The 144179-nt window shown below is 38.2% G+C and overlaps 1 protein-coding gene and 1 long non-coding RNA gene across 2 annotated transcripts; one reads left to right on the top strand and one right to left on the bottom strand.

The window, feature by feature from the left end:
• Positions 1-27083: 27083 nt before the first annotated feature.
• On the bottom strand, positions 27084-29315 carry LOC306995099. The gene is made up of 4 exons (XR_013796803.1): positions 29087-29315; positions 28863-29009; positions 28218-28319; positions 27084-28132 (listed from the first exon to the last, which is right to left on the bottom strand). It is a non-coding gene; the product is annotated as an uncharacterized lncRNA (long non-coding RNA).
• A 45171-nt stretch (positions 29316-74486) lies between these two features.
• flrt1a (fibronectin leucine rich transmembrane protein 1a) lies at positions 74487-143894 on the top strand. Its single transcript, XM_079606349.1, has 3 exons — positions 74487-74888; positions 117883-118553; positions 138505-143894. Exon 3 carries the CDS (start codon positions 138632-138634, stop codon positions 140714-140716), a length of 2085 nt encoding a protein of 694 aa, XP_079462475.1. The 5' UTR covers positions 74487-74888; positions 117883-118553; positions 138505-138631; the 3' UTR covers positions 140717-143894.
• The last annotated feature ends 285 nt before the right edge of the window (positions 143895-144179 follow it).

Here is a 144179-nt window from a genome sequence, read left to right as displayed (position 1 = left end):
AAAAAAATGTTTCTTGATAACTTAAATGTTGTTTTTTGTCTCTGCCAAAAAATGTTTTGTAATAAAGAATTATACAGCAGAAATGAAATGCACTGTTGTAAGAATAAATGAGATGCATTGCTGTGCATTAAGAACAATCCAAAGCATAAATATAAAAATATCTTTCCTTCCAAAGCCATTTTTAGATATTTATTTGCTATGATGCCATTGGTGTTCATTTCATTGTTCAGATCCATTGCAAAATCTTTTGAGCGTCTCCAAAAAAAGTTAAGGGATAGTTCACCCAAATATTAAAATTCTGTCATTAATTACTCGTCCTCAAGTCGTTCCAACCTGATTTGCGATCATCTTCAGAACACAATTTAAGATCTTTTTGATGAACTCTGAGATCCTTATGTCCCTCCGTTGACAGATACACAAATACCACTTTGACACGTCAAAAAGTTCATTTAGAGATCGTAAAAGTAATCCATATGAACTGAGCGGTTTAGTCCAAATTTAGTTTAATCAAGTTTTAAACTAGTTTAGTTCATGATGAACAGATAAAATTTTTTATTTAAACATTGATCAGCGAACATAAACAGAAGCTCAACCGAACTTGCTTGATGCACGAGAACAAACCTCATTGGTTCTTGCTGAAGCTCAAACGTGATGCGTAACACGAGAACGAACCTCATTGGTTCTCGCAGAAGCTCAAACGTGATGCGTAACACGAGAACGAACCTCATTGGTTCTCGCAGAAGCTCAAACGTGATGCGTAACATGAGAATGAACCTCATTGGTTCTTGCTGAAGCTCAAACGTGATGCGTAACACGAGAACGAACCTCATTGGTTCTTGCTGAAGCTCAAACGTGATGCGTAACACGAGAACGAACCTCATTGGTTCTTGCTGAAGCTCAAACGTGATGCGTAACACGACAATGAACCTCATTGGTTCTTGCAGAAGCTCAAATGTGATCCGTAACACGAGAATAAACCTCATTGGTTCTTGCTGAAGCTCAAATGTGATGCGTAACACGAGAATGAACCTCATTGGTTCTTGCTGAAGCTCAAATGTGATGCGTAACACGAGAATGAACCTCATTGGTTCTTGCAGAAGCTCAAACGTGATGCGTAACACGAGAATAAACCTCATTGGTTCTTGCTGAAGCTCAAACGTGATGCGTAACACGAGAATGAATCTCATTGGTTCTTGCTGAAGCTCAAATGTGATCCGTAACACGAGAATGAACCTCATTGGTTCTTGCTGAAGCTCAAACGTGATGCGTAACACGAGAATGAATCTCATTGGTTCTTGCTGAAGCTCAAATGTGATCCGTAACACGAGAATAAACCTCATTGGTTCTTGCAGAAGCTCAAATGTGATGCGTAACACGAGAATGAACCTCATTGGTTCTTGCTGAAGCTCAAATGTGATGCGTAACACGACAATGAACCTCATTGGTTCTTGCAGAAGCTCAAATGTGATGCGTAACACGAGAATAAACCTCATTGGTTCTTGCTGAAGCTCAAACGTGATGCGTAACACGAGAATGAATCTCATTGGTTCTTGCTGAAGCTCAAATGTGATGCGTAACACGAGAATGAACCTCATTGGTTCTTGCAGAAGCTCAAATGTGATGCGTAACACGAGATTAAACCTCATTGGTTCTTGCTGAAGCTCAAACGTGATGCGTAACACGAGAATGAATCTCATTGGTTCTTGCTGAAGCTCAAACGTGATGCGTAACACGAGAATGAATCTCATTGGTTCTTGCTGAAGCTCAAATGTGATGCGTAACACGAGAATGAACCTCATTGGTTCTTGCAGAAGCTCAAATGTGATGCGTAACACGAAAAACGAACCTCATTGGTTCTTGCTGAAGCTCAAATGTGATGCGTAACACGAGAATGAACCTCATTGGTTCTTGCTGAAGCTCAAATGTGATGCGTAACACGAGAACGAACCTCATTGGTTCTTGCTGAAGCTCAAATGTGATGCGTAACACGAGAACGAACCTCATTGGTTCTTGCTGAAGCTCAAACGTGATGCGTAACACGAGAATGAACCTCATTGGTTCTTGCTGAAGCTCAAACGTGATGCGTAACACGAGAATAAACCTCATTGGTTCTTGCTGAAGCTCAAACGTGATGCGTAACACGAGAATGAATCTCATTGGTTCTTGCTGAAGCTCAAATGTGATGCGTAACAAGAGAATGAACCTCATTGGTTCTTGCTGAAGCTCAAACGTGATGCGTAACACGAGAATGAACCTCATTGGTTCTTGCTGAAGCTCAAACGTGATGCGTAACACGAGAATGAATCTCATTGGTTCTTGCTGAAGCTCAAATGTGATGCGTAACACGAGAATGAACCTCATTGGTTCTTGCAGAAGCTCAAACGTGATGCGTAACACGAGAATGAACCTCATTGGTTCTTGCTGAAGCTCAAACGTGATGCGTAACACGAGAACGAACCTCATTGGTTCTCGCAGAAGCTCAAACGTGATGCGTAACACGAGAATGAACCTCATTGGTTCTCGCAGAAGCTCAAACGTGATGCGTAACACGAGAATGAAACTCATTGGTTCTTGCTGAAGCTCAAACGTGATGCGTAACACGAGAACGAACCTCATTGGTTCTCGCAGAAGCTCAAACGTGATGCGTAACACGAGAATGAACCTCATTGGTTCTCGCAGAAGCTCAAACGTGATGCGTAACACGAGAATGAACCTCATTGGTTCTTGCTGAAGCTCAAACGTGATGCGTAACACGAGAACGAACCTCATTGGTTCTCGCAGAAGCTCAAACGTGATGCGTAACACGAGAATGAACCTCATTGGTTCTCGCAGAAGCTCAAACGTGATGCGTAACACGAGAATGAACCTCATTGGTTCTCGCAGAAGCTCAAACGTGATGCGTAACACGAGAATGAACCTCATTGGTTCTTGCTGAAGCTCAAACGTGATGCGTAACACGAGAACGAACCTCATTGGTTCTCGCAGAAGCTCAAACGTGATGCGTAACACGAGAATGAACCTCATTGGTTCTTGCTGAAGCTCAAACGTGATGCGTAACACGAGAATGAATCTCATTGGTTCTTGCTGAAGCTCAAATGTGATGCGTAACACGAGAATGAATCTCATTGGTTCTTGCTGAAGCTCAAATGTGATGCGTAACACGAGAATGAACCTCATTGGTTCTTGCTGAAGCTCAAACGTGATGCGTAACACGAGAATGAATCTCATTGGTTCTTGCTGAAGCTCAAATGTGATGCGTAACACGAGAATGGACCTCATTGGTTCTTGCAGAAGCTCAAATGTGATGCGTAACACGAGAACGAACCTCATTGGTTCTTGCTGAAGCTCAAATGTGATGCGTAACACGAGAACGAACCTCATTGGTTCTTGCTGAAGCTCAAACGTGATGCGTAACACGAGAATGAACCTCATTGGTTCTTGCTGAAGCTCAAACGTGATGCGTAACACGAGAATAAACCTCATTGGTTCTTGCTGAAGCTCAAACGTGATGCGTAACACGAGAATGAACCTCATTGGTTCTTGCTGAAGCTCAAACGTGATGCGTAACACGAGAATGAATCTCATTGGTTCTTGCTGAAGCTCAAACGTGATGCGTAACACGAGAATGAACCTCATTGGTTCTTGCTGAAGCTCAAACGTGATGCGTAACACGAGAATGAATCTCATTGGTTCTTGCTGAAGCTCAAATGTGATGCGTAACACGAGAATGAACCTCATTGGTTCTTGCAGAAGCTCAAACGTGATGCGTAACACGAGAATGAACCTCATTGGTTCTTGCTGAAGCTCAAACGTGATGCGTAACACGAGAACGAACCTCATTGGTTCTTGCACATCAAGTAAATTTCCTGGACTTCCGTTACCACAACTGATGTGTGAGATTATCAATATTTATATGTGAATAAAATCCTAAATTCAATCTGTTCATCATATAAAGCGTTTGAGTCTCTTCAGAAAATTTGGACTAAACCGCTCAATTCATATGGATTAGTTTTACGATCTCTTTATGAACTTTTTAAAGCGTCACAGTGGTAGTTGCGTAGCTGTCAACGGAGGGACAGAAAACTCAGATTTCATCAAAAAGATCTTCATTTGTGTTCCGAAGATGAATGAAAGTCTTACGGGTTCCCTTTAAGATACAGTTAGGAGTAAAGTGTAAGAGCAGAACTAATGTCCTGCAATGGCCCGACACTCGGATAGATGGACAACTCTTGAGAGTGTGCCAGTGACTCTTGGCAGAGTGTGAAATAAACGAGGAAAACGAGAAATGATATTTGTTCCAGGCGACTCTACAGCGCTAATCCTTTATTCTGAACACCTTTGCAGCTTTGAGAGTGTGTGACCAGAGGGATCTTCCAAAGAGTGTGTCCACAGGGCCTTGCAGGTCCATAATCAATCTGTGGCCCGAATCATCACGATGGTGATGGGGAGACTGAGGCTAACTCTAAATGTTACAATGTCCATCATATACAGTACATCACAGGATAAGAGTCATTTTTCTAAACCAGCAAATGCCATTTCCACAACATCTTGAATTATGCATAAAGACATTTGAAGTATTTTTGAAATAAGATTAGCTACTTACTTGGTCTTTGTAAGGCTAATTTTTATAGCTAGCAAATGTTCTAAATAGTTAATTATTTTATTTACATCAGTTGACAATTACTGCTTTATATAGTAAATGACAAAATATTCACAAAAATCTTAATGTGATATTTATCTGGATTTAAATTAAAATCCAGATAAACATACTGTTCTTGATATCAGGAATTTATAGTTTTACTAGTAACAAAGTAATTATTGAAAGCCTATATAAAAATATGATTTTTACTAGTAAGAATTGGATTTCTGATATGTGAAATCGGAATTTAAACTAGTAAGAAATCAATTATTGATACCAACTATTTAATTTGAAGGGCAACCTATGGTGATATTTATAGTGAAAATACAATTACAGATATCAAGAATTAGTCTATATACGATTTAATTATTGATATCAAGAATTCGTAGTTCAGCGAGTGATATGCTATCATTGATATCAAGAATCAGCCTACCATGTTTAGGCTATTAGTGGAAATGTAATTCCTGATATCAAGAGAATTAGCATTTTAACTACTGAAAGTTGAATTGTCGATATCAAGAATACACATCCTGGGAATGAATACATGTCCAATCTGGCTTGCCATAATCTAATCGCTAAAACGGGACAGAAACGCGATTCAGTTTGTTTCATTCGGGCAGTTCAATCTCGCACCGAATCGTTTGCAACGGTTTCTTACACAATAACGACGAGGTATAAGACAGAAAACAAGAAGAGCTTGATGAAGTGTTATTCACCATCCTTTGTACTATATGAAAAAACTTGCAAATAGCCTATCTTACATCTTGTCAAGAGTTTAGGCAGCTCATTGCGCGCGTGCAGTTTGTGAACGAGATAGGCTACAGCAGGTAAAGACAATTCATATCCAAAACATTATAAAAAAAAGAGTATTTATATATAGTGTCACTTTTTTGATGGGGGCCTGTTCTGATGAAAGGCTAGAAACTCTCCAGATGTGAAGCAGCTAAACAAGAACAAAGCGACGAGGAGAAGCGGATCGAACAAGGTAAAGGATATGCTATTAAAACAATCTTAACGATGTGCCATGACGTAATGCTCCAAAGGCAACACCTTATTTCTCCCCTGCAGTGCCTAGTAAAGCACACCAGATGTCAGTGCGACTCCTACTGCTTCTCACCAGGATACTGTAGGGGAGAGCCGGGACGGTTGAAACACTTTTCAGATAAACGTCATTTTCTACGATAAGGTTACAGATAGATTTTTTGTGTGTGTGTGATCAACAACGCACATATGTGTTCTCTTAGTATCATGTGTTATTCGGTACAAATATAGAATGATTTAAGTACAAATTGACTTTGATCGGTAGTTGTGCTTTGTTTCAATCGTCCCGCCTGAGCGGGACGGTTGCAACACAGGGGTGGGGCGGATGAAACATAACAGTTTAAACGGCAACTATTCATCTAATGCTTGTTTTTATTAACAATACCTGACAAGTAACTTATGTACATATTGTTACAAACATATTTTGTAATTTATTTTAATTTAAAGGTTAATTTTAACCATTTTTGTTCTATCACCCATTAAACATAGGCGATAAGCCTATGCGCATTTTGTGTAATCTTTCTAATAGGCTATTTTGACGAAGACAGACAAATCCGTTTACAATTAATTATCTTATACTTCTTCCTTGAGTCATATCGAGTGTTTACTAGTTGAATAGCCTGAACAGCGGTTTTCCTATGACCAGGTTTAACTGGCAGGAGGCGCTGTTTCATCCGTCCCGACAGCGCATCCCGCCAGTTAAACCCGTTTTTCCCTTAAACTAAAAAACTTTGATATTGCACACTTAAGGGTGTGTTACAGTACTAATACACCTGCCGTATTATCATTACAATGGCACATGAAACAATAAATACAACTTGTCAGTCAAAAAAAAGTACCGCACGAAAGAATTCACTTACTGCACTCAAAAACAGCTTTCCGGCTTTAAATCCAAAACGGCATGACGTAAAGAAGAAATGTTTTCGCGGGTCTGGTAGGCATTGCGTGTTATACGTGCTGAAGAAATATGACGTACATGACGTGAGTGGTTTTCAAGAAAATCGCAATGTTTCATCCGTCCCGCGTTTCAATCGTCCCGGCTCTCCCCTACATTGAAAGCATCGCGTAAAACGGCCCTAATGCGACTGTCAACGCGTCATTAATCAAAGTGATGTGTAAGCGGATCATTTGCATAGGAAATTGTGATATATGGAGCATGACACAAATGGATATGAATGGAACAGTAAATCAAAAAGATTCCATCAATTATAATTGGCCCCTTCTGGCTGTGACCCAAGGTCTAGTGGTGACTGCTAACACGCACCGCTTATTATTTCAGAAGCTTCTTGCAATGAGGCAGACATACAAGCACATGATGTGCGCACACACAAATGTCTTCACATCAGTGCCACAAATGAATGAAAGCCTGCTGCAGTTCAGTCTGACCTGGCTGTAGTAAGTTAAAGTGTCTCACACTTTTAGGTTTACTATAGTATCTTCGCTCACTGCTGAATTATTGAGCTCGTGGAGAGTGAGTGTGACCCCACCGGTGTCAGTAAGAGCGTTGGGCTTGATTTCATGGCATATCTTCAGATTTCTGTATGAATTTTTCATCTTGCCTTTCCAAAAAAGCGTTTCATTATTAAAAAGCCAAATATGAGTACAGCACTATGGGCCATGCAGCACACAGAGTGAAAGTGCTTGATTGTTTGTGACACCTCACTACTTTAACAACATCCCCAAACCAAAGCCCCGGGGAAGGTATAGGACTGTCTGATGCTTCAGGTAAACATTAAAGTAGGCTACTATAAAAAAAATCTGTATTCTGTAGCAGTTAAAAGTCCTCCTGTGGTGAAAATCAAGCTTTTAATGTCTGTTTATGTCTATAGCCGCGTTTCCAATACAGATTTGCCATATTTTCTAAATGTCAATAAAAAACTATTGCGAAATGACGGCGTTTCCATTCACCAATGCCAATGGTATGCAACCGAAGCATAATTTTTCCCTCTCGCGATAAGTCATTCCAAAAAATTCTGACAACGGATAGGTTTACATCATGTATCCCAGCCACCCGCCCACCGAACTAGCCATTATTTTCCATGTAAGGAGACGTAGGTGTGTTATCCAAGCATTAATAGCAATTAAAGCCCCTTATACTGTACTTGTGAGCGGCCACATGGTGTTTCTGGGTGTTTCTCCCTCATATCTGATTCAAGGTCTTGATAAATTGTGGCATTTCTTTGTTGTTTAGAATCCAGTATTCTCGTAATTACTTAAGTTTAATAAAGGACTCTGTCTTGTCTTCGGTCCAAACATACCATACCATCTACTTCAGGTGACCTGTAAATGCAAAAAAACTGTTTCCGTTGCAGTTTTCCGAAATATAAATTTTTCGAACTGCCTGAAAAACCACCTCATGAAAGCTTTTTTTTTTGCGATAAATAGGGAGTTATTGCGAAATCGACATGTTTGCATTGGGCGTATATTCAATTCGCAATTTCAATTTGCGCAATTTGAAGGGTAATGGAAACGCGGCTAGTGTGGTGTGTTTTTAATATGCTTTAAGGCAAACCAAGTCAACACCATTGCTGAGTATTTTCTCCTTAAAACCAAAGACTCCTTAAGTCTCAAAAACGCGGTTTGAAATCATTGGTGTTTCTGACGTCACAAACTACCTTGTAACCAATCACGTCAACGTGTGATCGTCAACAAGTGGATCTCTGTGCTGGTGTGAGTGAGTGGAGGCGGGGCTCATTTGCATAGTCATAGAACCGCGTATACTAAATGAGGCAAGGTTGTAGAGTTACATTCAAGATATTTTAAGACATAAGGAAATATTTTTCAAGTAAATTTTTTTATATTAAAATATGTCATTTAGGTGATCAAAGACAAGTTTTAAGGGATACAATTATTGACTACAGGGGGACTTTAAGGCTCAGGGAAGGAGGAGGCGGTAACTGGCAAACGATCAACATAAATTGAATCATAAAATAAACAAAAAATAAAAGTAAAGCCCCTCACAGACGACTGCTGCATATAAACAATATGGTGCTCCAGTCACCCCCTCCACCTGGGGGTAAGGATGGACGAGGCGAGATAAAAAGAGACGGAAGGATAAGGAGAGACAGAGACGAGAGAGGAAAAAAATTATAATCTTGGTCCGTTTCCCGGACACACTGCTGCTCGGTCCTCAACCAGCCGAGAAGCTCTCACTTGCGGTGCCATGCGATGCTACTGGACGCTACTCCGTGGACGGCTCCGTACTCCCCTGCCTCATGGTGGACAATGATGTCTCCTCTGACTCCCTATTCCCTCACTTTTACCGATTTTCCACCAGCATGAACCAGGTGGTAGTTCAAAGCCAGAGCTATTGCCGGTTCGGAGTTGGCTCGACTGACGAGCCTTCTAAGAACCGGTTTGCCTTTCCACAGGCCAGGTCTTATGTCACTGTAAACATCTCATGTTGTTCAGCAACGCTAGTGCGGCAGTGCCGAACACAAACACAAACACACCAGGCTTGTTCGAGATGCATCGGCTTCTCACAGGTCGATCGGCGCATGACATCAAAGCACTGCGAGAGCGATCCAAAAGCACAAGGAGTCGTATGCTCTCCAAACACTCCCGCAGCTCCGATGCATCTCGAACAATCAGTACATCGGCAATGGCAGTCGCTACTATTGATTCTCATGGCTTTGCCAACCTTCATCGGCATCCAAACATGGCGAATACAACGCGTTTGCAGCTCGCCGTGATTTGCATAGATGGAGATTATAATCGAGCTGCTATTAGCTTGATAAGCTGCTATTTAAAAAACAGCGGTCACAAGTTTCTGTGTTCATCTTGTTGCTCACGGTAACCCCGCCCCCGGCCCCTGACGCAAGTGGTTCTTACTTCTAGACCAGCAATGTATTGGTACTACTTACGAACCACTTTTCCTGGTTCAGAGCTGGTGCTGCTTTGGGTGTCGAAAGAAAGACAAAGAACTAATTTGAAACTAGGCTCTGGCTCTGAACCAGCACTCAAGCTGCCTTGGTGGAAAAGGGGTATCTGTCTGCTCCTCCCCATCATGGCAGACGGCAGCTGTGTGGCAACTCTTCCGTTCCCCTCACGGACGGCAACCACCCCTCCTCGAACCAGGAGTACGGCAGCGAGCGACCGCCCCACCTGTTGCAGAACCGCTCCGGCACCACCGCCTCGGGCAGCCACTGGCGGTCATCCTTCATGCTGCCCATCTCCACAGCACCGCGATCCCCCTTAGCACCTAGGGCTCTCAGACAGCATGTCCATCCTTCCTCCTGGGTTTTTACACCAATGTAGGTAAAGTTCAGGGAAGGAGAAGGTGGGAACCGGCAAAAGATAAACATAACTTTAATCATACTTAAACTCCTCCACTTGAGGCAGGTTTGGGAGTCGGGTTTGGGAACAACACGATTTCATCTCTGCTCTTTGCAGATGATGTTGTCGTGTTGGCCCCTTCAGACCAGGACCTTCAGCCTAGGATGTGACACCTCACCTAGGATGGTTTGCAGCCGAGTGTGAAGCGGCTGGGATGAGAATCAGCACCTCCAAATCCGAGGCCATGGTCCTCAGTCGGAAAAAGGTGGCTTGCCTACTTCAGGTTGGTGGAGAGTTCCTGCCTCAAGTGGAGGAGTTTAAGTATCTTGGGGTTTTTGTTCACGAGTGAGGGAAGGATGGAACGGGAGATTGACAGACGGATCGGTGCAGCTTCTGCAGTAATGCGGTCGATGTACCGGTCTGTCGTGGTGAAGAAAGAGCTGAGCCGCAAGGCGAAGCTCTCGATTTACCGGTCAATCTACGTTCCTACTCTCACCTATGGTCATGAGCTTTGGGTCATGACCGAAAGGACAAGATCCCGGATACAGGCGGCCGAAATGAGCTTTCTCCGCAGGGTGGCTGGGCGATCCCTTAGAGATAGGGTGAGGAGCTCGGTCACTCGGGAGGAGCTCAGAGTAGAGCCGCTGCTCCTCCGCATCGAGAGGGGTCAGCTGAGGTGGCTCGGGCATCGGCTCCGGATGTCTCCTGGACACCTTCCCGGGAAGGTGTTCCGGGCGCGTCCCACCGGGAGGAGACCCCCGGGGAAGACCTAGGACACGCTGGAGAGACTATGTCTCCCGGCTGGCCTGGGAACGCCTTGGAGTCCCCCCGGACATGGGCGCCGTATAGGGGGGAAAAGTTAGGACGATTCCAAGGGCCCCTGGCTGACAGGGGCCCCAACAAATACGTAAAAAGTAATTAAAATTTTTATTATATTATACACCTATATAAACCATCATCATTGAGTATATTTCAAATAATAATAAAATTAATGATGTCTTTGATTGTACTTATTTTGGCAATAAAAGTTAAATATCCCCATTGACCAAAAAGTAAACATCCACCCCCTTGTATCTGCATGAAATGGTTTGGTCCTGCCTTAGCGCACTCATCAGTAGCCGCGTTTCTATTACAGATTTGCGCAGAACTTTTGCGATTTATTTTCTAAATATCATTTCTTTGAGGTTTAGAATCCAGTATTCCTGTAATTCGTTAACAGATTGACACCCTTTCTTTTGTCTTTCCTCTCTCTATTTTCTCTCTTTCGTTTTTTTGAAAACCAGATTTTCTTTTACTATGCAACTTTGTGGTTTCTAGTGTTTCTGGCAACACCGTCATCCGTGTTTCAATTACCCTTCAAATTGCGCAAATTGAAATGAGGTGGTTTTTCAGGCAATTTTGAAAAATAAGTATTTCGCAAAACTGCAATGGAAACGTTTTTTGCGCATTTACACTCACATGATGTAGATGGTGCGGTGTGTTCGGACAGAATACGAGACGAGTTGTTTATTAAATTCATAAGACAAAAGAATTACAGGAATACTGGTGTATTTCAATTTATTTTTAGAAGCTTACACACACACAAACACACACACACGCACGCACGCACGCACGCACGCACGCACGCACGCACGCACGCACGCACACACACACACACACACACACACTGTTTTGTAGCACTATAATAAACATGATGTGGAAATTCCGTTTTACACGTCAACTTTATTTTGTTGTTGGCATATATGTGCAGTTAAGTTAAAAAATCTGATGTTTTTATTCTTTTGAGATGATGATGTTCATTTATTTTGATTAAAAATTTAATATATATTTAGGTTTTTTCATTTTTTATTTATTTTTTAATCTGTCATTAATTTTACAATAAAAATACATTGAGACTGTAAAGGATTGCTTTAAGGACATTTTTATGGTGGCTTTTAATCTTGCATCAAATAATGAATTGCATACTGAATGCAGACTTGCATTTACAAATCACCAGCAGTAAATATTGTGCTAGTACTAGTATTGAACTAAGAAGCAAGACAGTTGCAAGCATTTGATTAGAGTTATGTAAAGCATCTGATGGGACAGGTACGTCCTAGAGATCTGGTGACAACAGCTGTGCAGGGGGGGCCCAATGTTATTTTTTTGTCATGGGGCCCAAAATTCCTGGCGGCACCCCTGCCCCCGGAAGAGCTAGAGGAAGTGGCTAGGGAGAGGGAAGTCTGGGCATCCATGCTTAGACTGCTGCCCCCGCGACCCGGCCCCGGATAAGCGGAAGAAGATGGATGGATGGATGGAACTTTAATCATATTATAAACAAACAACAAAACGATAGGTAAGGCAGCAGCCCCTCATTGATGATGCCGCATATAAACATAATAAACCACAACAACATAAACTCCTTTTTATCACGGATTATCGCGCAACAGGTATGATTCAGTTTACAGTCATTGATTGTCTCATAACTCTGAATGAAATTCAATGACACCGAGGCTGTAATGTGATTGGTTATCAAGGCACACATGATCAAAGTTAGCCATTATGTTTTTTCTAATGGTAGCGCCACAGATCCTCGTATCTCCCAATAAGACCATCTCTGGTAGTACATTCAAATTTCAATGATTCCTGAAAAAAACTGAAAACGATCATTTATGTCGTTCCAAACCTGTATGCATTTATTTCTTCTGTGGAACACAAAAGAAGATATTCTGAAAAAATCTCAGACAGTCATTGGGATACAAAGTTGGCCGTCAAGGTTCTTCAAAATATCATCTTTTGTGCTTCTCATAAGAAAGAATTGGAACTGTTTTGAAATGACAGGGTCATAATGATGATATAATTGTCTATTTTTTAATAATCTTATAGATTTACATTGAACACTCTTAAGAATTTGTCTCTCAATTGGCATCTATGGTTCCTTTAAGAACCTTTAATGCATTGAAAAGGTTCCATGGAAGGTTAAAGGTTCTTAAAGGAACCATATGTCAATTGAGAGCCAAATTCTTAAGAGTGTTCAATGTAAATTTATAAGATTATTAAAAACTAGATGATTATTAAAAAACACTATTATTCTTAATAGTGGAAAAAAGGTGTTCTTTAGATTGTTTGACTATTTTTGTTACTATGCACTCTTAAAATTAATGGTTCTTTATTGGCATCTATTGTTCCATGAAAAACCATTAACATCCATGAAACTGAGAAAAAAGCCTTTTTTTTTAAAGAGTGAACCTATTTAAAGACTTCACTGCAATCTATGGCTCTTTTGGGCCAGTAAGCAACCACACAGAAATCACCCACATCAGGGAATATACAATTCTAGTTGGAAACTTACCATGCTATTTCTACCAAATAGGCAGCACGTAGCATATACTGCGCAGTATGCAGTCAGCAGTACATTAGCATTCTGTTCTACTCGTAGTTAATCTGTCTCACCTGCCTCCATCTTCCTCTCGCTCCCGCACCCACTCTCTTCTCACGCTCACTTACTGCACTCAGTGACATTTACACAAGATACTTTAATATTGCAATAGTCAACATCTGGGAGTGCGTCTGAGACATCAAACTCTGCCACAATGTGCACACACACACACACACACACACACACACACACACACACACACACACACACACACACACACTCACACACACACACACACACACACACACACACACACACACACACACACACACACACACACACACACACACACACACACACACACACTGCAGTGCTGTACAGCTTATCTGACAGTCATATGGTCATAAAACCATTTAAAGTTTGAACAAAAGAAGCCTTCATTTATTTATTCGCCAATTGAGGATTGTAAAACATTGAACTTCTGCCACAAAACTGCCACGTTTGGAGGTTTCGGGTTAGATTTTCACATCTTCTGCTGCAATTTTCTGACCTTTCAGATTCCCTTTGTGAAGTCTTTACTCTTTATGTGTGAAAGATTTCCTGGTCAATTTCACCGTTAAAGTGAATGGATTCTCCCGGGATTGCCTTCAGTTATTTAAGTCTATAGTCTAATGTTCAATATAATTAGTAATAGTTTTCTCTGCTTTTTTTAGTTCATTAGCTATTCAAATGATCATTGTAATACAAGGAGGCATCCTTAATTATGTTTAATTAAGAATCTTAATTAAACATAAGCCTTACTGGTTATGATGTAAACTCTGTGGAAAGTGGATTAAAGATATCATACTTTGTACAATGTGTTATGTATAAATATTATGCCATGATTTTCCTCCTCAGTTAAACTGCTTTAGGTGGGTGATATGATCAAAATTTTAAACCATTTTTTTTTTCCTGTGATGCACACCAAATAGTAATTAGGTTTGTCACTATATCAAATTTTTATAAATATAAAAACCTCAGCTTTCATATGATAATTCTCAATATTGCCACATATGACACATTAATGACCCAAATTGATTAAATAATGAATGATTAATAACGATTGAAACAACTACTATAAGTATATCCAACCTTACCCGGATACAAACAGCAATCTCAACTACTTGATTGTTATATCATTGAAAAATGTAAACTATTGCCCAATATATTAAAAGTTAAGGCATTGAGATATTATAAATATTTACATTAGGATTTTCTGTAAAGCTGCTGTGAAACAATATTGTGAAAAGTGCTATATAAATTAACATGATAAGTTGGTTACACTTTATTTTAAGGTGGCGTAGTTACATTGTACTTCAAATAATTACTGTTAATTAACTACATACCGTATTTTCCGGACTATAAATCGCTCCGTAGTCCGTAGTATAAGCATCAGTCAAAAAAATACGTCATGAAGAGGAAAAAAAACATCTATAAATCGCACTGGACTGTAAGTCGCATTTATTTAGAAATTTATTTCAAAAGATCCAAGACCAAGAACAGACATTTAATCTGGAAAGGCAAGTTATTCGACTACACAATGTCACACAGAACAACAGGCTGAATAGGTGTCCGGCATGTTAACGTAACACATTAACAGTTATTCAGCTGCACAATAGCATAAAGAACATATACCTGGGAGGCTGAATAGGCTAAATTAACATAAGCCAGCGAGTCCAACAAGTTACCGGTAAGCAAGTTCACCAAGCTCCCGATCTCATTCCTCATCACTGAATCCATTGAATTCTTTCTTGGTGTCGCTTCTGAACAACTCGAGAGCCCTTTCGCGGCTGTAGACGGTCATGTTTTCTCTTGGTTCATGTCAGTCACTATGAATTAATTTTGATACATAAGTCGCACCTGACTATAAGTCGCAGAACCAGCCAAACTATGAAAACAAGTTAACAACACTTATAGTCTGGAAAATACGATACTTACTATAGAGTTGCGGTTGTTACTCGTAATTATGCATAATTTACTGTTATTACTATAGTAAGTATGTAGAAACGTGTAACTACGTAACCTTTAAATAAAGTGTTACAGATAAGTTTGTCTATGCAAAAGTTGTACGTAGTGAGTTTTTAGGTTTTAGCATGTTGCGGTGTAGTTGCTAGGATGGCTTGGTGGTTGCCAACGCTGGTGTTCTGGTACTAGCAAACGTGTCCAAGTCTCAGTGATATTCCAGGTCTAGACAGGGCTTGGGTCCGTGACAAAACTGTAATTCTGAGTTTATAAAAGTAACAGCACTCCACACCTCATCAAGCTGTATGATATGAGGTATCATTCATGTCCACAGTATAATGATGTGTGATGAGTTAGTGGCCAGCGTTTAATATTTAGATCTAATGTGTTCAAATCAATATAATTGATCGCAGTAAAAGTAACAGAGATGCTTGCAAGCACCACTATCCATTCATTCATTTTCCAAACCATTTGTCCTGTAGGGTCACAGGGATGCCCATCCCAGCATTTTGGGCCGTAGGCAGGGAACACACTGGATGGATGGCCAGTCCACTGCAGATGCGACACTAATAAAATAGAAATAGAAATGTTTGGTTCCATGACTTGTGACTCAAAATTCCTCCACAGACATGTATATGTATGGATGTTTATTCTGGAGTCATTAAAACTAATTAAAGGAAAATAAATACAGACTTGTGCTGGGAAAACATAAGTGATTAGTGAACCAAATTACACAAGTGTCAACCCAATCAACAGCGAAAGACCAATGAATGCCCAAACCAACAAGCAATCATTAACCCTGTCCACTCAGCCCACATCCACAGCAGCAACACTTTCACAGCTCTGATTTACAACACAGCCTCGCAAGCAATCTGAGCAAGCCTAATGAACTCACACTCCTCACCCTGCGTAGTCTTTTTGGATTGGGGGGATTTTCCATCATCTTCAACTTTAACTGCAAATGTTTAAAACATATTAACCCTATAAAGCCTGATACACAAATTTGGCCTCTAAATGATCAACATGATCAAAACTTTGCAGACAAACACTCTTAGAAGAAAAGGTTCTATATAGAACTTTAAAAGGTTCTATAGGCACTTCGTATTTGGAACCCCTAAAAGGTTCTACACTCTTAGAAAAAAAGGGTTCATCGGGGTTCTATATAGAACCATAGGGTTCTTTACTCAACTCCAAAGAACCTTTTATGCTAAAAAGGTTCTATAATGACAAGAAAGAACCCTTTCTTGGGTTCTGTATAGAACCTTTTAGGGGTTCCAAATACGAAGCGTCCATAGAACCTTTTAAGGTTCTATATAGAACCTTTTCTTCTAAGAGTGCATAATATAATACATGCCTTCTGTCGTCAGATTAATAGTTTATTATTTTTTAGCAAGTAAAAGGCTAAATAAATCGAGGTGTTTTTGTCCTCCTTTAATATGAGCTCTCCTTCTCCTACCATACTCTGAGCCATAAAAGCTTGATGTATCAAATATAGATATTCAAAAAACAAAAATAAAGTATGTGTTTTTTGAGTATTTAGCCTAAAGGTTCAATAAACTGTTCCATTTCCATTTTTTCTTCTTCTTCTTCTGACTATTTCTTAATATATAGGGATACATTACTAAACAATGCTTATTCTCTTGAATAGTGTTATTTGGCAATTGGGTAATACACTAGATTAAAATAAATGTCATAACATTAATATTTTTTAGATTTAACCATTTTCTTATAGGTGACTCCTTCAAAGCTTCCAGTTTGATGAACAAATTAAAAAGAACAATTCTTGTTACACGTTGCAGATAGTTACTGTAATAAGAACTATAAATTATGCATAATTACATGCAACTAACCCTAAACCAAATCCCAATCCTAACCCTAGTAAGGACATGTTGTTAATTAAAATTACTCAGTACTTAAATTTATAATTATACTGTAACACAGACACCTTAAAATAAAGGGATACACTTTATTTTAAGGTGTTGGTATTACAGTGTAATACATATTTAAGTACTGAGTAATAATAATTAATAAAATGTACTATAGGGTTAGGGTATGATTAGGGTTTGGTTGAGGGTTAGTTGCATGTAAACGCATAATTTATGGTTATCACTATGGTAAGTACACGTAACATACGTAACAAGGACACTGTAAAATAAAGTGTTACTAAAAATAATATTACCTGACGAAGCATGCATAATGGACCAGGAACATGTATTAAAGGGATACAGAAAATGAAATATTATGACAAATGTTAGTAATCAAACAGTTTTGGTTACCATTGACCTCCATTGAATGAAAGTTTAAAAAAAAAAAAATTTTTAGAAGATATTTTGAAAAGGAAAGTCCTTTAGGTTTACATTACACGAGGACGAGTTAATGATGAGAAGATCCCTTTAAGAAAGTAAAACCGTAAAGGTCAGTTTTGATCTCATGTTGACTTTAAGGTGAAGTTGAGTGAGTGTTCAGATGTGCAGGAGGCCGGCGTGCTGGGAGGACAGATGCTATGGCAATGTTTCAGATATCATGTGTCCTGAGAGAGAGGGAGGGAGGAAACCAAGGGAACTTAGCCTACTTTTAGTGATGTCTCGAGCCTCTCGTCTTCCCCGGCCCCACCTCGACCTGCACACATCCACACACACTGTGCTGTGATAGGCTTTCAGTTTAGAAACTGGATGCATCGATTCAGTGATGGCTGGGAAAAAAAAGCCATTTTCAGTTAGTGTGTCACTTTAAACCCCCACCCTGCACACTATTCTTCATTTCCATTAACCTCTCTCCTCACCGGCTCGATCCCTCGTTCATCTCACATCTCTGCCCCCCCTATCCCACTCTTCCCTTCATTTCTGGTTCATTTCAGAGATCTGACCCTGTCAAGCCATCTCTAGCTTTCCACAATCTAATCATCACTCCTTCCTTCCATTCTTCATCGGTTTCTCCTGTTGTTTTCAATTCTCTTATTCCCCACCATTTTCTCACTGTTTTACTGTATAGAGCCTTTCAAATTCTGTGCCAAATGCAAATATTGAATGAACCTGTTAATTTTTTTTTTATCTCAATGTTGTCTGAATCCCACATGCTGATATTTTTTCTATAAAACACAATAAGAATGAATGGGAAATGTACAATATGGTTCCAGTTGTTAACATTAGTCAAAATGAGTAATATATATATATATGTATATACACTCCATTAATTTATCTTAATTGATGTTAATTTCAACATTTACCTATTCATTATCAAAATCAAAAGTTATATTTGTTAATATTATTCAATACATTTTAATTAACATGAACTAACAATGAACAGTTGCATTTTTATGAACAAATTTTTTGCTCATTGTTAGTTTATGTCAGTTAATGCGTTATGATATTGCAAAGTGTTATAGTAATTTTCGAAGAATTAGCAGACTTGGAAAAAATGCACAAGTCATATGAACTATTTTGTCAGTGTTTTGTAGTTCTTTTTAGAGTTACATACAGTACACAGAAATGGTCAATGTGAACTTTCATTGTATATGGAAAAGAGCAGTGTGAAAGCTCCACAAAAACTATTTAAAAAAAGAACAGCATACAAGTTTGGACCGACACAAGAGGGAGTAAATCATTAAATTTGTATTATTATTATTATTTTGGATTAACTATTTGTTTAGAAAAAGAAGTGCGCTGAATTGTATCGCGGAACTTGTAGTGTACTTCACATCTTCAAAAGTATAAAAAACTGTACTTGCAGATGATATATGTTAATTAAATAAAAGGACACTTAAGTGCTCCTTAACCTAACGTTTTAGAAGGGTACTGTAATAATGTAAAATTAATATTTTACTTTAAAATACATTTTAAATAATTATTTTGTAATATTCCGTTGGGCTTTAAAGAAGTACACATATTTTGATGTGTTGACTAACATACTAAAGCACATGCAAAGTATTTGATAAAAAAAACAGTATAAAAAAATACAGTATATATAATATACATATATCATATATATATGATATATTCTTCTCTCTTTCATCTCTCTCCCTCTATCGCTCACCAAAGGATGGATAGAGACATGGTAAAAGAGTGAATCTGGCACACTGACCCAAATGGAGGTTGTTGTGATGTCAGGCATGGTAAATGGCATATTTAAGCAGGCATCAACTAACAAGTAAGTACTCGAAAGCTACATCACCAGTTACCATTTTAGAGAGAGAAAAATATAACTTTTTCCCCCCCAGAAACTTGCAGTGACCAAAGAGTATGGTTCAGTAGCCTTACTAAATTGAGCAAAATCTAGGCCTTTCTTGCAAGAAATGATCAAGCATAATTCCTGAAAATAATCAGCATATATGAAAAGGTAGAGTTTATCCTTTGTTAACTTTAAGTTTTTTTTAGACCACTCATGTGAGTCAATTTAACTATTTAACCAAAAGATCCCACAAGGTCAGGCAGAATGCTGCTTATTCAAAAGAGCTGAAACTGAGCTGAACATCAGTCGTACTTTTGATTCAACCTGTAACCACAGATCAATGAACGGACCAATTTATGTTATGACATAAGAAATGACAGACAATCTAATATTGAAATAAAACATTAAACTAAAAGTCCACTTAAAGACAGTTTCAGTTTACAGTTTCAAAATTCGCAATTAGAAGATATAAGCGTTCAAAACGTACAGTCTCTCACTTCCGCCAATATGGATCAATGATTTTGATGACTGATTTTGATTCAATGATGATTTCTGCACTCCAGCTTCTCATCAGATTTTCTGTCCAATCAAATGCTCTCTAGAATCTGAAGCCCCTAGACGCTGAAGCTGCGACTGAATTCGGTCACTTGTTCACACATTTACTATTTTCTAATGGCGCATAGTGCACTATATATAGGGGATAGGGAACGATTCAGTGTAAATATGATTTCCATTGGGGCGAATGAAGTCTGGTTTCACGTTAGTGTCACGAGAAACCTCCACAGCTCCGGTCCAGAGACACGATAGCACAGAGCGGATCATATGAGCGAGTCCGGAAAATGTATCGGACTCATTTAGGAGGAGAGACGGTTAGACAGACTCGGCATTAGAAGTCTTCCTTCAGTCCAGTCTTCCTTCAGTCTTCCTTCAGTCCTGTCTTCCTTCAGTCTTCCTTCAGTCCAGTCTTCCTTCAGTCTTCCTTCAGTCCAGTCTTCCTTCAGTCTTCCTTCAGTCCAGTCTTCCTTCAGTCCAGTCTTCCTTCAGTCTTCCTTCAGTCCAGTCTTCATTCAGTCCAGTCTTCCTTCAGTCCAGTCTTCCTTCAGTCTTCCTTCAGTCCAGTCTTCCTTCAGTCCAGTCTTCCTTCAGTCCAGTCTTCCTTCAGTCTTCCTTCAGTCCAGTCTTCCTTCAGTCTTCCTTCAGTCCAGTCTTCCTTCAGTCCAGTCTTCCTTCAGTCCAGTCTTCCTTCAGTCTTCCTTCAGTCCTGTCTTCCTTCAGTCCTGTCTTCCTTCAGTCCTGTCTTCATTCAGTCCAGTCTTCCTTCAGTCCAGTCTTCCTTCAGTCTTCCTTCAGTCCAGTCTTCATTCAGTCCAGTCTTCCTTCAGTCCAGTCTTCCTTCAGTCTTCCTTCAGTCCAGTCTTCCTTCAGTCTTCCTTCAGTCCAGTCTTCCTTCAGTCTTCCTTCAGTCCAGTCTTCCTTCAGTCTTCCTTCAGTCCAGTCTTCCTTCAGTCCAGTCTTCCTTCAGTCTTCCTTCAGTCCAGTCTTCCTTCAGTCCAGTCTTCCTTCAGTCCTGTCTTCCTTCAGTCCTGTCTTCCTTCAGTCCTGTCTTCCTTCAGTCCTGTCTTCCTTCAGTCCAGTCTTCCTTCAGTCCAGTCTTCCTTCAGTCCAGTCTTCCTTCAGTCTTTCTTCAGTCCAGTCTTTCTTCAGTCCAGTCTTCCTTCAGTCTTCCTTCAGTCCAGTCTTCCTTCAGTCCTGTCTTCCTTCACTTCAGTCCAGTCTTCCTTTAGTCCAGTCTTCCTTCAGTCTTCCTTCAGTCCAGTCTTCCTTCAGTTCAGTCCAGTCTTCCTTCAGTTCAGTCCAGTCTTCCTTCAGTTCAGTCTTCCTTTAGTTCAGTCCAGTCTTCCTTCCTTCCTGTGTGTTGTTCATTAAACTCTATTCAGAATTTACCCTTGTCTGCATTATTCTGTTTGATGACAATAACTGAACATTTCAAGGCACTTCAGTGGGCCTTTAATATTTTTCTTAACAAGTAATATGTTATACATTTAATACATTATTAAAACTATAATACATTTGTTATTTAATTGCAATTGGCATGAAATGAAATGTCAAAAAAAAATATTACATTCTGTTCGCCCTTAAATATATTAATTTAAAGTATATTATCCCATAACAAGTATTCTTTTTAAAAGTACAGTAAGCTAACGTTTTCAAAAAGGTTACAAATAGAATTTATAATTTGTATCAAAACATATTTTGTATAAAAGTGAATCAAGTCTGTCAAATAAAACAACGAACTACAGTTTATTAAGGGCACTTGGCATGACTATTACCCAATTCTCACTCTTTCATCAAAACTATGGCTTTGTTATATACGCCAGCACATCATGTTGTAGAACGAAGTGGAGATTTTTGAATCAACTCATCCTTTCTAAAGGAGAGGCGTCTGAAGAAAAAGAGCGCTGATCCCAGCAGAGCCTCAGAACGAAGAAGACCACACTGTGTGTGAGAGGTAGAGGGGAAAGGGTGACAGTTCTGTGAGAGGAGAGAAAGAGAAGGAGAAGATGATGAAATACTCCATGTCAGATTCAAGAAATAACGAGTTATCTCTCATTCACAGCTCCTGTTTTTTCTCTTTCTCTCCTTTTCACTCCATCATTAAGAGCTCCCCCTCTTTATCTGATCCACTGGCCAGTGTGCAGTTTATTAAAAATGAAGGTAATTTTAAATGAGCTGATAATACAGCAGCAGCCGCCCACACCAGTGAAAGGGAAATAGATGGAGGAGGGCACATTTCTGACAAGGTTAAAGAGAGGACAATGGACAGGGGAGGAATGGGGGAAAGTAGAAGAAGGGCAGAATGAAAGACTTATTGAAGGGGGTGAAATGTCTTATAGCATGGCACTGCTGCCTTATAGCTTTCTGTTAGAGAAACGTTTACATGGTCACCTTGAACTTCTTTATGCTAGACAGCATAAATTCAGCACTGTTTAGCAAATGGAGGTTGGTCTTAATATGACAATATTAAAATGCATCACTATTGCTCATACTTAGGGATTTATTGAACCCCCTGGACCTCTGAACGGAAACAACAATCTCGTCTCAGAGTTTCAGTTTTGTTTTCAATACAATATAAGTCATATTCCAGACAATCTTCATACTTTTACACGCACGCACACACACACACATACAGTTGGGGATAACCCATTACAAGTAATCAGATTACTTATTCAAGTAACTAGTAAAGTAACGCATTTTAAATTTAGAACAAAAACACATTTAAAGTTAGTTTTTAAAATAATAACGCAAGTTACTTTGTTTTCCCACTTTTTTCCATTTCATCTCATTTGCACAAAAACAGATTCAGTATTCCTCAAAAAGAATAAAAACAGTGAAATTCAAACTCATAATATTATGCAAATAAAATATGATAAATAACACATAGACCTATATACCTTATATATTTAATCTCACTATTAAAGACGTGAATTTGCATTTCTTCCAGCCTGAGGTTTATTCATTTCACTTTTGATGTGAAAGGGCCGTTACACTGGCCAAAAAAAATTAAACTTTTTATTTTGTTATTAAAAAATAAACAATCAAGTCAGCCCAGGTGAGAAAAAGTAACGCAAAAGTAATGTAAAACATTATTTTCCATATGTAGTAAATAAGTAATACAATTAGCTACTTTTAGGGGGAGAAAGCCCTAAAAGTAGCTTAATTGTAAATTGTCCTATTTACAATTAGGGGGGAGAAACGCAATATTTTACCACATTCATTTAAAAAAAAAGTAACTTTCCCCAACACTGTGTGTATATATATATGTATTTTGGTGACTACTGTATGTATATGTGTGTGTGTATATATATATATATATATATATATATATATATATATATATATATATATATATATATACATATACATACATGCAGAGGGGTATTTGTATTTAATGACCCTATAAGTTCAATGAAACCATCAATATATGAGGAAAATATTTTATATTATTTTTTGAATACTTAAAATATGAGGGAAGAACAAAACACTAAACTAAACAAAATGCATAGAAAAACAAAAATCTCACAGGAAAAAGCATATTGACTACAACATAATCAGTTATTCCTATTTTGTTGATTTTCTCTTGTTTTTGCATGTGTTCATAATTTCTTTGGATGACTATGTCAGCACAATTTGGGATGTTTCTCTACGTTATTAAACAACTGACTTAAAGCACAACTACGCAATATACTTACAAAATCTTTAACAAAATAGTAATAATATTTGACTAAAGGGTGAAGATGTAACTTTTCATAGGTCATCAAAAACATAATTTTTGTCCACTACTGTATGTATTTATTTATTTTAGAGTCTTCAGCTGGTTGTCAGTTTTACCAAACAAACCCCCGTCATTATTGTTTCTTTTGTGCATCATCTCAAGCATTGCCTCATATTTAGAGGCTATCAGCAACAGAATCTGTAAAACACCCAACATGCTGTGCAGTGACATCCTGTTAAATCGGCAGCTGTTCCGGATCATGTCGCATTGCTCGTTTGCGAGAGCGCTTATTAGAATTTAATTTGCTCCTGCCACAACAGCAAAGACAATGGCTTCTATTCCAAGTTGCCCTTTCGGAGTATCATGACTTTGCATGTTATTCAAACCTAAATGAAAATGTATTGTAGTTTAAGTTTATATTAAATGCAATTAGTTGAACTTTAGAGTGTTGTTTTGACACACTTAAAAACAACTTTATACATAATTTCATAATTCTATTGTTGAAATATGGTCAAATTTTACTGCCATGCAATGTACTGTCATGCATTATCATTAAAATACTTGAATGTTATTTCTATTAAAACTTGAATATCATGTTTTTAAAATATATTGGTCTTTGTAATGATGAAGTTGCAATTTACATATAAAAGATTATCTTCTGTCCACCATAATCAGTGGTATTTTGGAAAAATCATAGAAATGCTATCATGGATTTTTTTTCTGTTGCTATTGGAGAAAATGGGAATGCAAAAATTATATTTGTTGTAGTTTCTACTCAGTTGAAATACAGCAATGATTTGTCATTTGTTCTACACCACTATTTTGTTACTGGGAAACAAGCACGACTCCCAATATTGTTTATCTTATAAGGAGAGTGTGATATCTAATATTTGTGTGTGACCCTGACCCTACGTGTAGTGCATCTTTGCATCGTATCTCCTCTTTCACAATTAATATCTTTATCATTCTGATTATTAGTTTCATTCATTGATCAATAAATAAACAGTAAATGTGATTCCCAGTCAGCAACAGCCATTATCAGCGGACAGCAGTGCTGGACTAACAATATATAGTCAGAGAAAGAGACACTTTGCTATCAATAAAAAAGGATTTCAACTATACAGTGTTCAAATAACAACTGTCTATCAAAGAGCAGCACTGCACCTGTGTGCTCGCCAATCGTGGAGTTGGAAAGCAATAGACAGAGGGTAAGAGTGTGTAATAGAGTGTGAGAGAGTGTGTAAATGGAGGCCTATCATTTAGCATGGGTCAATCTAGTGAAAGCTTGCCGCAGCTCTCTAAGTATCTGGCATTGCAGCAAATTGAGCTGAATGCCTTTCCACACGCATAAACAGAGCAGAATACAGATTAGCCAAACTGAAACTCTCATTAAATACACTTTTAATAGCACAGAGTGAAAGAGAAACATTTAAATGTATTCATTGTGTAAGGTTCAGGCCTGTCAATTGACTGTAGGGCGTATTTTTTTGGGTAATGCATCAGATGATATGCTGATTAATTAATTAACTAATCACGTCTATTCATATCTGCTGCTTTTTTTTCATATCACTGAACAGAAATTCATGCATTAGACATTGAGACTGGTGTGGTACGCAGTTTAGTCCAGTATGGGTAGTTGCTTATGGGGCTTTATTATAAGAGCACACCCTCAAATGTATGATGTTCTGGTGCCAACGCATGACCCAGGTAACCTGCAAATATGGCTATTCAATATGTTGCAAGTCTGTGAAATCATTTGTCTATTCACCAGGCAAGCAATTGTGATTGCTTAGAAAAATATTCTTTTCAAAAACACTAATTAACTTGGTAACTTAAAACTGAGGTTGAAGGCCAAACTGAACCATGGTGCTCTTGGGAAAATGGTTGATCTTTGCTTTATCTTTATCACCTTAAATACATTCAGTCGTGAAATTCTGATGTGAAGCCGGCTGCTTTGGCCAATGTATCGTGTGAGTGTATCGTGTGCTTCACACTGGCATTTCCCCCGTGTTTGTATTGTATGTACTCTGTTTTTCAGCTGGATTTACTTTATTTAAATGTTTTTTTTTTGTTAATAAACTTTGAATACTGCAATTGGATCCCACTCACCGTCTTCTCTGAAACATCACACGTTACAATTTATGAGCATGTTTCTGCACTAGTCTGCACTCATGCCAGCAGCAGCGTAGCAGATCTAGTCCACCAAGACAAAGCTTATGTACAGCCAATTGTCATGATTCAAATACATGTGGGTGCACATAAAAAAATTTTTTTTCCACGTTTTTACATATTTTTTCAAGGTAAAAAGTAATTTATTTATATACACGTTATTAATTATAATTTTTTACTTTTGAAAACCTAGAGGAGGTATATTACATTTATTGTATGCATGAAATACAATTTAATGTCTCTTTAATTTTTTTTTTTTATAAATTGGACAAAAACATTTGTTTAACGTCATTGACCTATTCTATAATTTCAGCGTTAAAGTGCAGCCACATTTATCATTGCTCAACGAAATTTTGCGGGCTAAATTAAGCCATTCCAATATGAATCCACACGAATATGAGTTTTGCGCGAGGGCGAAAAAGATGCAGATTTTCGCTCACTTGAATTCAACAGAAAACTGCTTGGTTTGAAAGTAACGTTTGTGTGAGCTGTTCATACATCACTATGATATTGACAAACAACAATGGAAGTATCGATTATGTGACAGCACCTTTAAAGGGTTAGCTCACCCTAAAATTAAGTCATTATTTACTCACCCTGGTGTTGTTCTAATGCTACACGCCCTGCTTTCTTTTTTAGATTACAAAGGAGATTTTTTTCCCTCTCACTCATCCATTTAATGGCACTGAATAGTGACCAGCATCAAGATTAAAAAAAGACGTAAAAGTTTCACGAAATGGTCCCATGTAACACGAGTCGTATATTCCAAGTGTTCTGCTGGTTTGCGATAGGGTTTGGTGACAAAAAAACTGAACTTTTCTTTATCTTGTCCGTTGTTATTTTGTGTACGGCTGCGCGTTCATGACTCTAGTGCCACAGTTCACTCCAACTAACCTAGGAAAAGTTTTGAGAAATCAAGACTAATAAAACACAACATGAAATACAATCCATCTACTTTCTTCTCTGAAGTGAATATATCGTTGCAAAAAGAAATGATTGCTTTCACATCTGTCAACTGTCATTCTGACTGTCATCTGACAACTGGAGCTCCGGTCCAGAGATATCCAAGTGAAGAAAGTACACAGATACTTTTTCGGGGGATTTCTAGGCATTGTATTTCATGTTGTGTTTTTATTTATCACAACTTGTGTGCTTTTTCTGTGTCGAGTCGGAATGAACTGCGGCGCTAGTTCAATGGCCAAGGTCAGGATTTTCTTTAAATACTACATTTGTTTGTCACCAAACCCTATTGCATTACCTCAGATCAGAACACTTCAAACATGTGACATGAGTTGCATGGGACAATTCTGTGATACTTTTGCAGCTTGATGCTAGTCAGTCATTGCCATTATATGGACTAGTATGACCAGAACATTTCTCCTTTTGTGGTCCGAAAAAGAAAGGCATACAATAACCATTTTTACTTTTGGGTGAACTATACCTTTAATATGACCACACCATTACACAAAGTTACAGTATTACAACTTTAATTGCAGCTGAATAGCCACTGGATGGACACTGGCAGTATATTGTCTAAAACATGTTAGTGATATCGTATTGTTTTCCAATATATATTAAGCTGCTTTCAATGAATTACTGAAGTAATATGCAGGGTTCTAGTATTTACAATGTGTAGTCAACACAGTCTTAGTGGGGAAACATGAGTCACCGTGCTTTCTCACATAGTCTCACACACACACACGGGGAGAAGCAAATGTATTCTAGCTAACAGATCCTCTGCACCTGCAACCATATGTATCTATGGCAACTCCTTCCTTGCGCTCCACCTCTGCTCTGTGATCAGCAGTAAGAGAGGAGGACAGCAGCACGAGCCAGCGGAGTGGAAAATGAGCCCTCTGATTGGGATTCTTAAAGAAGGTTTGTGTGATTGGTAATTTCACAGGCCTCTGGAAGCCTGAAGGAGAAGATGAAATTCACACCAGCTTCAGGAGCTTTGGTTTCTGATTAAGGCTCAGCTTTAGTCAGCCTATACAAGGAATCAAAATCATTCCTCGATGCTTGTTTCTCTTGGCTGATGTCCATCCCCAATGGAAAATGTGAGGACCCTTTTGGAAAGAGCTGCATTTGCCTGCTGGGATGCTGCTGTCCCCGCTAGGCTTCTTAACAAGATTAACCAGCAGGTTAACAAGCATCAATGGAAAGTCCATGCTGGTCAACTAACATCAAAAGCGATGTTCTCTGACCAGACCTGTGTGAAACAGAGATATTAAGAGAATTGAATGAGGTTTTTTCTTTCCAGTGAGTTCGGTCTTTTTGTGTGTGTGCTTTTAAACCTGAGCCTTATGGGACGTGTGATTCACCAACACTGTCCCTGTGTGACGCCTGTTTCTCCACCCCAAGCAACAAAGACAGTTGTCATAAGGGACACGAGAGACCTGTTGAGAAAAAAAGAACGAATGAAAAACAGCATCATGAATGTACAAAACTCCTAAAAATATACCTATTAGTGCAATTCGCAGCAGTTTCCAACTTAAATGAATGCTAGTGGCAAACAAACATCAACAACTTTTATTCCTTTTCACACAAACATGCAGTTGCTTGCACAATACTTTGTTACAGTTTGCAATTCATGCATTATGGTAAAAGTGTTTGCGATCATACAATGTTAAAGACTTAGGAAAGAAAGAGGCGGAAACTGGCGATCGTTAAACGCAACTTTAATGGCAAAATAAACAAACAACAAAATGAAAGTAAATTGGCAGCCGCTCACGGACAACTGCTGCCTTTAAACAAAGCGCAAAACAAACATCCCTGTGTAACCAGTCCTACTGACCCACTGCGAGCGGGATTCAAACCCAGGGTCTCAGGCGTGGGAGGCAGGTGCTCTAACAAGGAGGCTGAACACCGTAGCTTCTGGTGTCAGTCGCTAGAGCGCCACTTGAGATCAGGGGAGTGAGGTTTACATGTACAGCTCTTACTGGCCTATGTCAGGTACACCTTGTCCTTCATTGTCGTCACTGCTCCTTTTATCCTTCTGGAGATCCTCCGTGAGACTCAAGACCGGTGTGACGCTCATTAGCACTGGAACCACTGGCCTCGCTCCATTCCCACGACTCTCAGCTTGTCTGCTTAAACATTTTGATGTTTGTGTCACTTAACCAGTTTGGCTTTTCTAACATAGTAAACTTGCTTGGTAACTCACCTGGTATAGCACTGCATTTGAGACACAGAGAGCTCAGGTACGAGTACTGTGAAACATGAGTCATTCTCACAAAAATCAAAGACTTGTAGAAGCTAAAAGTGTCGTGCTTGCTTCAGTTTTTATCTCACGTTTGCTTTTGTTAACGGTATCAGTTAGGTTTAGAGCAGGTCAGGGGTGTCAAATCCTGTTCCTGGAGATCTACCTTCCTGCAAAGTTCAGCTCTAACCCTGATCAAACACACCTGAACCAGCTTATGAAGATTTTCAGGAGCACTTGATAATTACAGACAGGTGTGTTGGATCAGGGTTGGACCTGAACTTTGCAGGAAGGTAGATCTCCAGGAACAGGATTGGGCAGCGCTGGTGTAGGTGGTATGTTATTTTCAAACACAATAGAGCATTAACCTTGCCACTCAGAGGACATTTATTTTCTGAATTACCACGATATGTGCAACAAATGTAATAACATTTTGGCAAATTCACATTAATTTATTTTGGATAAAACTGAACACGTATTTCAGTGCTACACACTGGCTTCATGTTTGAAGTGTCGCGAAATGTGCAAGTTTCCAGTGAGCGTGGATTGATTACACTAATTAGTACAGAATTGATACTGGTAAATCTAGGCTATAGTAGTCTCATATAGTCAATATTACTAGACTCAATATCTAGATTCACAAAGACTGGTCCATTTTGCAGCTTAGTCCGGAAAAAAAAAAGCCCACTTAAGACTTGAAGAGATCGTTTGAGTTTGACATGTAAAATGAACCCCTGTTTTTTTGTAAGTGATATAAGTTCTGCATATGAATATCTGTAGTTTACACTGTAAATTATTTTTGTTTTGTTAAAAACCCATATAATGAGATAACTTGCATTAAAAATCAAGACATGTTTAAGGGATATATCTTGACTCTTCAAGGTTTATTACAAGAAATCAAGAACCCATAGTTACCTCTCTTTGATTCATTTCACCACAACCTTTTGGTAACTGAACCCATCTTTTGTTAATTTAATTTACTTATTTTTAAAGAAAACATTTATCTGTGCGTTAGGTCAACTAATACTCTAGCTATTTAAAAGGAGGACCTAACAATATTTTTTAATATCGAGTCTTAATATCTTACACCAGGGGTTCCAACCTGTTCCTGGATCCTATCCATGAAGCACTGAATATTTTGCATGTTTATTTTTGTGTACTTCCTACCAAGTGTTTCAAACAATAGACCTACTGTACACCAGCAATATTTAGATGTTAGATACTGACTGACCAAGTATGTATTGCTGGTTAAGATAGTTAAGGAAGCTGGTGAGGAAACCAGCACATTTCCATAATGAGGACCAGCATTTAAAACATATGCTGGTGGCGCAGCCATGCAGGTCTTTGCAACGTTGAACACTAATCTAACATCTTCATCTGTATCATTTCACATATGGACAGGCTATGTCAAGTCTTTTTGACCATATAAGGCTTTGTAATGTGCTTTGGTTAATTGCAATAGAGCCACACCACACCACACCACACCAAGTCAGGCCACTTTATGGTCTACACTGACAGGTAAATGGGATATTATGCTGGGAAATGGAGCAATGAACTCCTCCTCTCCCTCCCTTCCTCTGCCCTTCATCTCTCTTTCCAATGCTGCCGACATCCGTGCTTATTTACTGCCTTTTAACAGCATTGATTGGGCCTGTGTTTGTTTTACCTGTCGCCCGACCCATACATCAACACTTTGGGAGGGAAGCAAGATGGTGAGAGGAAGACATGGCAAAAAATGCAGAAAGGAAGAAACAAGCTGAGGAAGAGATGAGCTGTGGCCTTGTGGATAGTGAGTAGTGACATTTCCCTACCACATTCTCCCCATCATTATAACAAAAAATAAAAATAAAAAAAATAATAATAAAAAATAAAACATTTAATAAAAATTAACACAAGGACATGATTAAATGAGAAACAAAAAAAGCTGGAGAAACTAAAAGGCTCTTTGAGGATATGAGTAAAATGAGAGAATGCTATGTAATCAGCTGGTTGATTAATGAAATTCTTTGTACAGAAAAGATCCTCAGGGCCTTTACCTGCACTCATTTTAATCAAAGTATCACAGCAATTAGGCACCTCATAATGCACATAATACATTTGTGAAAAATTTAATTTTCAATTATGCATGTATGTGTGGTGTTTTACTTCACAGCTTAATCGTGTGTAATTGTTTCAATGTCAAAACACTTTATCCTTCTATCCCAGCGTAATGTTCAAAGACAACTTCAACAACAGAGCAGCTCAACATGTCAACTTCCAACTGGATTAAAGCAAGAAACAGAAGTTGTGTTAGTCTATTGTTCCCTATATATTATTTGACTGTAAAAATAACATGTTTGCAGAGATTTAGGAAACATGCTTGTTGTTTCTCAGAGAAACAATTCTACAGCCAGTTGTTCTACTTTGAAATATGCGTTCCAGGTCGGAAGGTCTGTTTAATTTACTAATTTACACAATAGTATTTCGACACCCTAGGTTGCCAGTTGGTGGAAAACACAGCGTATTGCTACCATGGAAGCCAGCAAACGAACTGGGTCAGGTCAGGAGTCTACCCAACCTAAAAAGCCTCAGCATCCATCTAAAAAGCCACATGACCAGAAAAGCCCCCTCTCCAATATTTTGGAGTCCAATACTGCAGTCCCATTTCAACTGCTATATTACATTTTGCACATTTAAAGTCACAAACTAAATTTAGGCAAATCATAATATCAAAGTGGATAGGATATAAACTTGAATTTGTTCAGGGAAGACTGATAAAAAAACAAATGTGCAAAAGTTATGTTTCTGTCAGGAAATCAGGGGCCGTATGTATGAAGCCATTTAGAGTAAAACATTTTGTCTTAAAGCTGCAGTCGGCAATAATTTTTTGATCATATTCACTGCAACCGACACTATGCTCCGACAGAACAACATAAATCAGCCGGTTTTAGAAAAAAACATCCACCTAGAGCCTGTTATTTGGTTTGCAAAAATCCACCGCTCCTGGTTCTTCCGGTCCAGTCAGCGCAGGGCTGTGTGAGATCTGACTGTCAATCACAGTTCGTGCACACGCCACAGATCCCCCTACCCCCGTGCGCACGTTACAATATCACATGCTTGCGAAACTCTAACAAATCCAATAAGCTTATTTAGAGTATAAACAACATTAGCAATTGCTATATATGGGTAGATTGGCCAGGGCAGCAAACTTCCGAGTACTCCATGGTGTTTATCGATGCTGATGAGACGGGCACATTCACAGAAAATCTGGTGCACACGCACTGGCGAGCACGGACTCGATGGGAGGTAATCGGGTGGGAAGGGCATGAGAGTTGTAAACATAAAAAATTTGGCCTAGTCCACTTAATATGCCAGACCTGCCGCCTGCAGCTGTCAAAATACTAAGAATGACATAATTTGACTCTTATTGCTAGACTTAAGAATAAGTGTGATTCATAAAGTTTCCTAAGTGTTCAGACTAGGTCTAAGCTCCTAAATGATTTAATATTGCTGGAGAGGTATCCTAACCTAGTTAGGAGTAACAAGATGGCAGCAGAGAGGAGGAGAACACACACTTTCCATCAAAGATATAATGTTTTGGAGTTATGTGTATGTTATGTTATGATGCCAGGGAGTTAAATAAACGATACAGGCTTGATCGTAAAGGTTTTCTTTTTGTAACTGATCTTGTAAGAAATGTAATAACTGCTCCCACTCTACAAATCAATGCTCCGACTGCAGTAATGAAAGTAATAATGACATTTCTTGGGAACTGGAAAAATGCAGCAGTGCACCGGTGAGGACTTGAGCCCATCAGTCCAGAGTGAGGAAAAATAATACATTGACAACAACATAATCCGTTATTAATATTTCACTAGTTCTCTCTTGTTTTTCATGTGTTCTTTGCATGATTTGGCATGTTCATTGCGATATCACAAATAAAACAATTAACTCAAAGCACAACTACTCAATATGCTTACAAAATCTTTAACACATTTTTAATAATGTTTGGATAAAAGGTGAATATGTCAATTTTCCTAGGCTGGTCAACACTTTTGGCCACTACTGTATGGCAGTTCATTGACTTTCCAACTGATCTTCAAAAATGCAGCAAAAGCAAGCCTCTTTTCTCAGGATCGCAAGCTTCCCAGGAGTTGTTGGAGCCATTGATGGATCTTATGTTCACTTCATCACACCAACCGTAAACGAGGAGACATATATCAATAGAAAAGGATTCCGTAGCATCAACACTTTTGATTTTTTACTTTTTTTTTTTACTTTTTATAATAAATGTAAGTATTAAAATAACTGTTTCAGTGTGTTAATTAAGTGATTTTATTATAATTACATTAAATGATTGGCGTCATGCTGCTGTGACTTCACCCTTACAGACTCACTATTGGCTGATTCAGAGCATGAGGGCGGCCATTTTGGGTTGACATCACTGTAGTCCTTGATTCACGACTCTGAAGAACCACTTCAGTCAGCACTTAAGAATCAGTCTCAGTCCATTGAAAGCTGCTTTTAGCTTCTTTATAAAAGACTCCTACTTTTGGACATGTCACTTTTAACTTGACACTTAAGTGATAGACTATTCTTAAGAGCATTTCTGAGAAGTTTTATACAAACGGCCCTGATTGTTACTTGCCATTTTCACAGTTTTGTGTGTAATATGCATTAGATGGTGAGTGAACAGACTATATAGTCAGTGCGGGAGACTATGCTGACAGAGGCACAGAAATTACAAATGGCAGCGTTAATGTGCTTTATTTTGTAAATGTAGGCTATTGTGTTTTGAATAATGTGTTTGAATATGTCTAGTCGCATTTGTGTGTACCACACAACTATACACCAGACAATGATACATCTCTGTCTGCTGGAGATATTTACGAATCATGACCCTCTTACTATACCAGAACAGCGTGAATTTACTTTTGTCAGCATAAGCTGAATTCAACCCCCGCTTTAGCAGCCACACTCCCATTCCTGCTTACTGAGGCAAACATGCTCTCCACATCCCCCAGCCCTGGGGAAAAGAGCCCCCAGCTCATCTCTGTTTTCCTCTCCGCTCATCCTTTTCCACTCCAAGTATTCACAATCTATCTCCGAAGACAGTGTGAGTGGTGCTTGCCCAGGGTTGCCATCGGGTGTTGCTATGCTCTTGCTAAGGTGTTCTGACTGGTTTCTTGCACGTTGCTATAAATGCTCAGGGTAGCTGCTAAGGCATTGGTAGATGGTTTCTATGAAGTTCTAAGTGGTTGCATAATAGCCAGAGTCAAAAGAGTCCACCCTCTCTAATATTCTGGGGCCTCATTTATAGACGCATGCATTTAACTCTTTCCCTACCAGTGTTTATGTTTTTCTTATTAAAAAGTTGCCAGCAACACCAGCATCTTTGATCATTTTCACAAAAGTGTCATGGCCACCATAATATTTGTTGGATGAACATCTGAACATATAATACAGGGGTCACCAAACCCGGTCCTGGAGGGCCGCTGTCCTGCAGAGTTTAGCTCCAACCAGGTCCAACACACCTGCCTGAAAGTTTCTAGCAGAGCCCGTCTACGGAGAGCCTGGCCCCTCCCTATTAAGTCCTATTGGACCGAATTTTGGGTGTAGTTCCACCAGAGTTCCACTGGGGGTGATCGCCCATGAGTGCAAAATGAATGGGAGTCTATGGAGCTAGAGTAGACGGCTAAATTTGTCTCTTTCACCCGATTGCCGTTGAGGAATCTCAGATTTGATTGTAGGTTTTGCAAGTTCAACATGGGTTATAGGTCGAAAGTTGAATGAACGAGTACTTATGTCCTTTCGATTTCTTACAGGTTGAGTTGTTGTTGCCCATAACACGCTAGCATTCTGCTAATGACTGCTGATTGGTCACTGAAAGACTGGTTACGACCAGTGATACCGCTTGATGGCATCCGAAGCGGGACCAGATTGTCTTCTAGCAAAAACTCTTCTAGCACGTGTATTTACCTGTGTCCGCTGTGTTGTCGATGCCTGATGTCGAGAAAATAAAGTGCAGAGCGTGAAAGCACCAAAGTGACTAAAGGATTGCCGTAAAGCAGTATCTCTGGTCGTACGATGTGTATGACATTGACATTTTAAAGCAAATAAGTGACTCCAAAAAATCTAACACCCAGCAATGTGTAATTTCTTTGCATCTTCTTTCGAATACAACATTCAAATTACTAGACAAAAAATTATATCCTGAGAAAAGTGGATTTTGAGGGGTATAGCTCCATAGACCTCCATTCATTCTGCACTCGTCCTGTGAGCGCCCTCATATGGAGCCAGAGTGGAACTGCAACCAGTTCAGAAGCCGGAAGTTTACTGAGAGTGGCAGTTCTCCCCATATTAGACATTCTCTGGTTTCTAGTATGCCTAGTGAGACCTTGATTAGCTGGTTCAGGTGTGTTTAATTGGGGTTGGAGCTAAACTCTGCAAGACAGTGTCCCTCCAGGACCGAGTTTGGGGACCCCTGATATAAAATATCAAAAGAAAGAACAGAGCCTGGTTTTAAACAAACACATTTTTTTATTCTATGCGAGTATGTAGTACTTCATTCCGAATTTCATTCATACTACTCACATTCATTCTATATTTGGAAGTACTTTTAAACGGTCGCAAAATCAGATCTACAAGTCATAACTCATACAGTATGCGATTTTGGACACACCGATGGATTGCCGGTAAAATTCTGTCAATGGCTGGAAAATAGTTAATAATGCTAAATGTGAAAGTACTACATTTTCCTATGAACAATTTATAAAACATTTATATGCACAACATTTTTCCTAAATGCATCGCTTTTTATAAATCGCAATCATCTGAAATTTAAGCACAATGTGTCAGTATTCAGAGAAGGGAGGACCCAGGCGCAGAATGAACGGGGAGTGATATCTATTGACAAAGACAAAACACAAGCAGGAACAGTCCAAACAATAGGGCAGGGCACACAACTGGATAACGGGTAGGTTGAGGGCACACAACTGGAGAACAGGTAGGTCGAGGGCACACAACTGGAGAACAGGTAGGTCGAGGGCACAACTGGAGAACAGGTAGATCGAGGGCACACAACTGGAGAACAGGTAGGTCGAGGGCACACAACTGGAGAACAGGTAGGTCGAGGGCACAACTGGAGAACAGGTAGGTCGAGGGTACAACTGGAGAACAGGTAGGTCGAGGGCACACAACTGGAGAACAGGTAGGTCGAGGGCACAACTGGAGAACAGGTAGGTCGAGGGCACAACTGGAGAACAGGTAGGTCGAGGGCACAACTGGAGAACAGGTAGGTCGAGGGTACAACTGGAGAACAGGTAGGTCGAGGGCACACAACTGGAGAACAGGTAGGTCGAGGGCACAACTGGAGAACAGGTAGATCGAGGGCACACAACTGGAGAACAGGTAGGTCGAGGGCACAACTGGAGAACAGGTAGGTCGAGGGCACACAACTGGAGAACAGGTAGATCGAGGGCACATAACTGGAGAACAGGTAGGACGAGGGCACAACTGGAGAACAGGTAGGTCGAGGGCACAACTGGAGAACAGGTAGGTCGAGGGCACAACTGGAGAACAGGTAGGTCGAGGGCACACAACTGGAGAACAGGTAGGTCGAGGGCACACAACTGGAGAACAGGTAGGTCGAGGGCACACAACTGGAGAACAGGTGGGTCGAGGGCACAACTGGAGAACAGGTGGGTCGAGGGCACAACTGGAGAACAGGCAGGTCGAGGGCACAACTGGAGAACAGGCAGGTCGAGGGCACAACTGGAGAACAGGTAGGTCGAGGGCACACAACTGGAGAACAGGTAGGTCGAGGGCACAACCGGAGAACAAGTAGGTCGAGGGCACAACTGGAGAAGAGGTAGGTAGAGGGCACAACTGGAGAACAGGTAGGTCGAGGGCACAACTGGAGAACAGGTAGATCGAGGGCACACAACTGGAGAACAGGTAGGTCGAGGGCACAACTGGAGAACAGGTAGGTCGAGGGCACAACTGGAGAACAAGCAGGTCGAGGGCACAACTGGAGAACAGGTAGGTCGAGGGCACAACTGGAGAACAGGCAGGTCGAGGGCACAACTGGAGAACAGGCAGGTCGAGGGCACAACTGGAGAACAGGTAGGTCGAGGGCACAACTGGAGAAGAGGTAGGTAGAGGGCACAACTGGAGAAGAGGTAGGTAGAGGGCACAACTGGAGAACAGGTAGGTCGAGGGCACAACTGGAGAACAGGTAGGTCGAGGGCACAACTGGAGAACAGGCAGGTCGAGGGCACAACTGGAGAACAGGTAGGTCGAGGGCACAACTGGAGAACAGGCAGGTCGAGGGCACAACTGGAGAACAGGTAGGTCGAGAGCACAACTGGAGAAGAGGTAGGTCGAGGGCACAACTGGAGAACAGGTAGGTCGAGGGCACAACTGGAGAAGAGGTAGGTAGAGGGCACAACTGGAGAACAGGTAGGTCGAGGGGACAACTGGAGAACAGGCAGGTCGAGGGCACAACTGGAGAAGAGGTAGGTCGAGGGCACAACTGGAGAACAGGTAGGTCGAGGGCACAACTGGAGAACAGGTAGGTCGAGGGCACAACTGGAGAACAGGTAGGTCGAGGGCACACAACTGGAGAACAGGTAGGTCGAGGGCACACAACTGGAGAACAGGTAGGTCGAGGGCACAACTGGAGAACAGGTAGGTCGAGGGCACAACTGGAGAACAGGTAGGTCGAGGGCACACAACTGGAGAACAGGTAGGTCGAGGGCACACAACTGGAGAACAGGTAGATCGAGGGCACAACTGGAGAACAGGTAGGTCGAGGGCACAACTGGAGAACAGGTAGATCGAGGGCACACAACTGGAGAACAGGTAGGTCGAGGGCACACAACTGGAGAACAGGTAGGTCGAGGGCACACAACTGGAGAACAGGTAGGTCGAGGGCACAACTGGAGAAGAGGTAGGTAGAGGGCACAACTGGAGAAGAGGTAGGTAGAGGGCACAACTGGAGAACAGGTAGGTCGAGGGGACAACTGGAGAACAGGCAGGTCGAGGGCACAACTGGAGAAGAGGTAGGTCGAGGGCACAACTGGAGAACAGGTAGGTCGAGGGCACAACTGGAGAACAGGTAGGTCGAGGGCACAACTGGAGAACAGGTAGGTCGAGGGCACACAACTGGAGAACAGGTAGGTCGAGGGCACAACTGGAGAACAGGTAGGTCGAGGGCACAACTGGAGAACAGGTAGGTCGAGGGCACACAACTGGAGAACAGGTAGGTCGAGGGCACACAACTGGAGAACAGGTAGATCGAGGGCACAACTGGAGAACAGGTAGGTCGAGGGCACAACTGGAGAACAGGTAGATCGAGGGCACACAACTGGAGAACAGGTAGGTCGAGGGCACACAACTGGAGAACAGGTAGGTCGAGGGCACACAACTGAAGGAGAACAGGTAGGTCGAGGGCACACAACTGGAGAACAGGTAGGTCGAGGGCACACAACTGGAGAACAGGTGGGTCGAGGGCACACAACTGGAGAACAGGTAGGTCGAGGGCACACAACTGGAGAACAGGTAGATCTAGGGCACACAACTGAAGGAGAACAGGTAGGTCGAGGGCACACAACTGGAGAACAGGTAGGTCGAGGGCACACAACTGGAGAACAGGTAGGTCGAGGCCACACAACTGGAGAACAGGTAGGTCGAGGGCACAACTGGAGAACAGGTAGGTCGAGGGCACAACTGGAGAACAGGCTGGTCAGGGATGAGATAACTCCAGGCTCTTTGGAGCAGCTCAAGGAACCAGAGGCTTGGCATAGGTGAGATGAAACAGCTAGAGTGGCTTGCCAGGACAGGAGTCTCGATGACCAAGGAAGAACAGGTTGCAGGGCAGGAACCAACACAAGAGGAACACACAACAAGAGATAACCGAAACAAAAAAAACTGACAACTATGTCTAGAAAAACAGAAATATACTAAATAATAACTGGAGGTAGCAAAGGAGAAAATAAGGTAAATGAAATAAATAATTTCTCAAAATAAGTAACTGGTACTTACAAACAAAATAAATAAACAAGACTGCAACCTTGCAGAGAACTAGAGAAAAAGAAAGAAACTAAAAACAAGGCTTGAGAGCACTAAGAAGTAAATAAAGACTGGAACTAGACTAAAAACGCAGGGACAAAGAAACTAGAATTTAACACACCAGAAATAATCAACCAAGGAAAACTAGATCTACACTGACTGAAAATTTCTGAGATAACCGCATACACACAATGAACACAGACAACGCACAAAACGAACCAGCAAAGACATGAGGGAAAGAGGCACAATAAGCACAATTAGTGAAACAAAGACAAGACGTGGACTAAACAAGGGGGCGTGGTAACAGGAAACAATGAGGCGGGAGAAGATGATCACATGGCAAACACAAACAAAGACAGAGCCATGTGCTCAAACATTTACATTTATTCATTTAGCAGACGCTTTTATCCAAAGCGACTTACAAATGAGAACAATAGAAGCAATTAAACTAACAGTAGGACAACAGTATGTAAGTGCTATGACCCTTTGCAATTTCAATCTAACGCAGTACCTTTTTTTTTTTTTTTTAAGATAGAATAGAGAAAGTGTTAGTATTACTGGATCACAAACACAAGACAAACATAGAGACATTAAACAAAGACAAAACAGACAAGGCTGCCAGGGCAGAACCCTGACACAACGTAAACAAGTGTATCAACTCCACAGAATGCCCCAAAATAACTCTTTATGATTCAAAAGTACGATACTCATCATCAATGGGCAAGGAAATCCAAGTGCATTCTCAAAAATATAACAAATTTGCTTTGAAACTACTTTCACTCAGAAATAGCTAGTAAATTTCACAAATAATTACAAAGAAATGGAACGTAGCAAATTTAATTGGAAAGATTGGAATAGTATTTTCTTGTAAAATCTAAATTTTTGTTTTTTACAATGTAGGCATGCATGGCCCAGTTTCTGTACAACATGTGAAGACATGGTATTGTTTTCAGGGAATCTGTAATTAATTAATTTTATAGATATAATTATTAAAAAGCGGTTAAAATGTTGCTGCGGACATAATTACCAGTACATGAATGCATATTGTGATTGCCTATTTATTTTCATAACAATGTAAATAATTTAATTACTGGTATATGAGTGCCAGAAAGTATGCATGTTCTTCAGTAGGCATATGCATAAGAACATTTTCATATAAGCTTCTTTTCTTTCTAAATCCCAATTTGTTCCTCATTTGTGATGTATGATCAAATCCATGGTATTTATCGAGCCTTCACATGCTATGGTAATTATGGTAAATACCAAAAGCCGACATGGAAAATGTACATGAATACTCCCTCTTGTGGTATTTTCCACTGGGCAGCTTGTAGAATATTTGGATACACGAGTTGCCGAGATGAGATAACCTTTGACCTTTTCAAAATGGCTGAGAGCAACAAGAGTCGTGAATAAGCATTGTACACAACTAAACGTTTTTTTGCTACTGTTAGCGGATAGTTTTTGTAGCCTATACAATGTTGCGTCATTAACAATTGTAAAATAACACGTTAACACTCAGTGTCAGTTTTAAAAATACCGTTATATACCGAAAATACAGCATATTATTTACTGTTTGAGTTTTGATAAATCATCTTCTTGCTGTAGCAGATGACTTAAGCAATCTAAAATTGTTTTAGCCAAATAACAGGTCTGGATCTGTGAGTCCATCTTTTCCCTACATTACGACAACAAAAGCACTTGAACACAACACACTGGTAAATACCAGTTCACAAGTGGAAAATATCATCTTTTCCATAGCACGGGAAGGCTCCATATCCAATCTGATCTTATGTGTGTTTTATAAATGAGGCCCATGGTCTCTATATATCATATATGGTTTGTGCCACTGCGTCAATGTAAAGCTATGGGACCCCCCCCCCCCCCCCCCCCCCCCAACCCCCCCCCCCCCCCACACACACTTGTTTTATCACCCAACAGACGGAAATGGTCTTGATTACTTGATAAAGGAACATCACTCCTTAACAAGCCACTTTATTTGAAGTACCATTTATGTTTGTAGCACAAACGGAGCAGGACGAGTTATATGGCAAAATTTCATTTTCAAGGTTGGGGAGTTTGTTCAAATCCTTAATTCTAAGTATTAAGTAAGACCAATAACAATAGTGATGCTTGCCTTTGCAAGCACCATTAATAAAATAAAGTATCTTTGGGCCTTTTCCTTGGTTGTCTAAAAATCCAAATGCTTGACCGTCTTTTATTTTCTTTCTCTGACTGAATGAATAGATAGCCAGACTCTTTTGTGTGAGAGTGCACTTGCATTTGGGTCTTAGCTCCGAGGCATCAGGACCGACAAAGGCTGCATTACAATGTACAAAACTCAATATCCCAGTGCATCTTGAGTAAAAGAGGTAATATTTCTGCTTCAAAACATGCTAAGAGGAATATGAAAAGTATCTATTGTTGCCTGCCTTTATTGTCATATATTCAATAAGCAAAGACTTTGGCAGGCAGAGGGCAACCTCAAAGATGACATTGGTATAAAGACTGCAAAAGACAAATAACTATGACTGAAACCCCCCACCGCCAGGGGGTTGGCGCTAATAGACCCAGTTGTCCATTTCTTCGGCAACACAAAGATGTCAGTACGTTATAATGTTCAGAACACCCCTCAAAGCTTATATGTCTCACTGTCAGTATGGCTGTGTCTGATCACGCAGAGCCAGACTTCTGACCATCGGCATATTGTCTGGTCCACTTCACTGCTCATTATGGCCAAGAATCAATGTGACCATCTCAACAACATAGCATGTCCTAACCAGATACAGTGCAATGCTGCAACACACAATAAAAAGTATCTTTTAAATCGTTAATCAGAGTTTTTGTCCTAAACGGGCCCTAAATGAGTGACAGGGGATTCTGTTTTAGGGGCTGTTTACATGACACCATTTTCAACTAAAAAACCAGACCATGATACTGGGTATTCTAGGTTTTATTCACACTACCTCTTTAAACAACGAGTTGCTTTTGCTGTCCAGTTTGTTCTGAACAGACTTTTTGAGTAATATTGAAAGTAACATTTTTTACATTCCTCACTGCAAGTAACACATTTTCCGCCACTGTTTGAGATTTAGATCTGTCACCAAAACTGAAAAGACATGTAGTGCTTAAATGTTCTGTGACTGTAGAATATGAATATTTAATAAGGCAGTTTTTTTGTTGGTTATTTTTTGCAATGACCCTACTTTGAACAAAGAGTTTGAAGGCAAAAGCTCTTTCTAACTATAGGCTACAACATGGTTAACCTAGCTTTTTAATCAAAATAAAGCTATTTTTTGTCATGTAGCGTGCAGTATAACTAGCTATTTTCTGTAAAAGATAGCTTTCAACTTTACTTAGCAATTTTTCTTCTCTAGAGTAGCTGGCAGCGTTGCTTGCTACATTTGTTGACTTCATTGTCCAACACTGCTTGACACCTTGTAAACACGCTATTGTTTCCCAACAGACCAACACACTCTCATAAGGAAACATCACTAGCTTCTTTTATCCTGCAACATGAAAACATCACTCTGGTGCCACAATGAACTCATTTTACATGATTACCTGTACATTTCTTTACTTTACCCAGGCTAAACTTTTAGGGTTGAAATGAAAATTCTGTCATAATTTATTCAGCCACATGTTATTTAAAACCGGTTTGATTTTCTGCCTTCCCTTCCATCAAACACAAAAGCACTTTTTAAAATGTTCTGAACGGTTTTTATTTTATTTTTTTATTTATTTTTTTGATACAGTGAAACCAGACACATATTTGAATTGTCAACCTCCAAAAATGACAAAAGCACACTAAAAGTAGAAGTCAAACACTGGGGACCTATTATGCCAAATTCACATTTATATTGTTTTTATTTCATGCACTTTCTTTCCCTGCTGTTTACGTTCACAGACATATCGACTGTGTTTATGTAAACTTTGTGTGCATTTGACAGTTTAAGCGCAATAAGACACAAAATAGTATTTAATACTCACGTGAAGCACCGGCTGTCCGTCTGACAGCCTTCTGTTCGCGAGCTTCGGATATGTGCGTTCAGAAAACCATCAGAAGTAAAACTGATATGGCAAAGAATAATTTCATTGATGACAGAGAACTGCAATTTCACGTGAGCGTGACAGCAATATGATAATGAAAACCAAACATGTTTTAGTTTTTGGCAGAGTAAAGGAGGCACAAGCTGTACAGGCTCCGCCCTCTTCTGGATACACAGCAGCTCATTTGCATTTAAAGATACATGAACGAAAACAGCATGTTATTGCTTCCACTCAAAAATGGGCATTTACAGCATGGCTCAATAAATGATCTGTGGAGTATTTTGAGCTGAAACTTCACATTCTGGGGACACTGAGACCAGAGGTCGTGTTTTGACAGTGACAGAAAAATCTGAAAGCCATCCATCATTTTTACACAGGCTGATGTATTGTAGCCTACCTTGTAACTGTAATTCTCACCCGTGTCCACTTGGGAGCGAGTGCGCTCTTGCTGACTATCAAGTTAACGGTAAACGAATGTCTTTTCTGAGTTATGTGACAAAATTGTTTACAAACTTTTATTGATGTATTTCTGTGGCTGAAATGGTTACATGAGACACATGATACGAATTTCGGTAAGTTGGACTGCATCTTTCAACATATTTTCTGATGTTCATTCATGTTTATTTCGTTCTGTAACGCAGTAAAGAGGATGATCGCATTCACTCGCGTTTCACTTCACTTGATCCCTCGTGCCACATTAAAGAGCGCCAAAACATTATTATGTGGTAAAATGGACAGAATTTGAAAGCTGCCACTTTGTTTCATATCAAAAATAAACAAAGCACAAATAAGCTTATTGCGATTTGTTGGACAAACATTCATGATGAATGCGTTCATGAAGTGATGCACATTCTCTGTTCAACTTTCTCTTATTATCATTAAAATATGAAAATTAATATGACAGGTTATAATAGATTTTGACATTTTTTATGAGCCTGTCCATCAAAATAAAGGACAACGCGGAAGTCAACCTCTGCCTGAGACTTGTATTTGGCTACATCTTGTAAAAAGGGGCATAATAGTTCTCCTTGTCTCTTTTGCTTGAAAAATTTGCCTTAAAATACTTGGCAGAGATACCTATATCAGATAGCAGTGTATAAAGCTTTGCTAACTACTGTTTGGTGTCCTGTAGCATTTTTAGTGTTATTGGTTTGCAATTTTATACAGTATAGCCTACCGGTACCAATAATAGTAGTGTGCGATATAAGAGAGAGGAATTAATATGGGGAAAATAGCATAAGTGTGAGACAGACAAAGAGAATACTAAAACTGATAGAGACACATACTGTAGGAGAAATCACTGTAGGGGTCTGCTGTTGTGTTGGGTTGGTTGCGCAAACTACACTCATCTTAATTAGGCTCTCAGGGCAGTGTGTATGTGCGATAGCGCCCGGCGGAGGGGGGCTCAACTAATCTCTCCTACTGTGCCTGTTTACTGACTGTCTCTCTGTTTGCCTGGCAAGCCTCTCTGTCTATAGAGGTTAAGCTGCTCTGCATTTCCTCTGCAGTGAATTAGAAGAAACGTCGTTGGGAATTGTGCTGGTATATAGTTTGGCCAAGGGATTGTACCACATCTCCTCCAGCGTTTCCTGGCCTTGTCACAACTGCATTAGGAGCAGTTTTGTGGTGTTGCTATTTTTGGTTTTCGGATCTGCCCGAAAACGTACTATTCATTTCGAAATAATGTTATCAATGTCTGTCAGGCCAGAGTGATTTTGAGAACATTTCTATTCAGTTTAAAGCATATTCTGGTTTAATAGACCACCCCTAAATCTCTCTGATATTCATATTCTCCCTACATATGATTGGTTAATTGGTTCAAAGTCTATGTTTTTTTTTGTGTGTGTGGCAATTTCATATTCTGCATGGCTCTCCTTTACTTCCATTAATTTCCATTGGATAAAATGTGCTTTTTTTAATCACATTTTTTATAATCCCTATAAGCATAATAATATTGACTTTTTAAAGAACCCTCATTAAAAAACATTTTTTTGTGTGCATACATTTATCTTGGTCTACTTGCAAAAATGTAGATAATCAAAGTGACTAATATACAGCCTTCTGGTGTTTCTTTAGTCTTTCCAGAAGGTTGTTCTCTGACTCGTCCCGTGTCCTCATAAATTCACACACGTCATGCAGCCTTCACCCAGACACATTCATACCACTCGCAGCAGCGCTCACAGGTCTATGAACCAACCAAGGTTATTATTGTTTTGCATTTTCAATTTAACTTTTTATCTAAATTACACTGATTTTTTGTATTTTATTGTTTATTGCTCAAGAGTAGCCTTGTGAAAAAGGAGTGCACTTAATTGTATTGAATGTGTACTTGACTTGACTACTTCAAATTTTATGAAATAAAAGGTCACTTTCACAACTTTCTTAACACACTTAAGCACACGTTTTAATAGTGCACATTGCAATTATGTCAAATTATAAGTTTTACTTTAAACAATTGTAAATCATTGTGTTCTAATAATCTTTTGTTTTGCTCTAAAGTACACTTATTTTGATGTGCTGACTAACACACAAAAGCACATGTGAAGTATTTGATATTTATTTTAACTATATTCTGTTATTCGATATTACATTTAATGTCATAATATTTTACATGAACTAAATTGCTAATTCATTACAAACGTGTGCTTATAAATATACTTAAATATATGACATACAAGTTTCAATGCAAATTACATTAAAATGTATTTTAGTGTATGTAAATGCTTAGCAGTACATTCAGCATTACAACGACAATAGAAGTAATTGTTAAATTATATGTACGCAAGTCTTAAGGGTCAAAAACACTAATTGCATTTAATATAAATATAAACTATAATACATTTTCATTTAATTGTAAATAACATGCAGTTAAGTGTCCAATAACATTAAATTGAGCCTTAAAAAAAATATGAATTCATGTTTATCTTACTTTATTGTTTGCACAGTTACACATTTCATAGATAAAAAAATATGTGCAATGATATCTAAGGAAAAAAGTGTTCACTGAAACAAAACATTAAAGTTGTATAATCTTTGGACAAAGAAATATATATTTTCCTCATAATTGTGTACACAAATTGCACATACATGTTCCCAGATAAATGTATACAAACAGAATACCATATTTTATCACATGTAAATCTATTATGAAGTGTATTGTTAAATATAAAATTACATACATTTTCAAAATTTAAGTAAACATTGTCACATAGTCCTCATGTATTTTTGTGGCAATTCTCTATGTCTTATTCAATATATTGTAATATATTAACACAATATATTATTTTGTATATTTTCAATACACATTAAATAATCTAATATGGTTGTGGTCAGAATTATTGGCACACCTGGTAAATATATCATCTAATATGTCTGTAAAAATAAATCTGCATTGTTTATCCTTTTTATCTTTCATTCAAAACATTCAGAAAATACAACCTTTCATTGAAGTAAAATAATTGAAAGTGGGGGGGGAATTCGCATTATGAAATAAATGCTTTTCTCCAAAACACGTTGGCCATAATTATCGACACCTCTGGACATATTTTCCCATTAATCTTTACGTTTTGTAGCACACCAGGGTGACTAGCAACATAAAATTGTCTAGCAATGACTTCTTGTTTCACAGGTTTATAAATATGAGGAAACACAAATTCCCTTAATCATCCATCACAGAGTAAAATCAAAGAATATACAGTAGTTCTGATGTGCAGCAAAATATTGAGCTTCACAAAATAGAAAGTGGTTGTAAGAAAATAGCTAAAGCATTAAAAAGTGAAAGTTACAATCAACTAAATGTTATGAATCTGTCTGGAAGAGGATGTGTGTCTAAATTCTGTCAGTAATTACTCACCCTCATGTTGTTCCAACCCCTTATGCTTCTGTGTTGTACGTCAGCAGGTAGGCTCACTATTGGCCGACGCTGGTCATGTGTGTGATGCGTGTGACGTACAACACAGAAGCGCTGCGCTGTTACACTACAGCAACTCACTCAAAAGCCTACAGAGAAGAACATGAATAGTTGAATAAAGTAGTTATTTATGTGTTTTTTTTTGCGCACAAAAAGTATTCTCGTCGCTTGATGAACTTAAGGTTGAGCCATTGTAGTCACTTGGACTATTTTAACGATGTCTTTACTAACTTTTCTGGGCCAGCAGGTTTAAATCCCATAGAAGCCTGTGGAGGAGTGAGACAGCTCTCAGATTTAATCAAAAATATCCTCATTTGTTTTCCGAAGATGAATGAAAGTCTTATGGGATTGGAACAAGATGAGGGTGAGTAATTACTGACATAATTTTCATTTTGGGGTAAACTAACCCTTTAATGCACGGTGAGGAGTAGAGTTTGAGTGGCCAAAGACTCTCCAAGGATCACAGATGGAGAATTTAAGAGATTAGTTGAGTCTTGGGGTCAGAAAGATAAAAAAAAAAATCAAATAACCCCTAAATCACCACATGTTGTTTTGGAGGTTTTCAAGAAAAATCCTCCTCGCTCATCCAACTCCAGAATATTCAGTTGTCAGACACGACTAGAACTTAAAAAGGGACCAGATTCTATCCCTCTAAAAAAGAGCTTTTTGGCAGCAAACACACCAGATGGGTTTAGTGCAAACAGGGATAAAAAGTACCCCATACCCGCAGTTAAATATCCTGCTGGATCTGTCTGGATGTTATGGGCCTATTTTTTTGCTGGAGGTCCTGGACATCTTGTTCAGATACACGATTCTAGCAAATAGCAAGACATAAAAAATCAAAACCTGACGGACTCTGCTAGAAATCTTATAATGGGCCGTGGTTGGATCTTCATCAGAACAACGATCCAAAACAAACATTAAAATCAACACAAAAATGTGTCACTGAGCACAAAACACAAAATAAAGCTTCTGCCATGACCGTCCCAGTTCCCTGACTGGAACCCTATAGAAAATGAGTCTGTGAACTGAAGAGAAGCACCAACATGGATCTGGAATCCGAAGGATTTGGAGAGATGAAGGAATGGTCTCTGATCTCTTGTCAGATGTTCTCCAAACTCATCAGGCATTATAGGAGAAAACTCAGAGCTGGCAAAAGGAGGCTTCAAAAAGTATTTAATAAAAGGGTGCCAATAATTATGGCCAACGTGTTCTGGAAATTTCTTTTTTCTTACCGCGGTGCGGTCCCCATATCCTGGAGAGCAGTCCCATCCATCTCCGGGCAGGGCGGCCTGCCTGCGACTGACTCCTCGACGCCGCTTAGGTGGAGGCTGCTGCTGTGGCGCGGGCGGTGGGGTGGAGGCAGCAGCTGACCGCCGCGGCAGGATGTGTTTGATGGCCTCTGTCTGCTGGGCGAAGTTCTCGACCGCATCGCCGAAAAGGCAGGTCGGGGACACGGGGGAGTTAAAGAACCTGACTTTATCGGTCTCCCTCATGTCAGTCAGACACAGCCAGAGATATCGTTCCTGGACCACCATAGTGGACATCGCACGACCCACTGACCTCGCGGTAACCTTCGTTGCACGAAGCGCGAGGTCCGATGCGGCACGAAGTTCTTGGAGAACTTGTGGATCATGACCACCCTCGTGCAGGTCCTTTAGTGCCTTGGCCTGATGGACCTGCAACAACGCCATGGCGTGTATGGCAGAGGCGGCTTCCCCACAGGCCTTGTAAACCTCGTCGGTTAAGTCCGACGAGAACATACAGGCCCAGGAAGAGAGACACGGTTCTCCGTGCCAAGTGGAGTTAGGGCACAGCTGCATAGCAACGGCCCGTTCCACTGGCGGGATATGCGTGTAACCCTTAGCCGCCCGACCACCAAGGGTGGTGAGGGGGGAGGAACCACGGGGGCGGTTTCTGGCAGTAAAAGGTGCCGTCCACGCCCCCGTGAGCTCCTCATGCACCTCCGGGAAGAAAGGCACTGGGGTGGGTTGCTGAGAACCAGCATGCACCACCGTGAGATACCAGTCGTCCAGCCTCGAGGGCTCGGGACACGGCGGAGGGTTCCACACGAGCACGATCCTGTTGGCGGCCCGGGAAAGTATGGCCATCATCTCCGAGTCTGTCTCGGCAGAGAAGTCTGACCAACCCTACGATGCAGCGATCGACATCTGTTCATCGCGGGGAGCGCCGAAGGAAACGACTGGTACACACCTCGTGGATGGTCCAGCACGTTCTGTCGGCAGCTCTACTGGCTGCGGATCATGGGAGGAATGAGGGTTCCTAGGGGGTTGGTTCCCCGAGGGAAGCGCACTCACTGTGATCCTCAGAGAGAGAAGAGAGAAGACCGCTCTGGCTGCTGTGCTGTCACGCCAGGTCCAGAAGGCTCGTTGAATTCACTCTGTATGTATTGTAGTAGAGAGCATCGAAGTGCTTGACTCCGAAGCAAAAAGCTAGAGTGCAATTGCACCTTCTGCTCATTATATACCCTGAACAGCTGATGCAAATGATTGCACGCCAATGTGCATTTGGCTTGTTTTAGTTTCACTCGAAGTAGATTGGCCTCTCTAGCGAGATTCCTATCAGTCGGTCACGAGGTACGCCGAGAGTGACAGACCGATAAGATAACTTTATGATGGAGCTGTGATGGCCACCAGTACATGTATCAGTGTTAAGGAGGGTGTTCAGGACATGACCCTGGTGGAACATTCCCTGACAGTGACAATTTTATCAGAAAGATTGGCACACAAAAGGGTTACATTTAGGTGTAGGTTTTTAAATTGAATTACAAGGTTCACCATTCTGAAAGACCTTATCACACACTGTTTCTTTTCAGTAATACGTTCTGCAGAATCTCTTTGAATTTCTTTCCTTTGTAGTCAGTACTAGTCCTTGGCACTTACCATGTGTGTTCTGTTTGGTGTCTGACTGACACTGGCAGATTTTGTGCATGTTCTTCTAAAACCCATGCAAACTATTTCAGGATTTATCGAGGTAGTCAAAAACCTGGCTCTAAGAATCAGATTTCAAACTAAAAAAATTGTAAACTGCCAGTTCAAAATTAGTCTGCTTGAAGGTTGGTAGAATATTAAAGTTTTATGGGTGAGATGTAAGTGAGGATTGGTTCATTGCTGGTTTTATGTAAGATGTTAATAAATTATATAAATAAGTCTATGAAAGGCAGTCAGATGAAGTACAGAATAAGTCTGAATTCATTTGGAGAGAGCACTAAGGTTGCTTCTGGGTTTATTTATTTGTTTTATGGAAATGTTCAAAAATGCTAAAAAGTACTAAGTTGGATGTATGTAAACTTATACAGATATAACTTCATGTTTGAGCTGACTTTAAAAAAGTACCAGGTAAAAACTGAAAAGGCAAACAACAGGTTGACATGACACCCAACTACAATTTGAAAAGTTTGTATGTTCTCCCCGTGTGAGTGTGGGCTTCCTCCGGGTGCTCCGGTTTCCCCCACAGTCCAAAGATATTCAGGTTAGGTGGATTGGATTTACCAAATTGTCGCAAGAGTGTGTGAGTGTAAATGTGTCCCAGTACTCTTAGTGCTGCGATGGGTCAGGAAGGGCATCTGGCTTAAAACCTCTGCCAAATCAAATGTGTGTGTGAAGAGGACACTGGAAATGAGCGGGAATAATGCTAGGAAGATGGATGGATGTTGGCACTCTCAAATAATTTTTTTTGGTGACAGAAGAAGCTAAAACAAAATAAATAAAGATATATGTGAATAGAATACAAACACTCATATGTCTGTGTAGCCTATATACAAAATATTACATTATTTACCCTACCTGCACTGAATTGTATTGACTGTGCACTTTGTAGTGTATTTGAAATCTTTAAAAAACTGTACTAGCAAATAATATAATATTAATGATATAAAAGGCCACTTAAGTGTACACTTTCATGACTACTTTTCTGAACACAGTTAAGCAAACTTTTAAAAAGTGCACTCTGTATTAAAGTCAAATGAATAGTTTTAAGTACATTTTAAATCATTATGTTTGATAATCTTTTGTCATGCTTTCAGTGTTCACAGCTTTGTGAACCACAGTTCGACCAGTCGTTCGCTTACACTCATGTGTGCTAAGAGCATAATGGATTATCTAGGGGTCGAATTGATCCCCCCCCCCCCAATATACAGTAAAGTACAATAGCTTATTCTGTTTAATTGCGTGCTATTATTGATCCTGTCCTGTCTAGGTATGATTTTGAGGTCAGACATGAAATGTTTTGAGAATGTCAGCCTAAGGCCAATCGATCCTGATGTGTTGGAAGGGTGTCCATTAATATTGATGCAGTTAAGCACGGCTTTATGAGTGGCCTAAATGGTATAGAGAAGACATTTCTGATGAATTTAAAGAGAGAAGGACAAATAAAGAGAAAAATAATCAGAGCAAAGAAGAGCAGATTTTTTAATCACCTTTCCCCCCCATTCTGATGCTCAGTTTGAACTTCAGCAGATTGTCTTGACAATGTCTACATGCCTAAAAGCATTGCGTTGCTGCCAAGTGATTGGCTGATTATACTGTACTTTATATACATGGCAATAACTCATATATACTGTATGTGCTGGTCTGTTTAACATTACCCTTTCTTTGGATTTCCCTTAAAATCAGTGCCAAAAATCCAAAGAAATTCTGCCGATTATGTTTGGGTCCAGTAATAGTGATGCTTTCCTTAGCCAGCCAGCACTAATACAAAAAATAAATCAATAAAAAAATATAAATAATGGTTCCTTTTGTGTAATCCTTTACACTTATGGCAGAACTTTAGCTTGGTCTCATACAAAAGGTCATTTTTCAGCAGCCTTATTTTGATTGAGAAGGCCATATTTCCACCAATTTGCAGCGTGAGGTAAAGCGCAGGAGATCGATAGCTGACGTCCAAGTGAAGAAAAAAAAAGACAGAGAACCTTGGGAGTGTGCGAGCTGTGGGTGTTTTTACAACTCTTGGTCAATAACATAAGTCTGTCTGCTTCCCTCGTCTCCATCTCTCTTTCCTTCTGCCTCTCCATTTTTCATTCCTCTCCTGACTCTCTCCTCGTGGTGGAGGGGAGCTATAAATTTAAGTGGGGAATTACCACTAACTGTTGGAATAAATTAGAGTGCTTTTGCATCTGTAAACACAGTCTGACTGCCTAATTACTCCACACTCCCACAGAGAGAGAGAGAGAGAGAGAGAGAGAGAGGATGGGGGAGGGGGTAAGTGTAAGTACATTATTTTTAATGTATAGGAACAACATATTATTGGCACCCCTGGTAAATATGATCAAATATGTTTGTAAAAATAAATGAATTCATATTTTGTATGAAATAATTTTTTTACAAGTAAAATATTTCTGAAGTATATTCCCATTAATATTTACATTTTTTTAGCAAGACATTTTTTTCCCTGACTAGTAACATTAATTTGTCTAGGTATGACTTTTTGTTTCACAGGAGTATAAATTTGTGGAAACACAAAGGCCAAATTCCTTTAATCATCCATCAAAATGAGTAAAACCAAAGAATATAATTCTGATGTGCAGCAAAAGATACTTCTGACCACGATTGTACATATGAGGGTATTCTGTCCTTTTTAGGGTTATATCTTGTGACGTCATATCCTGTTTTTGGTTTGTTTAGATTACTTTAGTCCATGTTGTGTTCACATTTCAGTTAAACAGCACCAGGGATTGTTTGGAAGACCAACTTTTCAGGGGTCGCAGTCCGCTTGTTTGGTTTACACCAAGGTTCGGATCACACTTATTCAAATTAATCACACTAATAGAGCAATTGACTGTTCGCAAAGACCCGCCCCCTTTAGTTACTGTTGCTATGTCCGACAAACTACGCCGCTCTCACGCAGTGAAAAATACATCGCGGAGCAGAGAGGAGACTGAAAACGCGCTGACAGACCGGAGAGACCAGGTTACTTTTGATATTAAAAGTCTCACCTTTCAAATTTGGTCATTTTTTAAAAGAAATTTAAACAATAAATACCGTTTTGTGTCTTTTTAATGTGTCGTGACAGATCTCTGTAGAGCATCAGTTAAAGCTAGAGTAGGTAATGTTGGAGAGCTAGCCAGATTTGAAAGTGGCACCTCTTCTAAGCTCCGCCCCCTCCTGTCAGTGCTCCGTCCAAAGCTACGCCCCCCCACAAACATGAACGCGCATCCACATTTGGAGTCAGCTGCATGTACCTACCAGTGATGCGCCGGTTGATCCAAAATGAGCGGGTGCCTGCGCCCGCGGTTACGAGTCATCCAAAAATATTTTTAATGATATTCGGGTCGCGGTCGGTCGGGTCGTTTACCTTTGTAATTTATATAGTACTAGACACAATGTTCTATGAAATACATAGGTCTATGCTTTATTGGCTGAATGCACGAGGATGACGCACGAGCAGTCTGCAGATGAAAGTGAGAAATCCTTATTTACCTTTTGAATGTTGAGCGCGTTATTAACTTTTGAATAAAAGCTGACGCGGGACAAAATGCCCGATTTCCCAACGCGTTGAACTGAGCAATGCCATTGTGCCATTTTAATAGGCTACTTTTAAACGCATATAGCTCAGTAATGTCAGTTTTATGTAGATATTTGCTGAGAGGGGGCGGGATTTTTGTTGGGAAAGTCCGGGGAGATGCACACTTTGATTAGACTGGATAAACACATGCAGCATCTTAATTGTTAAGAAAATGAAACGAAATAAATGAATAAATCAAGCCTTTATTACAAAACACTAGGCTATATCATACAGCATTCTGAAAAATGCGCACCCCTAGTTCCTCCGTCTATGGCCGATGACGCGATGAGCATTTACTATAGCTACTTTTAAAAACGCGGGTCAGGAACAATATTTTCTTTCTTTTTGTTTGCGGTCCGAGTTGCGGGCGGGTTAGTTGAAAACGTCGGTCGGGTGCGGGTTGTTTATACATTGACCCGCGCATCACTGCTGTGCACGCAGTGGTGCTCGGGCACGAGACATGAAGGCATCTGATTGGTTCTTTACATTCGCACCGAATGGCAGTGATTGGTCGGAGTTTTTACTGTCCTACAGCTGCTACAGAGGTCAGATTTGTTTCATTCCTTTTTCTGAACACATAATGTATTGACTACTATCAGAATGGAAGGACCATTTCACCCAGTATAAAAAAAAATGTGTCTGAACAGGATTACCAACCCTACCTTTAAAGCTGCTCGTGATCCGATCATCTCTTCCTTCTAGTTCATTTATAGCATCAAATAAACATGAATGAACATAAGAAGGAATGTTGTTTTAAGCGTGGAAAGGCGTCCAGTTTCGAGTTAAAACCCTGTTAATCAACTAACTCTCCTGACTGCTTTGTCAGACAAAATGGCGGATGGCGAAGTATGATTGGTCAGATATACTGTCAATCAAACTCCCGAAGGGTCAATTGCACTAGAGTTTGTTTTAATCGAACCAAACCTGTCAAATGTGAACAGACCTTCAGAGACACAAATTTAGCATGTTCAGCGTGTGCTCGTGCAACATTCAGAATTGATTTGAGAATGCCTCTTAAATCCTAAATCAATCCCTGAATTTGAGATATTGCACTGGCATTCCAGTTGCTCAACCAGTTGAGTATGGCGTTAGGTCATGGGTTTGATTCCCAGGGAATTAATGTACTGATAGAATGCATACATTGAATGCAAGGCAAGTTGCTTTGGGTTAAAGTGGCTGCCAAATGCATACATGTAATGTGATGGACTGTCTATGGTGTTTCCTTGCTTTCGGCCCTAGATGCTGGCCTAAGTCAGTGTAGCACCATATTTAATTTTGGACAAGAATAAAAACAAGGTCTGTGAAGGTACAGTATCGTCATTGGATTGTACTGTTGTTTAACAGCATGCCAATTGTTCAGTTGATAAAACACCTTTCCAAAACACTTTCAGTAAACAAAAAAACGCCATAAGGCAGATTTTGAAAATGATGTAATCAAGGAACATGCCTCATATTCCTCATAGCCTTGTTTTAATCCACTTATTCAATATGGCGTCCACCCTGACAAAGGCCTGACAAAATGTATAAACGTATACATACATCAGTTGTATAAACAGTATCTAAATGACATAATGAGCAATAGAAAGAAAGAGGGAAGGACAGTGATTATACATTAGGTGTTGAAAAGGTTATGTTGGCATTGACAATAATGGTATTGCCAAAGAGCAGGTTACAAAAGTAAAATGGGAATCCATTGATTGGTGGGATGGTTCTTAGATAAATCTGTTGATTAAACATAAGGTTACAAAAGTAAAATGGGGCTTCATTGATTAGTGGGTAGGTTCTTAGATAGATTTGTTGATTGAGCATTTATGCAAAAAGGATGTTAGTGACAAAGAAGACTGAGAGATTGAGGCGCAGCTTGAGAAGCATCCGTTTGCGACTGTCATGGCCTTTACTCTCTCTCCGCCTCCAGATGCGTTACTCATTAGCATGTGTAAACAGGCCCAGAGTTAAAGGGTTAGTTCACCCAAAAAATGAAAATTATCCCATAATTTGCTCACCCCTAAGCCAACCTAGGTGTATATGACTATTTTCTTTCAGCCAAACACAATCGGAGTTATATTAAGAAAAATCCTGGCTCTTCCAATCTTTAGAATGGGAGTGAATAGAGCCTGAGTTTTTAAAGCTAAAAGTTTTTAAACTTCTGAAGCGAAGTGATTCGTTTTTGTAAGAAAAATATAAATATTTATATCTTTATGAACTATATCACTGTCTTCCGGTGACGACCATACGAATCCGGTGGAAGAGTGACCTCTGACCCGACACTTGACGTAGGATGTAGAAGTAGCGCAAGCTTAGATGAGAGTAAACGCCTCTCGCGGTTCAATCAAATAGGGCAGGGCAACAAACTCAAAATCCTCTGACATTTCTCATCAAAAAAATCTTGTTTTAGACTTCTAATTCGTGACCGGTGTTTTGTTTTGCTCTTTCCTCTGCGCTTCCGAGTTCATCAATACGTCATGCGTCGGGTCAGAGGTCACTCTTCCACCAGAACTAGACTCGTGTACGGACGTTACCCGAAGCCAGTGATTATAGTGTGTAGCAGTGATACAGGCTCATTTTGTCCATTAGATCGGAAGATCTGAAAAAAAAAAAACATACGCTTCCCCGCCCATAGACCCTTCCCTTGAAGATATCAGGAGAGAAGTGATTGAAAGTGATTACAGATTAAAATACCAGATGTAAACAGGTATGTGTCTACCTCGTCTACTTGTGATCTGACCGACCAAAGCGCATCTTAATACCAGGTGTAAACAGGGCCTATGGATAGACCCAGGAATCAGAGTGAGACCATGTCCAGTGTAAGGAAACCTGGAGCCATTCCTGATGTCCGGGCTCTGACCCATGGGGCCCAGTTGGGCTCAACCCAAATAAACAACATGGGGCCATCTCCTTGTGGGTTCACTGGGATCGGTGCGATGTACAACAGGTGATTGGCTGATGGGACCACAAGAACATACAGTCTCAAGCCCTTCACTAAGCGAACCATGAGAATCAATCGGGTAAAGGTCACGTATGGCTCTGCATATAAACACAGTTACTTCTGTTCTGCTGGCTTATTCAATTTGCACTTGTCTGACTGTGTAACCGTAAAATGTCACAAAATAAATAAACAAAACAGAAGTATGAAGTTACAATCGTGTCTACCAAGCATGCAGCACTTCTGGTGTTAGGAAGAGGCTGTTTTATAGTTAAACCTTGTGAAAATATTCAAATAAGAAATAAAAGGGAACCCTCAAGTACTGCAGACTTAAAATGAGGAAATACAATTCTACTTCTTACATGTTTCTCGTTGACCTTTTAGAAAACACAGGTGAATATTTACATTTTGACATCACTACCGAGCAAAAATAGAATAATGTCAAAAACTCATGTAAAAATATATGTATCATGTTCCGGTTTACTGTTTTAGATGTAAATGCTTTAGGATTTGTATACTGAACTGATTGTTTTTTGATAGTGCCTTTGCATTTGCCAATCTAGTTGTTTTATTCCGCTTAGTAACAGCGATACAATGGAAGTGTTTTATTCTCCAAGTAGAAGTTTGACCCTGAAACACACCATGCCTCATTTCCTGCTGACTCTTCGTCTGTGTGTATGTGCTTGATTAGTCCCTCAATAATTAACACCAGCTTCTTTGCACATCTACTCTCAGCAATCCTCATGAGAACCCTTCAAAAATATGCACATAAAAAAGAAGGTGGGAGCAATAGATAGAAAACAGGAGGGGGCATTGAGGAGGTGTATAATTGAGGTTTGAGCACTCGTGGCTGCTTGCAAATGGACAGATAATACTTTCCACATTGTTATAAAAATCTCATTATGCTTTTGTGCTAATGGAGTCATACTTCAATAGATGAATGTGTCTAAATCCAGAGTAATTGAAAGAATTTCACACAAGCTGTTTTATCTTTCCTGTTTTTATTTAATATTAAAGTCAAGGCTAAGTCAGTCTAACAGTAACTCATGAATGTAGTTTTGCTACTATTTTGCTCTATTTTTGTGCTTCTGTAAATCAAACTTTACAAAAGTATGAAAAGATTGAACCTTGGTTAAACTAAAAAAGGAATTGTGTGCCATAGCAAGAAACTGAAGAGTTTTATAGTTAAATAAACACACAGTTGCTTTTCTAGCATGGTAGAGTCTTTACAATGATTTCTGTTGTTTTATGCTGAGCTAATGACATTTTCTATTCCCATACCTCAAAACTGAACACATTCTGCGGTTTTACATTTTCATGTAGTCAATATTTAGTATTTTTATTAAGCCGTTATCCTAGTGGTATCGTTATCGTTGACTGGTTCTCACAATGTAAGTGATCTCAGCTTTTACTTTCCTCATCACTCAGCCAGAAAATGTTGGAATAGCCCTCAATTAATAAGGGTAAATAAGAGGAAAATTAAGATTGCAGAAAATAATAAGCATAAGTTGACATTCACTTGCGAAGTTACTTACAGTCATTAGAATGTCTGTTGGTGGAGCATCACAATAAAGAGTTAGCAGATATTAAGCAGACAGTCTACTAATACTCCAATGACTGCTAGTTGACATAGTTGCAGTTACTTATAGTTAGTATGTCTAAAGTGGACCAATTGAAATAAAGTCTAAACGTAACTTTAGATGGTTATTTAGACGTAACTTATTTTTATAAAAAATTACAAAATTCTATTAATGAGAGAAAAAAAATCCAAACCATGTTTTTACTTTACCCATTTAACTTTACACTTTGATTTACCTATAAAGGCCGCTCAAGTATACATATTTCTGTGTCCCACTCCGTCTTGCGCGAGTGCAATCATTTCAAAGTATGCTCCTTTGACCATGAGTATGGCAGCTTACAGATCAAATCCCTTGCACAATGTGGTATAATCCACGCACAAGGCCATCCGGACACGAACACTGGCGTTGCGTCTGAAATCGAATACCCTACTATATACTGTAGTATAATCCAGTGCGCATTTGATGGACACTTTACTATCCCATGAAGCCACGGGAGAGGATTTTTGAATGGCAGTGTCACAACTGACGCTGCTAGGTCACTTGACAGTAACAAGTCCAACATGTCGGATATAGTACATCCGGATTTCATTCATACTACCCATATTCATACTGCAGAACATACCTTTTTAACAGTCGCAAAGTAAATTTAAATTCATATGTAGTACTTACTCAGTATTCAATTTTGGACACACGTAGACCATGTCGGGGACTGTACTGACGACGAGTTCGGCTTAATAATGATTTGTATTCAGATTTATATTGTGGATTTCGCAGGATGTTGCATATACCTCATTCAATCATGTGTCACGTCATATCCTTACACAGAGTAGTTTCTCAGCATGAGCAGCATGAAGCTGAAAGTTTGCTTTTAAAGGTAAAATATGTAAGATTTTTTTAAAATAAAATATCCAAAAATCACTTGCACAGTGTGATATATTTCCTGCAGTTGTGTACTTACAATATCCCAAAAGTCTCCGAAGATTTTTTATTTCAGAGAAATTCCGATTTTAAATAATGGCCCGTTCCGGAAAAAAATGTCGCCTGTCAATGATGCAATATCCGCGCTATCCTCGGTTTCCGCTCGTACTGCCATAGCCATGACGTAACCATGGCGACAGACGTGGACTGCGTAGTGCATAACATTTAGCCGGCACGCTGTTCTTATTTCGTTCAAACATTATGGACCATGGCAAGCAGACTTTGGGACAAAAAAGGAGAACTAAAATTAGGCTCAATATCAGCGTGGTGTTTTCGAGATGCCGAGAGCTCCACGTCCGTGACAAACTTGGACTTGACAGAGCTTCACAAGTCACGACTTGACAGCGACACCGCTCTTGCACATACAGGTGAGCAAATGTACATAAAACAAATCTTTCCAAATTTTAGCTCAACATGATGAAATGTTAGAATATGATCTATGTTATTCTAATGTTGATCTAGCTTACTATTAAGCTGCTAGTTTCATATAGCAAACAAACTAACACATAGAATAACATTATAACTTTCAATACATGCTGTTTAGTATGACAGTGTAACGTTAGACCAAGTGAAACAGCGCTGCGTTACCTCACAAGTTTAATTCGTCAAATAAACTGACCTGTGCGAGTAGTAATTTAGCTGTTGCGGGTAGAATTAATAATTTTTCCTTTATATCCGCGGGACTCGCGTGTGATATCTGTCTATTATTAGCAATCGCGACCTGCTTCATACCACTGTAATGTTAAAAAACATGAATGTTTTCACTCCATTATCATTATCAGATCCATCAGCTTGACAGCAAGTCCCAGCATTCAGCTCGTCACTGCGTCATAAACCTACGCCTTTGTTATTGTAAGAGGTTAGCGACCCCTAGCAGCAAATTTTTGTAGCTTTAATGTATACAAACAAAAAACATTTACAATGGATCATTCAAAATGCCAAACGGCAGAGCATCACCAGTTCTAAAAACAAACTACCAAGGATAGAGCCAATACGAAATCTTCAACCACTCAGAACACCTAAGCACTGCGGCGACGAGTTTTGCACAGACAGCATGGTGATGTTTATAACCTGTCAGTGCAGTTAATAATACATAAGGCATAAGTTTCTCCAATAGATTTTACTCTGCATCAAGCATCTACACCAGATAACCTCTCAGCTCGTAAAAGTCGATTTGTGCATATGATCAGCTTACGTTGTCAGAAGCATAACACTTGAACATCTAGGCATATCTTCACCAAAGATTTTGCTAGATGACATCCAACAGTGACGCCTTACTGTGATTAGATTTTACTTCTTTGATAAACAGAAATATATATATTTAGGCTTTGGAAATAACAAAAAAGCTTTAAAAGTGTGCCTTGCAATTCTAGTTCTAGTTCTTTACAAACCTACCCAACTGCCCCCCTGAGAGACAGCGGCTGCTGGCACTGTTCTGCTGATGTGTTGCCAGCCCTTGTGTTCACTGTCCCCAGCCGGCCCCGGGGCCCTGCTCCACAAACGCAAGCAAAAATCCCAGCAATAATTTAGACAACAGAAATCCAACAAACGCACATTAGACGCAATCTTTACATTGGCTCAGCAAATGAAGACAAATTATTAAATATGCAGGCTATAGGAAATTGAGACAAAGATCGTGCACTCTAAAAAGAAATTCAGGGGACCTATTACTTCAACTTAAATGTATGGTTGCAAGTTACAAATTCAAATTTATTGATTAAATTAAACATTTTTTAAGGTGTAAAATATTATTTTGATGAGTTTCGTTGACATAATAATGTTGACCATTACATCAATTTAAATATTGTGTGTAATTTAAACTAAAATTTCTGTGTTAATTTATTTTTTAAATCGATTGTAGTAACTGACATTTTCTTGATGACTTTGAAAAATAGGCAGTGGATTTCTAGTTCCCAGCATGCTTTGTAAAGTAACACTGCATCCAAAATCGTAAGTAAGTGCTACTTTTGAATTTGAATTTACTTCACGACCGTTAAAAAGTATGCTCTGTCTATATATATGCGAAAAACAGTACGCCAAAGGAGTAGTATGCCCAAAATACATATGGTGGATGACCTTTCCATCAGCATTCTGAAGTGGGCATTCAATGATCACTTTACTTTCCCATGAAGCCACAGGAGAAAATTTGTGAATGGCAGTAAAGCGATGCACCTGATGCTGGTAGGTCACGTGTCAGCAACAACATGGTGGATGTAGTACGCCCGAATTTCCTTCATAACACCCATATTTATACTATATAGACAGAGCGTATTTGATTTCACATGCAGCGTAAATGTTGAAAATAAATGTTATTTTATGGGTTTTATAGTGAAAGGAAAGACCAGTTAGTGTTTAATGAGTTTCTGTTGTGTTGAAGTTTTTGAGGTTACCATTGTGCTAAAGATTATAGTGATTATGTGGTTATTGTTTAGTAAGTATACACTACATTGTGAGCAATGAATCTGCTAACACCAATGACAAGTAATATGTGATTATATTTCAATTTTGAATGTTTCATTTAGCATGTGCTTATAGATTTAAGAAAAATAATTAAGATAAATTGCTAACTTAATATTATGGAGTAATCAATCAAAATGTGCGTTTCTATGGAAGTAACGTCATGAAAAGTTGCCTTTTTTTGACAAAATTTATGCAAACGTTTTTTTTTTTTTTCAGGTAAACCATTTTTAAAAAAAGTGTATGATATTACTGGGTTTTGGCCCAGTAGATCAGAAGATATTTATCATGAGCTAAAAAAGGACGTCATACACACTTTCCACTTGGGTTGATTGCTTGACAATGATGCTATTACAAAGATTCACAGATTTGAGTGATTACGTTATCTATTCCACCAGAAGCTAAAAACAAGACCACACAAGCATTTCATTTCCGATGGGAGCGTCAGGGTCCACATACGCACACAACAGGCGTGCGTTCCCTGCACACACTATCAGGGAGATGTCGGTTTCTGACAGCATCCATTACGGAGTGGCCATGTATGGCCACATTAGCCTTGTGTGATGTTGAACCCTGATTATGGTGCTCTGTCTGTGTCCCATCCCAACAGCTCTGAGAGCCCCACGGGAGTCACCTGTCTAAGCTCAGTCCAAGCCCTCTTCGTTACACAAGGAGAATGTGCCTGTCGGGAAGCAAAGCAGATCCCAGGAGAGAGGAAGAGTAGGACACAGTGCTTTTAGTGTTTCAATGGTTTGTGTACAGTAGTGAGCAGATAAAAATAAAAAAAGCATAAAAAACTTGATCTGAAGAAAATGTTCTTGCCACTCACTGCCGTGATGCAAGGGTGTTTGCCAGGATTATACTATGCTGTTGCTAAGATGCTCTGAATGTTTTTTTGTGTGTGTATTGTAATGGTTACTATGTTCTGGAAGGCCCCGATACTTAGAGCGAAATCGAAGAACAAAAAAAAAAAGTGTGATGTTATTTCCATCAAGAGGTGGATCAATTTTCGGTCAAGATCTTGTATTGACAATGCAAGAGTCCAGCACTCTGTAAAGTCTCCTCCAGCACATCCCAAAGACTTTCAGTGAATTTAAGAACAATTTAAGAAGAATTTAAGTGTGAAAATGATTCTTCATGCTCCACCCAACCATTCTTTCACAGTTTGAGCCTGATGAATTTTGACATTGTCATCCTGGAATATGGCCATGATGTGTCTTCCTACATAGTTGTTTATGAAATGAAAAGCTTCACACTCCATCAATTAGGGTTAGAAGAACTGTTGCCAATCATGCAACATGCTAGAAACATAATAATCACTGCAATAATGATCCAGTCATAGACTCTTAAGCATTTGCCTATTTAAATCTAAACAGCGATTTATTTTTGGCCGGGCAGTGTTGATATTATATATGTAAATATAAAAAATAGACATGTATGTAAAAAAATTATATGAAAATCATGTAAATCCATACTATTTTTCTCTATGTTCTTTCATAAACATGTATGGAATATATATGTTTAAATATTATATAGATATTAGTAATATATGTACATCTACAGATTTTTTTTTATGGATATTTATACGTTATAAAATTATGTCTTAATATATCCAGAGGATGTCTGAGTGTGATCTCCACTCTTGATATAGGGACATGTATCATGTATTATATTATATTATTCCAAAAATATTATTCTATGTTGGTAAAGACAGCTAACATCAATAATGCTCAGAAAACTGGTGTCTACCCAGACTTGTCCTCATTAAAAGTAGCTTGCGGCCGTTAAGCCATAATCAGTTTGTCATTATTGCACTCAATGAAATAATGGGAATAAAGTGTAGCTAAAAAGGAGAGTGGGGGCGTGGCATCCTTGTGCTGGCTGGGAATTGGGCAGTACAGATTTGGAAAGGTCCAGGAAGAGGCTGGTCATTATCAGATGTCAGCTCAGCTATCTCTTTAAGCTCATTCAGGTCCGCGGGCATGGTAGTTGGCGGCTTGTTTCTTGACTGAATGCCAGTTCATTGCTTTCCCCAGGTCCATGAGTTGGGACCTAGAAGCTTGTCTCTGTGTGAGGGCTTGGTTAATCCCCCCTAAAGAGGAATGTATTACCAGATTTAAAAAGCAGTGGTGACGAGGCCCCCCAAAATGAAAAATCTGATGGTGGATGCAGTTGTAGCCTATTATGGCTACAAGGCTGAATTTTAGGCCATTAACTATCACTCCATCACCAAACACTAAACTGCAGTGAGGAAAACATGCCACCACCACCAACATTGGAGAAGTAAAGTCTTCTCCCATGTATCGCCAACTCCTAAAATAAACCACCAAAACCTGCTGGTTTAACATCCAGCCATAGTAATATCTGCACAATCACATGACCAACAGTAAGTGGACTCCTGGACACCATACCGTAGGGGATTTTTTTTTAGCATTTAATTGCAAAAGCATGTGCATTAACAGGGAGATGGTTTTATACTGTTTGCTTGTACTCTGTAATAGTTTATATGTTTGTTTTTTTGTTGGCCCTCCACTTAATATTGAGTTGAGCTCCAGAGATCATGTGCGCAGAAACTTGCAGGAGGACAAACATCGCTGCAACACCCCACTCTGCTTTATGGCCAGACTCAAGCCTCTTCACACTTGAAATTTGCAAAGGACGAACCTAAAGGGCTCTCAGACTGTGGGAAACTGTATTCTCGGGTCTGATGAATCTCAATCCCAAGCATCTGGAGGAAACCAGGCACTTCTCATCACCTGTGCAATCCCACTACAAAAGTGAAACATGATGTAAATATCAGATGCAGGTACTTGAAGAATGGTCAGGTTGGAGAAAGCTGAATGCAGCTAAATACAATACAGAGATATCCTTATAATGAAAACCTGGTCTATACTCGGGACCTTAGACTGGGCAGAAGATTCACCTCCCAACAGGACAATGACCCTAAGCACACAGCCAAGAGAATGTCCTTGAGTTACCCAGTCTGGACTTGAACCCAATCAAACATCTCTAGATGTACCTGAAAATGTCTGTCCACCGACCTTCCCCATCCAACCTGACAGAGAGGATCTGTGGAGATGAATGACAGAAAATCCCCAAAGCCAGGAGCGCAAATCTTGTCACATCAAACCCAAAAAGACTCGAGGCTGTAATTGCTGTCAAAGGTGCTTCAAATAAGTACTGAGTTAAGGGTCTGTGCTTATGTCAATGTGATAAAGTTTTCACAAGTCTGGTTTTCGCTTCGTCATTAAATGGTATGGAGTAGATTTATTTAAAGGAATATTTAAAGCATAAGCATTAGGCTGCAACATAACAAAATCTGAAAAATTGAAGGGTCTAAATACTTTCTAAATCCACTGTAGTTCTCATTTGCGTTTTTCTTTACAATAAGAAGATTTGAATGCTAAATGGTGAATTTTGTATGTCCACTCTTGAGTTAGACCACCCGTATAATATTTCAGCATTAGCCATTACACTGGTTTCAGTTTTTGGAAGTCAACTTAATTCCTGCTCCTCTCTGTGCTTCTGCTCCTCTCCTCCACCCTCCCCCATTGCGTCTGCCGTAAATGACGTTAATATAGGGAACCCAGACTGTAATTAGATCACATAGACTGGGATAAGTATTAAAGACATTAGAGTAAGTGAATGAGTCTGGGACTGGAGGCTATTGTAGATGGGAAGGATATAACAGATCATGCAGACAAACAAATCAAGATTTTACCGTAAACCTGTAAAATGATGTACCAATCATCTACTAAATCATTCTTTGAAGTATGTGTATTTAAAGTATAGGCCTATTTGTGTAACACTTCAGAATGGCAGTTAATTAAAATGACCCAAGGATGTATATTGTCATTTCATTCCAAACTTATGTAACTTTCTTTCCTCCGTCGAACACAAAGGGTCATTTTTTTAAAGAATATACTGGCTGCTCTTTTGAATAAAATGAAAGTGAACAGTGACTGGGGTTTTCATACTCCAAAATGTCAACAAAGCACCATATAAGTATCAAAAATTGGTCCATACTACGTTATTTTCAAAGTCTTCTAAAGCTTTAGGTGAGCAACTGACCAAAATTTGTTAATGACTAGTTTACGTATCTTACAACAGTAGCCTAACAATTATTAAATAGTTATTAGGCTATACATTAAAGTTATTTTCTCTGCCCCCACACAGTCTTGTTTATGGATGCATCCCAATGTGACCAAAGGAGTTTTTAATTCTGTGATTTTTCTGTTCATTTCTACCGGTTTGTTCCATTTATGCAAATTTGTGAACCAATTGCAAACATAACTGGCAGTCTTTATTAGCCTGGCTCCGCCCTCCTACATACTTCCGCTCAATTTTGATTTTCCTTCAGTACGTCGTCTGGGTTTGAGGTGTATTCTTGGGTTTTCTCCGGTCAATTTTTTACCGGTCCAATCAGCGAACAGAGGGAGTGGCTGAGAACGATGGCGCTAGTTTGAGATGAAGTTTCGTCACGACCAAACGCTAGCAATTGGTTATGGCAGATCCAGAGTGGCTCTGGGCAGATCCAATAGTTTTAAAATTCAACAGAGTACCCGCCTACAAGGAAGTTAACGCTTGCAAATGGAGAGAGGCCATACTCTCTATACAAATGAAATGTACGAGAGTCTGGTAGGACCAGGCTAAGTCTTTATGACGTTGACAGGTTAATCAGTCAATCATGGGATTGTGGAAGCACTGCCTCCTCTTATATGACTTTTCAGACATATTTCACCATTACTTCCTCACATTTGGACATTTTTGTTTCCTTGCAAATGATTGGTGATTGGATATGTTCTAAGAACGTTTTACTAAGGTTCATATTAAGTTATGAAAATGTTACTTCAAAACATCCAGATTTTTGTGTCCTAACATTTTGAGAACACCATTAAAGATCAAAAACTTTGAACGAACATTCTATTAACGCGACTGAAAGAACATTATGCAACTTTGAGAAAACCTTGCCAGAACGTCTGCCAGAGTCTGAGAATGTTCCCTGTTAGCTGGGTATGCATTATTCAGTCTCACATTTTGTACCATTGATTATTTTCACATCCAATTTTTTAAGGATATGTTCCTTGCCCACTGGGACAGAACACACCTTACATAGTGTTGTTGATTTCGCTGCGGAGCGCTGATAATTGCAGTACTCTACGTGTTTGCTGAAAGGCCTGTGTGGCGGGTGGCAAACCAGTGTGTGTGTGATATTATTTATGCTGACCTGCTGGTAATATGAAGTGATGTTAGTAAAGCTGCCTGATCTCAGGCCTAACTCTCAAAACTGATGTGTCTGGAAGCAGTAAGTGCTCTAAGGGGCTTCAAGTGTGTGTATGTGTGTGTGTGTGTGTGTGTCTAGACAGAGAGAGAGAGAGATATATGGAGAGAAGCAGGAATATGGAGAAATGGAAAGGGGGAGAGGGAATATGTAGAAATCAAATGGGAGTGATATAGGCTGAGATAGAGAGAGTCCAAGTACACACACTGTCAGAAGCTCAGATGAAAAACTTGTGGACGGGAGGTCACCATGGCAACGGCAAAGCCCAAAGGCTTGTTACCGAAACCCGGTTAATTATGGGCAGCGAAAGATAGCTTTATCTCTCTCTTGTGGCACCTCTCCTTCTATCCATCTTTCTATCCATCCACCCCTCCTGGAAAAAAAAGACACAAAAGGTGAATGGAAAAACATGAGAGATAAAATAACAATGAAAGTCTATGAAAGCACACACAGTGCCAGACAGTTATATAGATGAATAAAAATATGTGCGTGCGTGTGTGTGTGTGTAACATGTTTAGACCTAAGGCGGAGAAATCCAATCTGTCCTCCATCAAGAGGAGAAGAGTGTTTATGTGGACAGACTGCTAATACTGCTTCAGAATGAGCAGACATTAATGTAGAAATGCAAGGCCTATAGAGTTGCCACATTTGCAGCCTAGTGTGCACAGCAAACTCTTTATTGTAATCGTTCAACCGAAAATGAATATTCTGATCATTTACTCACCCTCACGCTGTTCCTTCTCCTTTCATCTATGAAACACAAAGAGATGTTCTGTCAGAAAAGTCTAATGTCTTTTGAAGCCTTATGAGCTGTGCTTGAGGAACAGAACATAATTTAAGTCATTATACATACAGTCATCATTATAAGTCTTGCTCTCCACTGTAGCTTTCTAATCTCATTCGGTCTTGTGCATATTCATACTTGGTGTGTTGTGTCTGGTTTGATGGCATCCTTGAGCCGAACGGTCATGGTTCTCATGTGTCTCATAACCACAACGCATCAAGTTTAATTATGCAGAAGAAGGAATTTGTGTTCCCATTCGAGTTCGGTTCACTCGACATTGCGTCAGAGCTGACGAGCGAACTAGTCGACTTTAATTAATGCTCTGCCATGGTGTTTGATGCCATGAATATTGTTTATATGTCTATCTGGTGTTTTTAATATGCTTTAAAACAAACCATGTGTAGATTCATAAGCATTTTCTCCTTAAAACTGAATTGAACCAAAGACAGTCTCAACAACGCAGTTTGAAATCGCTGGTGTTTCTGACGTCACAAACTACCTTGTAACCAATCACGTCAGCATGTGATTGACAACGAGTGAGTGGAGTCGGGGCTAATTTGCATATTCATAGAACCGCGTATAATAAATGAGGCAATGTAGAGTTACATTCAAACTATTTTAAGGCATGAAGAATTTGTTTTTTCAAGGAAAAAATGCTTAAATATGTAATTTTGGTGATTAAAGATGAGTTTTAAGGGATAACATTTTTTTACTACGGGAGGACTTGACGTCGACTAGTCGCTGATCATGGCCTATAGGTGCAACAGGATAAGAAATCTCTGAAGTCCACCTTTACGCTCTGTTTCTAACAGTTCAAAATTACGTTCATCCCCTACTATGGGGTTTCTCTCATTCCCTCGAATCCACTGAAGCCTTGTGAAATGAGATAATTCTCCCGCCAATAGCGCTCAAGCGTGCGAAATAGAGACAGGATCCCCCACTCTATTGCCTCTGAATCTTTCTCCTTCAGCTCCAAGAAGCCATCTACAGCTCGCCGTTGAGGTACGCTCATCAGGGGACGCTGCCTGGATTGCGGATCCCCTGCAGTGTTCCGGTGAGTATGATATTTTTCCTTCAGATGCCTTCGGTGTTGCCCACTCAGAAGCAGCGCTGCACGGGTCCGTCTGTCCTCAATCAGCAGTGGACGTGAAGGACTCCAGTGATGAGCTCATGTCGACCCAGCGTCCGCTTTCCTCTCACCCAACCCTTCAGGTCAGAAGCCCAGCGTGTCATGCTCTCCCCATGCGTGTTGAAGCTGCGAGCCGAGCACGGAGACTACAGCGAAGGGTTCCCATGTCGGGACGGATCCCACATGGCCTCCACTCTCTAAACGTGTGGCGATCTGCCGTGTACAAAGCACAAATCACTTCAGATCACTTCACACGATCTAGGTTTGAAATTAACAGCGGGTAACGCTGTCAGATCACTTGCCAATTTGGCGGGTTACTTATTATGTTTACTCACTTTGGTGGGGAAGTTCGTGTAAGCCAAATCTGCACAGGTTTAGCACAAATACTCATGATATATTAAATAGAGCGTATTGCGCAGAATCTGCCTGGCTTACATACACGTCACTACACAACAAATAACGGTGTGCTTGTTTATTTGCATTGAAGCAATAGCGAAGATTAAAAAGCATTGGGTTAACAGAAAAAGACTGCTATTTTCCAACATCCTACATTTTTTTGATGTTCTTTGTACTGTATTGATCTGTCCACAAAACACATTTTTGGTGAAAAGGATGAGGATGAAAGAGGAAGGGAGGAAATGGCTGGATGACAGGATTTAGTTTGAATGTATGAATATATAAGCTGTGACGTAGTTGTTTTTTTGGCTAGTAGAAGTTCTGAATGGCCGGTAACTCAAAAATTTAGTAGCCAAATTGGCCGGTGAGTGAAAAAGTTAATTTCAAACCCTACACACTATAAGCAGCCTTCTGTGTACAGAAGACAGAAAAGTTCCAGTCAATGAAGCCTAGCGCAAGTTCTGCCAGGAAGACTCGATCATTCAAGTCACTTATTACTTTCTCATCTATCCAATCATATCCTAATAGCCCAATATAAAAGGGTGGTACTTACACATGTCTGAGTTCGCAGATGCTGTCGCTTCAACCACCTCCATTGTCCCCATCCACCACCAAGACGGGACCTTACATTACACTTTAAAGTTTACATTTCCCAACATTTTTCATGTTCTGTGCAGTGCATTCAATTTGAATCCATTAAATTCTTCTTGTTGAGACCTGTTGATAAAATAACTGAAAAGTATTCATTATTTAAAGAACGTAAAGTTCTTCATTATTTACTAATAAACGAAAGCCATACTGGTAATGTTGCGTGTGGGTATTCAACACCCCCAAACTCGAATTTCTCTAATGTGAAAAAAGACCATTGCCATTTTCTGCATGCAAAATATAATTTCTATATTTTTCAGTAACACTTAATTTTAATAGTCCACTCTAGACATTCTGCTAACTGTAAGTAACGTTGCAAGTACATGTCAACTTATTCTACTTTTTCTAGTTGACATGTAGCAAAGTTGCTTATAGCTAGAAGGATGTCTAAAGTACACTAAATAAAGTGTAACCTTTTTTTTTTTTTTTAAATGGCTCTTAAATGTCAAATAAGGTAAAAGTGTTATTTTTATAAGGTAAAAATCATATTTAATTAACCTTTTAAGTGTGTGGTAGCTCTTCCCCCTACAGCATTGATTAACATTACCAGCCCTACTTTTGCCTGCATTACAATAATGATGATACATCTGACAACAATCGGTCAGTTGATTTTTTGGATAAAGAACAAGTCTATGTTTTAAGTAGTCATTATGTCATCATTATCTTGCATTAGTCTTTATATGAAAAACCCATAGCTCATGAGTAACCATTATTCCCTCGAGCAGGATACTTAACCCTGCAGTTAGCCTGGGGAACTGTCCTTGCGGTTTGCTTTTCACAATCTGCTTTGGGTAAAAGGCATTGATTACTCTTTACAACACGGTCTCATTTGTTAACATTAGTTAATGCATTAGCTAACATGAACTAACAATGAGCAATATTGTGTCACAAATGATGCACTAAATGCACTTATACACTAAGTACCTAAGTACTCAACGGTGTAGGAATTTTTTAAGGTTATTTTGTCATTCAACATTGGAGTCTAATGGAACGTTATTGTAAAGTGTTACCCAGGCATTTGCAATGACTGTATATAGGCAAAAAGACTACGTAATGTTTGCGCATCTTAATATGCGTAATATTTCACAAATGCTGGTCTTAAAGGAACACTCCACTTTTTTTTTGGAAATAGGCTCATTTTCCATCTCCCCTAGAGTTAAACAGTTGAGTTTTACCGTTTTCGAATCCATTCAGCTGATCTCCGGGTCTGGCGGTAGCACTATTAGCATAGCTTAACATCATTTAATCGGATTAGGCCGTTAGCATTTCTCTCAAAAAAAAAATACCAAAGAGTTTGGAAGAGTTGGAAAATGAGCCTATTTCCAAAAAAGTGAAGTGTTCCTTTAATCATTTTCTGGCCAGCGGGAACTTGAACCTAGGACATTCTTGCTGTGAGGCATGCTATCCACCACAACCAAATCCCTTTTTATGGCACCTCTGGTGCTGTCCGGCATTTCTGGTCAAAAACTGTTTCGCGTTTTTTTTTTTTTTTTACTTCATCAGAATGGTACGGAACTTGGTAAAGGTTCTGGCACTTGCTATGTGAAAAAAAAACAAGATGGACATGATTCGAAAAGGTTAAATGGTCCTGAAAAAAATTGTCACACTTGTATTGTTCTTGGTCAAAAATGACTGCATTGGAAAAATGAATTTCATCTAGAGGAAGCATTTGGTTATGCCTTTCCTTTTCTCAGTTTTAGAGTAAAACTTGTTTTGGAGAAATAATAAATGGATCATAATTATTCCATAAATATAATTTAGTAGCATAAAATCCCTAAAAATACAAATTATTAAATAAAAAAATATTATCAAACTAAAATATAGTACATTTATGTAATAATAATAAAAAAACTGTTGGATTAACATTAAAACAAATATGCACATTGGTTGCACGTTTATTTTTTCAACATAATTTATCTATATTCTTGTTGCCCAATTTATGTATGTCAAATTAACATGATTTTTTTAAATGTTTTTATGTATTTTATGTCACATGACCATGTTAATTTAACATGACTTACAGTAGGCCTATGTTTAAATTAAAGCTTTATCCATGCTGTGTTTCAATAAATAAATTCATAACAAAATAATCCTGATAAAAACTACCAGAGGATCAATAAAAGCAGGTATTGAAGTACAACCACTATCAAGTCCACAACCAGTTCTTCAAAGAAGTTGTTAACCAAAAATCTGTTATTTACCACTACATCATTCCAGTAAATCTTCTTTTGTGGTCCACAGAAGAAAGAATGCATACATGTTTGAAACGTATCACGGTGAAATCAAATGTATTTATGCATGTAATTATTAAGTTTAGCAGCATCTTGACAAGGAAACGTGGTAGCGGACAAAGGGACAAGAAAAAAAGTCGAGCAGCCAGTGACCTCACCTTCACTCTAATCAATATTATATTATGTGAATAAGGAACAGGGAGAGATAGAGAGCAGCACAACCTACATTACATATGTTTTTCTCTAAGGGCTTGTATATGACATAAATACATACATTAAATCATTAATGTGTTGTGGGAATATGCTTACCTGTGTGGAGAACATCACAGATGGACTCGTCTCAAAGGAGCAGTGCTTCCTGTGGAGAAAACAACATGGCCTCCATCTCACAAACTAACAGTACATCTCTGTCAGCCACATAACCTTTATTAATGGAGACACTGTAATAGCCTTTTTAAAGATGAAGTGTGTAATTTCTGCACCAACTAGGAGCACCAACCGGAATTTGCTATTTTTTTTGCTTGGAAATATTGAAGTGCTTGGAAAGCTTGCTGCCAAAATCGCTTTTGTGGTTGTCAGGGTATTGCTATGCATTTAGGGTGTTCTGACTCTTTTTCAGTGTGTTGCTATGTGGTTGCTAGGTGGTCGTTGGGGTATCTTGAATGCTTGAAAGGTGACCCATCTCATCCTCTTTTGATAATCCACAAACTCACATCATTGGCTGAGCCAGAAGTCGACATGTTGGACAACTGAAAATAAAAAGGCAGCTGTAAAATCAACATAAAAATCATTTATGATAGAAAAGCCTAAATCTATAAGGTGTTCATAATTAGAGTGTTCTAATTTCCTTCCACTGAGAAGCAAATATTCTTACTGACAGTAATATAATTTATATATAATTTATGCAATTAACCTTAAAATGACAAGCAATTTATCATTTTCAAACAGGGTCACCAGTTCATATGCTGGTGCTTTTACAGTCTGATCATAACAGCAGCTCTTTCAGCATATTCTCATTTCAAACGGCTATAGATATTATGCAAATAAAGGCATACTAGCTGTAGGGTGTGTTCTGTATTCTTCTAATATTTATTTTGAAAGATGTTTGTTACATAATATTACGTTAAGGCTTTGAATGTGCACATTTGACCCTCCATGGCTGGTTCTTCAAACCAACATCATAACATTCGCCTCTTGGGCATAATGCCCACACGTTCACAAGGGCGACTGTACCACTAAGAAATGGGTACAATCCACTTTATGCATCACCAGGGTCGATGCACGTGCCTATATATATGCTCACACGTCTAGAGAAATAATACAATAAGGAGAAATAATATTTGTTTATAATAATAATTATTATTTCACTCTAATGGTAAAACACTGTAAGACAATCTAAATTAACAAAATATATAAAAAAAAATTCATGTCCACATTTCATCATTTATCTTGGTAAATACCCCCTGTGTATATACCCTATATATATATAAAACTAATGTATATCCTACTATATAATATATAACATTTAAATAGTAGGCTACATTGTAAAAAAGAAAAAAGAAAAGAAAAAAAGAGTAGGCTGTGGGTAATTTTGTACTGACTTAAAAAACAGTATTACAATAAAAGCAGTACTGAGATCAATAATTGCATGCTGGTGGTAAATTGTGGTGCTTACAGGGATAATATCTCTAGATTGAAGCTCAGATACTATAACAAAGAAAGCCCTCTCTGTGGAAGACTCGCTCCCCTCCGCTGCTCCGCGTCCGTCAGTATGTGATATCTGCACTTCATAAGCACACATCGCTATTATTCCACTCCTGCTCTGTCTGGGGTGATGACGGGCCGCTGAAACATCCTGCGCTTGACATCGCTGAGAAATAGCAGGCGAATCAAGCTGACACGAATGAGACAATACAGCAAGCTCTCTAACGATGGGACATCCGATTCACTTCAGCGAATCGATTCGTTCAGACGATTTTTCATTCATTTAAGTGATTCGATTCTTTCGAGTCACCATTTAAAAGTGGTCCCAGTGCGAAGCTTCGCTATTTTTTATTGAGAAATATTTGTGTCAAATACTTTTGTTTGATTAGGCTACTAAGATTTACAGTTTTTAAACTTTTTTGGTTGTTGCCAAATTTAGCATCAATTCCAACTTCCACGTCTAGTGAGTCTGTGGTTTCTCATTGCTTAACAAATATTGTTTAAATAGATTTGTTGATTATGTATCCAACTTGTCACCCACAGCTACAATAGCCTACGCTGTTAGCCTACTTCATTAAATACTAGACACTATGTCTATAGAAATACTGCACACAGTTCGAATGAATAAAGGAACCGACTCAAACGAATGATTCGTTTGGGAATCGGACATCGCTACGCTGTGAACCGAGCGTTGAATTATGCATTCGGACTAACAAGGGAAAGTGATGCTCAGAGAGGAGGACAGGACTCGGAGAAGATGCATTAAAGGGCGATGAAGTTATGTGAAGCGGTCTCTCGTAGCAGCGTTATACGCACGTATGATTAATTTAATATAGTGTTTTATTGCTACGCAGTACTACACGGGGTGGATTTTATTGCAAAGGAAAAACGATAGCCGATATCGGATGGTCGATGAAAGGAAGAGAGAGTGAGTGAGACAGGGGTAGCATATGTGATTTTAATGATGACTTACAGGCTACAGCGGACCGTCACTTAATTTTGAATTAGCCTACAGATTGAATAGCGTGGAACTTCGCAATTCTGAGGAAATAATAAAAAAGCGTTTTATTCGGGAAAGGAGAGATGGATGGAGAAACATGCAAAGGAAGGGATCTCTAAGGAAAAGGTAAGTTGACATAATATGCAATTTTGCTATTTCATTTGCTGAGTGTGAGCAGTTTTCAGGCATTGCTTACCATCACACGAAATCGCGGCTGTGTGAATGAATGTGAATCCACTGGAATATAACAACAGACGCCGCGTTTAGCGCAGTCAGAATTAAGCACAACTGTCACAGCATACAAAGCAACTGCTGACACTTTCACCATTGCTGGCTTTTTGAGGTAATGTGTCCTATAAACGAATACAGCTCGACAAGCACAACATAGGAGTCGTTCACACGTGTTATGTGTTTCTGCGCAATCGTTTAATTGTTGCTCCATGTAGGCTACACACACATGCGTGTTTTCGGCAGAGGCGTCGCGTTTTGAGCGTTGCTGTTACAAGGCGCATGTCTTTAAGTTAATAACAGTTCAACCTTTAACAAAACGTTCTGTTACATTGTTGCATTCCCTAAGGGGATTTAAATTGGCGTTTTAATCGTTTTACACAACAAAAAAAATAAAATAAAGTTCAATAAGAATTCATGTGCGCGTGATGGTGTTCATTAGGCTACCTCATCATAAACCCTGGTGCAATGTGTCTTTGGCGCGAATCATTGCCATTCATAATGTGGAAGTGTTGCCTGTCTGACTGGCAGGCTAAAGTACAAATACCAGGCGTTTAGACTGCCTTCAAATATGATTATTTTTTTTCCACTAGTGCTATGCTCGTGAACAGCTGCGGTCACTGTGCTGTCACTAAATAGCCTTGTGGACGGTGTGTAATGCCAAAACCCTTAGATTTAATTGTTTAAAACACAAGCCATAGACTTCAAGGAAATCATACCCGTGGAAGCCCTAGAAGCAAAAAGAGAGGGATTGAATTGGCACACGTTTTTTTGCTCATCGGAAACCTCTGCCCTGTCAATCATTTAGAATTTTCAGATGACTGACATTGGGTAGGAGGACATCTCTTTAGAGGACCGGGTTTCAGAGTGTCTTGAGGCTAGCCAAATTTTTGAGTTTTTTGGCGGAAATCACTTTCAACATTATTGATTGATTGATTGATTGATTGATTGATTGATTGATTGATTGATTGATTGATTGATTGACTGATTTCCATTAAAGTGGCACATTGGGCTCACTTGAAGAGGCAGCAGGTAGGACTGGCTGAACCAAAGAGCATATCATTTGGAAGGGATCTAATTATTGTGTACAAACATCTGATAAATAGCTGAAATGGGAACCTGTTATGCAAAATTCACTTTTACATATTTGAACATGTGTCGGCAGTGTGTGTTCACAAGCTCCCTAAAAATCCACTAATTCCTTTAAAAAAAAAAAAAATTATGCTTATAAATCATAAGCAGTGTCTCCGAATAAGCCGTTTGCCATTTCTATGCAATGTCACGTCATGTATGTTGCACAGGCCCCGCCCATGATTGCTGGGACTCCGCCCTATTCGCATAGACCCCGCCCTGAGTGAGCTGTACACAGTCCGATATGTTTATTTCCTCACCAGAGCATTTAACAGCAGCATTTAAGTAAGAAATTTATTCTTATTAAAGCTAATGTTATTCAATCAAGAGCAATAAGTTACTTTCTGTTTTTCTTTTGTTGTTTGATTCATATTTACAGCATATATAGCAGTAGGTACTTTATGCTGCTTTGACTTTAATACACAGATCTAATGTACACTTGTGATTTCATTGCTTGCGGTTTAGTGTTTACGTTCACAGACATAATCGACTGTGTTTATGTGAACTTTGTGTTTTCGACATAACATTGTGTGTATTTGACAGTTTAAGCGCAATAAGACGTGAAAAAGAACATCTTTTAATACCCAGCTTTCTGTGCACGTGCTTCAGATGTGTGTGCTCAGAAAACCATATATCAGAAGTTTAAACTGATATGCCTTTAAAACGCATGCAGATAATAAACTTTCATTGTGATGAAGAACTGCAATGTCAAATGAGTGTGACAGCGATAGATATGATAATCAAAAACCAAACAGATGTTTTAGTTTTTGGCAGAGTTTATGAGACACGAGCTGTACAGGCTCCGCCCTCTTCTGGAAAGGGGGGCGGGGAGCAGCAGCTCATTTGCATTTAAAGATACATGCACGGAAACAGCATGTTATTCCTTTCACTCAATTTTTTTTATATTAACACCAACACATTATCTGTGGGGTATTTTGAGCTGAAACTTCAGAGACACATTCTGGGGACACCTGAGACTTATATTACATCTTGTAAAGAGAGGCATTATAGATCCCCTTTTAAAATACAATAGCATATAGCCTATTCTAAATCCTAAACGTAATTGTAATGTCAATCAGGGAATGTTTTTGAGACACTGCAGATCAGAAATAGCTCTATAAATCACATTTCCCAGGTGACAGAGCACACTTCAATTAAACTGTTTGACGTACCTGTGTTATCAGAGAAGCAAAAGCATGGCCGCATAAGACATGCCTTTGATTCAATAGGAAAACCTAAGCAATATCCTCTTAAGGCACAGCCGGGTTAAAACGGCTTTAATGTTGTGTTGCTGAATGAATAATCCCCTGGCCTTGAGCTTTAGAAAATTTGGAGTGGTTGAATAAACGAGGATTCTGCCTGCATGCGTAACACTCTGGCTCTCCCCCAGGGCACTAACAAGACAGTTCACAGATAGATAACAGTCATTGCATTTGATATCTCGGGCTACATCTTGAAATCAGCAAGTTAGCATCTAAAGGAACAGTTCACCCATAAATGAAAATTTTGTCAGTATTTACTCACCCTCACGTTATTCCAAAACAGTCCATGGAACATAAATGGAGGTGTTTATGTTGAATATGAATAAGAATATGAACGCTGCTCTTTTCAGTATAATAAAAGTGAATGGAAACGGAGGCTTTTCTCTGGAGAAAAGGAGAATAATGCAGCATAAAAGTAGTTCATGACAAGTCTTCTAAAGCCATACAATAGCTTTCTGTGAGAAGCAGGCTGAGATAAAATTCGTTATTAACCGGAAATCGTACTTTCTGTGGTAGCTATCAAACTGTAGCTTGGCAGCACTGAATAACCGTTTCATAACCGTTTGTAAAATGTTTGGATCATGCAAATAGTATTTGAGTGCTATTCAGGGAATAACAACGGAAAATCTGTCATACATCCAGATGACCAGATGCCACATTTACATCTCAGGTTTTGATGCCCAATTCCGATTAGTTGATGATATCTTTTAAAAGTGACCCATATTCCATATTTGCATTTACAGGTGAAAAATTTGAATATCGTGCAAAAGTAATTTATTTCAGTAATTCAACTTAAAAGGTGAAACTAATATATTATATAGCCTTACATGCAAAGTGAGATATTTCAAGACTTAATTTGTTATAATTTTGATGATTATGGCTTACAGCTTATGAAAACCTTTTCACAATATTCTAATTTTGAATAATCATCAAAATTATAACAAATAAAGGCTTAAAATATCTCACTTTGCATGCATGAGTCTATATTAGTTTCACCTTTTAAGTTGAATTACTAAAATAAATGAACTTTTGCACGATATTCTAATTTTTCGAGTTTCACGTGTACACTATACATTTGGCGAAACAACCCAAGGTAGACGTACTGACCCGGAAAAGCTTTTGTCGAAAAGGTGCGATTCGCAATGGATGCTGTTGAAATGATAATGAAAATTTTGCTTTCCGCGTCATTTTTAAAGATCGCCCCAAAGGTTTAAAAGACATAAAACTTCAGTATGACTTTACCGGGTTGAGCCTTCGTCATCCATTGCGCCACTGAAAAGAGTCTTGTGATCGCAGTTGGTATTGACGTCATTCACCACTGTTGCTTTTTTTAAATAACGTACAACTCGCATTGATGGGAATATCCAACGCTGTAACAGACACCTGTCAGTAACTTAGTTTTTTAAACTGCCATTACACTCCTCACCACTAGGGGTATTAGTGAGACCTCTGTGTTAGATAAAGAGACAGGTGAGCAGTAGAACCAATCTCACAACCAATTCGTACGTATTTTCTGTGGTGGCTAATTCGTACAGATTCGTACGAGTTCGTATGATTTGTCTAAACCCCAGTGACGGGTAGGTTTAGGGGCAGGGTAAGGGTTAGGTCATTCGAACGAATTCATACAAATTAGCCACCTCGTAAAATACGAATACGTGCGGTGAGATCGGGTTGGAATATCCAATCTGTCTGTTTACATGGCAGGCGCAAATGCATCTGATTCATATCAGATTTATTTCCACATATAAATGAAGCCTTTGTGGTCCATAGCATAATATTACTTGTCACTTAGACCATCTGCCTTTTTAACAAATTAGGTCTCGCACAAACTTTATAACTTTAATCTGCCAGCAAGCGCCTGCTCTCAGACCTTGAAATACCAATCAAATGCTGCTGCTTGCTTCTACTTACCAATGTAGATTGAATGCATGATTGATTGATTCAGCTGCCCTGCAGTTTGAATTCTTCTCTGAAGACTGGATGCAGAGCTCCAAGGGTATCGATCAGTGCTTAGATCATTTTCGTTTATATTCAAATCAGGGGTCAGTAAGTCTTGGTGGGTACCGAAGCCCTATCTCCACGCTGCAGAAATAACTCGGATATATTTTAGTCATAAACATTTCATGCTTTTCCAAGCATTGAAATGGCTTCATGTATTGCCTTTTAGTCATGGTATCATCCATAATTTGAAAGATCATCTTATCTGAATAACAGTTGTTGGCCCTTGGAGCAATTTGTTCAGAATTCAGATTGTTCCTTGCTTTTGCTTTTCATTGTGAAGAGCTTCTCCGCTTCCCTCCGTTGATTATCTCGAGGGAATGGATCATGTTTTCAGCTCTTCCAGATCCAAGGGACCAACCTGGCTGTAAACAAGTTCTCTCTCAGTCTTCTCGACTGTCAGAGTGGATGTGGATGTGCATCATTTATGGCCTCTCTGATGGGTACCGAAGGTCTCCGAATTTCCCTTCACTGCAAATGATTTCAGACATTTGAAGGCCCGTTGTGAATATATGGTTCAAGAATATGTGCTGGTTAAAAGGTCAGTGCTGTATTGCCTGCATAGGGTTCAGTGCATTGGTCCTTTATTATTATTATTGTTTACTAAAGTAATTTAAAAAGTATACAATGGACAGTACAGTGCTGTGTCAACTGAAAACAGGGATGCACAGTATATTGGTGACCATATCAGTATTGGCCAATGGAAGTGTTTAAATTATCATTAGGCAGATACACTACTAGGGGGGAAAAGTTTTTTTTTTTTTGTCTTTTCAGTACAAATATTAAACATTATTGAATCAAAATACACAAGAAGCAAAATGACGTAAACATTAAGTTTTATTTTCTGAAAAAAAAAGGAGATCAGAGATCAACTGAACTGAATTATTGTTTTAAGCATAAATTCACTTAATTTTGAAACTTCTTTATGGACATTAAGTGGTAAATGAAATCAAAACTGAGATTTTATGGAATATTGTAGTATTTATTATAAATCATATATGTATCTGTGCACATCATTATTTCTTTAAATTCATGTACCATCATAATCTTTAATCACAATAACTTCCACTCCCTCTTATTGGAGCGACATCGCTTTTCTGATGAGGGCGGGGCAACCTGTCACTCACATGAGATCGACCAATAGCAAACCATAACGAACCATCCAATCAAATCAATCCAATTTTATCTTGTTCAAGAAGCCGTTTCACTCACATATACAGTATGTCACAAAAAGGAAGAAAAGACTTTCGCAACTTCCGTTTCATGCTGACTTTATTATCATTTTGCTTCTCAAGTAGGCTAAATGTATCTTGTTTTAAGAATGTTTAGATATTTGTTCTAGAAAAGACAAAAACAAATAGAAAATAAGACAAATATACTAAACAAGAAACGTTTTTTTTTCTTCTGTGTATTTGAAGTAGATTATTTCTTTAAAACCAAACAGTATTTTGCACAGGTGTTGTTGTTGTTGGTTGCCAGGGCAATTCTTTGGAGATGCGAAGTTGTTCGAAGGGTATTTTAACACGTTGCCAGGTAGTTGTTAGTTGTTCTCACTGCAGTTGTTAACTTACCCACGACAAGAGCCCGTCCATAAGTTTCGGATCAGGTCCCTCCTACAATGTAAGTACATGAGATTTTCCTGCTTATTTTATTGTGAGCAGTTGATCGTAAGCTTGAACACTGCATGATTTGAGTTATAGGAATACTTTTTGTTCCTTACATTTGAACAATACTAGTAAACAATACAAATAATCAGCTATCAACTCAAATTCTGGTCTGTTTTGTTAATGAAAGAAGGAAATGCCTTAAACAAAAGCAGACAGGAAGTCCATATTTAGGACAAAGGACAAACAAGGACAAAGATGCAATCATTTGTGAATTGGCACCTCTTGTTATATTTGGTATAAATGCTTATTTTATAAGATTCACTTCTCATGGTGAATATAATTTCCCTCCTTTCATAGTTATCTCCATCTCTCCATCTGTGATTGTTTTCCTGTTGTTGTGATGTTTCTTTGATCTCTCCGTTGTTCTCGCCTTGCTCGCGCAGATGCTCCTCCCTCTCTGTCTGTCTTCGCCAGGCTGTTGTAAATAGCCATGTTGCTTGTGTCATCAGAGAAAAGGATTGAAAAGAGAAAAGGACAGAGGAGAGACCAAGAAACCATAACATAGTGAGGTTGGGTTACAGATGAGAGACATGGGTGTGTGTGTGTGTGTCTTTGTCCCCTAACCCTTTCTCAATCACAGGGTGACAGCTGGCTAGCAGTCGGGTACAGTGGCATTGCCAAAAGAAGTCAGTCTTACAGTCTCAGTCTCACAGCAGAGATTTACAGCCAGAATTCTGCATGTGTACAATACATACTAAACACATACAGTAAGCATGATCATAATACTTTCACAACCAGCAATATGAATGCTGGATTGTTTTAACCCATATTTGGGTCAACATGGACAAACCCAACCTTAAAATTTAAACCAACGGTTGGGTTTGTCCACATTTGAGCCAAACATTGGTTGAAACAAACCCAGCATTTTTAGAGTGCATGGTTTGGTCAAATATGGACAAACCCAACATTATTTTTTTTTATTACATTTTGGGGCTGTCCATATTTGACCCAAACATTTTTAGAGTGTACTTTTCTTCTTATTAAAAAACAGAAAAAAAAAAAAAAACATTTGGGTGTCAGATGTGCACTGTAAAAAGGATTTTTGAAGTGGTAAAAAAATAAATAAAAAGATTATTGGAGTATGTTTTACAAGAAAAACGTTTCACATTTAATGTGCTACTTGCCGTTTCTTTCTTGTGGCACGTGTAATACATAAAACTATTGTAACATTAATATAGCAATGCAAAACTAGGTATACATATTTAATAACAGTAGCTTGTATAATTAATAAAACAACAGAATTCATAATTAATGTTTTTAACCATGTACAGTATGTCATATGCATTTATCCTGCGTACATAATGCATAAAAAAGCAAAATTCTAACATTATAAATATGCTTTCTGTAGCCTACACATTTAATGCATGTATAATGCATAAAAGGGCATTGTTATAAATATGCTTTGTTATACATATTTAATGCATGTAACACACACAATGCATAACATAACATTTTAGTGACATTATGCTTGTGCTTTCCATCATGCCCAGCACATTATAGGCTACACATTACAAATTCTATGCATGTTATATGTACTGCACCCATAGTATTTGTCGCACTGTTGAGCACTGTAGGACACACAGGTGAATTCACACACATACTTTACCCCTGTACCTTAACAAATGGAGCATATTGCTTCACATCAGCAGTGGGTAAAACGTTAGCATATTGTGTGACCAGATTATAAAAGTGGATTTAGTAGAAAACTGTGAAACGGTACAGCTGCTAGCTCAAGGCGCACACTCTCTTACATACAAATCAAGAGCGCGGCCGCCGGTAACCATGGAAACAGGATTAGGCCCACCCTGCTGAAACAAAAACCTACCTAAAACATTTTAAATATGGGAGGGAATGACTTTCCTTCTCTTTCCCGGCTAAGGCTTCCTGTTTGATTAATGCGACACCTCACGCCAGCATAGTTCATGTGTTTGGATCAATGGATTCCGCCCCAGATTCACACAAGCCACATCCTCCGAGTCTTTCCACTCTCTTCACCTTCAATGTGTTGGAGTCTGTCCAGACTATTTATCTGTGAGTGTCTGCGGGAGGTGAAACAGTTGTACAGGAAATCTATTTGTCTTGTGTATCCCAAACAAACAAGCCTGGCCTTTCTTTTTCTGATTTAATGAATATTTAGATTTAATGAATTTCATGTTACCTCAGAATTCATTTATGTGTATGGTAGTATTTTAAACTGGATGTAGAAAGTGAAATTAAATGTCCTCCTTTTTTAGTTTTATACAAAACAAGCCATTCCAGACTGCTCTTTACCATACGATGAAAATGAAGTGTGACTAGTCACTTTTTTAGTAAAAAAAACACTTACAACGATCTTATACTACCAGGCTTTTGAATGCTTGAATCTGATTGGTTGACGAACATGCTAAAGGCTCCGATATACTCACGGCGAAGATCTTTTTCTTTCTTCGTTTTGGGGTAAAACGAAGTTCAAAATACCTGACCAGCGATATACTGTTATCCAACATCTAACTGCTGAGAGCAACGGTTAGATGAACATGTAAATATGTGCTGCACGCTTTCCTCTCACTAACAAAATAAACACACAACAAACTGAAGAAACCAGCTAGCAGTTTTTAATAAAGCATAAGAAAAGCATCTGATCATAGCAATGTGGATATGTTTGTGCAAGCTCTGCAATCCAGCACTCTAGCAAAGTCATGTCACGTTTATATGTGCAATTATTTTCAGTGAAACGCACGGCTAAAGTAGTTCCAGCAGGTCTTGAACACGTCCATATCACTTCACCAAATGATTTCAGTTATTTCAAAAGGTCTTTACAGCCTACAGCAGCAGAAGAACCAAAACCCACAACGACACTGACCAAGCAAATAAATATAAACAATAGGATAAAAACGACAAATTATTTCCATGTTTTTTGCCACAAAATTATGTTTTATAATGTTCCGCTCATTATACTGCTCTCTCCCACTCAAGCTCACACACACACAGAACGGACACACACACGCAGAGAAACGTGTTGTCAGCGCTGCTCTGATGATTTTATCAGTAAAATAGTTTAGCAACTTAAAAGCTACAGGATATTTCTCACTAGTGAGGTAATTATGGCACTGTTCTTGAAGCAGTTAAACTTATTAAACAGACCCCCCCCCTCCCCCCCTGCATTAGTCTACTATCAATAGCCGCATTTCCATTACCCTTCAAATTGCGCAAATTTAAATTGCGAATTGAAAATATGCTCAATGGAAACACGTCAATTAAACTCCCATTTATCGCAAAAACGTTTTTACGCTCGCATGAGGTGGTTTTTCAGGCAATTCGAAAAATAAATATTTCCCAAACCATCAATGGAAACAGTTTTTGCGCATTTACAGTCACCTGACTTAGAAGGCAGGGTGTGTTTGGACAGAATACGAGACAGAGTTTTGCTCAAATCTGTAATGGAAACGCACCTAATGCCTCAAGCCTCTGTTACTAGCTATAAAATTCATTGTAGTAATTAGCAACAGAGGCATGGGATAAAATGCGTAAGATAATGCGGACACTCAAAAGCAAAAAGAGGACAAAAACCTGACAAATGTCTGGAAATACAACATATGAACAATGTTTTGACGTGTGGCAACTGTAGTATAAGCAGAATAATTGACATCCGGTCTTCTTTGCGTCAGGGCCGCATTACAACCTCGGGTGTGCATTATTTTATAATAATTCAACGGCCGTCGTCAATTATTCCTTATATACAGTATGGCTTGAGAAGACTTGGAATAGCACAGAATTCATATCAACTAATTTTGAGGTATTTTGTCATTTTTGGAGCTTGACAGCTGAAGTTATTATTCATTTTCATTGATAGAAAAGAGAACTCCTTTTGTGTTGTAAAGGAAAATACAAATATTACAGCTTTTGAGTGACATAAACATGAGCAGATGAATGAATTTTGTTTGTTGGTAACTTTTCCTTTAATATGTCATTTTGAACTGATATATGTGTAGTTATATTTTATGATCATTGCTGTTACTGATCAAATTCCACAGCTCTAAGCAGAAGGTTATGAAATATTTGTGCACAGCATGAAAAATGCCCTGAAGCAAAACCAGTTGAGAATCATTATTTTAAATATAATTTTACAGAATAAGACATAGTTGATTTTACTGTTCCAGTTTACACGATTTCCTGTTGTGCTTCGTTTCTGCATGTCTGACGTTTAAAAATTAAAAATGGTATTATCTAATCCCGGTAATCCTCCTCATTTTGATTGAACATAATTTATTTTGTGAAACATAAAAGATGATATTAAGAAGATTGTCCAAGCAGCTTCTTTTTCACCCAATGAAACATTAATCAATACCGTATGACTTGTGTGCAGTATTCTACGCCAGAGATGGACTATTCTAGTCCTGGAGAGTTTAACTGTATCCTTAAACTGTGTAAAATCGAATCAACGTCTTCAAGATTACATGGAAATTACAGGAAGGCGTGTTTGATTATAGAGATTCTGCTGGAAAGTGGACCTGCTCCGAGACCAGAACTGTCCATCCCTGTTCTAAGTCATAAAACGCCAAAACTAAATAAATAGCTGACTGGAACTGACGATGACAGATTTTTCTTTCAGTGCACTGTCCCTTTAAGAGCTGCATTAGGAGAACTGTGTGTTCAGCTGCAGGGACAGTGTAACACTTTAAAGATGTGTGCAATGGTGCTGTGCAAAGATTATACACACAAACTTCACACACACAAACATGGAACATGCACCCATCTGTTTGCTGTAACGCACACACACAAACATATATAGTGACACCAGACACAACTATCATTTAGACTCACTGCTTTACCAGATGAGGCCACCACACATGTAATGTCACCATTGGAGCACCGGCTCTTTAACCTCGTTCAGACTCTCTGTCAGTCCAAATCCCATTTTAGTGCATATCCTGTTGGAGTCCATTCATATTTACCAAGTGTGAACTGCAAAATATCACATGAATTCTGATTTTTACAAATCCATTTCTATATTAATATGCAATGTATCAAATCTCATTTCTGGAAATCTGTTTCAGTCTGACCGCTCTATTCGGATTTGGCATTGCCATTTTCATTGCCATAAAAACCATAAAAGATATTCCAGAAAATTAAAGAGAGCCACAGGACACACATATTGGATCTGAACAGTTGCGATACACAGTGTGGACAGTCAATTATTTATATTAGATTCCAATCGGATACACAAATGATAAGATTTGGACTGACATTGTGAACATAGTCAATGGGCCCTATCATGCACAGCAGCACACAAACATGCCAAAGAAAAATAAAAGGATTATAATGTAAAAGATTATTATTGTGTACATAAAGATATGGTGGAATCCGGCTTGTCCCGTAGATGGTCTGCTTGCGTGCTTTAACTATGGCAATTTCAAAACACTGCTTCATGAAGCTTCGATGCCTTTACGAATCTTTTGTTCCGAATCAATGGTTCGGACCGTGTATCAAACAGCCAGTCACGTGATTTCAGTAAACGAGGCTTCATTACGTCATAACTGTTTCGAAACACTTCAAAATTTCAATGGTTCACCGCTGGTGGCGATGATCTCTGTCAACCCATGAATCATGAGGAGTCACTGAGAACCAATGAACAAGTGCCTGTGGGTTTTACCTGATCTCTGATCAGTTTTACAAATTTGAAGACGTTTTAATTAGACATTAGTATAAATAAAATGAATAATGGTAGTTAGAGTCTATTGACCTGTTTAGGTGAACTATTCATAGAACAAACAAAACAAACCCTGACAATTGATAAGATAACATATATACACTTGATAATCTTATAAGATGATTAGATAATTCCAATTGAAAGATTTTACTTTTTTTTTTTTTGCTATATTTGTAAAAATGTGTTTTTGTGCATGTTTGGCCCAGGTTTTTGTTGCATTTACACTGTTCTGACCACTAGGGGTCACCGTGGAGACGGGTGTCGGATTGTTTAGAAGCCTCGACACAATACGGCACATTTGCTTCAACTGTTTCAGTGTTTCACGAAGCCTCGATCTGCCCACCCCTAGCTTTAACCTCGCGAACGAGCAGATATGTTTCCTCTCTGGAGAAGCGTTCAGTCTTTCCACTTGTAAATTCTGTCATGTAAATAGCGAACCCGCCATGGTGCGAGCGCAACTTTGTTGCACGTTGAGCCCAAAACACACCCATTACTCATTAAGAGAATAGGGACAACTCTTTTAGACCATGCGCCGGCCGCGCCGACCATTTTTCCCATCGTTAAACTAGCAAAAGTGGATTCGGACACGCCTGCAATTGTGCCGTGTGCTTTAGACCTGTGTTCCCCAACCCTGCTCCTGAATGACCCCCAACACTGCACGTTTTCTTTGTCTCCCTAATCAAACACTGATTAAACTCATCAGCTCATTATCACATGGGTTAATGAGCTGATGAGTTGAATCAGGCGTGTTTGATTAGGGAGACAAAGAAAATGTGCAGTGTTGGGGGTCATTCAGGAGCAGGGTTGGGGAACACTGATTTAGACCATGCGCTTAGATCATTAAAATAGGGCCCAATGTCTTTGGTCGTTTAGGCTCTGCACTGACAGATTTTTAGATCAGTTATTCAGTCACTTGCATCTGACTCAAATCTGGTTCTGAACGAAACTGGTCCCATGTGTAAGGATTGAAATTGGATTCAAATCTGAATTTCTGAGATGTGTTTTTGTCTGCTTTGGATTCAGTGTTCTTTGTAGTTTGGGAAGTAACTCCTCAGTAGTGTCTAGGCATGGGTTTGTAAAGTACAGCTATGCCTCCTTGTTCATAACCACAGTGGGATGCCTTGGTGGAGGGGAGCAGAGGCGACATCTGCTTTATGCATCCTGAATTCTTTCTAATTTTACTTGTTGTATAAATCACTTGGCATTGTGCTGACACCTACATCATTACTATAGCAACCAATGTAGATATAAACTAAAAAATAATATGCACTGCCCTAACAACTGGGCATGATTTAATCACTTGCTAAATATTGTGGACAGTTAGTCCTAAAGTTTTGATTGTGCAATGTGATTAAATCCATAATGTGCAGCAAAATGCATAGAAGTAATTTAGTCTTATTTTCCAATAAAATATCCAAATGTCTTTGAAACAAGGTACTTTCACTTAAGAAGTTATGTAAGAAAATAGATTTGTCATAAAAATAATATCACAATGCAAACAGTTTAATAGTCCTAACTTCAGGCTTAATTAAGAAATAACATGATTTCAGCAAAAAAATTCAGCCAAATATGTTTTGATTTATATCATTAAAGGGTAACTAAACCATAAAACAACTTTTTTTTAGTTAATGATCTGTAAGACTGGGGCTTTATTAATGCTGTTCATTGATTCAAGTAATTTGTTTGACATTTGGGTGTAAAGTGTTTTAATTCTACAATATAAGGTGTACAAATGTCTGAGTGCTGCCCTCTTCAGGTTGAACGGTGGCTACTGCAGTTGAATTTTCCTATTGGAAGTTGTGGGGCCCTGTGATGTAAGAGGGTACCAACTAACCACGCCCTTGCCTACAGAGAGACGCGTCTCAGGTGCACGCCCTCCCTCCACTGGGCGCTGCCCACTTTTCCAGCATTTTTTCAAATATTGCCAGTTGGTGGAGTTAGGCTCTGACCAGGGGCTTAGCTACCCTTTAAAGGTTCAGTGAGCAATTTCTGAGATATCAGCATTAGGGGGTGTGTCCACTCATGATGGGGGAGGAGAGAGTGAGCCAATCAGCAGTAGGGGGCATATCCGCTCATGGTGGGGGAGGAGAGAGAGTGAGCTAATCAGCAGTAGGGGGCGTGTCCACTCATGATGGGGGAGGAGAGAGTGAGCCAATCAGCAGTAGGGGTGTGTCCACTCATGATGGGGGAGGAGAGAGAGTGAGCTAATCAGCATTAGGGGGCGTGTCCACTCATGATGGGGGAGGAGAGAGAGTGAGCTAATCAGCATTAGGGGGCGTGTCCACTCATGATGGGGGTGGAGAGAGAGTGAGCCAATCAGCAGTAGGGGTGTGTCCACTCGTGGTGGGGGAGGAGAGAGAGTGAGCCAATCAGCAGTAGGGGGCGTGTCCACTCATGGTGTGGGAGGAGAGAGAGTGAGCTGATCAGCATTAGGGGGCGTGTCCACTCATGATGGGGGAGGAGAGAGAGTGAGCCAATCAGCAGTAGGGGTGTGTCCACTCATGGTGGGGAGGACTGAATATGGACACAGAGGTTGCGTTGTTTCTGTTCCCTACATGAGTAACATTGATTTTGCTTTTTCACTACCAAGATATGGATAAGACACAGTGAAGCTGCTTTGATACAATCTGTATTGTAAAAAGTGCTACTGTATATAAATAAAGGTGACTTGCCTTAATGTTAGTTCTAGTAAGAAGCACAGTTTTGAGTGTCATTGTTTGTCTGGATCTGGTGTGCTGCTGTCGACTAATAACCAACTCTTGCTTGTATACTCGTGTACTGTACAGTATGTTCATTTTCTGTTCTCTCTTGTCGTTCGTTCTTCATCTTCGCTTTATTTTTCCATGAAGCATTATTTTGCTTCACTTTAGCTATGATAAAGAGACGTCCACTCTTATTTTCTGTTTTCATTTTTATTTTAAAGTTTAATAATTTTATTATTTAATTTTTTGTGTGTTTTTGTAATTTCTATAGTTGTTGTTAAATAATGTAAAATATGTCCATATAGTTTATTTTTAATTTATAGTTTTTAAAGATTTAATTTATTTCAGTTTTTAGTTCTTTTAGTAAGTTAAACTAAATTAAAACAAGGAATGTTGTTTTGGCAACTAGCTGAAATTATATTTTATTTCAGTTAATGTTTATTCAACATTTATTATTATTCAAGTAATGAAAATGTTGGTTTTTGTTGCTTTCAAAATAGACACGTTTAGATCACAGTTCTGCCATCACATTTTGATCTGTACAAAAGTCGTGACAGACGAGTGTGAGGGAGGCGACACACACATAATGAATGGAGGAGAATGCTAAAGTCAGTGTGTGACAGAGTCTCATTAGATAAATATCAGAACTGCTGCTATATTTAGCAATAAACACTAATTAATGATAAGCAATCTTGATTTGGTTTGCGTAGGCTGAGCTTTGCAGGCTGTGCTTGTGGCAATGACAGACGACTCATATTTCACAAAAACACTCTCAGAAGAACAGGTGTAGATCTTCATAGTGAATGAGGAACTATTTTTCCACTAAAGGAATTATAAATTCCCTCATCCAGACAATTACAATGAGTTAATTCTTCATTGTTTGGTTGTGTTTATATGGGAAGGCATAATATTTTCTGGATGCCATTTAACAGAATCTGGCTGTTATCATACATGAAGTATTTGAAATTGACAACTGTATTTAGTTAACTCTTTACCCGCCATTGACAAGATTTTCCATAATTTACAGCAAAACGCTTTCCCGCTATCGATACGTTTTTCTAGCAATCCGTGTTTTCACTGTTATTCAGTAGGGGGCGCAGTTACGGACCTTCTGAAATAATACAGAATCTCCGGATCAAAAAACAAGCGAAGAAGAAGATCTGTGTAAATCAGAAGGTGAGGAGAGAAGATTGCTTACACACAAATAAGCTAACATGATCATCAAACATTCAACAGCATATAAATCAAAGTTTACAGAATGAAATGTGGACCCAGGATGAGGTATAGGACTGTGAAGTTTTGGAGGTGTTGATGGACTTGATCTACTGTGTTTTTATCATCGTTTTAAATCCGATCCAAACCAAGTCTTTGAAAAAAATTCTCAGTATTTTGTTTGAAATGTTGTTTTTTGATGAAACTTGCTTACATTCAAGTGTTGATAAAAAATAATGAATAGAATAATTTTTATTTGTTTAAAAGCAGAGGCTCTGTTTTTTTTTTTGTTTTGTTTGTTTTTAAAATATATTCACTGTTTACATATTCCTTCAACAAGATATTCTGGAGCCATGATTTTTTTTTCCTTCTGAATATTATCAAAAATGCTTGCATTGGCTCTGGCAACTTAAAAATAAAGTACTGGGAAAAGAGTGGCTTATTTACTGCCTGTATGAACAAATAACGGAAATCGAGCCCACTTTTTGTTCTCACCATCAAAATAACAAGTCGACTTCATCCGTCAAACCTTATTAAACCGACAGCAGCTTGTAAAGAGACAAACATCTAAGAATAATAGCTTTTTCCCAAAAGTACGCATTGTCTTCTAAAAGGAAATGTTTTGTTTTTTTGCTGAATTTAAAAGGTTGTTTTATCATACTTTGTCTTTTTTTGTATGCAGATATATTCTAATATTATTCGTTTATTTTGTTATTGGGCAAATAGGTTATTGTTACTGGTTGACCATCTGTTTCACGATGTAGTGAAAGCAGTCGGTGTGTCAGTCATGTTTGCAATCCGTCAGGGCTTTATGGATGTTGTGCATTAAGAGCTACTCTGTCACATTTCTTAATTTGATAACATGCACGTGCTGGGGAAAATTGGATTACATTAACATTCATAATAACAGAAGGAAGGAGGGAGAAAGGGTGAACCTAGAAATGACATTAGAAACCAACTACTGTAGTGCACACATACATACTGTACATGCACAATTTGTGACCGGCTTTGACACATAATGCATGTCATGATTTGATTATTCTGGCCGAAGGCTCGGTGAATATTAACATAAATGCGCAAGCTACCTATCAAACGTGCAATTGTACAATTAAAGTTTGTAATAGGAAGATTGAATGGGATTTAATTATCCACTGGAAATTCATTGGATGGTGAAAAGTGTAAAAGGTGGTTGTAAAGACCTAATCTTCAACATGTTTGCCATGATATGTTCATTTTGGAGTGAGCTATATTTGGGGTTCGCTATGTTTATATATTGATTTCTAGAGTCTAAAAAGATACTTGAATGAAGTTAATGATAAAAACAATATGAAACAAACAGAATAATATAATAAATAGGCCAACGTAGTTTCCAATATGCTAGGATTTGAGGCACAGACATTCTAATCTCATACTATTTAGGGCAGATCGTATGTGAATTGGGACGCAAGCTTTTCTTGTTTTGTGTCTATGCATTGACACTCACTGATGTTTGTTCAGCCAACAGGGATTTTCTCTTAGTAATGTGACATGATGGAACATGCAAGGGCAATCGCACTAGATTATTATATATTGTAGATTTTAAGCTTTAGTAGTTATTTTACTAAAGCTTCAAATCAGCGTTGTAAAATATCACAAAAAAAGTGTAACATTAGTGGTGCACAGTTAGACAAACACCCTTGTTTAGTATAGCCATTACATTGTAAAAAAAAACACACACCATTAAAGACAATCATCTGGATGTCAAACTTCTTTTGCTAGCCACAGTGTAGAAGTACTCAGAATAATCTGCTTCTCTATGGAAATACATTATAAATCAACAATTTTCAACTTGTTAAGAAATAAAAAGGAAAATTGGGTCTGTAACAGATAAGACTACAGTATCTGAATAAAATGATTACAATGATGTCAGAGCCATTATATGATTGGCTTACGAGCAGCCAGTTTGACCGTTACTTAAGCAACACTGACGCCAAGGTTCCATCTCCTGCTTTAATAAGAAAATGTGTGGTGTATTACACAGTACACGCAGTATCCAACTGCACATTTTGATGAATAATCTCCATTTGGCTAAATATAATACATTAATTTTTAAAATTGGAGACACTGAATTGTCCGTGGGTGTGTGTGTGTGGGTGTGTGTGTGTGTGTGTGTGTGTGTGTGTGTGTGTGTTTGCGCTGTGATGGATTGGCCATCCATATAAGATGTTTTCCTGTCTACAGCTCAGATAGGCTCTGGCAACCCACGATCCTAGGACAAGTGGTTTGGAAAATAAATGGGTGGATTGATGGATGGACTATAGTGTTGACAGAACAGTTTATGAAAAGTACAAAACATGTACACATTGTATATTGTTAGAATAGCCTTTAGCCTTTGTGTATTGAATTCATCAAAAATTATGAGGGTATACGGAAATACCCCCCAACCAACACAAAAATTTTATCTACTTCATTTAAAATTCAATTTTGTTAAGTGTCAAAGAGAAAAGGGTCTTTATAAGATGGATGCAGGCCAGTTTCTCCAGCACTTTTCTGAGAGAAAGACCAAACTGTATTAGCATTGAATAGACATAATCACAGCATTATCTTTATCTTGATCCAAGACTTTCAAATCTTTATAGTACTGTGTAGTATACAAATAAATGATATAGAATAAAGAATCTATTCTTCCATACCTTCAAACATCTGGAAATCGACAGTCTGCATTAGGTCAGAGTGGCTATGCATAACATATATGGTCTATATACTGTACATTGGTGATTTTTAAAAACATGAATACGTTTTGAGCCAAAGAAATGTGAGCTGTGTTTGTTGTGGATGGTTCTAGGGAGTTTCACATGATTTTAGTGCCTTCCTTTAAGGCCCCTTGTGAAGCTTAATTGCATTGAATGTGCACTTGTGCACTTCAAATCTTAATAATATATATATATTTTTTTTTAAAAACTGTAGGTAGTAAAAATATTAATGGAAAAATGTCATCGAAGTATAATCAAAGAGAGTTTACTTTCATACTGTAAATGTATTTCTTAAGACACTTCAGTACTCTGTAATGTCAAAATAAAAGATTTTAAAATTGTTATGTTTTAATAGTCTTTTGTCATGCTTTAAAGTAGCCTACACTTATTTTGATGTGTTGACTAACATACTAACTTTGATATTAAAGGTAATACATTTTAAATGCAGTTACTAAATTGCAACTGCTTCATTTCAAATGTCAAAATACAAATATATTTAAATACATGACATACATTTTTCAACAGTGCATTAAAGTATAGTTTAGTTTACCATACAGTAAATGCTTGTCAGTGCATTTGGCAGTACACTTTAATCATATTCCAAAGACAATAGAAGTAGTTCTGAAATTACATATTGCATTTAATGTAAATGTAAATTTGTAAACTATAATACATTTGCATTTTATTGTAAATAACATGCCTGAAAACATGAGTATCTAATAAAAGCATTACATTCGTTTGGCCCTGAAGTATATTCTTTTACAAAACATCTTTTTAAAAGTATGCTAACGTGTACTTCTTTTTCACTAGGTAGGGATCAGGCCTGGTTACAGAACAAAATGGATGATTCTGGAATTAGTGGGGCTGCTCTAGAGCAGATGTAAAATAAAGAGGGGTGGCGTGTTTTTTCAATGGGAGCGCCGCGTTTTTAAAACGGCATGAGCGTAACGAGGCGCTGAGCGTTCTGCGTTTTTTACAGGTCGCCGAGAGTTGAATAATGTTCAACTTTGGGTAAAACGCAGCGCTCATCACTGTCACTTTTTACCCAACCGTCCAATCACAGTGAGGGGCGGGACTAATACCACACCAACCAATGGATATTCTGTATCATAGCAACGAAGTGTCTCAACTGAAAAAAAAACTGTGCTGCCAAAACGCTCTCAAGCGCACATAGCTTAGGACACGCGGCCTAAGTATGAACAATAGACATTGCCTAATTAAACCCTGATTTAAAGGTCCACTGAAGTGCCCTGAAACGCGCAGCATTATTCAATATGTTGAGGTAATTTCCAGTGAAACAGGCAGACAGGGCAGGACACATTAAACAGCTCCCCTCCCTTTTTAAAATAGCCAATAGTGTTTATATAGTTTATAGCAGAGTTCGACCTCGGTAAAGCCGCAGTTTCCTCCTAATCTCTAACAGTTCCTCCTCCTAATCTCCAATGCTATCTCTCGACCAATTCGTACAAGTCTGTATAAAGGGGCTAATTCGTTTGAATTCGTACAGCCTCACTCGTACGAATTTGTACGATTTGTCTAAATCCCAGTGATGGGTAGGTTTAGGGGGAGGTCAGGGGTAGGCCATTTACAAATTGCCGTGAGATCGGGTTGCTATCGGTTTAAAATTCAACATTCTGTGTAGAGTTCAAACTGGTCCGATAAATTTTCTGGTCTGCACCGACTCGCTCATATGATCCGCTCTGTGCTATCGTGTCTCTGGACCGAAGCTGCGGAGGTTCGCGTGAAACCAGACTTTATTCACCCTCATTAGAAAGCATATTTACTGTCTGAATCGTTCCCTATCCCTACAGTATATACTATAGTGCACTAAGCGCCATTCGAAAATAGTAAGTGTGTGAACAAGTGTCTATTTATAATGTAGGGGGCGGAGCTTCAGATTCTAGAGAGCATTTGATTGGACAGAGAATCTGATGAGAAGCTGTAGTGTAGTTTCTGTCATCAGAATCATTTATCCATATTGGCGGAAGTCAGAGACTGTAAGTTTTAAACGCTTATATCTTCTAAATGCAAATTGTCCCCTTGGAATTATAAGGTTCTATCTGTGTTCTGAGTAGTTTTGAGATATTGAGCTTCAAAGTTTTTGCATTACATATAGGAAAATGTATATAGGGAACAAGTTTCTTTCAAACATGAAAATAACAGGGACCCTAAATGTATTCTAAATATACAATATCAAAATCCTCTCAAATTTGTAAATGGGGATTTTTGGAATGAGTCAAATGCAGATAGAACCTTCTAATTCTAAAAAAACACTTTTCGCTTAGAATTATAAGGTTCTATCTGCCTATAATAAAACAAATAAAACATTATTTGAACATTAAATATAAAATTAATGTTGTAACAATGTCTCAACATGTGTTAGAAAGTCAAATTTTATCCTTCCGATGACATTTATTTAATATGTTTAGCACTTCCATGTATTTAGGACATTTCAAATTAAGCCAGGTATGTCTAAATATTTTGTCCAGTGCTATCCAGTCCAGTCCAGTTAATTGTTGGTACCAATTTAGTGGGTAATTAAACACATTATTGCAGAAATTGTTACTTTAATCTTTCTTGCGTTTAGACAGAAAGCAGCTACTGTAATACATCTGAGCAGGACTTTATTCCACCTAAAGTGGGCCAGGTAAAATGGCTTCCTCTCTAGACATCAGTATGGCTGAAATAACATGCTAACGTTTATTGTTGTAATTAAGACCCCATCAATTTAATTGTTGACTATTTGACATTTAAGGCTTAATATTGTAAAAATTAAGACATTTTAAGACTTTTAAAAAATGCAAGAAAACAGAAATGCTTCCGCAAATTAATTCATAAAGTTTAATAATCATTTAAAAATGATTCACTATATAATCACAAAAAATGTCAGACTCATTTTTAAAACACAGAACTATAATACTCTCGGTGTCTAATTTTTTAAAACACAGACATACTCTCTATGACTCATTTTTTAAAACACAGACTTATAATACTCTCTATCTGCTAGTGGCATGAATTTAAACATGGAGAGCTTCTGTGCATTCGAAGTGCTGATTGGCTCACACAGATAGAACCTTATAGAGCCAACCAAGTTAGAGTTTGACTTTGTAGATAGAACCTTTTTGTTTTTTTTTAATAAAAAGTCCCAAAACGTACACAACTTTAAAAAAAAAAAACATCACATAATGTAAATAAGTTGTCACAGAATAAGAATATGTGAATAACTCAATTTTGACAAAAATGTCAGATAGAACCTTATAATTCCAAGGGGACGAAATGTTGTTATTATTTTGGAGCACACTAGCTTATATATAACAGTAAGGCTAACATATTCATAATAAAAGCCAAAAAACTTCCATTTTGATTTCATGGGGACATTAAAGCATGATCCTCTCAGCAAGTCTTCACACCAATCTCGATCTTCTTCTCTTCCCACATTGCCAAAACACAACAACAGGATGCTTTCTATAATGCTGCCAGGGAACAAATGAACACTTGCCAAAAACGAATTGCAAGTGAAAATTGGCTTTGGTGAGTAAATAAAATGTTGGCTGATAACAGTGTTAGGAAATGCAAAACAATATGATAGTGAAATCACAAGGTGAGAATGATATTCCATGGAAAACACACATAATTGAGAGTTTTGTGTAAAGGAAGGTTTGTGCTCCTTGCACAGATACTGTACATCTATCTAACTTGCAAGTGAAATGGTTAAATAGTCATAGCAAATATATATTTCAAACTAATAATTCAAAATACAGTTTAATGTCAGGGGGAAAAATTAAGGAGTTAAAATTATGAATACATTTTAATAAGATCGAAAGTATGCTGGCATTAGTTAATGAACTAACATGAACATTAACTATCATTATATATTGTCCATTGTTAGTTAATGCATTAATTAATGTTAACAAATTATTTATTATAAAGACCATACTTAATACATTTTCTTTAAACGCAAGCCAAAAGTGTACTAGTGTGCTTCTTACGATCACTAGCTTAACCAGGAAGACTTATACAACTTACTATTTAAACACAATTGTTTTTATTTTTATTTTTCCTTTTAGGGGTGTTATTTGCTTTGAGATAAACTGAACAAAACCGGCTTGAACCAGAAACCATGATTTTTGATTAGACCAATATACAAATGACTTAAAATAAATCACATGGTCATTTCTCCTTTTTCACCGCAGCTCTTGCTGTATTTCCTGGAGACTGTAGAATCTGGAGGGATTGATGTGGATTCGTTCTGTGTTTAGGGTCCATGTCAGACAGGAATCTTTAGGAGTTCATGGTTTGCATCATTGCATTGTTAAGATTGATTAGGGTGTGGTTTACTCGGAAGTACTGTAGTAAAAAATACAATCGAGCTAATGGAGTTTTGCTCTGCTGTCAGTGATAGAAGAGACTGGTAACCACCAAAACAATTATTCTCATTCATTATATTCAGTCTTGAACCTCAGCATTCTTCCACAAATAAAATATACACATTCAGAACATGCTTTCTGTTGTACTTTAATGCAGTGTGTGTGTGTGTGTGTGTGTGTGTGTGTGTGTGTGTGTGTGTGTGTGTGTGTGTGCGTGTGCGTGCGTGTATGTCACCAAAAGACTGTTGCTTTTGTTTAGTATATATTTAAGGCCATTTTATAATGGGGTGCTTCCTCAAGAATCAGAACTAGAACTGAAAATCTTCAATTTCCATCCCTCCCTAGTGGAGTAGAAAATAAAAGGAGACAAGGAGAGTGTGAACCCTATTGAAAGAAGTGTGACAGACTTGCTAACATGATCTGAAAGGTTGAGAAGAACAGAGAAGAAAAATGAAATACAATGCAGATGGTTCTTAAAACAATTTTCACTCAGAAATTGATAGTAAATTGCTATTATTTCAATTACTACAAATAATCGCAAAGAAACAGCAAATAATACATTGATTTAAATGTGAAGAAAACATTTTAAGTAAAAAAACAAATAGTATTGTCATGTAAAACGTACTCCAATTATCTTTGTTTATATATATATTTTTTTTTTTTTTTACAGTGTACTGGCATGCTTCTTTAGCTCAACCAGGAATACTGTCTTGGTCAACCAGCTTCACTATGCTAGTCGAATAGACCACAACTAACCATAACCAGTAGCTTTAAGGCCCTGTATTAATTCCCTGTTTACACTTGGTATTACGATGCATTTTGGTTGATCGGATCACAAGTGGACAACGCTAAATACAGGTGTAAACAAGATCTAAAATGTTTTGAACTTGTCCACTTTCGACCACTTCCAGAGGTAGTCGAAAACGCATTCGACCGGATTGCTTTCGTAGTGTAAACGCTCATGTGGTCGAATGCTTTCTAACAGTCACTAAAGACCATCTACTCTCTAAAGTTTGTCGACTGAAGATCCAAGTTTGGTTTAAAGACGAAAAACGAATCAAGCACAATGCTCTCTCACCATTCCTGATTTCTAACACACACTCACAGCGTTCGGCTGGTCTTGTGGTTGTCAGAGCAGAAACTAAAGCTGATGCTCTCCGTATATTTTCTGTTGTCTCGTGCGCGTTCATATGTAAATTGGATCATTAGATTGAAAGATCGTAAACAACTCATAGTCCCTCTCCTCGAAGAAATCAGGTCAGAAGTGGTTAAAAGTGGACAAAAGAGACGGATTAAAACACTAGTAAACAGGTGTGTGTCTGCCTCTCCCTGGAAACAGAGCCGAAGGCTGTGAGAAGCAGGAGATCTGTGGCTGAATCAACACCTTCAGGGAGATTTGCATGACATGCATATAGAGATACCAGTTGGATATATGGTGAAAGCGCTCATCAGTATGGAGATAATCAAATCAGCATCACAACCTCCATACCACTGCACACATCAGTCCACATTTGCACATCACATATTTACACACAAGATCCACATGTACATGAACTCCTCCCTCGAACGCATGCGTTAAAATATACAGTGTTTTGTGAGCTCTGTGTAATCCGCAAATACATACAAATTATTATTTATTTGCATATAAATTACGAAACGTGCATTCGTACTCAAGTCATTTGCATTAGTGGATCATTTTGACAGAATGGTTATCTTTAAGACAGAATACAAATGGAATTTATTTGTGCATTAAATGAGAGATTTTAGTATTTGTTTATCCTTTAGTAACTTAATACATTAGAACACTTTTGTATAATTACAACGACAAGGCAACTTAAATAAGATCAGTTTAAAAGATAAGCAATTTTAAAGATATAAATATTATATTAATTTTAGAAAATAATGGTTATTCTTTATTTTGATGGTCCACTTTAGACATTCTTCTAACTATTAAGTAAATTTGCAACTACATGTCAACTAACTCTCAGTAAACCTTGACGCTCAAAATAATTATTTGGTTTGAGTAGGACAAACTTAAATTAAACTAATGAGTTCAGTCAAATTAACTTTTATGAGTATTTAGCACTTTCTTTTTTCAAAAGTTCAATGAACATAAATATTGAAAAACTTACATTTAAGACCAAATTTCACTTTGTATTCTTCTGCCACTGAAAATAGTCCCACTAGAGCCAATCCTTGGGCTTTGAGTGCCACCAAGAAACACACGGACCCAAAGCCATAATAAACACTGAAAGTCTGGAATAAATTATAGAGAATTGACGGGATTAAAGTGTGTTAATTAATCCTCTCAAGAGCCATTCTGGCTTTTTTTTATTTTGGTGTAAGAGAACACACAACGACAAAACCCTCCAGTTTTAGAAGAACTCGCTCCTCGATCACAGGCAGTTTTAAAGTTCTCTCTCCTCTCCGCTTCAATTAGTTTTCTTATAATTTCCGCACATATTCCTGTCACGAGTGTCACAAACGGATAGGGGAAATGGTATCAGCACTCAGAGAACAGTGGGATCTTCCTGCGTGAGATGCATGTTCTCGTTCATGTCTGCATTCCCAACCCAGCACCGTTGGGCTACTGTTTATGAACGATTATAAACCAAAATTAGGTCAAATCAACCCAGCTTCCTTACAGTCTCAAGCCAGCGTTTGGGTTAAAAAAGAAACCCAGCACTGTTTATACTGTAGTGTATTGTGTTTTAAAGAGGCCATATTATGCCCTTTTTCAAAGTCTTGATTATGTGTTTGGGGTCTACTAGAAAAGGTTTAAAAAAAAAAAAAAAAAAATTATTGACTACCTTGTAACCAATCACGTCAACGTGCGGGCGGGCTTTAGCATGTCATAAATTATGACCGCTCGAAAGCAGGGGAGTCTCGAGAAGCCAGGTTATCCCAACGGTATTTTTCTGTTGATATGAAAAATCGGGTACATTTAGCAATATAGCGGGTGAATTATGTATATGATGTATATTACGATGTTATGATGAATATGCCTTTCTCCAATGACATTCTTAGTTGCTCAAAGCATTTCTAAGGATGCTGACTGATACTGAAGTCAGACTGAGATGGCAAATGGGAACACGGTTTGTGCAACATTAGCAACACATTATTAGCTGTTTGATAACATAGTCAAGCAAAAGGCTAATCATAATAATTACTGTTATGTGTCCAACGTTGTAAAGAGCGATACCATTGTGCAGCTAAGTTGGCCGAGTGTATTTCTGAACTGGTATGAGTGGAGGCGGGGCTCATTAGCATATCAATAGATCCATACTAAACGAATGTTATATTCAAGCTATTTTAAGGCAAAACTAATTTTTTTAAATGTGTAATTTTGTTGATCAAAAAAAAGTTTTTAAAATATAAAATTGTTGACTACAGGGAGACTTAAAAATGTGTCAGTTTTGTGACCTCAAAAGGAAAAGAAAGTTCTAAATACTAGTTAATTTTATTTAACTAATTGGTTTAATTTAAGTTTGCTCTACTTAAAACAATTCATTATTTTGAGCATTAGGGTTTATTTCGAACACAGCTACCAAGTTTTAACACTCTACTAAATAGACTCAACTTTCTTTTTGCATATGCCTAGGGCAGGAATTATTTAAATGAGGAATATTGTGATGATGTAGATTCCTGGAAGAAAAATGAAGACTACAATGGAGGCGTTTCAGGGAGTTCAGAAACAATGACACCGATAGAGAATAACTCCCGCTGGAGGGAATTTGCGCTTATATATTTGCAGAGCTTTTCATGCTTAAACAGAAACATTACATACAAAAAAAAAAAAAAAAGCATTTTAGATATTTTATACTTAAAAAAAATCACATCGTCACAGTTAAGCTCATGAGTTGTGAGTTTTTTGGCCAGTGTATTTTGGAGAAAACATCTGAGGCAGAAAGTGCATCTCATTACATTTTCATCAACTTATAGGTTATAACATTACTGTAGCTATGTGGGTGCTCAGTTTTTTCTGTCATTTGTCCAAAATGTTATTAAAGACAAAGTGCTTTGTGCGGCACATCATTCACGATAGAGGCGGGTGGAGTTATGATGTTTGACTGACAGTTTGAGGATCCAATGGAATTACAAGGTTTAGTCACAAGCCGTTTTAATACTTATCAGTGCGGTTAAATATTAGCAAAACCCACAGACATAGGATGACCAATAGTAATGATTTATGAAAAAAATTAAAATGACAGAATATGGAGAAACAAGGTTTCCAGCCAACAGCGACGATATATAAATATTATATATAGGGGGTGGGGGGGAACTGATTATGAAAATGGTACTTGCAGTGTTACAGTGTGCAGCTGCACTGCAGCATAAATGCATTACTTTTAAACAAATCATATAAGTCCTGGAGGTTTTGTGCATTTACATTTGGCTGATGATGTCACAAACCCCCATTTCCACATCTTTCCAGCATAGTCCTGAACGGTTGCCAGGGCATTGCTATGCGGTTGCTAGGGTGTACTTAGTTTTTGCTTGGGTGATCTGAGTGGCTGCTAACTAGCCTAAGGAAAAGGAGTCTCTTTGATATTCTGATCCGTTGATAAAACTGATTTAATCTGATCTCGATTTCTATGGCCAAGTGATTGACAACTGAAAAAAAGAATACCACACCTTTTCAAGCCTCATGATTGTAACTCAAATGAAGCAGGAAGACGACATATCAGAATGGAATAATTTAGGCAAGCGGTTTGTTCCCTAACCCTGAATTTGAAAAATTGTAATAATGACTCTGCCTAGCAAGCACCACTATTAAATTAATCAGTTTATTATAAAGCCCAGCTTCCACTCACTCCAAAACCAACCACACCTGCAGTCATTTAATATTCACGCTGCGAGTCTGAGCGCCGAACTAATGCTAGCTGCCTTTCTCTGGCAATCTGAGGACAGTTGCACACAGAAACTACTCGTCGAGCAAAGTGAAGCAAGGCTTGATTAGGTCTGCTCTTCTAGATCTGTCATTACTGAACACACTCACACACACATTCATTGATGAGAGAAGTGAGAGCTCTAAGCGGGAAGCTGCCAGTCTGAGAGTCTACACGTTTTAAGGAGCAGTTGCAGATTGAAAATGGTTATAAGCGTTCCCAGTGCGCGCGCACACACACACACACACACACACACACACACACACACACACACACACACACACACACACACACACACACACACACACACACACACACACACACACACACACACACACACACACACACGCTTCATTGATTGGATCTGTCTTGCCATTAGATTGCTGCTTAGATTGCTGAGTTTCTCACGCTTCTTCAGTTATTGATCAGGCTGTGTGTGTGTTAGTGTAAAGGGTATCATACAGTACATAGATAAAAGTTGTAATATGTCTTTAATGTTGCACAGTGAATGGAGTTTATATTGTCAATGCCATTTTCTGGTCTTAAAGTGGCAAATTATGAGATAATATGAAAAATATAGATATGACAGTTTTTCCCCATGATATCGATGTCAAAATTGTGGCCAGTGAAAATGGAAAATTTTACTCATTCCCGCAGATTTCGTGCTCAAACACCCAAAGTGTGTGTAGACAAAGCCGCCTCTCAGTGCTAAATTGAGTTCATTCTAGACAGTCAAATACACACAAAATAATGTCAAAATGCCGGTCTTGGCGAGTATTCACGGAAACACCGTCAGTTATGTTTTAGGTGAACGTAAATAGTTGAAAAGGAAAACGCATGTGTAACAGTATAATAGATCCGTGTGCCTGGTCTTAAAGTGACAGCAGCCTAATATACCTGCTGCCAAATTATGAGATAAAATAAAAGATATCTATATGGCAGTTTTTCCCCATAGTATCGATGTCAAAATTGTGGCCAGTGAAAATGCTGAGTGGCTTGTAACTTTAGAAAACCACTAGCCACAGTGGTCGGTCAGCAAAAAAGTTTGTCAAACCCTGGATATTTAAACCAAACATCTCATTAGCTATGTTTCCGTCTGACTGTTTAATGCGAATTTTGGGACATCGCAAAACGCTTGATGAAAACGCCAAGATGCACATTTTGGAAATGCATTCACCGAATAAATCCCTTGATGCGCAACACAAAACTCACGTGACTTTGCCTCAACAGAGGATGTGATTGGATAACTGGACTAGCCAGTGGATCAGTTTCATTGCACAGCATCTCAAATGTTCATTTGGTCATTCTGAAATGCCCGAGTCAAAGTCTGTCATCAGACAAGGACCTCTCAGAAGTGTCTCATTAATGCGTTCCCAAACACCAGGCCGAACTCAGGACAACATGAAAGTGTTTTATTGTGTTGTGTCTGCATGCTCTGAGGCGCAAGTCATTAATGATGTACGATTTTTGATGTTCCATTTTTATTACAGATATTTTGCGGCAATTTGCTGGAAGAGATGATTTTGTTCTCTTGAATAAATTGGATGAATAAGTGCTTTGATCGCAAATGTGCCATGCGAAAGTTTGCGCATACTGGAAGTTAAATTCACAACTTTGGATGGAAACAAGGTTGTCTAAAACCTTTTTGATATTGTTCCCTTGAAACAAAAATAGATATATCTAGTAAAATTGTCCAGGCTGCTCTTTTCAGCAAGGAAGAGATGATAGCCTACAGTATGTGTAAATTTGATAAGTTAAAAGAAGGGAAAGAGAGAAAATATATATTTTTGGTTCTTATTTGTATTGTGAACAAGCATGCAATACATAGAAGTGTAAAATACATTATTCAGTGAATTATAACTTTTAAAATACAATTCTGATAAATATCTCGTTTTGAGTTTGATGGAAGTAAATTAAATGTGTAAAACCACACAAGGCTGCGGGCATTTTCTTTTCGGTTAAACTAACCCTGTAAAATAAATATGTTTTTATTTATTACATTAACATTTTAAACTGAAGCTGTATTTGTGATTATTGTGTGACATTTCCCCTTAGACTATTCCCAACAGAAATGCAGTGCAGTGCATACACAAATCTAGATTTCTTAACAGATCAATCCAGTCTCGGTTCAGTATGAGGTTGATTTTATGGCTTCAAATACAGAGAGAACAGAAAAATAATAATAATCTGTCCTAAGGGCAAAATGGAGAACATAATACACTGAAGTATTAATGTTGTTCTCAGTTTAAAGTATATGTATTTATATATCAATTTTGTTTTGTAATATTTCAGTTTGCTTGTTTATGTTTCCTGTTTGTTTATATGTTAAATAACTAAAATGTATATTTAAATCTTTGTATTTCTTATTACTTATAATATCCTGTGTGTTTTATTTCTATTTATTTTACCAGATATAGATACATATGATTTAATCCATACCATACTTTTATTGTATTTTATAATACATTGTCTTGTTACAGCAACATATTTACTATTTGTTTTTGTTGATAATTTAAAAAGAGTTTTATATTTTCACTTTTCATTTAAATTTTAGTTAAAGGATTAGTATTTTTTTTGTTTTTTTTTAAATGGTCATATCTCTACACAGTTTTTACTCATTTTTTATTTATTTATTTCATTTTATTTTAGTACTTCAAAATTAAACCAAAGGAAAATTATAAATTTTGCCTTAGCAAGTAGCTGAAATAAAATGAGTTTAAGCGTTTTATATATTTTTTTATTTAAGTTAATGTTAAATTTCATTTTGATTGTTTTCATAAATTGAACTTATTCTTTTTTTTTTTTTTGTGATTTAGCATATTTGTCCTTTTTACATTGTAAGGTGAATATGATCTGTCATACCACATATGAAGGTTTAGCACAACATGTGAAAGAAAAATAGGATGATTTAATAACTCCACAATAAATCTGAAAATAGATCAGCCATATGAGATTTCTGTGGCCTTATGATTGTTTTTGTCAGCTTCCAGAACATGATTGTGTTCATGATTCAACTCAACTGTAACTTCTGCGGTCTGAAACATGTTCACTCATTCTTTTCCTCTTTCATCTCTGTCCACTGATGCACTGACCTTGCTCGCTTCCCACCTTGACAGCAAATGTGTGTGTGTGTGAGGGGGGCAAATCTCACACTTTAAATCGTGTATGTGTGTGTGTTAAGATGGATCACTGAAGTGTCCAGCACTTAAATTGCCTGTTTATTTCTAGCCACCTCATCATTTCCACTGGGAAGTGATAGCTGGCAGTGTGTGTGCAGTGGAGTGAGAGTGTGTGGGGGTCTTTTTTTTTTTTTTTTTTGAAGGTGGATGTTAGAGGGGGTTTGATTAAGCTGAGTGTTTTTTTAACAGTGTGTGTTGGAAAGATCTGACATGGAAATGCTGGAAAGCATTGAAACATGATGAAAATGTGTGTGTGATATCCCATATGTTGTAGAGACCAAATGTCCCCACAACGATAATGAAACCTGAATTGTTTGACGATGTGTGGACAAAATGTTGTCCCCATGAGGATGACAGCTTTTAAATCATACTAAATGATGTGTGTGTTTTTTTCTGGTAAACCCTACATTGTGGGGAACAAATATTTGACCGTGTGGGGAGGGGACATTTTTTGGTCCCCATGAGTAAAGCAACTTATAAATCATACTAAGTGATGGTTTTTGAAAATGTAAAAATGCAGAAAGTTTTCTGTGATGGATGGTTTGGGGATAGAATATACCGTTTGTACAGTATAAAAAAACTTTGAAAAGTCCCCCCACGAAAACATGTTTTTCCTTCCACTCATATGGGCATTTACAACATGGTATAATAAGTGATGAAACTTCACAGACACATTCTGGGGACACCTGTGACCTGAGACTATTAAAGGGCTACTTCAGGATTTAGCATTAAGCTTTGTATCAGTAAACCTGTAGTATTTTCAAATGACCGTGATCCCCTCCCTCATATCCCCCTGAGATGAGAGATTTATGTATTTTTTGTCTGTAAAAAATCCTCAGATGACGCAAAAATCGTCATTTTGCGTCATCGGAGGCTTTTTTGGCCAGAGGCTAGAGACTACAGCCAGTAGAAGGCGCTAGATCCGCATGTTTTCAACCCATAGAGGCTGGGATCTCACTCACAGAATGTACAAATAGTGTCAGCCATCTTTTATTTGGAAGCTAAGCTAACAGGCTCTTGTTCTGTGGAGAAAGCGGAGTAGTAGCAGTTACCATACATCCTTTTCCCCGGACATGTCCGGCCGCCGAGATCGTCCAAAATGTCCGGGATTCGGCTTTTGCTTTCTGCAGTCGCCATTCATTGTTCACATGCACACCTTTTGTTTAAATCTAACTGAATTCATTCCGATTGGTGAATCTGAATGTAGTGTTTACATGAACGCTAAACAAGTGATGGGTTAATGTGCGTTTTAACTTTTAACATTGCTAAGAATATTCCCGCTCCTCCGTGAGAGATACGAGACCGGTGCGTCTCACAGGTGCCGCTCATCAGTAATCACGCCACCGGCCTCGCGCCGTTCTCCCGCGGCCGTCAGTCTCGTCCTGCTCGCCGCAGGAAACATGAGGAATGGCGATTGTAGAGCGCAAAAGCTGAATCCCGGACATTTTGGGCGGTCTCGAAATCCCGGGCAGACTCATCACGGAGACTCACTAGTAGCCTAGCCTTGTTGTTTAACTGCACTCTGTTACCGGTAGGCGTGGCCTCGTAGGGCAGTGAAGCAAGTGCATTCTGGGAGTTGTTGTCCTTCATCCACATGAGCCACGAATACATTTTCTGGCTTTTCTCAGTCTAGAAGGCTCCAAATTCAAAAATAATTTCACATTTCTACTACATAAATGACCCATTTTAAATACACATTCATCTTTACAGAGGTGAAGTATCCCTTTAAAAAGGGGCATAATGGGTCCCCTTTAAAATCTAACCCTGAGCATTAAATTCTGGCATGTAATTCACTCACTGTTTGCTACATACATGAATCTCAAACCATGCTTATTCAGGAGAGGTGTGCTGTTACCTTCTCAGAGAATGATACAAAACGAAATCCCAGGAGACTCTTAGAGGCTCTTTTGACATACGTCAACGATTAACTACTGAACAAAAATGTTAGGCTGCACAATATTGTGTACGTTCCCAGCATGCATTGCAGCAACTATTTTTTAACCCTGGAGAACCCACGGGGTCAAATTTGGCCGCTGTTAATTGCTGCTACCCAAAATAAAAATAAATTAAAAAAAAAGTCAAATTTAACTTCAAAAGCCCAGAGTGCCACTTCTGACCCCTGCATAGAGACACCTAGTGGATGAATATTGAACTCACAAGTGCCAGAGTGGTAGTAAGAAGATGGCTGACCACATGCGGTTTTGTTGAGCTGGAAACCTACCCAAACAAAATCGTCTTCTCAGCAAACCAGCGGTTGGTAAAATTGTGTATTTTTGGTTAATCTATTTAGTATTAGCTTGCAGAATGCCTAGAAGAATGTTTTATATTATTTTTGGATAAATTAGTGACTCTGAGCTATAGTTAAAAAAACGATGGGTCAAAAATGACCTGGGTGTATGGGTTAAAAAAATGTCGGGTCAAAAATGACCCTCTGGTTCTTTGAGTGATTTTGATGGAGAATGGTGACAGTCCTGTACTTGGCTAAAGCCTTGAAATAAATTGTATAATATATTTTACTAAGTTACCTCAGTAGTACAGGGCCAGAGACTAATAAAGTAGTATTTCAGGGAGTATGGCCGCTCCCTTTTCAGGACAGGGAAAGCAACAGAGAAAGATCACTGTAAGACAAGTATTGGAGCAACTTGAAGCTGATGATAGTGACTTTGGCCCTGAATTGGACAGCGATAGCGATTCTGATGAATTGTTTCAACCGCATGAAAGTGATGGAGGTGAAACTTCTGTTAATTAAAAAATTTAAAGGATTTAAACAAATAAAGCAAAAAAAAAAAACATTGTTAAATGTAGCTGTGTGGTCGACTGATTATTTTCCTAAATTTAAAATAGTTTGCATTGACAGTGTTTGTTATTGTGATTCTTTGAAATGATACGCCTAAAGCCCAATGGGTCAAATTTGGCCCTAATCCTAAATTAGGGAATAAAGGGTTAAAATTGAAAAAGTGGATATTTTGGTGTTCAGTGAATTTATAGCAGTAATTTAATGCATAGTTCATAATTTTCCAAATAAGAAAAGGGTTCTTGGGTAAGATTATCATTGCTTTACGAGCTTAATTTTTGCTGCTGCTGTCACTGTAAGTTAGCTGTCACATGGGTCAGTTTGTTGATCATCACCATATTTGAGATTTGTTTTTGAGGTATATGTGCAACTAATTTAGACAAAGAGGCAAATAATGCCCTCGAAGCTGTCACGTACCTCCAAGGAAGACGACGATGGTGATGATTATAAATATAAAACAAGGTTCATTAAATAACTCAAATTATAAAATGGTTAGTTCCAATACTTGATTCTGATTGGCCAATAGCTGTGTTTTATTCACGATAATGTATCTATGTATCACTACACAACACCCCGCTCTTAGCAACTTAAACACATGTTTGATCTCATCGATATTGTTCATTGAAGCTATAGTAGAGTATTGTGAAAGATCGAGTAAGCGAGTGGACCTGCATTTACAGTAGATATAGCATTTTCCTTCAGGTTAGTCCTATATTCATAATAAAAAAAATCCGTTTGAATGTCCGCTGCGATATCTTGTCTTTTTAACAGTTAAGGGGTTTTCCCGTGCACATAGTCATCTGTCAGTGTCGTCAGAGCCCGTCTACGGAGAGCCTGGCCCCTCCCTATTAAGTCCTATTGTACCGAATTTTTGGTTGTAGTTCCACCAGAGTTCCACTGGGGGCGATCACCCCCGAGTGCAAAATGAATGGGAGTATATGGGGCTAGACGGCTAAATTTGTCTCTTTCACCCGATTGCCGTTGAGAAATCTCAGATTTGATTGTAGGTTTTGCAAGTTCAACATGGGTTATAGGTCGAAAGTTGAATGAACGAGTACTTATGTTCTTTCGATTTCTTACAGGTTGAGTTGTTGTTGCCCATAACACGCTAGCATTCTGCTAACGAACGCTGATTGGTCAGTGAAGGACTGGTTACGACCAGAGATACCGCTTGATGGCATCGTGGTATCTGAAGCGGGAACAGAATGTATTCTAGCAGAAACTCTTCTAGCCCGTGTATTTACCTGTGTCAGCTGTACTGGCGATGCCTCGAGAGAAAAGAAAGTGCAGAGCGCGAAAGCACCACAGTGACTGAAGGATTGCCGTAAAGCAGTATCTCTGGTTGTACGATGTGTATGACGTCATTGACATTTTGAAAGACTTTTTAAAGCAAATAAGTGACTCTAAAAAATCTAACACCCAGCAATAAGCAATTTCTTTGCATCTCCTTTCGAATACAACATTCAAAATACTAGACAAAAAAATATATCTTGAGAAAAGTGGATTTTGAGGGGTTTAGCTCCATAGACCACCATTCATTCTGCACTCGTCCTGTGAGCGCCCTCATATGGACCTAGAGTGGAACTGCAACCAGTCAGAAGCCGGAAGTTTACTGAAAGTGAACCTTCTCCCCTTATTAGACATTCTCTGGTGTCGTCTTCCTTCTCCGTGATCACAAATTTGAGTCCTTTCAATGTAAAAGTCTTCTCTGCTGACTGACTCACTCATAAAGACAGTCTTTGCCGCCATCTATTGGCGAAAGAATGTATACACTTCTGTTGTTTACGGTCAGGGACTATCTTTTCCAGCGGAAGGAAGGCTTTAGTGATTTTACTTCCTAAAAGTTACATAGATAAACATTTTTCGCTTTTATATTTGTATTGTGTGGTAACCGTTTTATAAAAGCAATAAGGTACTCGAGGCAAGTGCTGTATCGTGAATAACTCCGCTTCGCGTCGTGCCTAACAACGCCCTCCAGCCGTGACTTATTCACGATACAGCACAGCCTCGAGTACCTTATTGCTTACGTCGACAGCCCGTTGTGTCAACCACAAACAATACCTGACAACTGAGAACTGAAAAAACTGCAACTTAAATACATGGGAAATGAAAAACACCTGTAAAGATCAAATGAATCACCATGGCAACTGAAAAGTGGCTGGAAACTTGAACAAAGGAAACACATGTGACTGAAAATAACAAACTAAAAGCATGAAAATGAACGAAAACAGCATCCAAACAACAGAACTGTGACAGCGGCCTTTGGAAATGTAAGGTAGCCTAAAGGAAAAGAATGAGGTTTGTTGCACCTTGATAAATGCTAAACAATCTTTAGTTTGCTTTGACAATAATTTTTTCATGCCTGTTACTTATTAGGCGAACAAAAGCATTCAGTCAGTTGTTAGTTGCAACTATTATTATTACTGTTATTCAATGATCACACATAACATGTCTTTATGACCGACCAGTTTGCTCCTGAACAGCACTGCATGCTAAAAGAATTTGATGAGGAATATTTGAGTTCATAATGAGATCTCTGACATTTGATTGCAAATCCGAGCAGCGTGAGCCTCAGAGCTTCAGTGTTTACATGTTTCTCGGGAATCAACCTACGAATGGCTTCAAGCTGCATCTGCATATTAAAATGGGATAGGAGACAGAACAAATTATACACATCAAAAAAATGACACACTTCACTTTTAAAAGCATCTAATTTGTCTTTTTTTCTTTCCAACAGAACTACCACCCATAATTTTCTTTCTACCTATTTTTCTCTTTCATTCAGAAATAATGGGATCATGAAAAGCCCTCGTATTCTTTTACACTTTCCTTTTTTGACTTTCTTTTCATATTGCCTTTGACCTTTTTTTTCTTCTCCGTTCTCTATTCCCTAAATGAGTCACACCGAAGCGCGTCTCCTCCAGCATCTCTAAAGAAGAGAGACAGACAGAACTCAGAAATAAGGCTCAAAATGACACCATTATTAATAAAGGGAATAAAGAGAAATGGAATAGAAAGCGAATTCACAGACGATGAATCCAACCGTCCTCCCTCCTGTTTTATTGGGTCTGATACGGTCATTTGGCACGTGTCGCTGTGGAGGTGCTCGAGCTGTTTAAACACAAGTGTGGTGTCTCATCTCTGCGCTGTTCTCCTCAGATCTCGCTCTGAATGACTATTATGCCTCAGTGCTTTAAGAGTCTGGTCACGTCACCCTGTGTGTGTGTGTGCGTGTGTGTGTTTGTGTGTGTGTGGCATCCAATCATTTCAGGTTACTGCACTTTCTGTTACTCCCACGGCTAATTAATATCACACTGCATTCCTGTAACAGCAGCACGATGTTTACCTGTGTGTGTGTGTGTGTGTGTGTGTGTGTGTGTGTGTGTGTGTGCGTGTGTGTGCGTGTGTGTGTGTTTAATTATCATACAGACATCATCATAAATTCAATTTAGTGTGATAGAATAGTACTTATTTTAAGAAGCACAATTTTGAGGGATTTGTGACGGTAGCTAAAAAGTCAGAGACCGAGCAACTTACAAATGACATTTTGAAAGATATCAGAGACAAATATATATTTACTTGGAGCAACAGGCATTTATGAATGATTCACAATAAGACCAGAATGTGAATAAATGTGTAAATGTGACCCTGGACCACAAAATCAGACACATGGGTAATTTTTTTTTTCAAATTGAGATTTATACATCATCTGAAAGTTGCATAAATAAGCTTTCCGTTGATGTGTGGTTTGTATATGACAATATTTGGCCGAGATACAACTTTTTGAAAATCTGGAATCTGAGGATGCAAAAAAATGGAAACATTGAGAAAATCTCCTTTAAAGTTGTGCATGTTCACGATTGTGCTGCATTCACTCACAAAAATACATGTTTTATATATTTACGGTAGGAAATTTACAAAATATCTTCATGGAACATGATCTTTATTTAATATCCTAATGATTTTTGCCATAAAAGAAAAATGGATAATTTTGACCCATACAATGTATTGTTGGCTATTGCCACAAATATACCCGTGCGACATGTGACTAGTTTTGTGATCCAGGGTCATAAATAAGGTAGATTTTGATTTTATGTTGACTGTAAATGTACTTTATTGTAATGAAATAATATATGAAAAATATCTGAATGGTCCTAAAATATGCTTTTGTGCAAAATTAGACGCTAAATATTTGTAATATATTTAAATAAATATTTAAAATATATTTGAATGAAGCAATGTCACATTTAATAAATGCATTACTGTGTTAACTTAACAGCCCTAAGCTAATTTAAATGTGTAAAATCTTTCTTTTGATTATCGGGCTGAAAAGTGACCTTTCTTGAATACTCTATAGAGAAGATGTTTATGCATTTAATGTGCTTTTTATAAGCATTTCTGTCCTTCGACCCGGGCAGCTTTTAAGCTATGAGTAGAGAATATGATTCAGAGGTTTGGGCCAGATTGGCTATATGGCTATTAGGAGAAGAAAAAGAGAGATTGTTTTAATAATAAGGGAGTATAATAAACGCTGCATACATGCCTCTCTTCACATTTGACTGCTCATTAGAAGCCCTGCATGTTGCTGAGAACAGCTCTGCATTCACACACATCAAGAGCCGTACTGTACACACAAAGCTGGAGGTTTATTACCGCTCTACTGCTCTCACATTTGAGTTTTATGGTTTCAACACGCACGCACACACTGTGAAACAGGTTCTCTCAGATTTCTGCACTGTTTCTTGTCAGTATATGAGTTCTGTGTCCAATTAATTCAAACGTTCCTCCATCTGACAGTAATTCCAGCCTCCAATGTATTCAGAGTTCACATCTCCCACTCAGACTTCATCGTTTCTGTTCATTTCTCTTCCCTCTCTAAATGATCATTGAGAATTGACGCACGGTATTCCCTAAATTATGGGGATCAAATGTTCTCACAAGGATAATAATAATAACAACCAGTAATCTTTCCATAGACATAATGGACACAATATTATTTATACTGTACAAACTGTATATTCCATTCCAAAGTTTTACACTTTCAAAAAATATATTAATAAGCTGTTTTCCTCATGGGGACCAACACACACACACACACACACACACACACACACACACACACACACACACACACGCAGACACACACACGCAGACACACACACACACACACACACACACACACACACACACACACACACACACACACACACACACACACACACACACACACACACACACACACACACACACACACACACACGGAGAGAGAGAAAACGAAGACTAGAACTTTTTTTGCCTTGTGGCATTATTTTCATGACATTTAAACCCATTCCCTGAATTCTTCTGATTACTATAATGCGGCTGTAATGTAATATTAAAGAAATATATATATCATGGTAGTAATTACTTTACTGCCTTCAATATGCTAATTTTAATTTCAAATATAATTGTGTCCAGCCTGTATGAATTTTTAGTACTGTACTACAGTAATAAAACCTAATGAGAATCATCAATGAGAACAAACAAGCTTAAAAGAAAAACAAAATCCTAATTAAAAATTCTGGTGCAACATTTGCTTAAATGTCACGAAAATCACATCGCAGAGCATCACATTATTAATGGTCTTAAAATGGAAATATATATATATTTTTTGTTTTCACTTGAAATAGTGTGAAATAATATCCAGATGTGAAATCCACCCTATGTTCTGGATGCAAAGATCACAGGCAGAGTTCTGTATAAATTAAAATGCTAGTTTCTATCGCCTCATTTCCACGCTGGAAAGTCTTCTGACGGTATAGCTGGTTTTACATGGTGCCTAGTTGACATGTAGACCAGATTAACTATCTAACTGTCATAAGTACACCATGCGTGGATCAGTTTCTGACAGATACATGTGTTATTTGTTATTTATTAGATAAATATGACTTAGCTAAAAATTCAGTGCAGATCACAGATTTTAGTTAACCAATGCTCTGTCTGTACAACTATGTTGAAGGACACACTTTCCCAATGGAAAGAAAATAATGAGATGATGAAATAATGAGATGATTATTATCTTAATTGTTTCTACTAGAAAGCAGTGAGATTAAATGCTTTGGCTAAACGCTTTTGCTTAAATCTCCTGAAAAAAGAGAGAGAGAGAGAAAAAAATACACTTCTAGTAACCTCACACTTGTCTCTTGAGTTTCAGAAGAGTTCTCAGCAATGTCAATGTCACAAACGGCTCTGATTTGCCAAGACACCAGAGACAGAGAATTTATCCTGAACTCAGAACATTATCCATGACTAAAATATCTGCTCATTCATTTGAAAGCTCTATACTTTTACCAGGGATCCTGACTGGATTTCTCCAGATCCTTGTGTTAACAGGAAAATATATACATATAGACCATTAGACCCACAAAGGGTTTTTTTTTTTTTGTATTTTTTTGTATTTTTTTGCATGTCTTAATCATGAGCCTTTAATATATATATATATATATATATATATATATATATATTATATATATATATATATATATATATATATATATATATATATATATATATATATATATATATATATATATATATATATCGGCTATTTTAAAATGTTCATGTTTTTTCTCCAAGCATGGTAATCACACTTTTGGAATTTTCTGATGTGCATCGTATATGGGGTTTGTCTTAGTTTCTGTTTTTATATCTCTTAAGAAATTTTAGGAAGAACATATGGAACACATTTAAATAAACAATTTAATTATGTAAATATCTGAGAAGTCCATAAGGTAAAAGAGCAATCTATTTCCTCTGGGCCTTTTAACTATTTTGGAAGACTTTGAAAGACTGAAACACTCTGGATATTGGTATTTCTTCTTTTGTACGGTTTAAGATGGCTTTTCTTACCCTTTGCATTTTACATAGAGGTCAGAGGATTCAATTTTAGTAGATTAAATTTAGCATTTGTATAGCTATTCAGCATTCTGGCATCGGGCCGAATGGATAAGTTTTATTGGCAGATTTTGAACTCTATTGAGAGCGACTGTCGGTATTAAGAATGACTGACAGACTTTGAAATGTTCTGTCGCTAAAAGGCCCAGAGACACATCCACTAGCAATCCCTCTTTATATTATAACTGATCACTTGCCAATATTCAAGAATGGCATTAAATTAATATCTGTATGCTGTTTAATTATTCTTACTGCATTGCATATTCTGGTAGAGCATGTCTGTGTCATGAATTGTTTTTATTTTTGTTCTTGGGTGTATATAGATTAAACTTGAGAACAGTAACTCTAAAACAGGCAGTAATCTAATTTACATTCACACTGTCTGTTCAGAATATGATATATCAGCCTGCAACACACACACAGATACACAGTAGCTCTGTTCCAATGCCTTATACTGCCTTCATACAGCACACAACATTTTTTTTTTTACTTTAAAAACAAATTTCACTCTGAAATTGGTAGTACAATTCACAAATAATTACAAAGAAGTGGCAAATAAGACATTGAATGAATTGTGACATTTTGAAGTAGAAAGACTGAAATGGAATTTTCTTGTAAAACATACTCCAATAATCTTGGGTTTATTTACAACTTTTTTCTTTCTTTTTTACAATGTAGGCAGCATCCTTTTCTGTGAACTAAAGTTAAAATGTGTGATTTGAAACTTCATACGCAGCAATCCAGGTCCACACAAATCGCCTTCCACACATGAACCACACAGGAGACTTGATTCACAATTTATAAAAAATAGCAAAGCACAGAATGCATTGCACTCTTACATATTTGGGAAAATAGTCATTTTTATCAGGATTGAATGAGTGAAATTCTTTGAGAGAACCTTGCCAGAATGTTAGTCAAAGTTCTGAGATTGTTCATTGTTAGCTGGGAGGACTTAAAGGAGAACTTGGCTACTTTTTTTAACTTAATTAAACTGTCTGGAAATCATTTGGATAAATAACCTGTTCTGGTGATATTGGTGACTTTCCCCGCTCCCCCCAGCGTTCCCAGGCGGAAAACCAACCTTGCAACTTGGGGACTACCGTCCCGGCAAGATAGAAATTGGACGTCTTGTGAGAAGCGAGAACGAGAACGAGCGAGAAACACGAACTGCTTTATTGTTGATAACAGAATACAAAATGTACATGTCAATGTTCTATGATAATGTGTATGATGTATTACCCACCTCGGTAGACAATAGCTCCACACGATAAAGTTGGCTTTGAGAGTCTTATTAACTGATTAATACACTGAAAAATGAAATACATTTAAGGTTTGGAAGACAGTAGAACTCATAAGACTGTAAGTAGTGTGTATAGAATTTGGCAAATAGAACTAAGAGGTTCGTATGATTTCTAAGGGTGTGTTCACACTTGGTGGGTTCAGTTTGATTAAAACAAACTGGTGCGATTTCTCTGTTAGTTCGGTTTATTTGATTAAGTGTGAACGCTGCCTTCTGAACTCTGGTGCACACCAAACAAGTGGACCGAGACGCCTGAAAAGGTGAAATTTAGCCCAGAACTCATTATACACAAAATATACGTCATAAAATACTTCTTTTTTTGTATCTTTAGGTTTGGTGTTTAAAATGACAGAGTGAACACTAAGTGAACCGGGACTAAATGTATCGTTTTCTTTTTTGGTTCTGACCAAAAGAACCAAGAGAACCGAACTATAAGTAAAAAAATAAAAAAACCTCTTCCTTCAATCCTCCCTTGTTTGGCTTATGCTACTCTGAGCAATGCCTGAACTTTGTATTTTGAGCACTTCTTGGTTATTTTTGCCTCTTCACGATGACTCGCTTGCTGTAGTCCTCAGTTGTAAGTCGCTTTGGATAAAAGTGTCTGCTAAATGACTAAATGTAAATGTAAATAAGTGTGAACACACCCTAAATTACGATTATGGTAGAGTTGCGAGACTGGTAGAGATGTTTCATATTGGTCAGGCTGGTTAGAGCTTGTAGAGCAGATTAATGACCTGATTTTCTAAACAAGGTTTTACTGTTCTGGGCTGTGTTTCCCAAAAGCATTGTGAGCTAAGTTGATCATAGAGAACATTGGTGGCAATGGTCTACGCGCTTTTGGGAAACACAGCTCTGGTTTCTTTGAATCCATTCATTTCCAATCCATCTTTAACAAATGACCCATTTCTTTGCATACAAAACATCAACAGGACTATACTGTCAGTGTGATGTATCTTTAAAGCTGCCATCACTGAAAACTGTTAGCAACGCTAGCTTATATCTGATTATTGAATTCTCCCTTTTTGCTTTGTCTACAGAACAACCTCCCTTTGGACTAAACAAAAAATGATGAATGTGCTTTTTCCTTGACTGGTCCGGCACAACAGAAGGGACTCCACTTCAATTAGCGAGGACATCTGAGGACTCTTCTTTCCTAAAGCCAGAACTGAACAATGACAGTGAACAATGGCACATAATTACAAATAACTCAATTTTTTGGCTTTTCATTCTGAGTGAGGAAGAGAAGTCAGATATTTTGTGAGCCTGCGTGCCGTGAAAGAGGATTTGAAGTACCGGCTTGCAACCCAGGTTAGTTGCAATTCATGAGGAACGTGGGTGAGATATCTAATAGTTTTTCCATTTTGAGGACCATTTTATTGACACAAGGTGAGCATAATATTGCTGATTTAAATTATTCGAGCAGTTCCTGTCACGTCATCTTTTTACTGATTGGATAGTCGTTACGAATCTCAAACTCCCTGGACTTTCCGCCACTCCTCTGGAATAAAAGCGCTCAGGATGTACACCGTTGCATCTCACTGATTCTCAGACATCAACCCAATGAGAAGAAGCATACTCGCAGTCTGGCAAACAACAGACAGTCGAACAGCAGGACAGAGATCCAGTGAGTCGATGTGGAGTCCATTAGCTTTCACTGCCAGATCTCCCTCAGAGCTGAAACAGCACCTATTCAGCTTCGGTGTCAGAAGTAAGAGCTCTCTCTATGTTATCTCCTTCTATCCCACTCTCTCCGGCTAGCTTATCCTGATGCTGCTATTGACAGATCTGATGTCCAAGTCTAACTTAAAAGAGTACGTTAGCTTTGTTGTCCTGTTTTCAGGCTACTTTTGTGCCACCAGAATTGTCAATTGATTTGGACAGTATGTGGATAAGGTCCATATTAAATAAGCAGTTATTGACGAATTATTTAGTGTAAACTAAACGGATTTCAAAACCTAGTGAACTACCTCCGTAGACAGCATTTTTAGGCATCATAGACACATAACACAAAGATTATTCCACATAGGCTGCTTTCAAATATATCTTGTTTTGAGTTCTCCAAGATAATTCTCCAATTAAATGGCAGAAAAAGCAGAAGATATACTTATATACTTATAATACTAGTGGCATGGTGGCTGGATGTATGAATATTTAATACTGAAACGTATTGATAAATTACTACTTTTTCCCATTAAATTCTGTGCAAGAACAGAAAATGAATGTTAAATATGAGATGTTGGTCTAGGGGTAATATTTTCAACCCAGGCTCATTGGAAAACATGTCTATGATGACATTTAAACAAAATGTTACATGTTGCTTCACAGTTAAAGTTCAAAGTGGTGCAAAAAGCATGTTCAGTTTGATCCGAAACAGATCAATTAAAACTAAACGTAAAAGGTTAATGCTCTACCGCATTTGAAAATAACGTACCACACACACTAAACCCTACCATAAACCTAACCAATACTCTTAACAAAAGAAATGTAAAATCAAATTTGCTCTTTAGCTTATTTATCATGACTCAAGTCAGTACTTGAGCTACAACCTTTACATTATACATTACATACATCATTCTAACGTCAAAATGTACTTATTATTTACAAATCATGCACTGGTAAAGGTGTTTTGAGGTCACCATACAAAAAAACAAGCTTTATTAATCAGTAACATACCCCTGTTGCCCATTTATAATTTGTATGAAAAGAAATAAAAGTTGTAAGAGTTTTACACTAGCGTTCATTTCAGGTGGAAACTGGAGTGAAATGTAGGTCCATTTAAAAAAATAATAATTAATGCGTTTAATGCATCATCTGTTTTTTCACCTCCTGAGGCTTTGATTATGAGCAGATTCCAGCCTCTAATATTATATTGTACTGAATTGCATTAAAATCCAGAGTGTTATACCATGCATCATCTTACTTAGAGCGGCAATATATTTGGAAATAATGCTTTTCATACAACTATTGAAACTTGTGATACTGACATTATATACAGGAGAAAGGATCAATTCGCACACAAAAATACTTACACTAAATGTTTTAATTAGTAATTTAAGTAAAATAATTATTAAATACAACATTTAGTAGAAGCATTTCTCATTCAAACAGAGCAGAGAGAGTGATGACAAAGACAGAGGAACACCATCTGGAGTTACTTCTCATAAATAATAAACCAAAGCTACAGTAACCGAGACATTTATTATTACAGCTTTATAGGATGATTGAAGCTTAAATTTATCATAAGATACAGATTGAATTTGTAAATATATTTATATGTTATGTGTAATTAATCATGATCAATCACAGAAGCCATGTGCGATTAATTATTTAAAAAGAAAAGTGATTCACATGCAGCCATACTTTTTACTTTCATAAATTGCTACTGTATCTTGTGTGTATATCATGATGATTTGGGCACACATTAGTTTGCATTGTATTTTGATTTCACTAGAACATAAAGCAAGCCTCATAACAGACAATAGATAAGAGCGTATGTCTTAGAGCTGCCTGCGCTAGAAAAGAACATTGCCACTGTCGCTTTTCACAACCGATAACAAATTATAGTGCTGGATTGCCTCTTATTATAATGCACAGCCTGCTCAACAACTAGAGATGTGATGTTTCCTCTGTTTTAGACATATCCTTGCTGCGAGCTATTTCATATAGTGGCATATTTAAAATAGGGCTGTAGGTTGATAAATAATTACATTTATCACAAATTAATTGCAAATTTCAATATTTGCTGAGAAAACCACCCAGATGAAGAATGAATTTGAATTTAAAGGTGCACCCAGTAATTTTTTGTATGTTTACTTTAGCTGGTTGTTTGTTCCAGCATCTCCAAAGTTGGCATGAAATGGATGTAGTGATAGTCTTTTCTTCCCTATTGTGTCGTCTGTTTAAGGGAAACAGCTTTACAAACAAGAAAAAATGTAGATTTGTTTTTCTCCATTAGGAAATGATTGGATGCTTGTGGTTTGCTATTGGTGGATCTCATGTGAGTGACAGTTTGCCCCGCCCTCTCGCCAGTAATCACATCATCAGAGAAGAAAAGAGATGTCGCTGCAAAAATATATATATATAAAAAAAAATCATAATATTAATAATAAATACTGCAGTATTCCTTAAAAAAATAAGTATACATTTTAATTTCATGGTGACATTAAAGGATTAGTTCACTTTAGAATTAAAATGTCCTGATAATTTACTCGCCCCCTCGTCATCCAAGATGTTCATGTCTTTCTTTCTTCAGTCGAAAAGAAATGAATGTTGTTGTTGAGGAAAATATTACAGGATTTTTCTCCATATTCAATGGGGGATCATCGGGTTGAAGGTCCAAATTGCAGTTTCAATGCAGCTTCAAAGGGCTCTACACGATCCCAGCCGAGGAATAAGGGTCTTATCTAGCCAAACCATCGGCATTTTATAAAAAATAAAATAAAATAATACTTTTTTTTACCACAAATTCTTGTCTTGCACTAGTTCTGCGATGCGCCACACATTACGTAATCACGTTGAAAGGTCACGGCTGACAGCGGAAGTACCGACCTATAGCGAACTTGAGTAGCAGAGCTACTGCAAGACGAATATTTGTGGTTAAAAAAAAAGAAGTATATATAAATGTTTATTTTTTCAAAAATAATGACCCTGAAATCTCAGTTGCCTGTCAACATATGTATTTCCAGACATCACACGACGTCACCAGCGCGCTCCATGAGGTTATGCAGACTTAGACAGTTAGCGATCGCTGAACCAAAACAACAAGCATATGCTGCGTTCACAACATGTCGTAACCGTAATTACAAGATGGCAACCCATGACGTTCTACCTGGAGCTGTTCACTTTCTCAGATTTCTGCTTTTCTACATGTCAATCTGTACATTCATACAATCATACATTCTGTATGTCAACACTTTCAACACCGAAATGAATTTGCAGCAGTCAGGTGGTACAAGAAGGGGCTCTGTAAGCTGTTAACTTTCCTCAAAAATATTGTAATGTTATGTGCTTTTGAGACTTCATGCTTAAATTGCTTATACAAGTTAAGAGGTCATGGTTTTAAGCTATTATCTGTTTAAAACTAAATCTAAGGGTGTGTTTACACTTGGCATGTTTGGTTGGATTAAAACGAACCCTGGTGCGATTGCTGTGTTAGTGTGTTTCATTTGAACGAGTGTGAACGCTGCCATCTGAATCCTGGTGCGCACCAAACAAGTGGACCTAGACACTGAAAAGACGGGTCTCTGTGTGTCCGCCTCCGAACGAACTCTAGTGCGGTTTGACTGAAATAACGCAACCCGGACCAAAGACATGTAAGCGAACCAAAAACAGGATGTGATGTCACAAGATGCGACCCTAAAATGCTGTTTTTCTCGTCTGAACAGGCGTCAGAACCGTGTCTTCTGTTGCAAATCTTCACTTGTGTGTGATGGAGGAATTCCAGGTGCTGTTTTGGCTCATTTACACATTTTCTAAGATCTTTGTGAGTTTTAAGTAAAAATACCACACACACATACAACAAGCGCATTTAGTCAAGTCCAGCACACGGCATATGTTTTGCATGTTTAGTAAGTTCTGTCGCAAAATAAATGTCATAAAAGCTGTTTTTAGTTGTTGTATCTTTGGGTTCGGAGTTAAAAATGACAGAGTTAAATGCTAAGTGAACCTGGACTAAACGTATCATTTTCTTTTTGGGCCGGACCAAAAGAACCAAAAGGACCAAGAGAACCGAACTACAGGTGTGAACACACCCTAAATGTGTGACGAATAACGTGAAAATTCTGCTCAAGTGCATAATAATAGTTTCCTCCTCTATATTACATACGTCCTTGCAGCAAGCTATTTCATAAAGTAATGGTGACGAAATCAACCGAGCCAAAACTGGTGTGAACAGATCAATGAAGTTGCGTCAGCATTTTAAATCGACTTATCAAGAAAACAAATTACGTTTGGAATGGTACACTTTATTTATAGTCCTGTTCCTCATGTTATGTGCTTATTATAGTGCTTGCAATAAATGGGTAATAACTAGGCACTAACCCTGAACCCACCCCTAAACCTATAACCTGAACCCATGTAGTTACCTTAGATTACCCAGTACTTTCTCAGGTAAGTACACTGTAAGTACAAGTAAGTGCACGTACTGTAAAATAAAGTGCCACCGTCGGACTCCAACCATTCCAACTGCTCAGCCCATCAGAATTAGATCAGACTGAGGGATGTGGCAGAGGTCACTGATGGTATTAGACATCAGCGGTCAGAAAGCAGATTATCACTGCATTTTTTATTTGTTTATTTTTTTTTATTTTTTTATTTGCATGCAAGGCTATCAGAGGATTGTGTCAGCTAAAGGAATGATTTGGGATTAAAGAGTTAGAGGAAGTCAGGTTCGTGGTTTGCAGGAACTGACAAATGAAAAGAAAATCAAATGAAGATGAATTGAGAGGAAGATTATAAAACGCTTCGGCTCAAATGCAAGCGTCAGTGGAAAAGAGAAGCCGAAATTTGAAAAGAACAGTGAAAAATGGTGCCGTGATGAAACAGAAGGGCATGAAAGCGGCGTAGAGAAATTGCGACTCAATCGTCTGCCTCGCTTCTCATGCAGGGCACGTTCGGAAAAGGAGAGAGAGAGATGACGGGGGTGAGAGAGGGAGGGAGATGTGGCGAGGGGATTGAGATTGTTCGGCCTGGATTTAAACACACTGCCATTTTACAAAGAATGATGAATTGAATACAAATGCAGTTCTCCTGCTGGATAAAATACACACCTTACTGACTCAACCAGACAAACGCACAAATTGAAAGGCGACATTCTTGTGAAAGTGTCATCCCTAAATCTACAGTTGAGAGACAACAACAACAACAGACTGCAAATGCAAATGTCACGCATAAAACCAGCTCTAAAGCGTTTGGCGCAGAAGCTAATGATGCAATGACACACCTGGCCAGGAAACAGTCTACATTTATAATTGCTTTTGGTCTTCTAGAATGGAGACAGCATGTATTCATATACAATTAATGGCTGAGCTAAATTCCCTCAAATTATACTTTACTTGTTGGAGCAACCGATGGTTTCAGTTTGCAAAACACTGACAGAAGTTATAACATTTAGTTTTGCATATTTTACAAATGACAGTGCAAAGATGGAAATGAGCTAATTTAAAACATTATTGCTGGATCACTAATAAAATTGACAAGCAATTTTGTGTTTAAAAGACGTCTAATAGCCGTCCAAACTCAGGCCTGACATCTAGGCGAATAAAAGGCTAAATTTGGGCTGTCAGTGAAAATGTAATAGATGTCTAACAATAGCCCAAGAAAAGATGCACAGGCTACGCATAGCATGTCAAAGAAATGAAACCAAGCACCTTGTAATCACTGTTGACTTTGATCTCGCAAGTTATTTTGGCCAAAACGACATGTAACCAAATTCAAGGTTATTTTAGCTAGAAGTGGGTTACTCATCATAGCCGGCCTATATCGGGTCTATAGTTAACCTAGACGGTGAAAGCAGGGAGCATTTATTATGATTTTTTTTTCATACCAACACTAACATTTCCTTCTCATGGTTATTATGGTGCCAACATTTGATTCAAGGTATATTCATTCAACTTCGTTTCAGTGCATTCAGGTCATTGCAGTGTCTATAGTAACTAAAGACGTGTTCAAGTGCTATAGGAACAGTGATTAATAGTAATTGGTTTTAATTGAGGTCTCTGAGTTTTCAGTCGACTGTGAGAAGCGTTTGTCTCAATTCTGATTCAATCTCTGTGGTTTTTTATTGTGTAATTTCAAGTGCTTTAAAGAGAAACAGCAGATATAATAATAATAATAATAATAATATAATTATAAATTCAATTTCCAGCACATGTAAGACAATTCTTTATTCAATTTCATTCCACTGAAATCTTCAGTTCATTTTCATGACATGTTCTGAAAAGCGTGTCTACATGAGACACACAGAGAGTGTAGATTAGCAAAGGGTCAGCTGTGGTTGTTATTGTCCGTTGTCATTTTTCTGTCTGGGCTGTTGTCATATGGCAGTGTGGGATTAAGATCTGATTTCAGATTTGTGTTTTCTGACTTTACATGTTGGTCAGACACTCTTTTCCTGTAAAAATGGACAGTATATGACCAGCCAGAATAAGATGCTAGTTGTGAAAATCTGACTCTTCAATCATACAGCAGGGATTGAGTCATTTTATGTCCAACTAAAGCAGAACATAAGTATACATTTTAAATCAAGCACATATTTGAGGATCCTTTTGCTCAGTAAACAAGTTTTTTTAATATAGTACACTTTCAGTAAAGATAATTTGCACACAATGAAAAGAAAATTACGTTTGCTTAGAGGTTTATTCGTCAGCTCTTAAGTTCTTAGTTATGTTATTACCTTTTATTAACTTTTGTATCAACTTTTTTCAGAAAATAGATAGATAGATAGATAGATAGATAGATAGATAGATAGATAGATAGATAGATAGATAGATAGATAGATAGATAGATAGATAGATAGATAGATAGATAGATAGATAGATAGATAGATAGATAGATAGATAGATAGATAGATAGATAGATAGAAAGAAATGGGCCAGTGAATTTCAGATAAAGACATGGAGGGTGTCTACAAAATCTGGACATTCAATATTTATTTTAAACCCAGCACACAGATATGCACATACAATGAAAGACAAGGGCAATACCAAGACCATTAAAAATAACAAAAAACTTTTATTCATCTAAAATATACATGATGGCGGAAATTAAACAACCTCTATTGCTGCCTGTTTTAAACAGTGGCCTCATTATTTATGAATGGGCATTCCCTGGAATTTCATTTCTGCTCTGTTTAAGATCAAAGATGAATAGAGATGTCCACGTGTATGAAAGAGATGTCTTGCCTCTGGGAACCGCACCTTAGAAAGATGAATCATACAGAATCATACAGAAGGAAGAGGGGGTGTGAGGACGTGTGCTGTGTGGTTTCAGTCAGTGCTCAACAATTAAAATTCTCTCATCATTTACAGTACTCACCCTCACGTCGTTCCAAATACTTCAGTTAATCTTCAAAATACAAATTAAGATATTTTTTAATGAAACCTGAGAGATATCTGTCTTTCACTGAAAGTCAAGGTAACCAAAACTTAACAGATCCAAGATAAAGGTGTCTAAAAAATCAATCCATATGAATCAAGCAGTTTTAATAAAGCCTCGTGAAGAGATATGTTTGATTTTATACAGGTGAAACTCATGAAAATGTGTATATCGAGCAAAAGTTCATTTATTTCAGTAATTCAACTTAAAAGGTGAAACTAATATATTATATAGACTCATTACATGCAAAGTGAGATATTTCAAGCCTTTATTTGTTATAATTTTGATGATTATGGCTTACAGCTTATGAAAACCTTTTCACAATATTCTAATTTTGAATTTGGGGTTTTCATAAGCTGTAAGCCATCATCATCAAAATTATAACAAATAAAGTCTTGAAATATCTCACTATGCATGTAATGAGTCTGTATAATATATTAGTTGTATTAGTTATATTTGAATTACTCAAATAAATGAACTTTTGCACAATATTCAAATTTTTCGAGTTTCACCTGTATATTATTTTTTATTTTTTTGGGTGCAACATAGACTTGAAGATTATTGATTTAAATGTTTCATCCACAACATTTCAATCAAGCACATTACAGTACATATTCATAAACATCAAAAGACAAAGTTGATACCTAAATGAAATGTTTAAGAGAATCACCACTTAGTATTCTGAGTTTAGAAAGAGCCTCAGGCAACCTGAGTTTGAGTCCCGACTGAAGATGCTTTCCCTGCCCTGTTCCTCTCTCTCCTAACCTTGTTTACCATCTCTTCTCCTATACGGTCCTGTCTATTAAAAAGGGAGCAAAGCTTAGAAAAATATTCCAATAACGGAGTCTTGAGAGAGATTACAGCATTTCTTGACACAAGACATAGCAGTCTGCCTGCATTTTTTTTTAAAGAAGCCAAATTATGCCTTTTTTCTAATTCTTGGGGGTCTACTAGAACAGGTTTTCATGCCTAAATGTAGCTTAAAAGCACATTATTCTTCACATATTTTACATTGTTGCTGTACATCTCTTCCCAGTCTGTCAGTATGCATATGCCATACGAAATTGGAAACACTCCAGGAGTTTCGAAGTCGTCATCTTATTGGATGAATTCTACAGGATTTCCAGGAGACGTGTGTGTTGCGTTCCTTAGCGGTCCACCTGGAAACAAAGCTGTCTTGACACAAAAACCCCTCGCATGAAAGAAGAAAGCCATCGTGTTTAAAACTGACACAATGAGTGCTTATCGGGATCAACTAAACGCTGGGTTTTCAAAAGAATGTTTAGATCACCGCATAGAGTCTTTAAAATACGTTCAAGAGTTTTACACGCCAGTCTATTATTGCCTCTATGAAGCCCCTCCTTCTGAAAAGCACAATGTGCTCTGATTGGTCGCTGGACCAGTGTGTTGTCCCTTTACCACTCTACAGATAAAGCGCTGTCGGGATAATTTTGGTTTCGCGTATCTGTGTGATAAAATTCTGTCTAAAATTTTTAAGGCCAGACAGGTAGTTTAAGGTTTGGTTTGTAGGGAATTACAATAATTAATACATATATTAAAATGCGCATAACTATAGAATGAATTCTTAATGCGCACGTGAGCGCCATCAGCGTTTCTCACAGGTTCGCGTTTAAAGTCTGTGTGTAGAGAGAACGGTGTCGTCTTAGCGGTCTCTCGTTTAATAACTAATGATCCTTGCGACGGAAGTGAATCAATCAAAACTAACTTTAGCTGGAAAATATCTTTTTTCAAGAACCGCTATAAAGCCAAAACAATCTGTTACCTTAAATTATCCGTTTATTAATGTAAAGCTGCTGTGAAACAATCTACATTGTTAAAAGCGCTATATAAATGAGGATGACTTGACTTGACTTGTTGTGATTGGTCAACCGCTTCTAAGCGTGTTTGGGAAATGTCACGCCCCTTACCATAACCGTAAGTTATAACACACTACTAAAGTCAACTCAACAAACCGCCTTTTTTTTTGCATATGCATTAGCCAGGAATGATTTAAATTAGGAACATTTTGATGTGTATGTTCACGGAAGAAAACTCAATCCAGGCGTTTCAGGAGTTCAGAAACGGTGTTCACTGATATAGAGAATAACTTCCCTTGGAGTGACTTTGTGCTTTGTAACTTTGCAGACCTTTTTTATGCTCAAACAACAACATTATTCTAAAGAAGATGAGAAAAGGCATAATAGCTCCTCTTTAAAAGTGTATACAGTATGTATGCTGTGCATAGCACACAATTTTTTGTTCATATGATATACCCAGATGATTTGTACCATTTATGTTCCCTATAGTATCTTTATATCTTTGGACTAGGGAGCCGTGGTCAGCTTGTGCGGTTGGTCCTGGTGTTCAGCTTCATTTGGGAGACCTCATTGGCTCAGACAATAATCCAGCAATGCTGATGATGTATTATATCTTCAATAATCTTATATAACATAAGCACACTACATGGATTACATACAATGCAATGCTCTTGACAAGGCCTTCCCTTTTTAACGTGATGGATGAACTACCAAAGCAATATCAGCCGAGAGACTTTTCTTAAATATTTGATCAGACTGCACAGACAAAATCAGAATAAAAAGGCAAAATTGTCTTTTTTTTACATCTGAGATAAAAACTGGATGCATTAAACATGTAACATATTGTAGTGAGGTCATTTGATAAAATGTGACAAGAGTAAGATAGCAAATGTTGTCATACACGTACAGGATAATATTTCACACACTGAAATACATATTTTCCACAGGCCTATTCTATTGTGAACACAGTCTAGGTAGTAAAACTGCTGTCATTTTTTCTTGGCTCAGTTTTAAGTTAAGCTGGTATTATTGAGCTCTTAAATTTTAAATCTGCTAAGCAATGTTAAAACTTACAAAGTGAAAATGATAAATATTGTAAAAGAGTGTTCACACTGACAGTCATTCTTTCAAATAGATATGACCTAACATGCACGTGTGTCGCTTATTATTAAATAAGCAACTTTGTAATGTCAAATACCTTCTATCCAAATGCACTTTCATGCTATGAAGCTATAATAAAGCCTCAAAATGAAAGAGAAGGCTGACATGAAAAGACGGAGCAGAGAATAGCGCATTTATAATATGCAGGCATTTAACAACACTTTTTTTAAATAACACATTTCGAACTGCTGCCAACAAGCTAGCATTTTGTTGCATATGACACTTAAAATATGCATGTTATGAATGCAAAGTCTTTAGTAACATGTTGATCGCTCCCGTTGTAATATTGTTTTAGTCACTTTTTAAAGGCACTACATATGATCAATTTTTCAAGTTGCACTTCTCTTTAATAAAATATGAAATGCTTGGTCAGATGACAATTTTATTGCTCGGATGGTGCTCTGTTTTTTGCTCAGGACTTAATAACTATAAACAATAACTTACAGTACATACAGTAGAACTGGTAAACTCAATGTAAATAGCATAGATTTTGATGAGAAATATATTTGAGTTCATAATGAGTAATCTAGGCAAATCTAAGCAGATTTTAGGATGTTGTTGAGTCTTTATCTCAGGAGAGAAGCAGATTTGAGAAAAGTCTGCATGATCTCTATTTAATCTCATGGGAATGTACAGGCGAAACTCGAAAAATTAGAATATCGTGCAAAAGTTAATTTATTTCAGTAATTCAAATTAAAAGGTGAAACTAATATATTATATAGACTCATTACATGCAAAGTGAGATATTTCAAGCCTTTATTTGGTATAATTGTTTTGATTATGGCTTACAGCTATGAAAGTCTTTTCACAATATTCAATTTTTTTATTTTTATAGGTTTTCATAAGCTGTAAGCCATAATCATCTAAATTATTTCAAATAAAGGCTTGAAATATCTCACTGTGCATGTAATGAGTCTATAAATATTAGTTTCACCTTTTAAGTTGAATTACTGAAATAGCCTAAATTAACTTTTGCACGATATTCACATTTTTCGAGTTTCACCTGTAAATCTCATGGAGATATTAAAGAGATTCCTTTGTGATCGTCTTTCCACTGGGTGTCCAGAAATGGTCTTCAGCGCTACACAAATACAAATTAAAAGTAGAAAATGCATATTTTAAAGCAGACAATATTTTTTCCCCCCATTTGATCAAATTACTTTATGAAGTGAAGCATACCCTTTGTGCAAAAAAAAGAAAAGAAAAAGAACACGGCAGCAGAAGATTTATTTCTTATTCAGTTATTCACATTTGGATATTCTTTTCTCCTCCAGTTTTCCTCACATGGTTGTGTGGCCTTTTTGTTCAGTCCCCTGCCATTTCGGTGTGGAGGCGAACACAGCTTCAGCGCTAATGCTTCCAGGATTTATTTTTAATCAGAGATTCTGTTGGGACAGACATTGAGCCAAATGAATTGGATGGCAACAGGTTTTGATGGTGGAACGGCTCCTTTAGCATCCAACAGGGATCTGGAATATGTACTTATTTAACGTCACTCTCAAAGAGAGGCGGGAAGGGGAGAGATAGAGATCTGAAGCTTTGATAGTCAGTAAAATGCAGCGGCGCTGACAGCAGAGACTGCTGACACACGGAGAATATGAAAACCAGTTTTTTTCCCTCTTCCTCAGGTCTTGTTAGGAATTGTGGCTTGTGTACATTGTGTCAGAGAAAATAAGGAGGTAGGAACCACAATGTCTTTTTTAAAGGTGAAGTCTGTGTTCAAATACTTTCTCCTTTCCCACTTTACAGCAGTATTTATTCACATTTATACAGATATTATTCACATTCGTGTTGTTCCAAACCTGAAAGCTGTTACCGTTTTCTGTCGAGAATGGTTAAAGAATGTACATGCTTTTTCTTTCACATAACAACAAATAATTGTGGCCAAAGAAGTGGCCCATTCAGTTATTTGTTGGATGTTAACAAACATGGCGTTATTACAACTATAAAACTAAAAGCTACCGAGCAACTTGCAGATAGCAGAGCACTGTTGTTACTACATAAAACAATAAGGAAAATTGACTTGGCCAACATGTTCGGAAATTAGAAATCCATTATATAAATACGTTTAAGACCAGATATACATATCTTAGATACACAGTGGGACAAGTTACCATGAAACCACCACCAGATATAATGACTTGTGTCTGCTTTACTATAAAACACACGCACATTTTATGGTAAGTTAGAAAAACCTGAACTGCAACCGGTGACAAACAATAAGAATATTGCCGTCTTTGTGGCGCGGGAAGTTCAATATAACAAAGGATACAAAATGTGACTTTGTAAAAAACTAAAATGACGCTATAGTAACCTAATATATTAATATTAATGCCGGAAACCCAATACACTTGGCAATTGTGATTACTTTTTTGAGCCTATATGTTTTAAATGTTAATATGTTAAAACGTTTACACGTTTTCACTCAAAAATTTAATTTGTCACCATTTACTCACCAATCTATATGAGTCTCTTTGTTTTGTTCAACACAAAAGAAGATATTTTGCAGAAATATCGGTAGTTGATGGTAGCCATTTACTTCCATAGGAGGAAAAACATACTAAAAAGTATTTTTTTAAAGCGTTATAAGCCATGAACCAAAGCAACCAGCTACAATGTGAATTACAACATTACAAACTTTGATTTGAAGCAAAATAGCATCTGAAAATAGACTGACTCAATGTGATTCGCAGGAGTGGATGTTCCCGGCAAGCTTTTTTGGCACAATTTGAGTCTCTGATTGGTGGAATTTTCTGCACAGCATCATGGGTAATGAAGTTTTTCACCACATATCTAGCTGTTAAACATGATTATTTAAAAACAAAGTTGAAATAAATCAAACGAATGGCTTCAACAAAACCATATACCATTGATTAACAACCTCGTAGTTCTTAAGTTATCATTAAAAATCAATTTCTCTATGGAGTTTTTACTTCCGGCACCCAACTGTTGCGCTCTGCCACTTGTTTACAATAGTTACGATTAGATAAGAAATCTGAATCTAGAAATCAAATTGGATAAGTCCTATTCAGAGTATAAAATAGCCAGTATACTGTACACATATCTGTACCGCAAACAGCCTAGTCAAGTAAAGTCACCTTTATTTAAATAGCACTTTATGAAATACAGATTGAACTAATGCAGCTTTACAGTGATAAAATGATTCAATAATGCAAACAGTTCATTTCAGCTGGACAACAGCTAGCTAAGATAAACTCTATTATCTAGCTGAAGAGTATTTTATTGTGATTTAGTTGATTCATGTATTAAGTTTTACTTTTTATAAGTTTTTATTAAGTTAAAATATTGAATATTGACATATTTGCCACTAGAGAAATCTGAAAAGGTTCAAATGTGTTTTACTTCACAACTTGAACAGGCTGTTGTAAAATATATTGATATAGTAAATTGAGAGTAGGTGTTTGACTGGCACAATGCCTGTCTCTGTAAATTGATGGATGGATGGATTAGGTAAATCTTTTAGCGCTATCTGAAATCCACAGTGGGACCTGTATAAAGAGACATCTCATCCCAAAACATCAATCCAAGAGCTCAGTGACTTAACAGTGTCTCTCACCCCGGTCCCTCCATCTCCCTCGCAGCTTTCATTCAACCTTTAATCGCTCTGTTTCCTCAGTTACTTGTAAACGTCGATCAAAACCCACTCTCTCCTGCATCTGACATTTTCAGTTCCCAAAATATTTACAGCAATGCATTGCCTGACAGATAATCTGTAATGGCGTGTAACGACTTTCCACAGGGGACGGTGCAGTCGACACGTGATGCAATAAACTTGTGTTTTAACGGTGTTCGCAGTCCATTTGTCAAAAAGCCAAAATGCAAACTTCAAGATCTATTGAAACATAAGGATGCTTCTAAAAAATGGACATGATCTGTCATGGTCTGAAGACCACAACCATTCACGTCTTCTTCAGTGTTCATAGTGGTCCCGTTTTTATGCGGCAAGATGGAGACTATATGTATATATATATATATATATTCTGTGTATATAGTCTCCAATAGGTAATGTTTGAAGTGACCTGTTGACAAAATTTTCAGTTTTAAATAAATAAAAGATAAGCTTACTTTTATTTTTCTTACCTTTATTAATCATTAGAATCAGCAGGTTTGCTCAAAACTTCGAGAACGCATCCATAGTTTGTAAAGCCTTGTGGCTTGGAACAAATATTCTAAATGAGTAAATTAGTCAAAACAATTTAGCAAAGATGTAAATATAAAATATCAAATTAAATACTTTGAAATTAACTTGATGCACTTTTTAGAGCAAAACAATGTCTAAATGTTTCTCAAAGTGAAGTTATTTTTTAAATTTCTGGAATAAAAAAAAAAAAAAAATAATTGAACACATGTATACCGGGTACGTTGTCATACTATATGGGCTAAATTGATACAACAGGAACCTGCTGTTTATTGACAATCATTTGAGAAGGATAGCTTTGTTTGAATATGAAATACTTTCTAATGTATTTAAATATGGTAACACTTTATTTTAGAGTGTCTTCGTTACGTATGTTACATACTTTCTATAGTAATAACGGTAATAACAATAAATTATGCATAATTACATGTAACTATCCCTCAACCAAATCCTAATCCTACCCTATCCTAGTAAGTACATGTAGTTAATTAATATTACTCAGTACTTACATGTATAACTACACTGTAACACAGACATCTTAAAATAAACTGTGACCTTAAATATTTGTATTTAAAATCTATAAGCTATTTATTCCCTTTTCAGCTAAATATGGATAACTAAGAGATGCAAAACAATTCACGAAAATGCAAAAAAATATAAAGCCATTGTTTTGGGCAACAGTGACCTACAAATTGTGACATTTACTATTTTTGTTTAAACTCACCATTAATTTTTAATGTGACATCACAGTATTTATTATAAATGATGTATGCGTGCACAAATAACTTCCCCTCTTTTTTTTCAGCGATCAATTCCCGGTGGACAAAATCAAGTCCCGCCCTACATCTTTTTTTCGATACGTTTAACTCAGATACATATCACAATAGTAGAAAAGACCGTCACAACTTCCCGTTAGCACTGACAGTCTTTGGATATAGGTTTTTGAAAACAATAGGCTATACATGACCACAGCTAGAACAAGCAAGCATTTATATACAAATGGACATGTGACTCCAAACCTTATAATGATAGTATGGCTCTTGTGACAACTAGCCTCAAGAATATGATCAGACTAGTGTATTTTTCTTTTCTAATAAAATACAGTTTTACCGCAAGCTACCAGGTGACAGAAGGGATGAGCCAAAATAATTTGATTTCACTGTGAGTTTAGATGAAGCACTGAAGCGACGCACATGCAGTCATTCAGATGTTCCTCTGGTCCGTCCCAGAGTCCCTGGATGTAAATTGATATAGTCTTGTCCTGCCCTCCCACTGGAAGGAATATTGGAAAGGAGAGAGAGCAAGACACCCCGAGGCGACAGTCTGTCTGGACAGCCCCATTTTACAATTCCCCTTGTGACTACGCCACACTCCTTACTCGCCTCCACACGCGCACCTACACATCTCATATACACACTGAGGATGGCATGCATATATACCATATACAGATACATCCACATACAGGCATACAGTGTGCGCACACAAACATACAATGACACCAGCAGTGTGGATGGACCAATTACAGTCAATCTGGTTTGTAAGCTGTGGTGGGTACAGTGGTGTCCATGTCTGACACACACATTATCAGCATAGGCTCATTGGAAAAACATTCCTCTGCCTAGATTTTCGCAAAACAAAAACAGCAAAAATGTTCTTATTCATATAATTCACGGCAGTTTCCAGCTGGAATGAACAATAGTGGCAGTAAAACACCAACAACTTGTATTCCTTTACACACAAATTATGATTACAGGGGGGGGAGATTAAGACTAATTTTCATACGTTTTACAATGGACAATGCTATAACTGCTGAAAAATATAGCAGTGCTGGTCACCAGCATAAGGGATGTTTTGCATGCTTGTTCCCAGCATGAGAAGTGTTTGCTCTGGTGGACCAGCTACGTTCTGCGTGAGAAGAGCATTACTGTGCCTGTCCACCAACTACACCAGCACTACACCACTGGGCCAACATGGAATTCATGCTGGTTTATGCAGGATGTTATGACCTTTAAACACTTTACCATTAATAATACATTTTTCACATCACATAACCAGCTCTGTATTTTTGGATTTTCTAAAATAACAAGGTTGCTCTGTAGCTTACCTGGTGCACTTGAGATGCGGAGCACACGGTACGAGTCCTGAAACACGAGTCGCGATAAAAGAGCTCAATGACTTGTAGAAGCATGCTAAAATTGTCAGGGTTTTGAAAGGATGAGGTGAGGACTCAGATGTAGGGAACAATGGGCTTTTATTTGTAATAACAAATAAAACAAAAACGACGCCGTAGGGGGAAACGCCGGCAGCAGGACTGAGCTGGCAAGGCTTAGCAGCACTTATAAAACAATACGCATACTTACATTTCATTTGATTTAGTATTTTGGTCAAGTTCAAGTCATTTTTATTAATACGTTATGTAGTAAGTATACTAATAGCAATGTACTAAAAGTATACTTGTAAGATTACTGTTTCAATACTTGGGACTAAATTGGCCCACTTTTTAGAGTATAAAAGTATACTTTTAAGTATACTTTGTGTAACAGTTTGTAAACTTTGAGTACACAACTTGTTTACTACTTGAAGTTTTTTGTTTGTACTGCAACTATCAACTATACTAAAAGTGAATAGGTATACTGACAAATACTTAGATTAGTTTATAAAAAAGAGCACTTTGAAGTGTGCTCTCAGTAAACTAGTTTAGTAGTTTTATTCTTCAAGTATACTTGAAAGTTTTCTTTAAGTGCACATAACATCATACTTATAGTTTACTATTTATATATTATTTTTGCACTTTAAGTATACAAACATGTTCCTATTTAGGTAGACTATGGTCTCATTACTAATGTCGCATTTTTGTCGTGGAATAAAACGTGAATATCTTCAGCTTGTGTTCACCTCAGACCTTATTTTAGGCATTTAACTAAAAAACTTTTTTTATCCATTGATTTTGAGACGATGGAACCGGAATTGTTAAAATGCTAACTTACTTTTGGGTTTTGGCCTACAAAAATACATCATCCCTGCAGCACTCGGTATGGTACGTTAGGTTTAAACGTGATAGAGCATTAACCTTTTAGCTCATTGAATTTCCAAACTGCTGTGATACGTACTACAACTGACATAATAAGATGTTGCAAGATTCACGTTCATCAGTTTTGGAGAAAATTAAATGAGCATTTATCACTTCTCACTGGAAATTTTACTTTAAAAGTGTCGCGAAATGAGCAAGAAGCAACTTTTGCAGAAATGTCACCACACACACTTTGGTCTAGGCTTATATGCCAGGTTTATTGGGAAAACATGAGGACTCTACAACCGGCGCTGAAATGATGATTAAATTATTCATCTGATGTATCTATCACCTGAATTTTAAAGTGACATCTATCAACTTTTAACAAAATAAGAAATGATTGGTTTAAAAACAAAATGTTTACATTTTCCCAAGAAAATGTAAGTATAGTTGCACATACAAAATGCCACCAAACAGTAATGATTAAAAATAGCGTTCCTCAATAAAGCCCCCAGGCGCCAGTATTTTTCTAGAGCCCCCTGCTCTAGAAAAATACACATGTGAAGATTGTGGATTGTCTGTGCTGCCAGGTGAGGTTGAACGTAAAAGACTGTGAACCTTGTAAGCGAAAATTCCTGCTTAATCCAGACATTCAAAACACATGTTTACTAAGCCCTCCCTCTCTCTCTGCATATCAGTCTCTCTTGATCCTTCATCTCTGTACTGAGTCCAGTGACCTGAATACCCAATATTGGTCAGAATTGGTCATTTGACCAGATTTTTTGTTTAAAACACAACACATGGGTGCAAACAGACATATACTGCTTTTGCACTAAACCATAGCTCAATTTTTACCCTATTGTTCAGTATGTGTACCGTTTTGCCAGTTATTCTTTTTCTGCCCTAAAAGTGAGTCTTCTCTTATTGGTTATACTTGCATGGAATCTGCTTATCCATTTCCACAAAAAAAATGTCCTGCCACCTTTTTCTTCTTCTTCTTCTTCTTCTTCTTCTTCTTCTTCTTCTTCTTCTTCTTCTTCTTCTTCTTCTTCTTCTTCTTCTTCTTCTTTTGAAAATCCTACTTTTCAAACTTGTCCTAGGTTGTTTGTCCAACTTGCACAACATTCGGTATGCACTATCTAGAGATACTCCTGATAAAAAGGTAATCTAAAGATGTTAGATATATTTAATCGTTTAGGAGATATAGTATATTTTGGGGATGTTGCCCATTTCTGGTAAACACAATGCCAAACTGGAGGTACACATGATGAATATCTCAAAATGATCAGACATTTTATTTCAATGTGATTGATAGAGGAAGGTTGTAATACATCCTTTTATATCCAGTCTCATAGTTAGGTTGAATAGCCATATATTGGTTCAATAGATAACATAGTATCTCCATAGTGTGTGTCCTGAGTTTAGTATAATTAGTTTGCAAAGAAATCTGTGATCTCCAAAATGCTTATATATATAAAAGAGTACCTTTAGCTGCTAGACATGACTGAATATACTGCTGTCCAATTAAAAGAGACAAAATGTTAAAAAAGATATCTCACCAACCCGATGATTTCCGTGGCTATATTTTATTTATTTATTTATTGTATTTTTTTGGTCATTTCATGTGTTAATTAGTTTTCACAAGTTTAATGCTGTTAGCCTAATAGGGATTTATTCATCAAAACCCCTCTTTGATGAGAAAAGGATGGCTAATCTGATTATAGTGTAAATTTTATAATTGGATGGTCATATATTTAAGAAGACATTGTCAACTAAATAGCCTCCCTATTATTTTTGTAGTGTAGTTGTCAAAATAGTAGCTCAACTGAATGTTTTTAATATATGAGCTTGAAGCTTGTACTGTATCTTGTTGTTTAAGATGTTGTTTTAAAGTAGCTTCCCAACACCGCTTCTTTAAGGGGAAAAGTTTGAGTTTTAAACTGAACAAATCCACAAATCCAATATTGTACAACACAATGTGACATAAAAACCCATGGTACACTGCTACATGGTTGGAATGTGGCTTGTTACTGGAAAAGATAGATTATTTTGAAAACTTGCTCAATTAAATGTTAGTTGTATTGCAACTTTTAGTTACAACTCTTAACTCTTAAATAAAAAGTCATAAATTCACTTTTTATTGAAGAGGAAGCTATGTCAGTCTTTCTCACTCAAAACATTCTAATACTTGATGATTAGTGCATCAGTAAATGAGGCCAGCAGTTCAAACATCAATTGAACTGCAACTAAAATGGCTTAAATCGTCAGCATGAATAAACAATTAGACATGATTCAATTAACATGTGCTGCCATGTATATGATGTTAGCCTTTCTTTTACTTTTATTGGAACATTAAAAAAATCTATGCAAGGTATTAACTAGTGTGTGTTTCTCTCTCTCTCTCTTTAATCTTTTCCAGGGTGAAAGAAAACACGGAGTCCAAAATCCAAATGGACTTCTGAATAATCTTCTATAAAGAACCATTTTATTGGTTGAATTGTGCTATAAAAGGCAAGCGGAGGCAAGGAGAGCTTGCTGGTTGCACGATGGCTCCTGAAGGTATAGGGGAGCTTCGAGACTTGCTCTTCTTTCTGCTGCTGTGCTTCACACTATTGGCTGAGCTATTGGAGATGACTGCAGCTTCTTCACTGGGATTGGATGGTGATGGTGACATAGTGTGCCCTTCTGTGTGTCGCTGCGACGAGGACTTTATTTACTGCAACGACCGCGGATTGAGCGCAATCCCACCTCTACCAGCATCTGCAACTGTCCTTTATCTTCAAAACAATCACATTGACAATGCAGGGCTTCCTAGGTCCTTGGAGCATCACACTACCGTGCGTGTTATATATCTCTATGATAACGAGCTCGATGACTTTCCATTGAATTTGCCACCTTCATTGAGAGAGCTCCACCTCCAGGACAACAACATTAGAGTGTTGCAAAGGGCTGCTCTTGCTAGGCTTCCGCTCCTTGAAAAGTTGCATTTGGACGACAACTCTGTTTCTACAGTGAGTATTGAGGACCAGGCCTTTGCGGACAACCCTAGATTACGTCTCCTCTTCCTTTCCAGAAACCACCTTTCCAGCATCCCATCTGGTCTTCCTGCCTCACTTGAAGAACTCCGTTTAGATGACAACCGAATCTCTACTATTCCCACTCATGCCTTCCGAGGTTTGTCCTCTTTACGCCGCCTGGTCTTGGACGGTAATCTTTTAGCTAATCAACGTATAGCTGATGATACCTTCTCACGTCTGGCAAACTTAACAGAACTCTCCCTGGTCCGTAATTCACTTCAAACACCCCCACTTAACTTGCCCAGTGCCCATCTGCAGAGACTCTCCCTTCAGGACAATAACCTTATACACATGCCTCGGGGGTCACTTGATGGAATGCGCAGACTACAACGCCTCGATCTTTCCGGAAACAATCTGACTACCCTTCCCAGAGGATTGTTCAGGGACTTGGACAACCTGGGGCAGCTGCTTGTGCGAGGAAACCCATGGCACTGTGGGTGCAACTTGCGCTGGCTGCATGACTGGCTGGAGGCAAAGGGGAACACAATTACCGTGAGAGGCTTTATCTGCCAGACACCAGAGCGAGTCCGAGACATGGCGCTTAGAGACCTCACAAATCAGATGGATGAATGTGAGTTAGCTGCTGCAGGTGGTGGAGGAGTAGGTACAGGTGTTGGCGTTGGTGGTAACAGGGTGAGTGGAGGAGCGGTGGGAGTCATTTCTACCACTCTTTCTCCTCCCCAAGGGTCCCTGTTCACTCTCAGGTCCAAGCGACCAGGCCTGGGTCTTCCAGAAACAGGGTTGGACTACACATTAAGCAGCAGTGGTGTGGGAAAGAACTTAGCCCTGAATGTGAAACCCCTATCTCATGACAGCATCCGTGTAACTTGGAGTGTAGCGCAAACATCATCTTCCTTTCGATTAAGCTGGCTTCGCCTGGGAACTAGCTCTGCCATGGGGTCCATCACAGAAACTTTGGTTAGGGGTGACCGGCGGGAGTACCTTCTCACTTCCCTACAGCCTGCTTCCAGCTACATCATTTGCATGGTGCCTCTAGTGTCTAACAGTGGAAGCAGAAGTAGTTTGTCTGGAGGGGACACAGAATCAAATGAGATTCCAGTTTGTGCCAGAACAGAAACGGCTGATCCCGGCCTGCCTGATGAGGAACAAGGTGAAGAAGAGAGCTCTGATCAAATTACTTCTCTTCCACTTGCAGGAATTATTGGAGGTGCTACGGCAATAGTTTCCCTTGCTCTTATTATTGCCATTTTCTGCTGGTATGGGCACCGTGCAGGGCGCCTCAAATCACGAGACCATTACAGCCATAGTGGCTCTCGCAAGAGCAAAAACTATGATGACTACATTGAGTCAGGAACAAAGAAAGACAATACTATCTTAGAGATCAGAGGGCCTGGATTTCAGATGACTCCAATGGCAACAAGGCAGACCCTTCAACCTAAACCAGTGCGAGAGGATTACATTATACACACCATCTTCCCCTCGAATGGCACAGGTTCATACAAGCCAACCCAAAACATGACCAACTCTGGCTATGGCACCAACCGTGGCTATAGAGAAGGAGGCATTCCAGATATAGATTACTCTTACACATGATAGCTTTGATTTAGAAACCATAATTAGGAGTCATGTATTGCATAGATACACAGTTTTTAATCAACATGGGCTCGGCTGAATCCCTTTGTGCCTTCTGGTTTCCATTACAATGTAGCCTGCTGTTCATGAGACTATAAAACTTTTAATTGGCCCAGATGCTTATAGGGAAGCATTATAAATGTGGTGCCAGGAGGCAATGATGCCATTTCAGGTGGTGATACCAAATGCTATTTTCACCTCCCGGTGTAATGATCAGTGTCCCTGACATTGCTGTTTTATCTCTGGCTGGTGCACTAAGGTGGATTCAAGGGCAGCCCACACTGCATTCAGCTTACAGACTGTTTATAAAGATAAATGCATATAAAGGCAGCCTTCTCACCGGAAATGACCAACCTGCTATTCGTTATAATAGTTTTCTCCTATGAGATGAAGGATCCTGAGTCAAGGATTTGAACCAGGATTTTGAGTCCTGCATAAAGCAAGATAACCTCTTTGCTCAGAGAAACTGGAAATGTGTTGTGGCAAGTGATCCTTCCGGAAAATGCATGGGTTCACATGCATTTTTGTTTTTGGAGATATGAGCTGCAGAACACGACTACTATTCCTTATACAGAAGGAGTGACTGGACCATGCAACGACATGGCCCTGAAAAACTACAGCAAGGTTTGAAATGCCTCAAAAACTAAATTACTTTGAAATCTTTTAACACTTGAAAGCTGCCTGATGCTACTATGATAACGTCCAACAAGCGTTATGCTGACTGTTTTACCCTCAGACTGGTGTAAAGTTGAGAGGATGACTGAAAGGGTGTCCTGAGGACTTTCAACTTTTAAAATTGCAACTGAACCCTGGTGTGTTGATAGATACAAACAACGCAAGTAAGATATTGGACATTGTCATGACTCAGTTCCCTAGTTTTTTGTGGTGTTTGTTCTTTTCAAATTTGTTTCACTTTAATTTTTAAGTTATAAAGCCCTGCTGATATTTTCAATGTGATATTCAAAGGTTATCCTCTATAACTGAGGTCAGTCTGTTATCACTTATCCAATATTAAATCCCCCAAACAACCAATCAGAGCAAAAGCAGACAGACAAGCCAAGCTCTCCCACTATATGAACAAACTGTTTCGGTTTACACCAACATGACAGTATCACGCTTATTAAAAATAGGAATATGTCTGTAAAAACGTCATGGTAACACAAAACTTGCTTGTTTTCAATAGATTGTCCCCTAAAATGTTTTGCACAGAGAGGAAACCAATGTTCTGTTAAGGTGGACCAAGATTTTTAGGTTGCTTAGCCACATTCTTAGCACAAAATTGCATTCTTTTAATTGTTTATTTACATCTCCAAATGTCACTGAAAAAAAGGATATGGCCTCGTTGCTAACCACAGCAGTTGTACTGCTGCGAGTCTTAGGAAGAAGAGAAAGGGTGTTAGAGGGAAACCAGGAATTTGAACCATAACACTGTGGACCATCACTGTGGGAGATAGAGAGTGCATCAGAATGTTGTATAATTTTGTAAGGTGGATGCATTTTGCTGAAAATTCTTTTTCACTTATTTCCTTTTGTAGAAATTATCGGTTTGTCAATGTCTTCATCCCGTTCATTTAAGCCAACAGCAGGAGAGAATCCTAATTAAGGACCTCTTATCAGCCAATTTACACAATGGTAGACGGTGAGAAAATGTATGTGTGCATTGTACGAAAGACTTTCCCAGAGTCTCTGGACATTTCTGTTCTGCTCTTCTGTGTTTGTATTTATGTATTTGAGGACTTGTGGAGAATTTAAGACAGCTTACACTGCCTTGTATTTTATGTTCTATTTGGCAATGTACTGTACTTGTCAAAAATAGGAAAGGATAGAGAGAGAGAGAGAGAGAGAGAGAGAGAGAGAGAGAGAGAGAGAGAGAGAGAGAGAGATTTTTTTAAACTAAAAAAGACCAAGAGATTATACAAATAAAACATGGATTTGATATTAAAGCAGGGCCCAAACCGAAATGAAGGCTGTGGTGTTGAACTGTGCATGAAATGTTTTGTCATCTTCTTGCTGTCTGCTGTTGTGCTAGCGTTTGGTCTTTCTCCTTTCCCTCTGCACAAAGGACTGCTACTAACTTCTGTTTCAGAGAAGGAAATGAATCAAGACTTCATGGCATTTCAGTACAAGTTGGTTTCATAGTCTCACCGTAAGTTTTTCATTGTAAACCAAAAACATCATTTTGCTTTTAATGAGCCTTCATGAATTTTGTTGGTGGGGGTTCCAGCTTTTATTTATAGGCAAGTTGAGAGAAAACTACCCACTGCCATTGCTTCGATAACATCATGTTTTTATCGTTTGTTTGCTTTATGTAGTTTAACAACTAGTTCGCTCAAAAAGGGAAAATTGTGTCATTGTTTTTTCATTCCAAATTCAACATGAAAAATGACAAGACTTACTTTTTGAACACAAAAATTTGGAAAAATATTTTAGCAGATTCGTGAAGCAAAATGTTGATCAAATTAAATTTAGTCATCAGGTCTAAAGGACAAAAAGGCACCATAAAAGCACAAAAAGTAGTCTGTATGACTCAGAAGACTATATTGCAAATCTTTTCTGTGAGGAACATGACAAAACTTAAATGGTTATCAGAATAGTTCTCATACATGTGAAATGAATGACTCCAGATGCCATGAGTTCTTGTGTGTCTTGTAACCTATCAAAATTAGCTAATTTTAACTGAATGAGGGTTAGTAAATGCTTAGCTCATTTTACAACTATTTGCAACTGCTTTCAAAAGAATATTCACTGCATCTCAAGAGCAATTGGAACATGTTAAATAAACAGCTATTTTATTTCCCATGATTACTGTAATGCAGATTCATGCAGCTCCCACAAAGGCAATGAGATTGCAAGGTTGCAACTCCACAGGTGTAAATGGGTTCTTGCATTCAAGTTCCACCTATAGATCATATTTTTCTCTCAGCTTGCAGCTGAAATGTTCAGGCGTTCATTCCCTGTCTTCACTTTCCCCTCCCTTCTTGAGAAACCTCTTTGATCTGCCGCCATTGTTTTCATTTGAATTTGCAGCATGTGCGAAGAAGGATTACAGAGTCAGTGTGTGTGTCCTTGCGTGTGTGATGATGATGTTCTTTAGGGGTTCAAAAAAATGGAGGCGTACATTAAAAGTATTTTCTGTTGCAATTTTTCCTGTCTGTTTTATTCAAACCATCTGCAAATTCGGCATCTCCTGCCGACTCTGACCAGCAGTTGTTCCACCTGCACCCCATTAACGCAGATGTCTCTTTGCACACGCTCCACTATATACACACATGCAGACACAAACACACACACACTCCTTCTGTTGTCACCCCTGAGACAGGAGCTCAACCTGCATACTCATTCTGTAAAATAACAGCAATACTTTCCCCTCACGCACAACCCGTTCTCACTCCCAAGGCATCGAATACTGCTGCTCGGGTTTTTC

The sequence above is a fragment of the Phoxinus phoxinus genome (assembly GCF_949152265.1).
Source record: "Phoxinus phoxinus genome assembly, chromosome: 3".
Taxonomy (NCBI): Eukaryota; Metazoa; Chordata; class Actinopteri; order Cypriniformes; family Leuciscidae; genus Phoxinus; species Phoxinus phoxinus.
Note: the sequence above shows the minus strand (reverse complement) of the source record. Positions and strands in the feature narration are given on the sequence as shown.

What these genes read in the sequence shown, in the direction of transcription:
- flrt1a (XM_079606349.1), top strand. Translation starts at nt 138,632, where the DNA reads ATGGCTCCTGAAGGTATAGGGGAGCTTCGAGACTTGCTCTTCTTTCTG.